Genomic DNA, 134,619 nt, shown 5'->3' on the forward strand with positions numbered 1-134,619 from the left:
GAGTAGAAATATACCTTGTTGCAATATGCTATTAGACTCTATTGCCGCTGAGAAAAAAGAATTCTCACTAAGAAGATGAAATCAAAATGCCTAAGCATTTGATTTTACTACCATACCACCAAAACCACCAGTAATGATGGAACCAAATATCCTTAAAATAACAAATGTAAAACATCTCTGAAATAAGAAGGTATTATCACAACATACCAGAAAATGCAGGGAATCCCCATGTATCAGTGAGGGTTTTGTTGCATACCATAGGATCCACTCCAGTTAGTTCAAGCTAAAAGGAATTTTTTAAATATGATATCCAATGGGTATTATAATCATTGAAAGGTTTAAAGAAGATCAGCTCTGAGCTGAAATTCCAGGAACACCTCCTAAAGGCACATTACAGAACTGAGCTACTGGCCCTGCCACAGTCAGGAAACCATGGAATCAGGAATCCGCTGCTGCAGCTGCTAACTGCAGGCTCAAATCACATATACGCCCATCCACAGCTGCAAAATGAAGGAACTGTGCTCTGCCTCTCGATACCCATGAAGCTAGAGGCCTAACACTGAGAATCCTGTCAGAGTTGTTGCAAAAAAATCAAACCCCTCTACAATGCAGCTTGCCAGCAGAAATAACACAGGCAAGAAGTCAGCCTCTACATCAGAGTGTTCCACTCTTCCTTCCAAAACTTACGTGGTTGTAAATGATTGGTGGGATTTAAATCACATCTAAAACTGGAGCTTCAGGGGAATCTAAAAAATGTAGTTTTTGAGGGTTGCAGCCTCAGGAATCCAGGAAGACTTACTATAAGGAAGATGGAAAGGATACAGGGAGTGAGGTGATACAGTGTCCCACTCATCCTAAAAAGGGAGCAGGAAGGATGTGACAGTCAGAGGAAAGTCAGGAGTGACCAGAGAACGCCAAGTGTACAGCTTGTGGACACAAGGAGTTGGAGGGAATCCTGGAGCAACCACCAGGGTGGCTGATTCCATCCATATCAGAGCAGTAGGCAGGCGATTTCTAACTCTCCTCTAACTCCCTCTGTTGAGTAGATAACAGACACAGACTGGAGTATTGGGTATGAGTGTTGGGCCAGAGGCCATGCTTAAGAGAAACAGGTAGCTCCACTTCCTTAAGAGAAGTTACTGGTATGCCCTGCCTGGCAGCACAACACCTCATCTTCTCAAAATCCCTGGAGGCTAACTGTGGTAAGCATACTGCTTACATACGTGGGCTAACAGAACCTCAACTACAAAGATGAGCATGCAACCGAAAATTAAACACCTGAGGTAAACAAACACCATGAAAGAGAAACATACAACATAATGAAAAAAGGAAACTTCACCAAATTCGAATTTATACAGCAAACAAATGGAAACTTCAAAAAAAAGTAAATCTCAAAAGGATGAGAATAGATATTGCCTCCATGAAACAAAAGATTATTATTTTTTAAAACCCTATACTAGGAAGAAAAAGGCTTACCAAATAAAAATCTCACTAGAGAAGGCAAAAAGCAGAATATGTTCAACTAAAGAGAGGACATGTTAGCTGGAAGCCTAAATTTCCCTCTAAATGGCAGAGATGGTGTAGGGAGTGCTGTAGTATGTCACCCAGGTTGCCCCTTAGGGACCAAGGCACTCCACCACCTTTGGCTGCTGACAGCTCACAGCCAAGTCTCTCTGCAGGAATTGCCCTTAGGAAAGAGAACTGCCTGCCCAAGGTTATATGTCCTTTCCCCAAAGGCACACAAGTCCCCTTGCTTGAATTTGGGACAATCTGAAGGGTCATTCCAGCTCCAGAGCTCCATGTAAGGTCAGCTGAGGCCTTGGTTGCAACTGCATTATGGCTCAACTTCTCCCTTTTCCCTACCTTGCCTCTCTCCCCCTCACAGATATTGTTTCTTAGAGAACTTTGGCAATAAACTTCCTGTACACACACCTCAGAGTCCATTTCAGGTAACCCAATCTAAGACAGATTGAAAGAATAAAAATAAAAAGACCTGAAGACATCTAGGTGTATCTCCATCTATATGACTGGATTTCCAGGAGACAAGAACAGAGAATGAAGGAGAGGGAAAATCAAAGAAAACATAGAAATACACTTCCCAGAACTGATGGAAGAAAGACTGATCACATTGAAAGAGTCCACCAAGTATTTAACAAAATGAAAAGTATAATATACACATATAGTATTAGTTGGTGTTCTCCAGAGAAACAGAACCAGGATGTGTATATATATAGGAAAAGTTCTATTTCAAGGCATTGTCTTGCACAATTACAGAGGCTGACAAGTCCCAAGATATGCAAGGTGGTCCAGCAAGCTGGAGACACCAGAAGAACTGATGTGGTAGTGCAGTTTCAAAGGTTATCTGGTGCAGAATTCCCTCTTGCTCTGGGGAGGTCAGTCTTTTACTCTATTCAGACCTTCAACTGATTGGGTGTCAGCTCACCCACATTGGGGAGAGCAATCTGCTTTAATACAAGTGAACTGATTTAAACATTAATCTCATCTGAAAACACCCTCACAGAAACATCCAGAATAAGGTTTGACCAAGTTTCTGGGCACCATGTCTCAACCACACTGACACATAAAATTAACCATCACACATATAGATATACTTATGGATATGCATCTCCTACCTTGAGTCTTTCAGAAAACCAAAAATATACATTTCCAGGGCCAAAATTACACTTTCCATAAAGGAATAAGACTCAGATTGGCACTACATCTCATCAGCAGCACTGGATGTTAGGAAGACACTTGAGAAATGTTTTCAAAATTCTAAGGGAAAATGATTCTCAACCTAGAATTCTTTATACACACAACCTACTTCTTAGGTTGAAGAGTAAAATAAAGATATTTGGGATACTACCATCAGTAAAAATTAATAAAGGATGTATTGGGCTTCCCTGGTGGTACAGTGGTTGAGAGTCCGCCTGCCGATGCAGGGGATACGGGTTCGTGCCCCGGTCTGGGAAGATCCCACATGCTGCGGAGAGGCTGGGCCTGTGAGCCATGGCCGCTGGGCCTGTACGTCCGGAGCCTGTGCTCCGCAATGGGGGAGGCCACAACAGTGAGAGGCCCGCGTACAGAAAAAATAAAAAAATAAAAAAATAAAATAAAATAAAATAAAGGATGTATTGCAGCTAAATATGAGTCCTAGGAAAAAAACATGGGATACTATAAATATGTGGATCAGAGAGCCAGTAGAGTCATTAAATTAAAATCACTGTCAGCTGTTTTTTTGTTTGTTTTTTGTTTTAGCAGTATGCGGGCCTCTTACCGCTGTGGCCTCTCCCGCCATGGAGCACAGGCTCCCGACGCACAGGCCCAGCGGCCATGGCTCGCGGGCCCAGCCGCTCCACGGCATGTGGGATCTTCCTGGACCAGGGCACGAACCCACGTCTCCCGCATTGGCAGGTGGACTCCCAACCACTGCGCCACCAGGGAAGCCCATGTCAGCTGTTTTTAAAAAAACAAAAGTATCATCTAAATTCTCAGGTGATCTCAACATGCAAAATGGGGTTGGGAGACATTAGGAGAAACAAGTGAAAGCATGCTAACATTTTTATCTTTATTAAGAGAGGATATGATGCTGATCAGTGGGAACACCGTGAGAACATAATGTCTTTGTGCACATGTGTGTTTCAAAGTTTAAGGGTGAAAAAATTAAAGTGAAAAAAGGACAAAGGCATAGTAAGAAAATGGAAACAAAAAGAAAGCAGTGTTGTGTTCTTAATCTTAAGCAAGGTTGAATTCACAACAAAAAGCAGTAAGCAAGACAAAGACATTTTATAGTAAACATAATCCTCAAATAAGATATATTGATCATAAATATCAATGACCCAACTGGTATATCATGAAAATTCAAAAACTACCAAAAAATATATAAGTAGACAGGAGCATGCTAATAATGAAAGACTTTTGATTGCATCAATTATAAACAATTAGATCACTTCATTCAGGCCATAGAAAATCATGTAGATATAAAATAAGATTCTAGAAGATCTAACGACCTAAGTAATAGGGTAGATCCAACTAATATAGTGAAGTCTATACTTTAAAACCAGAAAATAAAGAGCAGAGAGTGGGAAAGACATTACTAAGCACAATGCAAGAATCAGAAACTTTAAAAGTAGATTTAATAAATATTTTAAAATATCTGCATAGCAAAAAATACTGAAAAACAAAATCAAAATGCAATAACAAACTGAAGGCAAATAATTACCAAACATATGAAAAATTTTCATGTAGTAGACAGCTCATGTTTTTTGCCCAGCATCTATATCAGTACCACAATTTTGCTTTGGTGGATCATTCTGGCTCTCTGGTTGTGGTGGGCCCACCCCCTCCTCATCCCAAGAGAGGCGGGGGGAGCTCATGTCATCTACCTGGTCACAGGATCAAGTCAATCATTAGCACATGACCTATTCGGAGCCAATAAGAAAGAGTGAATGACAAGGACTTCTGTGCAAGCAACTGGAAAAAAAGACTCTTCCACTGAATTTGGTGACATGAAGCTGTAAAGATGCAGCCATCTTGGTACCAAAAAGAGGATTAGCCTGAGAACGAAGGTGAAGAGGCAAAACTAAGGAATGAACCCCAGAGCCATATATTGGTGCCTAAATAGATTTGATAGAAATAATCAGTATTGTCAATGTCTTTAAATATATGTGGGGCGGGGTGGTGGGCAGGCAGAGGATAAACAATTAGAAGAGACTTTGAGGCTGAACTTTGATATGTAGAACACTATGCAAGTGAAAAAGTACTTATCACCAGGTGTTGTGGGTTGAATCATATTCCCCCAAACGACATGTTGAGGTCCTAAACCATCCACTCACCCCCATCTCTGTGTATATGCCCTTATTTGCAAATAGAATCTTTCCAAATATAATCAAGTTAAAATGAGGTCATACTAGAATAGCTAGGGCCCTAAATCTAATGACTGGTGTCCTAATAAGGAAATATTTGGAGATATAAATACATACAGGAAAGAAAGCCATGTGAAGACTAAGGCAGAGATGGGCGCTACACTGCCACAAGCCAAGGAAGGTCAAGGATTGCTGGTAACCCCCAGAAGTTAGGAGAAGCAAGGAAGTATTCTTACCTAGAGGCTTCATGGAGAGCATGGCCTATCCAACACCTTGATTTTGAGTTTCTCACTTCCAGAACTATGGGAGAATAAATTTCTGTTCTTTTAAACCCCTTAGTTTGTAGTAATTTGTTATGACAGGCCTAGGAAACTAATATACTGGATAATTATTAGCTTTAAGGAAAAGCAAAAAGTTGTACAGGAAAGCAAATGTAACTAGTATATTACACATCTGTTTTGAGTAGCATTTATATTAAAAAAATGTAAAAAAATCATGATATAATGATATTGAGAACCTGGGGAGAGAGGGCGTGGCAATTGCATTTGTTTATTTGAGGCAGAAGAATTAAATTCTTGCCTTCTATCATGAGAACTTTACCTCCTACTATGAGAACTCAACATATAACGCTAAAGTTGACAAATAAGTAATATCATTATAAGCTTGGTATATAGAAAGATGGGAATAGATGGCCAAAGAAACAGCTAAAAGTTGAAAATGGCCACCCCTGGGAAATGAGACATGAGAAGTTGGGTGCTGGTGTGCTAGAGTGGATTGTTTTTTCATAATAAATCATGTAGAATTATTTGGCCTATGTATGTTTTCAACCTTGGTAAAAATAAAAACAAAACCAAAAAGGAAAAACATGCAAAAATGAACAGACAGTTCACAAAGGAAGAAACTCAAATGATGAAAATATGAACACATGCCTAACCTCAGTTAGCAATTAGAACAATTCAATTTAAAATAAACAAAAAATAAATCTAACAATATTAAATATTAAAATCTGCCACAAAATCGTGGCAGAAATATAAATAAGCACAATTAGCTTGGGGAGAAATTTTGAAATTTGAAAATGTCAAGTAAATTTTAAAATGTGTACACATTACAACCCTGCTGATCCACTCTAGGTTGAATCCCAGGAAATTTCTGTAAAGACCAGAAAAAGCCATGTTTAAGAAAGTTGATTACAGTGTCATTCATAACAGTGAAAACCTGGAAAAAACTAAATGTTTACCAATTGATATTTATCCATGCCAGATAGCAATTGTTTTATAATTTCAAAAAAACTATGTGGCAATTAAGAGGAGTAAACTAACTTTATATACCAAAACACAAATCTCAGATAATGTTGAGTGAAAAGGAAATTTGAAGAACAATACGTCCAACCTATCACCAGTTACACAAATATGAAAACACATAAACCAGATGTTGTCTATGAATGTATGAATAAAAGCATGAAAACATGGGTTAGATGGATCCTAAATCCATGAAAGAAGTTATTTTGGATTGAGGATTACAAAATGGAACTGAAGGTGAGTACAGAAATGACATCCACTTTACTTGTAATTTTTTTTTTTTTTTTTTTTTTTTTTTTTTTCGGTACGCGGGCCTCTCACTGTTGCGGCCTCTCCCGTTGCGGAGCACAGGCTCCGGATGAGCAGGCTCCGCGGCCATGGCTCACGGGCCCAGCCGCTCTGCGGCATGTGGGGTGTTCCCGGACCGGGGCACGAACCCGTGTCCCCTACATCGGCAGGCAGACTCTCAACCACTGCACCACCAGGGAAGCCCTACTTGTAATATTTTAGTTCTTATATTTTAAAACTCTTTTAAGGAAACATGAGAAAATACTACCAATTGTCAATTCTGGGTGGTGGATATTCAAGGTTTTTAAAAATGTTATCCAAGTACTTTGTATTTTTATTTCTCAAATTTAAATATTTTAGTGAGAAAGAAATTTCAAAAACTGACTCAAAAAGAATGCAAATACCTGAATAGTCTAATAACCTATAGAAGATTCCCCCAAACACCAGAGAACCACCCACTGAAAGCACCAAGCCCAATCAGTTTTATGGGTAGTTCTACCAAATGCTCCAGAAACGATGTCCTAAGGAAGCATAACCCTGATACAAAACAGAGCTAGATCATTAGCATTTCAAATTCAACAGTGTATTAAATAAAAGAAAAATGCATCATTTTGCCTGAGTGAGGTTTATAAAAAGAGAGCATTCATGATTCAACATAAGAAAGGCAATTTTTGTACTATATTGCACTAGAAAAAAATGAAATAAGGAAAACAAATCTTAATCTTAAGGCTCAACGTTGAAAGTTCAATGGATGTAAAAGAAAAAAAAAGGTTAAATTTAGTAACCATTACATTATGTATTTTTTCAAATCTTTGCCAACTAGGAATAGAAGGAAACTTCTTAGAATAGAGAGAGAAAACATTCACCTTAATCAAAAACAATAGAGGATGCCTCTATCCGGTGCTAGTCCATAAAATAAAACAAATTTTAATACTCTAAAGAGGAAAGCAAATGTTAGTAGCTGCAGATTATATAACCGCCTAATTAGACATTCCAAGTTCATCTCCTGACAACCTGTAAGCGAGGCTACTCTCCGCCCCCCGGTGCCCCGCCCCCACTGCTGGGCCTGCGCCCTTGCACGCACGCATGCGCATTGCGCATAAGCGTGAGCCGGAGGAGCGAAAGATGGCGGCGCCTTGGTTCCCTACGCCGTTGCACAGGCATGTGGGCCGTGGCTCCTTCAGCGACGTGTACGAGCCCGCGGAGGACACATTCCTGCTGCTGGACGCGCTCGAGGCGGCGGCAGCCGAACTCATGGGGTGCGACGAGGGCGAGGGTCCCCGCGGGAGAGGGCTCGGGAGTCCTGGAGAGGCGGCGGCGGACGATCAAGGCAAGGACTGTCGCCGCCGTCCCCGAGAGGAGGCGGTGTCGGTCCACTTGGCGACAGTTGACACCAGAACACCGTATCTGAGGATTTTTCCGTGGATACACGTAGTCAGTGTAGCGGGGATCTGCCCGCAGTTGCCAAGGTGGTGTTTTGGTCTCAGGGACTCCATGCTTCGTCACCACGCCGGGATGTATCTTTTCCTATCAGCTGTTAACTGAAGACCCTAAGCCCCTGAGAGTAGCGATATTATAACACGTTCAAAAGCGAAACATTCTGAAAAGCTGCGTCTTAATATTACAACTTTTAGTAAATATCAGTGTCGCATGACATTAATTTACTCAGTAATAAAAGCATCTTCTAGCAATGGAAGGGCACAAATAGGAAATGAGGTTGTAAAATATTGGAGTAGGGGAGTGTATTTAAACCCACTGAATAGCATACTCAGCTATCTAGCAACAGCCATTAGCCCCATGTGACTACTGAGCCCTTGAGATGTGACTAGTACTGAATTTTTCATTTAACTAAAAAAATTAAAGTTACATGCAGCTAGCTGCCTATAGAATATACCCTAGCTCCTAATAAGTATTAAAATTGATTTGTTGAAGTGCTCATATAAGTTTTAAATTAATAATATAAAAAGTGAATACTTACATTGTCATTTTTTAAATGAAGGAAATTTGGATAATTAGATTTATGTAAAGATCAAGAGTTGAAATGGGTTTTCTCAGGATGAAACAAAGAGTTGTCAGGCTTCAAAGATCCGTATTGTGTTTATTTATCCCTCGTGGTCAGATTTTTCCATGTGTAAAATGCCCCAACTGTTATTAAACTAGTTTTTCATTGTGAACGGTGGAACTTTTGGATTTACTGGAAGATAGGATGGAACAGTACTGTTTTATAACGTCTTTTATTATCAAGATATCACAGAAAGATTTACAAGCACAAAGGGCCTTGCAAAGTGTGCTTGAAAAGGAACCGATTTTGTTTTAAAATCTTGGGTATTTCTGGTCTTGGAGTTTTAATTATTTATGAGGCCACAATAGTTATTTTCAAGTAGAAGCTGCCTGGTAAGATTCAAGAGATCTTGCTACAGCACAGTAAAGGCTTGTCAGATGTGTAGAAATGGTTCCAAAAGTGAGGAACCCCTGGAGTTTGTTGGTTTTGAATAGTTGTTTGGAAAGTTAGGCACTAGAGAGGCCCCTGTATCCCATCAAACCTATTTCTGTAATGGGGATAATTCGTGCCTTTGATGTATATATATGATTATAGGGAAGGACAAATACAGTAGAATCAAGAATTTATTATATTCAATAGCATTCTTAGGAGTATTATTAATATTCTAAGATCAGATACTCAGATACTTTCCCAATTCAGTGTAGAGCTGTACAAATAGGGAATTTCTTTGCTGCTCTAAATCTTATCAGTAGAATGGGGGAACTTTTCTTTCCCTGGGATATGCGGATGGACTTACAAATTACTTCAAAGTGACAGAGAAACTGTTTTTCATAAATAAATATTGTAGTAATATCCTATCATTTTAGGAAATACCAAACTAGAAGCTCCTTGTGGAAAGGGCTGATGTCTTCCATATTAATATTTCCAACCCTAAATTAACATTCCATGGTTTATGTAATGTTTTATAGAAATTAATTGAAAGCTACCTGCTATATTACTATTTTACAGACTTAAAATAAATTACATACCCCAAAACAGTTTTGAACTATGCAGTATTAAGCACAGAGTGGTTGTCGGAAATCAGCTTATTTATAAATTTGTTTTATATTTCCATATATTTGTAGGTGAGGGATGATGCTGGATAAACAGACATAAAAGTAGCATGAGTTATTTTCCAAGATGTGTATTTTAATACCACTACTAATACTTGTTTTATTTTGTTTTTTTTAGAGTGGAAATATGCCTTGAAGTAGGATCAGGGTCTGGAGTGGTATCTGCATTCCTAGCCTCTATGATAGGTCCTCAAGCTTTGTACATGTAAGTATACCAATTCATCCACATCTTGCTTGAATGAAATCACTTTTGTAAGTAAATAATATGTATCTGATAGTGTCTATTTAAGTGTAGTAAGTACTCAGATGCAAGTTATGCTTCCCTAAAAGTTATAATTGCATGTTCAAAACCATTCCATCATACTGCATAATTACATAAGAAGCATAATAATTTTAGGTCATCCCTAAATTTGAATCTTTTTTTAAAATTTATTTATTTATTTTTGGCTGCGTTGGGTCTTCGTTGCTGCACGTGGGCTTTCACTAGTTGCGGCGAGCGGGGGCTACTCTTCATCGCGGTGCGCGGGCTTCTTATTGCAGTGGCTTCTCTTGTTGCAGAGCACAGGCTCTAGGCGTGTGGGCTTCAGTAGTTGTGGCATGCAGGCTCAGTAGTTGTGGCTTGTGGGCTCTAGAGAGCAGGCTCAGTAGTTGTGGTGCATGGGCTTAGTTGCTACGCGGCATGTGGGATCTTCCTGGACCAGGGGTCGAACCCGTGTCCCCTGCATTGGCAGGTGGATTCTTAACCACTGCACCCAGGCTACTGGGACCCAGTCCCTCTCTCTCTTCCTCCCCTCCCCAGACCTTTGCCCCAGCTTTGCTGGCCAAGTCGTGGGTCTTTCTTCCATCGCTTCATTGCATGGTACAGTTCACTTTGGCCCTTTCCCATCCATTCCCATGTCATTGCTAACCACACAGTACATTCCAGCCCCTCCCCTCAGAGGCCTTCAGAAGGCCTACATTGGTTCCCTTATCCCCATCCTTGTCCTGCCCTCTTCCCTCACCAGCTGGTTTAGAAGGATTTAGAATTCCCTTTGTCTTTTTTTAGTACATTGTACACACCAAAGTGTCAAGCCAGCCATTCATAACACCCACCACATTCTGAGCTGCCTCCTCACCATTGTGCAGGGCAGTTTGCCTCCCTCCTGCTTCCCCACCTTCCTCCCTACCTCCTTAACTTTGTACTAGGCGGGCCTGGGCCTGCACCAGCTCAGCATCTTCTCAATTTTTTTCATATTATTTATTATTTTAATTTTATATTAAATTATTAGAATAAAAAATGAATCTTATTTTAGATACATAAGTTGATTATCAGAAAAAATTGGAAGTTAATAAAATTTCTCTTTAGAAGATTTAAGAATATAGAAAATATAAAGAAGAAAATAAAAATCACCTTGGTGGTGCAGTGTTTAAAACTCCATGCTCCCAATGCAGGGAGCCTGTGTTCCATCCCTGGTCAGGGAACTAGATCCCACCTGCATGCCGCAACTAAGAGTTTGCATGCCACAACTAAGGAACCCACCTGCCACAACTAAGGAGCCCATGTGCCACAACTAAGACCAGGCGCAACCAAATAAATAATTTTTTTTAAATCACCTATAAATTTTACCACACATAGTCCAACTGTGTTTCCTCTATTTTTTTTCATTTCCTATGTTTTTCATTTAATATTGTATGATGAGCATTTTCCTTTTAAATTTCATTTTTGGTAGCTACATAGTATTCTTCTGCTGGATTCATAATTTAATAAACTCCTTCAGATATGTGTGCATGTAAGTGTATTCTTCTACTCTTGGACATTATATCAATATAACAATCTTTTTCATCAATGTAACAAATCTGAGTTCTCTTTTTTATTCACCATTATTAAAGCATTCCAATTTTTTTATAGATCTACTTTATGTAAAAGGAGTAGAACATTCCTTGCGTTTTTGTCCGTAGACACAGGATGTAGTTGGTTTCTTTTCTGTTTATAGGTGCACTGATGTCAACCCTGAGGCAGCAGCATGTACACTGGAGACAGCACGCTGTAACAAAGTCCACATTCAACCAATAATTACAGATTTGGTAAGCTGTTAGTTCTTGTCCAGTACTGTAATAATTAATTTTCTTTTCAAGTAAGTTAAGGTCAAGGTGATTTAGGTCAAATAAACTTGAGTCATTAATTAACTTTTAACCCGCTGAACAAAGTAAATTCTTGACTGATATAATCCATCTTTTCCATAATTCAAAGGGACTTTCTCTTGGCCTGTATAGATCAGGTATCTTTCAGTCAGAAGAATGCTCAACCTGGCTTTAATAGAAAGAGTGAACAGTGTCAGGAACTCAAATGATGTTACAGGCATCTTTTTCTTAGCTGTAAACTTCTCTCTAGTGGCTGTATTCCTCAGCAGTTGTTCCCTTCATGGTAACAAGATGCTTGCATGTATGTATCTTGTTTCTCAGCAACTTCACAGGGAAAGAAACACTTTCTATTCAGTTACTCTAGCAGAAGCCCCAGAATGAGTGCCATTTATATCAGCTTTAGTCATATGCCTATCTCTCAAGGGGGACTGGAATATGCACATGATTGGCTCGAGCCTGAGTCATAGTCCCACTCCGGCAGCTCGGTTGGGATAATCCAAGCCACTTGGATTGAGAATGAGAGGAGGTAGAGTTTCCCCAATGAAAGTCAAGGACATGTAATCAGATGAAAGGCAGAATGGGTCCTGGGCAGGTAAAAACAACAAATGACAACTACAGAACCATCATTTTAAGTTACACATCGTACGTTTTTCAGTTCCATTTTTTAAAACATTTTACATTATATTAGTAAGATTTGGATGATTCTGAACTTTTTTTCAGTTATAAATGTGATTGCCTTTTTATAAGCAAAAATCATAATAGTGTGTACCAGGTGGGCATAAGAAATATAAAATGCTTTCCATGCTTCTTGACCTGTATTATTCTTGTACTGATAAGGGTATTGAGCTTTTCTTTTTTTAAAATTCACAAATGATTTTACAGCTTAGAAGGAATTAAGCCAAAGATCTAAGAAATTCTATACATATCACTAGAAGTTGTTACTGCCATTAAAAATTAGACTATCAAGAAAGATAATCAGTGTGGTGATTTTACTCTTTAAATTTTTATTTTATTTATTTTTTAATTAATTTATTAATTTTTGTCTGCATTGGGTCTTTGTTGCTGCACGCAGGCTTTCTCTAGTTGCAGCGAGCGGGGGCTACTCTTCGTTGCGGTGCACAGGCTTCTCATTGCAGTGGCTTCTCTTGTTGCAGAGCATGGGCTCTAGGCGTGCGAGCTTCAGTAGTTGCAGCACACGGGCCCTAGACTGCGTGCGGGTTTCAGTAGTTGTGGCTTGCAGGCTTAGTTGCTCTGCGGCATGTGGGCTCCTCCTGGACCCAGGGATCAAACCCATTTCCCCTGCATTGGCAGGTGGATTCTTAACCACTGTGCCACCAGGGAAGTCCCTAAATTTTTAAAGTTGTTTCTTTAATGTGTCCATAATTAGTATTATATATATTTTTGATAGAACAATAAAACTTTAGAGGTACAAGAAATTCAGAATATCTATTTTTGTTAACAGAGGTAAGGGACACTTTTGAAAGTCACATAATTAATAAAGTGATAAATCCAGAATTTAAGCCCACATCTTCCGAATCAAAGTCGAGAGGTCTCACAGCTGTATTATAACATGACTGGTGGTAGTCAGTTCTAAAGCTGTCAGAATCCATTCTTTCAGTAATGAAAGCTGACCATGATGTGGAGTGTTGACTTGTGGCAAAGAAGGTAGGAAGAGATAGGTATGAGCATAGGTATTGTGATCAATTTACAAAACTATTTACATTTGCTTGTATTCAGAACACTGGACATAGAGTGTCACAGCTATCATATAAAAGAAAATCATTGTTTTGGATAACTGAGTTTGTTCACAAAGTAGTACTTTCATTGTATTTCTTTTTTAGTTTTAGAAGAAAATCTTTTTCATATATGTCTTATGCATTTCCTTACATTCTTAAAACAAAATGAACATAATTTTACCTTTTAGTGATTCAGGGTCATTAATATGAATATCAGTTATTATTCTGTACTATACATGATAATGACTAAGGTTTATTCAGGTGTTTCTGCCTTTACATTAAGTAGCTATAGCCTGCAGTGATTTTGAGGGGTTTTTTTCTCTCCTCTTTGTCTGTCTTTACACTTGCTTTATGTTGTCATGTTTCACTGCTGCCCATTGATAGCACTTTCCTGTCTCTTTTCATGTGCTTTGTGCTAGAATACCAAACAATTAATTTAGTTAGACTTGTATTTAAACTAAGAGTTAAGGGATTCTGAATAAGTGCTTCTCACACAAAGTACCTTTTGCTGTATGGATTTAAAACTTGCTGTCAGAGGCCTGTTTTGCTTACTTCTTAATTCTTGGGTTTATTCTAGTGCTGTGAGACTATTCAAAAGGTAGATATGGATGAGTGAGGGTTGCCTGTAATTAGACTTTATATCCAGTCTGCAGTGACTTCTCATTTAAATCCATTTTCTTTTTAATTCGGTAATTTTCTGTTTTTTTAGTATCAATTTGTTCCTTTATTTGAAGTCCAGTACTGAAATGATTATTAGTATATAGTACCTCAGGGCCATCATAAATAATTACACAGCAAATTCTTTTCTAATGTCCTTACTCAGCATTTCTGGAAAATTACATTTTTGAATTCTTTTTACAATTGGGAAACTTAATTTCTTTATGGAATTGAAGACAAAGCTTTTGGTTATTTCAAATATACTTCCTCACCGATGTTATTACTAGAAAGAACAGCAGATTAACTAGTCGCCTTTCTACTTGCAGAAGATACACCTGAATTATGTTCCGCAAAATAGTTATCTGTTCTCTTTTTAAATGAGTAGAGAAAGAAGTTACCTTTGAAGAATAACAGGGTTGGAATTCATGAGTGAGAGTCAGTGTGAAGTAATAATTGAAGGAAATGGCTTTAGGGGTGAGAACTCATCCAGATACAGCATTTTTACTTTACTGTGCCTGTGAAGGTATAGGATGACATCATCAGACATAATTTTTTAAATACTTCATTATTTAATTCAATCAGAGGGATGCTTTAAATGGCATTTTGCCCTAAATATACTTTCTTTAAAAAGACATCTTTCTTGGGGCTTCCCTGGTGGTGCAGTGGTTGAGGGTCTGCCTGCTAATGCAGGGGACACGGGTTCGAGCCCTGGGCTGGGAGGATCCCACATGCCGCGGAGCAACTAGGCCCGTGAGCCACAACTACTGAGCCTGTGTGTCTGGAGCCTGTGCTCCACAACAAGAGAGGCCGCGATAGTGAGAGGCCCGCGCACTGCGATGAAGAGTGGACCCCGCTTGCCACAACTAGAGAAAGCCCTCACACAGAAACGAAGACCCAACACAGCAAAAATAAATTAATTAATTAATAAACTCCTACCCCCAACATCTTCTTTAAAAAAAAAAAAAAAAAAAAGACATCTTTCTTATTCTATAGAAAGTTGTATCAGTTCAAATATTTATAAAATGCCAAACAACTGATGTTTTACAGGTCTCTTCCCACTATTTTTAGTCCTTTGTTTCTTTAATATCTAATTGTTTTAGCCAATATATATACAAGTAATTAAAGAAGTAGAAAGAAAAACAAAACTCTGTCTTCTGATATTTTTGTCATTCATATATGTTTTCTGTCATCTTGTAAAATATTTCCCTTGGTTATAGAAAATAAGTGTAAGTTAGCAGCTATAACTTTAAAGTTGTGCACAAATCTATGTAGAATATATGAGAGCTTGCCTCCATCTTATTTTATCTTCTAAAAGTGAGCCCAGAATGTAAACATGTGAGCTGTTGAAGAGCAGAGTGTTCATTTTGATAAATAGTTTATTTTCCTTATTTTTAGGTAAATGCATATAATCTTTATCTGAATGAAAGTGTAAAGATATTTATCTCCATTTCTGTTAAATTTGGCTCTCTAACACATTTTTTCTAAAAACATGAGAGAGTATATTTAAAGATTGATTAGATGGATATCTATCTATCCATCTACTTATTTACTGTTTCTGGGTCCAGCTTAAAATTCTGACTATTTTGAACATTTTTTAGGTCAAAGGCTTGCTACCAAGATTGAAGGAAAAAGTTGATCTTCTGGTGTTTAATCCTCCCTATGTAGTGACTCCACCTGAAGAGGTAAGACATACAACAAAATTTAATTACTAATATTTTCAGCTTTTTTCTATCTAAAAGTCAAACATACTTCATTATATGACATCAGTCAGCCGCTAATAACACAGACTGCTCTCATTTTACTCGTAATTGTCAATTATTGGATACTATTGGTAGACATAGGAAAGGAACCTGAAACTAATGGAAATACAAACTGTGGTCCATACCTATTCTTTAAAATCCCATCCAAATCAAGCCATGGTGTTTAAATTCATGTATCTGTGTGTACCTTTATCATGAATAACAAATTTGCAAAAAAAGATCTTTTTAATCACCTTAAATTCACATAGGAATTATTTCTGAAAGCCTCAGCTTTCCTCCTTTCACAGGTGTCAGGAAGTGGAGGTGGGGGAAAGCAGTCCTCATCTCAGGTAGGAAAAAGCTATAACCCTGACACGCATCGCTGTAGCATTTCCAGTGATGAAGAGGCAAACCGCAGTAACCATTTCCCAGTTTAAAGAAAGGATGGTCAGGGCTTCCCTGGTGGCGCAGTGGTTGAGAGTCCGCCTGCCGATGCAGGGGACGCAGGTTCGTGCCCTGGTCCGGGAAGATCCCATATGCCGCGGAGAGGCTAGGCCCGTGAGCCATGGCCGCTGAGCCTGCACGTCCGGAGCCTGTGCTCCGCAACGGGAGAGGCCACAACAGTGAGAGGCCCATGTACCGCAAAAGGATGGTCAAAGCAGACAAAAGTTTAGTGATGGACTAGCTAGCTTTCCTCTGAATTATTGTACCTATTTTATTCTTTGATGATCACTCTCTGACAAGGCTGATAAATATTACATTCACCTTTACCAAGATGGGAAGGGTCTATATTGCTGCTGTTACTACTGAGAAGTTGTTGCTCCCCTGACATATGAACTCATGTGAGAAGGAAAGTCATTGTCATAAGGTGGACAGCAGTTGAGGGAAATGCAGCTTAATAAAACTTTTCTTAATATAAATTTATTTATTTATTTATTTTTGGCTGCGTTGGGTCTCCATTGCTGTGCGCAGGCTTTCTCTAGTTGCGGCGAGCAGGGGCCACTCCTCGTTGCAGTGCGCGGGCTTCTCATTGCAGTGGCTTCTCATTGCAGAGCGTGGGCTCAAGGCACATGGGCTTCGGTAGTTGTGGCATGTGGGCTCAGTAGTTGTGGCTCGCAGGCTCAGTAGTTGAGGCGCATGGGCTTAGTTGCTCCTCTGCATGTGGGAACTTCCCGGACCAGGGATTGAACCCGTCTCCCCTGCATTGGCAGGAGGATTCTTAACCACTGCACCACCAGGGAAGTCCCTGCAGCTTAATAAAACTCTTTAGAAAAGCACTATGGAAATAAATATCAAGCGTGACAAAAATGTTTTAGTCCAATAATCTCAGTCTTTGAGATCTAATTTAGGAAAATGATTAACAACAGAATATAAATTGTAATTTACAAAAATATGTTTAGTGCACCTTTATTTATGATGACAAGTAATATGAACCTATATATGTAACAGAAGAGAGACAGTTAAGTAAATCCTGGTGTATCAGGTCTACAGACTACTGGGAAGACTAGTGAATGAGGAGGAGATTCTGGGAACATGGTGAGATGAATGGGCTTCCTTTCTCCCACATTCCTACTCCTAAGCTGTGTGTGTAATTATGTAGGTAATTGAGTGTGGGCAATGACTTGGGCTTTGTCACAGTTCCAACAGAGAGAGCTAGTGTCATAATTTCCATTAGCTGAGCAATTAGCTGGAGAGCAGGGTTAAATACAGCACAACAAAGATTTTCTGGAGCCTGAAAACATGTTTTACTGTGTAAAACATTAGGAAATGAATTTAAAGATAATGTAGTCTCTGTCAAGACCTGAATCAGTGGCATGGAAACCAAATGAAAATATTTCAGTGCATTGAGCATGAAGATAAAAAGAAGGAAACAATGAAGGTAAAAGGTAAGAGACTTAGAGGTTAGATCCAGGAGACATACAAATAATAGGAGTTTGTACATATAAAAAGTTGTGGCTATACTTACTATTACATCCCTCAACATGAGGTTAGGTACTGTTGGTTTGTAACTGTGACTTATAAAGGATCAGGAGAAGGCACAGCAAAGCCCAGGTAGTAGGCAGTCAGCAGACCACTGAACGTGACTCCTTCCAGAGATGAAAACTTCCCCTCCCTGGCCTGTGAGAATGTGCTTGTTACCAGGCAATCCTCCTGGAGGGTGGTCTCTAGTGCAAGCAGACAAACCTGGCTGATCATCCCTTGGGGACATGTAAACAGGGTCCAGCACAGAGGGCTCTTAGTCCACTTTGAAACAGAAGTGACAAGGGACAGTCTTGGCAAAAGCTGTCATCACCATGCACTCTTTCCACAGGTAACTTTACCCTGTGAAACATCCAGATAATGGGCTCCACCAAAATAAGGGAGTAAGCCAAGAAACAGGAAGATATGGGCCCCAGAAAAAGGGAATTCTTGGAATGATAGAAAAGGGAAGTCTCCAGGAGGAAAGGCATGATAAAAAAAGCAGAGGAACTGATAAATTCCCTAGTATGATTAACTATGTGGGAAATTATATTGAGGAGCTTATGATAAATATGAGAATAATTTAAATTAGATACAAAAAAATTAAACAAATGGACATGCTGAATGCCCAATAGCTAAATAAGAAATGATACTTTTCCACAATAAAATATTATGCAGCCATTAAAAAGGAAATTGAACTATACCTGATCACATGAAGAGATTTCCATATGGTACTGTTGAGAAAAGCAAGATACAGGTAAGAATGTAGATATAATCCTTTTTTGTAAAACACAGACAAAAAAGAAAAACGTGTGTGTGTGTATGTAAGATGAGAGGGTAGCAGACAAGCAAAACAGGAAAAGGGAAAAGTACAGGTTTTTTTTTAAAGGAGGTATAAGAACATATTTCTCTTATTTGTACATGTATATGGTTATAGGTATAAAGAAATTCTTTTTTACGGCCACACCATGTGGCTCGCAGGATCTTAGTTCCCCAACCAGGGATCAAACCTATGCCCCCTGCAGCGGAAGTGTGGAGCCCTAACCACTGGACCGCCAGGCAATTCCCAAGAAATTATTTATAATGGGGAAATATATGCCATGATAAATGAATAAAAGCAGAATGTATAATTGTATGTAAATAATTTAAAATGTGGACAAAAACCATTAAAGGGATTAGGAAGAAAATAATTGTATTAGGGTTTAAGTAGTTTTTGAGTGATTTCATCAAGATATTCTTTTTTTTAACGTTTTTATTGGAGTATAATTGCTTTACAATGGTGTGTTAGTTTCTGCTTTATAACAAAGTGAATCAGTTATACATATACATATATTCCCATATCTCTTCCCTCTTGGTGTCTCCCTCCCTCCCATCCTTCTAGCTAGTCACAGAGCACCGAGCTGATCTCCCTGTGCTATGCAACTGCTTCCCACTAGCTATCTATTTTACATTTGGTAGTGTATATATGTCCATGCCACTCTCTCACTTCGTCCCAGGTTACCCTTCCCCCTCCCCGTGTCCTCAAGTCCATTCTCGAGTAGGTCTGCATCTTTATTCCTGTCTTGCCCCTACGTTCTTCATGACCTTTTTTTTTTTTTTTTTTTAGATTCCATATATATGTGTTAGCATATGGTATTTGTTTTTCTCTTTCTGACTTACTTCACTCTGTATGACAGACTCTAGGTCCATCCACCTCACTACAAATAACTCAATTTCATTTCTTTTTATGGCTGAGTAATATTCCATTGTATATATGTGCCACATCTTCTTTATCCATTCATCTCTCGATGTATTCTTAAGTTTTAGAAACAATATACAATGTTAAGAATCTAAAGATTTTTAATACTATATAAACTCTGGGCTTTGTTTCTATACTATAATTAGATCATTATAGGAAAAAATGCTTCAATGTACTTTTATGTAATAAATGGGTTCCTAAAAAACGGCTGTAGTACTCTCAGTAATCTAGAAGAGAGCCAGATACAGTGGGACATTTTGAAACTTTGTTGCTGCAAAGTAGATCTCTTATAATACAAGTTCTCCCTTTTAGTTTCTTCCTAATTGTTCTATATTAAGTATAAGAATTTAAACATTGTATTAATAGTATCAACTATTATTAAACCACATTATTATGCACAGAGCACTGTTCTCAAACTTTAAATATACTTCCTCATTTATTCCTAAAGGACAAAAATAATTTTTTATCATTTTCCTAATTTTACAGATAAAACTGTTGTTTTTCTAATTTTACAGGTAAGGGAGGAAACTAATTCATCAAGATTACAGACTTACCTGTATAAGATTTGGAGACATGAAGGGCTCTGTGAGGGAGTTTTCTCCTGTAGTGCCAGCTGCCATAATTAAATGTGAAATGGTGACAGATATTTAGGACCTTTAGCTTTATGTTGCTAATCACACAACGATCTATCCCAAGGGCAAAAAAAAAAGATGACAGGCTTATGCAGGGTCACACATGCTAGGAAATGGTGGGGCTCCGATTCAGCTTTACTGCTGCCTCCTCATCAGCAGTAAAATAAAAAGCATATACCTGTTTGGTGAACGTTACTTGTCAAAAAGATTCCGTTTTTTTAATGTAACTTAAGTCAAAACAGAACAATCTTTCTAATTGGTCACAGGTAAGGAGTCACGGGATAGAGGCAGCTTGGGCTGGTGGCAGAAATGGTCGTGAAGTCATGGACAGATTGTTTCCACTGGCTCCAGAGCTCCTTTCACCAAGAGGATTGTTCTATTTAGTCACCATTAAAGAAAACAATCCAGGTAATACAGACCAGTTTATCTTTTAACCATTTACTTTGCTGAAATCAAGGCTAATTATGTCAAAGATGGTAGTAACCCAGAATGTTATTGAATGTAATCACTGACAACAGATAATACAGACATAACATTCATGTTGAAAGAGGAGAGAGATTTTTTTAGAGGTAGATTTTTCTGATTTTAAAGAGTATTGTCTTTTTTGGAGCGAGGGAGAGTTTTTTCCCTAATTTATCAACTAATTTTCAAATACAGAATCTATAATCTTCCTAAAACACCTCACCCTCAATTCACCCTGTGAATTTTCTCTCTATATTCTAGTCTTCATGTCTTTGACAGTTCTGCTGCATACTCTTTAGTTCATCTGAAGTTTTATCATGAAAGGTATCTCCTGATACGATTTTTATATCTTGGTTTTCAGATTACTTGGTTAACTAAATCGACCATAATCTTTCTTCTCTTTTCTGCACATCTCAGGTTTGATTATTATCTTATATGTTACATTCTCAGCCCCTCATATCACATCATAATTAACTAGGGTTTTCAGTTTGTTTGGTTTTGAGGGTTTTTTTTGTTTTTTGTAACCCCAGTTTCTTGGTTTCATCTTTTTAGTGCTACTTATTTGGAAAGGGAAGGTCTTGCTTTTTTCAGTACTCTTGAAAGAAATAAGCTACTTCACTTACTACCGCTTTTCAATGTCAGTATATGATTTGCACACACCCTCGTTGGCATTTTTCATTCAAAAGGGAGGATATAGGGCAGAGATTAGAGCCAAGCAACTAAAAAATGAGTCATTTACTGTAACAGCAAGTATAACTAACGTTTCTGTTGAGTCCAGAGTAGGCTACCACTGCAAAGCAGTTATTCAGTCTGATTAGAATTCTCAGCAACACCCTGAAAATCCAAGGTGCTCTCATCTATCTGAAGTCCAAGTTCACTTCAATAGAAATTACATGGTATATGCTATTTTCTTAGATAAATAGAATGTGTAAATAGTCTGTTTATCATCTCATTAAACTGTTTAGTGATAATATGTACTTCACCATATGATTTAATTGGATTTTACCTTTTGTTTTAATTTTCGTTTTAGAAGAAATTTTGAAAATAATGAAGACAAAAGGTCTACAAGGGACCACTGCACTTTCCAGGCAAGCAGGCCAAGAAATCCTTTCAGTCCTCAAGTTCACCAAGTCTTAATCTACCGTGTGTGCTACTGAAAGCTTCATGCATTTGGCATATTTTGAAACAGAAGTCATTTCTTAGTTAACAAGTAAAGTCAGAAATTTGTCATATAGAAAAAGGCAGAAGAGTAAGGCATTTCCTTTTACCCAGGAATCAGGCCTACAGAAATATTTGCACAAATGCAAGTAAATATATATATTATATATATAATTTGAATTTTATATATTACATATATTTTATGTGGAGAATATATAATAAAAAATTATATTTGTAGGGCTTTCCTGGTGGCGCAGTGGTTGAGAGTCCACCTGCTGATGCAGGGGACATGGGTTCATGCTCTGGTCTGGGAAGATCCCACATGCCGCGGAGCGGCTAGGCCCGTGAGCCATGGCTGCTGAGCCTTCACGTCCGGAGCCTGTGCTCTGCAACAGGAGAGGCCACAGCAGTGAGAGGCCTGCGTATTGCAAAAAAAAAAAAAAAAAAAAAAATTATATTTGTATATGAAGAGAATGTTCATTTCAACATTACTTGTAATGGCAAAACAATGAAGTTAACCTAAATGTCCATCAGCAAAGGGATTGGTAAAATAAATTACAGTATATTCATGTTACTGAACATGAGTGACATATCCAGCCATTAAACACAAGTCAGTTCTGTATATACTGAACCAGAAGGGGTTCATGATGTACTGCTGAGCAGTGAAAAAAATCAAGTTGCAAAATAGTACTAACCTATATGTATATTTTTGAAAAACTAACAAAGAAAGTTTGTGTGTATGTGTATATAAGAAATTCTCAAAAGGTAAATAACAGCTGGGGATAGAGGAACTTTCATTCTTTTGTGTTGGCATTTGTACAATGATAGTGTATTCTGTAATTAAACACAATCTTTTATTTTAAATGTTTTAAGTTTACCTTTACTTATTTTCTCCATTCTCTATTACTTAGAATGGCTTCTGCCTCCATTCTTCTCCTTGGTCACATTTTTCCTACTTTTTATCCTCTATCATATATTTCTGTTTTCTTCTTGCATATATATTGCAGAGTGCTTTCATTTTTTTCTTAGGTCCAGGAGAGTTGTATGTAAATAAACCCAGCACTCAAATTAATCACATTTTTAAAAGCCCACATGTATCTTTCAAGAAATGTCAAATTACCTTTACTAAATTTAGGAACCTCTTCTGTAACTTCCCCACCATTTAAAATATACAGTTGACCCTTGAACAACATGGGTTTGAACTGTACGGGTCCACTTATACACAGATCTTTTTCAGTAAAGACATACTGCAGTAGTTCACAAGCAGTGGTTGGTTGAATTCGTGGATGCCGTGGAGGGCTGACTGTAGAGTTATATGTGGATTTTTGACTGTGAGGGGGGTCAGCGCCCTAATCCCCATGTTGTTCAAGGGTCAACTGTATTTATCAAAATCAATTAGCAGGACTGTGTAGGACCAGAGTGAGAGCAATCCGTAATTTTTTAATTTGGCTACATTCAGAATCACCTGAGGAAGTTAAAGATTATGCATTCCTAAACCCCACCATAAATCCATGGAATACTCTGCTGACCAGACCTAAAAACTGTATTTTTTAAAATGTACTTCTCAGCATTCTTTAGGCACCCTGTCAAATTTTAGAACTATTGCTTTAGATGGCATGCTCATTTAATCCTTTGGACAATCCACAGAAAGAATAGAATTATCTACCTTTGATGTTCAGAAAGGTTAAATAATTTGTTCAAAGAAACACAGTAGTAAAGAGTGAAAACAGTATGGCAACATTTCAAGCACAGATCTGACTCCAAAAGCTGTCTTTTTCTTTGCTTATGCTGCCTTCAGCAGCAAAAATTTCAAAATTAGTATTTACTTAAATCTGATATCTGTAAATAAATTTCCATTCCCAGAAACAGTGCCATCTGAATGAAATCTTATAGTAAATAACCTCTATCCCAGGAGAAAAAAAAATTAACTTAGAATTTTATTCTGGGCTCTTAGTCATAGTTTTGAGGAATGAGGTCCTGAATGCTTTTTCAAATAATGTTTGAAATACTTTTAAATGAGTATAGAGGACTTCTATCAACATAGGAAACTAAACATAGAAATGCTACGTAAAACACCAAGGACTTCACATACATAGCTGTTGCAGACTGAATTGTGTCTCCCCCACCAACCCACCCCTGTCACCACCACCAAATGCATGTGTTGAAGCCCTAATCCCCTCTTAACCTCAGAATATGACTGTATTTAGAGATAGGGCCTTAAGAGAGGTAGCTAAATAAAAAGGCCATTAGGGTGGGCCCTAATCTGATCTGGTGTTCTTTTTTTTTCTTACTGGGGTATAGTTATTTTACAATGTTGTGTTAGTTTCTACTGTACAGTGAAGTGGAGTTCCCTGTGCTATACAGCAGGTTCTCATTAGTTATCTGTTTTATACATATTAGTGTATGTATGTCAATCCGAATTTCCCAATTCATCCCAACCCCCTTTCCCCCTTGGTGTCCATATGTTTGTTCTCTACATCTGTGTCTCTATTTCTGCCTTGCAAACCGGTTCATCTATACCATTTTTCTAGATTCCACATATATGCGTTAATATACAATATTTGTTTTTCTCTTTCTGACTTACTTCACTCATATGACAGTCTCTAGGTCCATCCACGTCTCTACAAATGACCCAATTTTGTTCCTTTTTATGGCTGAGTAATACTCCATTGTATGTATGTACCACATCATCTTTATCCATTCGTCTGTCGATGGACATTTAGGTTGCTTCCATGACCTGGCTATTGTAAATAGTGCTGCAGTGAACATTGGGGTGCATGTGTGACTGGTTTCCTTATAAGAAAAAGAGATTAAAAAACATCAGGAATGCTTGCACACAGAGGAAAGACCATGTGAGGACACAGAGGTGGCCACCTTCAGGCCAAGGAAAGAGGTCTGAGGAGAAAACAACCTGCTGCTACCTTGGTCTTGTACACCTAGACTCCAGAACAGTGAGGAAATAAATGTCTGCTGTTTAAGCCATTCATCCTGTGTTATTTTTTCATGGCAACCCTAGCAAGCTAATAGCCAAAGACAGGAAAATACCCACATTCTGCAAACAGAGCGGAGGGAAAAAATTAACTCAGAATTGGTCACCCAAGGAATACAAATACTGGCATTGTTACATAGAATGTTTGAAATATTTAGAGCTAACATAACATACATACTCACGAAGGAGACACACATGAAGATACTCTTTGGAAGGAAGAAATTCAAGGCAACTTTTAAAAATGAGAAATAGAATTCCTGAAATCAAAAGCCACTATGGGGAATTCCCTGGTGGTGCAGTGGTTAAGAATCTGCCTGCCAATGCTGGGGACATGGTTTCAAGCCCTGGTCCGGGAAGATCCCACATGCCATGGAGCAACAAAGCTCATGTGCTGCAACTACTGAAGCCTGTGCACATAGAGCCTGTACTCTGCAACAAGAGAAGCCACTGCAATGAGAAGCCCATACACTGCAATGAAGAGTAACCCCTGGGCTTCCCTGGTGGCGCAGTGGTTGAGAGTCCGCCTGCCAATGCAGGGGACACGGGTTCGTGCCCCAGTCCAGGAAGATCCCACATGCCGCGGAGCGGCTAGGCCCGTGAGCCACGGCCACTGAGCCTGCATGTCCGGAGCCTGTGCTCCGCAACAGGAGAGGCCACAACAGTGAGAGGCCCGCATACTGCAAAAAAAAAAAAAAAAAAAAAAAAGGAACCCCTGCTCGCTGCAACTAGAGAAAGCCTGCGCACAGCAACAAAGACACAATGCAGCCAAAAATAAATAAAGAAAGAAAGAAAGAAAGAAAGAATTTTTTTTTAAAAGCCACTATGGAGAGGGTAAAAAGGATAGCTAACAAGAGAATTAATGAACTGAAAGAAACTCACAGAATGTAGCTCTGAGAGACAAAAAGAGAAAATAGAAGAAAAATAATGATTATGGAGGATAGAATGCAAAAGTCTAGCAAAACAAGAATCCCAAAAAGAATGTAAGAAAGACTGTTTGGAAAGGTAATGGCTAATGTTTTTCCTGAACTGACATTTTAAAAAGAAGATGATGCCTCTCTCACCTTCTGAGATGGACCACACTCTGTCTTTGGAGTATGTATCTACCTGAATAAACCTTTCACTTTACTATGGCTCGCTCTTGAATTCTTTCCTGCAACAATGTGAAGAAATCAGGAAAATATAGACCATAATCAGGGGAAGATCAATCAGTACAAACAGACCCAACAATGATAGATTATAAACTACTAAACAAGGACTTTAAGATAGTTATTATAAATATTATGAATAAGTAAAAAGATATAAAGAAAAACTTGAATATAATGAGAAGTAAACATTTAAAAAGAACTAAGTGGAACTCCTAAAGATCAAAAATATGATATCTGAAGTAAAATTATCACAACAAGGGATTAGCAGAGGAAAAGATCAGTGAATGAGAAAACAGTGACAGCACAATCCAAATACAAAAAGGGAGATTTAAAAACAAACAAAAAACACTGAAAATATAGGAACAAAACCTCAGTGATCTGTGGGACAATATATATGCAGTCAAATTCCCAGAAAGAGAAGAGAAAGAGTAGGAGAACTGAAAAAATAAACTGTTTAAAGAGCTGATAGCCAAGATTTTTCAAAATGATAAAAACTATAGGTCTTCCCTGGTGGCTCGGTGGTTAAGAATCCCCCTGCCACAACCCTCAGAATGGGAGAAAATATTTGCCAATGAAGCAACTGACAAAGGATTAATCTCCAAAATTTATAAGCAGCTCATGCAGCTCAATAACAAAAAAACAAACAACCCAATCCAAAAATGGGCAGAAGACCTAAATAGACATTTCTCCACAGAAGATATACAGACTGCCAACAAACACATGAAAGGATGCTCAACATCTTTACTCATTAGAGAAATGCAAATCAAAACCACGATGAGATATCATCTCACACCAGTCAGAATGGCCATCATCAAAAAATCTAGAAACAATAAATGCTGGAGAGGGTGTGGAAAAAAGGGAACACTCTTGCACTGCTGGTGGGAATGTGAATTGGTACAGCCGCTATGGAGAACGGTATGGAGGTTCCTTAAAAAACTACAAATAGAACTACCATATGACCCAGCAATCCCACTACTGGGCATATACCCTGAGAAAACCATAATTCAAAAAGAGACATGTACCAAAATGTTCATAGCAGCCCTATTTAAAATAGCCCGGAGATGGAAACAACCTAAGTGTCCATCATCGGATGAATGGATAAAGAAGATGTGGCACATATATACAATGGAATATTACTCAGCCATAAAAAGAAATGAAATTGAGCTATTTGTAATGAGGTGGATAGACCTAGAGTCTGTCATACAGAGTGAAGTAAGTCAGAAAGAGAAAGACAAATACCGTATGCTAACACATATATATGGAATTTAAGAAAGAAAAATGTCATGAAGAACATAGGGGTAAGACAGGAATAAAGACACAGACCTACTTGAGAATGGACTTGAGGATATGGGGAGGGGGAAGGGTAAGCTGTGACAAAGTGAAAGAGCGGCATGGACATATATACACTGCCAAATGTAGGGTAGATAGCTGGTGGGGGGCGGCCGCATGGCACAGGGAGATCAGCTCGGTGCTTTGTGACCGCCTGGAGGGGTGGGATGGGGAGGGTGGGAGGGAGACGCAAAAGGGAGGGGATGTGGAAACATATGTATATGTATAACTGATTAAATTTGTTATAAAGCAAAAAAAAAAAAAAATTAAAAAAAAAAAAAAAAAAAAGAATCCCCCTGCCAATGCAGGGGACATGGGTTTGGGCCCAGGTTCAGGCCCTGGTCCAGGAAGATCCCACATGCTGTGGAGCAACTAAGCCCATGTGTTGCAACAACTGAGCCTGCACTCTATATCCTGTGAGCCTCAACTACTGAGCTCATGCACCACAACTACTGAGCCCGTGTGCCACAACTACTGAAGCCCGCATTCTAGTGTCTGTGCTCCACAACAAGAGAAGCCACCGCAATAAGAAGCCCATGCACTGCAACGAAGAGTAGCCCCTGCTTGCCGTAACTAGAGAAAGCCCGTGCGCAGCAACGAAGACCCAACACAGCCAAGAATAAATAAATTAATTAATTAAAAAGAAGATGAATCCTGGAAGCAAAAAAATGGATAAAGGAGAATCCACACCTAGACATATAGTAGTGATATTGCAAAACACCAAAGGCAAAGAGATCTTAGAAGGCAATCAAAAAGAATGAAGGTACACATCACTATAAAGCAGATGTTGACAAACTGTGTTTGTAAATAAAATGTTAGGACACAGCCACTCCAGTTCAGTTCTGCATTGCCTGTGGCTGCTTTGGACTTCAGTGGCAGAGGTGAGTAACTGCCACAGTTACCATTGAAACCATATGGCCCACAAACCACAAAATATTTACTCTTTGTTCCTTTAATATGTTTGCCAATCCCTGCTATAAAGGAACTATAATTGAAACAACAACAGAATTCTTAAACAGCTACAGTGGAAGCCAGAAGCCAGTGGAGTAAGATCTTCAAAATGTTGAGAGTAGGGACCTAATGAAACTTAAAAGCTTTTGCACAGCAAAGGAAACCATAAACAAGACCAAAAGACAACCCTCAGAATGGGAGAAAATATTTGCCAATGAAGCAACTGACAAAGGATTAATCTCCAAAATTTATAAACAGCTCATGCAGCTCAATAGCAAAAAAACAAACAACCCAATCCAAAAATGGGCAGAAGACTTAAATAGGCATTTCTCCAAAGAAGATATACAGACTGCCAACAAACACATGAAAGAATGCTCAACATCATTAATCATTAGAGAAATGCAAATCAAAACTACAATGAGATATCATCTCACACCAGTCAGAATGGCCATCATCAAGAAATCTAGAAACAATAAATGCTGGAGAGGGTGTGGAGAAAAGGGAACACTCTTGCACTGCTGGTGGGAATGTGAATTGGTACAGCCACTATGGAGAACAGTATGGAGGTTCCTTAAAAAACTAAAAATAGAACTACCATATGACCCAGCAATCCCACTACTAGGCATATACCCTGAGAAAACCATAATTCAAAAAGAGACATGTACCAAAATGTTCATTGCAGCTCTATTCACAATAGCCCAGAGCTGGAAACAACCTAAGTGTCCATCATTGGATGAATGGATAAAGAAGATGTGGCACATATATACAATGGAATATTACTCAGCCATAAAAAGAAATGAAATTGAGCTATTTGTAATGAGGTGGATAGACCTAGAGTCTGTCATACAGAGTGAAGTAAGTCAGAAAGAGAAAGACAAATACCGTATGCTAACACATATATATGGAATTTAAGAAAGAAAAATGTCATGAAGAACATAGGGGTAAGACAGGAATAAAGACACAGACCTACTTGAGAATGGACTTGAGGATATGGGGAGGGGGAAGGGTAAGCTGTGACAAAGTGAAAGAGCGGCATGGACATATATACACTGCCAAATGTAGGGTAGATAGCTGGTGGGGGGCGGCCGCATGGCACAGGGAGATCAGCTCGGTGCTTTGTGACCACCTGGAGGGGTGGGATGGGGAGGGTGGGAGGGAGGGAGATGCATGAGGGAAGGGATGTGGGAACAGATGTATATGTATGACTGATTCACTTTGTTATAAAGCAGAAACTAATAAAAAATAATAAAATAATAAAATAATAAAAAAAAATGTTGAGAGTAGTGGTCCACCTACTGTGTTCCCAGCAAAACTCTTACAAGTGAGGTTTTAAAAAGTAACATTTACAGGTAAAAATGAAGGCGTTTACCAATAAGAGATCTACAGTAAAGGAACTTCTAAAAACGTATTTCAGGAAAAAGGAAAAACGTCCCAGGGGTCTCAAATGGAAAAAAATAACTGATGGCAAATAAAATGTGAAAGATGTACATAAATGCAAACAAACATTATATAAAATACTACTAGTAATTACAGTGTGATTTAATTGGTTTGAAATTAGAAATAACAAATATTGAACAGCTGTATATAAATTAGGCAGGGCATTTTGATTAGGCTGAAAGTGTTCTAAATTGTCTGCAGTGTTCAGGAGGTGAAGGTAGTACTTAATATGTATGTGTGGTAGGCTGAATAATGGCCCCCAAAGATATTATATTCTAACCCCTAGAACTCTGTGAATGTTACTTTATACAACAAAAGGAACTTGGCAGAAGTGATTAAGGATTTTGAGATGGGAAGGTTATCCCGGATTATCTAGGTAGGCCCTAAGTGTAATCACAAGTATATTATAAGACAGAGGCAGAGGGAGATTTTAATACAAAAGAGGAGAAGTTTATTATGATGCTGCTGCTGGCTTTGAAGGTGGAACAAGGGACGAGGAACTAAAGGATCGCAAGGAATCAGCCCTGGAACCTAGAAAAGGCAAGGAAATGATTCTCCCCTAAAGCCTCCCAAGGGAGTGAGACCCTGCTGACACCTTGATTTTGGCCCAGAGAACCCCATTTCAGACTTCTGGCCACCAGAACTGCAAGAGAATAAATTCCTGTTGTTCTAAGCCACTAAGTTTACAGTAATTTGTTCCAGCAGCCATAGGAAGCTCATACAGTATGGTCAAATTTCAAGGGTAACCACCAAAATAAAAACAGGAGAGGAAAACAGCAAATTATAAAACAAAAAGCCTCAATTAAAAAAAAAGAAAAATAGGGCTTCCCTGGTGGCGCAGTGGTTGAGAATCTGCCTGCCAATGCAGGGACACGAGTTCGGGCCCTGGTCTGGGAGGATCCCACATGCCACGGAGCAACTAAGCCCGTGAGCCACAACTACTGAGCCTGCGCGTCTGGAGCTTGTGCTCCACAACAAGAGAGGCCGCGACAGTGAGAGGCCTGTGCACCGCAATGAAGAGTGGCTCCCACTCACCGCAATTAGAGAAAGCCCTCGCACAGAGACGAAGACCCAACACAGCCAAAAATAAATAAATAAATGTTTTAAAAAAAATTTTTTTAAGCTAAAAAAAAAAAAAGACAAATAGAAAAGGTGGGTAAATCAAGGTAATGAGATATAATTTAGAATATCTCAGTTATCCAAGTAATTGAATTAAACTCACTAGCTAGAAGAAAAATGTTATAATTTTTTAATTTCAATTATACAGTGATTCTAAGAGACTTACCTGAAGTACAGTACATTTTAAGATTGGAAATAAAAGGATGGGAAAAGATATATTAGGCAAATCAACAAGCTGAGATAGCTACATTAATAGTTGACTGTACTGGGTTGAATAGTGTTCCCCCCAAAATTCATGTCCATCCAGAACCTGTGAATGTGACCTTATTGGGAAATAGGGCCTTTGCAGATGTAATTAAGTTAAGGTGACATCATACTGGACTAGGGTGGGCCCTAAATCCAATATGATGGTTGTCTAAGAAGAAGGACATTTGGATGTAGAGACACAGGCACAGGGAAAATACCACATGAAGATGAGGCAGAGATTGGAGTGATGAGTCTACAAGCCAAGGAGTGTCAAGGATTGCCACCAACTACCAGAAGCTGGAAGAGGCAAGAAAGGATTCTTCCCCAAAGCCCTCATGGGGAGCATGGTCCTGCTGACACCTTGACTTCAGACTTCTAGTCTCCAGAACTCTGAGAGAATAAATTTCTATTGTTCTAAGCCGCCCAGCTGTGTGGTATTTTGTTACAGCAGCTTTGGGAAGCTAATACACTGACAATAAGTTACAAGTGTTATTAGGGATAGAAATGGACACTAAAGAATGATAAAAGGTGTACAGGCAGATATTCACAGTTATAAACTTGAATGTAACTGTAAAAGAGCCTCATACTATACAAAATAAAAAGAGAAATGCAAGTTTAATTTGACCGATCAGTCATACAGGAAGATTTCAAATCCCCTCTCAATTACCACAATATCAAGGAGATTTACAAGAAACATAAAGGTAGATTTGAACAATAGAAATGTTTGATTTATAGACTAACGTATAATAGAGCTCTGGAGCCAACAATTAGAGAATACATAAGCATACATGGGATGTTTACAAACATAATTACCTATTAGGCCAAAAGCAAGTCCCTGGAATAATCAAAGAATCAGTATCATATAGCTCATATTCTCTGATTATAAAGTAATTAGGTTATAAATCATTAAGAAAAAGATAAATTTTAAAACTCTTCATACATTTGCAAAATTTAAAACATGCTTCTAAATAATTTGTAGGTCAAAATTAAGTGATAATGGGCATTTTTTAAATGACTGAATTATATGAAAATTTCAATATCAGAACTTAGGGAATTCAGTGGAAGTAAAACTTAGAAGGAAATTTACAGCCTTAAATGCTTATAAAAGAAAAGAAGAAAGGCCTAGAATTAATATACTAGGTGTCCAATTTGAGAAGCTAGAATAAATTCTCTAAAAAAGTAGGAAAATTGGCAATATGATATAGATGAGAGCAAAAATTGATTTTATTTTTATTTATTAATTTATTTTGGCCACACTGTGCAGCCTGTGGGATCTTAGTTCCCTGACCAGGGATTGAACCCAGGCCCTCGGCAATGAAAGCACTGAGTCCTAACCACTGGACTGCCAGGGAATTCCCAAAAATTGATTTTAAAAGAAAGATACAATAATATATCAAAGGACAAATATCTGAAAAATGAGGAATTCTGATTATATCGATAATGAAAAAGAGAAGTCACAAATGAAAAATATGAACACTTGGATGCCAATAATTTTTAAATAGAGATGAAATGGACAACTTCATAGAACTTTCTCAAGCTTCAGCATTCACTACAATATCCTGTATGGGTTGTTAAACCACAAGATAAAGGTAGCACGTGTTTGCATCTGAGTCCTTTTCTCAGGCTGGTCCCTGCTTATAGATGTTTAGAGGTCCAAGATCTCTTTTCATTTTGGATGGTCTCAGTCCAAGTTGTATTTCCGCTGACGTAGTTCTCTTTAAAACTTTAAGGTCTCCTGAAAATCTTTTTGGGGTTAACTCGATTAGATATATGCTACACACATAAATCTTTTCAGGATAAGCTCTGCTCTACCTTGGGCTTCTGTTGAGATATCTTAGGGTTAATGCCCTTAAGCTTCCTAGAGGCCCTGTTATTTAACAGAATCTGTGAGGTTCATCCTTAAAATATTTAAAGAGCCTTTATTCTGACTGAAAATGCTCTGAGACACCACCTTTGATCTTTCTGAGGTCTTAGTGAAGGATTTTATAGTCATACCTTTAATTTCATCTTTAGACCATGAATTTGATTTTTGCTCCAAATGGCAAAGTGAAAACAACTTAGGCTGAGTTTCACTGTCATTCTCACAGATCTATAAACTCCAACTAGATCGGCTTAGCTCATTGGCATAGGCAGTAGAATTGGTAAGAAAAACCTCATGACTTAAGTGAAGAGTGGGAAAGGAGTGTGAAGTACAGGTCACCGGGGAGATTTGTTTCCAACCTATAGCCCTTGGCTGTGGATCCCATGACAGTACTTTTGCAAACGTGCCATAACAACATTTTGGGGAGTGGATTACCGTATGAAGGCCCATTGGCTCCAGTAAGCCAGCACTAATGGTGGTTCCACAGAAAACACTGCAGGACATGGCACTGTCAAGAAATGTAAAGGATCTGAGATTTTACCCTACTTGTAAGCTAACAGGTTAACCTGACACACTCTCACTGTTGGCAGAAGAAAGAATGCTTCTCGATCAGAGACAAAGAACTTTATTACTCAGCCTAGCAATTAATATGAGCACCAGCATATTTTCATCAGCTTCTCCTTGCCCTGGAGTCCTATGGGAGCAACATGGAGGGACCCAGAAGGATAGCTGGCATACACAGTGGGTTGCATTATAGAAGAGAAACCCTGAACTTAAGGGAACCCCAATTTTTCCTTGTGGGCATTAAGCATGCCTTCCCTTTGCTGTGGAGACACTGTGTTTATTAGACTGGAGGGTAAGAGTACCTGCTCTTTGAGAAATGTCTTCTCTCTGCTTTGGAGAGAGACACTATCACTATTTTCTAAAGGATGGTCACTCTACAAATGTATTTTAAAAATTTATTTATTTTATTTATTTATTTTTGGCTGCGTTGGGTCTTCGTTGCTGCGTGCGGGCTTTCTCTAGTTGCGGTGAGCGGGGGCTACTCTTCATTGCAGTGCACAGGCTTCTCATTGCAGTGGCTTCTCTTGTTGTGGAGCACGGACTCCAGGCGTACGGGCTTCAGTAGTTGTGGCATGCAGGCTCAGTAGTTGTGGCTGTGGGCTCTAGAGCGCAGGCTCAGTAGTAGTGGCACACGGGCTTAATTGTTCCACGGCATATGGGATCTTCCTGGACCAGGGCTCAAACCCATGTCCCCTGCATTGGCAGGTGGATCCTTAACCACTGCACCACCAGGGAAGCCCTATACAAATATTCTTGAAGAGATAATCCAGAACAAAGGGAAGTTAGTGCCTTAATTTCAAGACATGAAGAAACACAAGAGATCCATGAAGACTTATCTTCCAACATGCATCTTCAGCCAAGTGGGGGAGATACCAGGGAGTAGGAACAGTGACTGCATGTCCATAGGGCCTTCTGCTGAGACACTGCAGTGAATATCATAGCTCGTGTGACAAAAGAGTCCAACAGACTGGGTCTTCTGGCTCAGAGCCCCTGAGCATAACTGCCACAGTAGGGTGATAGTTGAGATTTTGGTTAAAGGTTAGGTTCTACGGGTCCAATCCTAATTCAAGACACCACAGCTAGGGCTATGATAACCAGCTGGTTTCAAACCGGTGACAACTAGTGAAATTTAACCATTCACCATTGCCAGAATTCAGAATACATTAGTGAGTCTCCTGAAGTTTGGTGGCACTGACAGAGGCTTCTGTTAACAGCTTTGGGGTGCTATTCATGTTGTGTTGATCTAGTTCAAGGGCTGTCAAACTACAGCCCACAGGCGAAATCTGGCCCACTACCTGCTTTTGTAAATAAAGTTTTATTGGACCACAGCTTTTCATTCATTCATTTGCTTTTGCGATACACTGGCAGAGTTAAATAGTTGCCCATAAAGCCTAAAATACTTACTACTTGGCCCTTTACAGAAAGTTTGACAACCCCTGTTCGAGCTAACCAGGGAGAAAATAGAGCAATGCTTCTTAACCCTCACTGCAGACTATAATTACCTGAATATATTTCAAAATATACTGATGCCAGGAGTCCCACCACACACCATCAAATCAGAATCTTGAGGGATGAGAGCTGGGAATCAGTATATTTTTAAAACTCCCCATATGACTCTAATATGCAGCCAGGATTGATAACCACAGGAATAGAGGCTTTGGTAAGGGATGCCCATCCCCCTTCATAGGTGCAGTAATGGTTGTAGAAGCCTGAGCAACTCCCTTGTCTCAGTAGAGGAAAAGGGGGCACCTACACTGGCAAGGGCTGGGCTTGCCCTGAACTGGCCCTAGGAATACAGACACTGGACCTAAGAAGAGAACCTGAACCAATGGCCATTACATCCCTTGCTTCAGTGCTAGCTGAGCATCTCACTAGAGCAGTTTACATAAGAGTCAGAGAACTGGCAGATGGTGCCAATCTCTGCTTTCAGAAGGAAGGCATAACCTATGTTGATGGGCTGAGTCAGTCCTTGAGGACCTGGTAGACCTATTCTATGTAAGGTACAAGTAATCATTAGTGAAGTATGCTCAAAAGGAGGGCACAAGATGCAGTGACTGGCATGTGTAACATGGCACTAGTGCAGAGTGGGGCTAAACATGCCACAGCTAGGAGTGTAAGTACTAGAGAGCCCAAAAGTGATGATGTAGACTTTTGAGAGTTGGCCATTAAAGGTGTTACAGCTTCTGTCTTACTGTCTTGGGTCACTCTCTCTGGAGGAATCCAGATGCCATGTTTGTAAGAAAACTCAACCCCTTGAAGACACCTAAGTGGTGAGAGGCCACAGTCTCCTGCCCACAGCCATGTGAGTGAATCATTTGGAAGAGTATCCTCCAACCCCGATCAAGCCTTCAGATGATAACTGCAGCCACAGCCAACATCTTGACCTCAACTTCATGACAGACCCCAAAATAGAGCCACCCAGTTATGTCAGCCTCAAATTCCTGACCCATAGAAATTGTGTTAGAAAATAAATGTTTGTTTTAAATCAAGGTTTGGGGTGATTTGTTACATAGTAACAAATAACTAATAAAACCATCAAACAGCTTTCTACTCAATGTGGAGTTTTTTAACTTAATTTGTAACATGCACAGTGTTGTCAGATGTTGGTTGTATCTTCAACGGAATGAACATCCAAGAGGTTTATTCAGTTCCTTGAATTGAATTTTAAAATTTCTGGACCAATTTTGGCATTGACTTAACTGATTTCTTTTGACATTATCTGATGATATTGACATTATTTAACTGCAAAGTTCTGCTAATGAAACACATCAACAATGATAGCTTTGCTTTTCATGTGTGAAATAAAAATGAGAACAGAAAATAATGAAATTATTTGAGAATAATCACTTAATTTAAATGGAAAGTCATGCTCCACAGAGTGATATATAAATGCACTTTTTGCAGTAGCATGTAATAAAACAATTGTCTATGAGCAGTCACTTTAAAATAATTATACATTTTTGAAGTAGGTGGATGGCTCCCACAGTGTATGGTAAATATATTTTTTAAATTAATTTTTATTTTTTGTTTTAATATTAGCTTAAATGTTTAATAGTTCAGTTAGTGTAAAGTGTGTGTGTGTGTAAATTAACTACAGGGCTATTTGGTAGTATATCACACTTTAGATGTTATCATAAATAATACAGTCACTGCAACCAATTTCAAATTCACTTCTGCTTCATAACTCTCATAAATTAGAAAGAACATTGTTTTTAGCACAACATTGTGCTCCACCAAAATCTGTATGTGCATTATCTCCACTGTGGGGATTTTAAAGTATGTCCACAAATTCTTTGACACTCCTCCCTTCAAAACGTGGAGTCTACTTTTTATTTTAACCCCTCAAGTGTGAGCTGGTCTTAGTGATTCACTTCTAAGGATTAGAGTATGCAAAGGGAAAAACAGTAACCACAACAAAGTAGAAATAATAACCACAATGAAGTATACATAGAAATTTATTTCAAAAAGTGAAAATAAAAATGAAGGCCAAAATGCTTCATATATTTTTTAAACAACAACAAAAAATTTTAAACCCTCACTTTTAGATAACTGAGTCAAATTAAGTCATATTGAAAATTATGAAATGAAAAAGTACCACATATCAATACTTGCGGACAAGGGTTCAAGTAATATAAAGACAGAAATATATCTCTCAACTACATCTATTAGAAAACAAAAACTATAGAAGATCAATGAATAACTCAAGAAGTTACAAAAAGAATAAACTATTACAAGTATAATGAAATAACAGAAAAAAATTAATGAAACATAAAAGAATCTGAGTGGTTAAACAAAACAAAGACCTGTTCTCTGAAAAGATTACCTAGATATATCTTTAGTTAGGGTGATCAAGAAAAAAGAGAAATAAGGCACAAATCAATAATATTAGGGATGAAAAATACAAATAGTATATAAATACTAAAAATCATAAGAAAATACCATGAATAACTTTATACCAATCCATTTAAAAACAGATGAAATGAATAATTTCCTAAGAAAATAAAACTTACTAACTTGTGAAAAAATAGAACATTTTAAAGAGTCTATGACTTTAAAGAAGGTTAGTTGAGTATATGCCCACTCCACTCCACAAAACAAAAGCACCAGGCCCAGGTGACTTTACAAGTGAGTTTTATCTAACACTCAAGAACCCTAACTCATTTTTTTAATATGAGCTATTATATCATTGATATACTAGTATATCATTGATACCAAACCCAAACAGAAACAATATAAGAAAGAAAATTATAGGTTAATCTCACTTATGAATATAAATAAAGTATAATAAAGATTATCATAGGGTGGTTTGTGAACAAAGAAGCAGACTTTGAAAAAATATCTTTAAAATCCACAAATATATTATTAGTAATAATAGTACTGATCATGACCAAGTAGGGTTTATACTAAGCATGCAAGGATGGTTCAAGATTAGAAAATCTATTTAGGTAATCACCACGAGGATAAAGAGAAAGAAGAAAGAAAACCTTGTCATTTAATTAGATGTAGAAAAGTATTTGCTTAAACTCACCATCCATTCAGGACTTAAGATGAGGAAACAAGATGTGAAATTCTATAGGACTGTTCTCAGAACTACTGTCAAGCAGATTATGACAAACCTTGAGTTACACAGTCATGAAAGGGTGTTAAATTAAGGAAAGTGCTTTCCAAAAAATGTAACTACTTAATTGTAATCTTGTGACAACTAAAAACTCACTTCTAGTAAGACATGTCAAAATGTATATTCTTTTGCTGATAGAAAATGTAAACTTTACATATCTGTGTGGGGCTAGTTTTTTTTTTTTTTTTAAATATACTTCAACCAAAACAACAGATGGAAGCCAATTGAAAGCAGAAGCAGACATGAGAATCCAGCTGCCTTCTAACAAGTCAGACATTAAAGAAATTTGCAAAAATTGTAAAACTGTGTTGCTCTCTCACTAAACATTTTATTTTGGAAAATATAATTATTTATCATAAAAATATGCCAGTTCTATATTAACAGGTGATGGATTTGATATTGTTATTTAACATAAATTAATAAATATGTATTTTTTTAAAAAAAGAAAATGTAAACTTTTCACTTTGTAAGAGCTGTCAGTTCTGTTATTATGGAAGAATTAGGCTTTGACTACATAGTTCTGTTTGATTTCTTTCTTTTTTCAGGCAATGGCTAGAATCCTAGCAATACAGCCTTTGAAAGATCTGACCCAAGCAGTACAGCAGTTTCTTCAACATTTCTAGCACCATGACTTGACTGGCTCACCTGGAAGACAGTGTGACATGCTATTCCTGACAAACTCTCTAGCACCAAATCTAAAATTAAGAAACATTTTTAAATGTCTCTAAAACTATCAATAAAGAGCTGTCTGTGTAGGTCTGTTTAATTCGTATGGGAACCTGCTGCCAACCTTTCTCTTTCCATCTGCCAGAACAGAATTTCCCAAACAAATTTTGGGAAAGTATGTACCACTTCACATATTTTAAAACTGATAACTAAAGTTTATCATCATAAGTTTAAATAAGTATAAATAAGATAATTTCCAGGGGCATACTATAAACACTTACATTTTTAAAAATAGAAACTGTTATATCATTCTCTTAAATATACCTAATAGAATCTAAATGTTATAGCAATTTGATTCCCATCATCAATAAAAAATACAAGAAAACCCTTCAACAGTCGGACATTTAACATTAATACATTGGATCTGTATTTTTACTCCATTTCCCTTTCAGAATTATAGTATATTTGGAGTGCTTAAAATATTCTCTTTATCCCCCTGTAATACTGCTGTATAGTAAAAATATGAATATAAATTAAAAATTTTAAATATTGATTTCCTGTGACTAAGCTATAGGTATTAAAATATTTTTCTAGATTGTTATTAAATAACTATTAGAACACAAATAATAAAAACATAAACATTAAAAATTTTATAGGTAATTAAGCATAAATTATCTTAAATCTTACTGGAAATTCATCTCTTATTAGAGAGTTGAGACTAGTTTGTAGTTTATTGTTTTTAGTTCATAGTTCCACAGATATATATATATATATATATATATATATATATATTATATATTACTTATAACTATATATTACTATAATTACTTATAAATATATAACTAAAATAAGATAGCAGTTGACATAAATTCTATTCCTATTTTTCCTATTTATAAATAAAATCACTGAGAAAACTCTTCATGTAAGTAGATGAAAATGGAGTTTTATAGTAACTCAATCTTTGTTACTCAATGTCATTGCATTCATTAAATTTTTTTGAGTAATATGCTAAACATGAAATAATTTCTAATGATGTATTGACTGACAGCTCTATTAGGCGGCATGCAGAATCTTAGTTCCCCGACCAGGGGTCAAACCCGTGCTCCCAGCTGTGGAAGTGCAGAGTCCTAACCATTGGACCACCAGGGAAGCCCCTCTATTAGGCTTTTATTTTATCAAAAGTAAGCAACTGAAAACCACTGAGTTGCATAAAAGGATTTGTTAGCCCTTACGAACATCTTTCTCAACATTATTTCAAATTACCTCTCTAGGCTCACAGGGTTTTTTTGTTTTCCCTACCTTGGCCACTGTAAAATTAGAGATAGATGGGTGAGAATTATTTCTTAATTCTGTAAACAGAAGGACAAATGTGGAAGAGATGGCAGGAAAGAGAATCAGTCTGAGACAGGTATATTAACAGGAAGATCGATTTTTGGAGAGTACATGGGAGTTGAGAAAATGAAAATAGATTCATTTAAAATTCTCCATGTACAAGTACCTCTTGAAAAGTCTTGGTGTGTTCTATTTGCTAAATTCTGTTTTAGGTAAAATTAGGGTAATTGTTGTATCTCGGATTTAGGAGTAAATGTAGTATCTATGAGGGTCTCTGCTTATGAATTAAAATGTAGCCACTTCTGCATATTGTCCCAAATTATACTGATAAATTTATCTGAAGGAGAGTTGGAGGAGGTGGACAGTGAAAGGCACCCATCATTCAGGAAGCCTTTTCACACTGGTGAGCATTTGGGAGGAAAAAAAAAAAAAAGGTTTAACTCAAGGATTGACTTGGCATATCTATGTTCTTCCCTGCAACAAACTGAATATATACAGCCTCTTAGGGTGAGTCACTTTTGTGAACTAAAATCGATATAGAGTCTACACCAGGCAAAAAGACTAAGTTAAATGCAAACTAAAACACACAGTGAAAGTTCCTGAACCAAGACAGATCCGATTCTAGTTTGAGATCAAATAAAAACGGAAAGTGTAATCTGCAGCTGACTTTGCCAGTGCTTCTACATCACAGCCTCACTCCATCCAAGCATGAGTTGGTGAAAGTATATAAAAGATCTACATAGACTGAGACATGACATAGAGGGGTAAAGGGTTCCAGAGTGTGCTCAAGCAGAGAGACCAAAAGATTGCATATGTATACAGTATTGCTATGAAGGCTATAAAGTTTTTAAAAGAAGAGAGAGGAGAAAATGAATAGAATTGATATTCTAGGACTAATCTAGGTAACTGCTTTCCTCTAGTAGGAGTTTTTGTCATGGAACAGATTATGGGGACTTCCGCTTTTGGCTACAGTAGACTAACTTTTATCAGGCCAACTACCCTAGCCAAAAATTAGATATAATTATAGATACAGATATAAAGATGGAGATCTCTGTGGTCTGCCTGAAAAGACCAGGGTCACCAAGGCAGTAAGGACCTGAAGAATCCAGATCATGTGCAAAAGGGAAGTATGGAAGTGAGAGTGATATTTAGCATTTATTTTCCCCTTAAGGCAATGGCCTATTCATAAGCAGGGGCCCAAGGCTGAAAAGCTGAAGGTGGGAAAAGGTGAGCAGAAAGTGGTAGCCCAGAGGTTGAAAAGGTAAGTAGAGTTTAAAGCATTCTTAGAGGTGTGGGGATATAAAAATTGGAGTTCAGAATCAGCCAAGGTAAAAGAGTGCTAGATGAAATGTAAATACACCAACCCTAAAAAGGACGGAAGATCGGACTTCCCTGGTGGTGCAGTGGTTGAGAATCTGCCTGCCAATGCAGGGGACCCAGGTTCGATCCCTGGTCCAGGAAGATCCCACATGCCGTAGAGCAACTAAGCCCATGAGCCACAACTACTAAGCCTGCACTCTAGAGCCCACAAGCCACAACTACTGAGCCCTCACACAACTACTGAAGCCCGTGTGCCACAACTACTGAGGCCACGTGCTGCAACTACTGAAGCCCTCGTGCCTAGAGCCCATGCTCTGCAACGAGAAGCCACCACAATGAGAAGCCCGCGCACCATAAGGAATAGTAGCCCCACTCGCTGCAACTAGAGAAAGCCCACGTGCAGCAACGAAGATCCAACTCAGCCAAAGGAAAAAAAGAAAAAGGGCCAAAGATCAGCTCTGAAGCAGCTAATTCTTACACTGACCTGTTCTTATACAAACTGCCTGCTAGAAGCAAAAAAGTAAATCCTTTGTGAAAGAAGATAACATCAGTAAATCCTTTGTAAAAGAAGATAACATGAGATGGTTAATATCACCATCTCAATAATTTTTCATGTACAATGTCAGGCATTCAGGCAAAAATTACCTACCATACCACGAGGCAACAACAAATGATTGAAAATCAAGAGAAAAAGAGAAACTGGCATTAAGAATGATCAAACATGGGCTTCCAAATAACTTCTAAGTAACTGTAATATGTTCAAGAAAATACACAGGATGAAGAATTTTAGCAGTGTTCAAATCAATAAAAAAGAATTTAAAAGATATTATAGAAATGGAAAATAATGTAACTGAAATTAAGAACTCAGTAGATGAGTTAAACAGCATATTAGACACAGCTGAAGAGAAGACTGGTGAATTAGAAGGTAGGTCAATAGAAAAAAATCCAGGCTGAACATGAAAAGAAAAAGAATAAAACAACAAAACAGAAGAGAATCTAAGACACATATGGTTCATCGTAAAAGTCCTAATTAAGTAGGAGTGGAAAGAATAGAGCAAACATGATATTTGAAGAATGCATGCCTAAGAATTGTCCCCAAATGACTAAAAAAATCAAATCACAGATTCAAGTAGTTTTACAACTCCTAGCAGAAAAGATCTGACACCATAAACAAAACAAAGAGAAAAATCTTAAAAGCAGCTGGGGGTAGGGTGGGGCAAGGGACACATTTCTTTAAAACGAATAATAGCACTTACAGATTTTTTGCAACAGAAACAATGGAACTCCAAAAAACAAATGAATGATACTGTCAAGGTGATGAAAGAAAGGAACCGCCAAAGATGCAGAAAAGAGTGAAAAGCAATAGAAATAGTAATTATGACACATATAAATTAATATACAGACTTAAAAAACAATAAAGTCTTATGTTGGTTTTTGTTTTGGCTGTGCCATGCGGTTTGCAGGATCTTAGTTTCCCAACCAGGGATCAAACCTGGGCCATGGCAGTGAAAGTGCCGAGTCCTAACCACTGGACCACCAGGGAATTCCCATTATTAGTTTTAAAATATAAAGAAAAATAAAATACTTGAAAATAGCAGTACAGAAAACAATAGTACTGAAGTTATATAAAGGTCCTTGAATTGTCCAGGAAGTGGTAAAGGTATTAATATATGAGATGTTGTTAAGTCAAGTATGAAGGTTATAATCTCTAGGATGACCTTAAATAATAAGCTAATATGAATTTTATTTATAATGTAAAATAGGACAATAGGAAGAAATGAAAATAATAAGTATTCATTAATCCAAAAGGCAGAAAAAGAGAGACAAAGGAACAAGAGACGAGACAACCAGAAAACTAATTATAAAATGTATCCACAACTGTATTATGTAAATGAGCTAAATATTACAATTAAAAAACAAAGACTGTTAAACTGGATAGAAAAGATTGTACATTTTAATGGCATATGCAACAAGAGTGTTTACACAAATACCAGAGGAGCTGCAAGAGACACTGTTAGTTGTCCTCCCATATCTATTCTCCCCATCTTCCTCAACAATAGAACTCTTGATTTTTAGCTGGATATGTGGCTGCTTGGAATAATGATTATATTTTCCACCTTCTCTTGCAGCTAGTGGTGAACACAAGAACAAATTCTTTCCAATGAGAAATAAATAAAAGTGTCGTGTGCGACTTATGAGGAGAGTCCCTAAGGCAAGGGAGCATGCTCCTCTTCATCTTTCTTCTTTTGTGCTGAATGTAAAGTACTCAAAATGGCTGGTGCTTGAGCAGTCACCTTGGACCATGAAGTGGAGTCACACATTGAGAATACTGAAGCAACAACATAAGAATCCTAGGTCTATATTCATACATAAGAAACCTAGGTCCATATATAGACATAAGAAGCCAAGGTCCATATACATACATAAGAAACCTAGGTCCCCGAACTGCTTATATCTAGACTTCATTTACAAAAGAGATCAATTTCTTTCTTGTGTAAACCACATTTACTTTGAATTTTTTGTCACTCAGAGCCAAACCTAATCAATACTGAATTCTCAAGGACTTCTCCCAAACTTAAAGAATATTAACATCCTTCTAAGCTAGATCTTGGTCTCGCATCCAGAATATATTAAAAAGTCTTAACAACTCAATAGCAATAAAAACAAAACTTTACCTCAATTTAAAAATGAGGAAAGGATTTGAATAGATATTTCTCCAAAGAAGATATACAACCAACAAGTATTTGAATAGATAGATGCTCAACATCATTAGTCATTAGGGAAATTCAAATCAAAACCACAACGAAATAATATTACATATCCACAAGGATGGCTATATATAATTTTTAAAAATGCAAAATAACAAGTGTGTGAGAGACTGTAAAGAAACTGGAACCCTCATACCTGGCTGAGTGGGAATGTAAAATGTGGCAGCCGCTGTGGAAAAGTTTGGTTTTCCTTAGAAAGTTAAACACAGAATCATCGGCAATTCTACTCCTATGCATATACCCAAAATAACTGAAGACAAGTACTCATAAAAATAATTGTAAACGTCCAAAGAAGCACTATTCACAATAGTGAAAAAGTGAAAACAACCCAAACGTCTATCAACAAAAGAATAACAAGCCAGTTGTGGTATATACATGCTATGGAATGTTATTCAGCCATAAAAAAGGAATGAAGTACTGATACATGCTACAATGTGGAGGAACCTCAAAAACATGCTAAGTGAAAGAAGACAGGCATAAAAGGTCACATGTTATACAATTCCATTTATATGAAATGTCCAGAAAAGGTAAATATATAGAGACAGAAAGCAGGTTGGTGGTTACTAGGGGTAGGGTGGGAGGTTGGGAAGTAACTGTTTAATGTACTAAATGCTACTAAACTGTCCACTTTATTTTTTTATTTTTTGACCATGCCCCGAGGTCTGCAGGATCTTAGTTCCCTGACCAGGGATCAAACCCAGGCCCACAGCAGTGAAAGTGTTGCATCTTAACCACTGGATCGCCAGGGAATTCCCACTGTCCACTTAAAAATGGTTAAGTTTGGGAATTCCCTGGCAGTCCAGTGGTTAGAACTCCACGCTCTCACTGCTGAGGGCCTGGGTTCAAACCCTGGTTGGGGCACTAAGATCCCACAAGTTGCATGGCGCAGCCAAAAATTAAAACTAAACTTTAAAAAACTAAAATAAAATGGTTAATTTTATGTTATGTGGATTTCACTTAATTAAAAAAAAAAACTATACAACCAACAAACCTGTTAAGAATAAAAAAGCCTCTCTCTCCAGTCTTGATAACAGACTGACTGTTCTACAGCCAGTAACAAGTAAATTAGAACCAATTCAAAATCTATGTAATCAACAATAACTTGATTCAGCAACCTTGCCTCTGCAAGCCAATCATTCAGTGACTGTCTCACAGTTTTGAAGGTCAACCAGTCAACAATAAACTTATCACTAAATCTTCTGAAAGCCAGCTGGCCAACAGGTCTTGCCAGAATAACCATGACTGTAAGAGTGACGTCAACCCACTCCACCTCTGTAACCAACACAACACCAGAACAATACCCGAGTCAAAAACCTTACGTAAAATTAGCAATTAGATTTACTCAAAATGATGGGCCAAACCAGAATAACTCTCCCTTTCTTAGGTAATATAGGCTGTTTCAGATATCAAGTAGTAATCTTTATCTCTTCCTTGGACATTTCTCACATCAAGATTATTTATAATACCTCAGTTGACAGTATCCCAATGGACCCTTGGACCAACAGGAAAGATCAGCGGCCTCTTGAGTCCCAAACTCCAATAGTCCTCACACCTGTTGCCAGGTGAGTTTCTCAAAAACAATCTGAACTTTGACTAGGGTTCATTGAGCTCTAATTGCTGAATTTATTTTATCTATGAGTTCTAAACAAATAGATCTTCGTATAAGGTTACTTAGTATACTTAGTTCTGTCTTTATGATAATCAGTCCCACTGCTTGGTTTGCTTTCACTTTCCTGTTCATCTATTTATACAAATTCTTGTCTTATGTTTTCTTATTTTGTCCCTTACTGTCTTGTGTGTGTTGAACATATAAGGAAGTACTTCATAGGGAACAGATGGAGGCATAAGCTAAGTCTCCAAATCAACACAAGTTGGTCCTAAAGACTAATGATTCATTAGACTGATGAAAACTGGCTGTTAAAATGATGGGTCAAACTTTGCTTTGGGTCCCCTGTGAGATCCTCTTAAGAGTTTTCCCCAAGACCTGGCAATTTGTGAAAGAAGTTCACTTTGTTTAGTCCATATTTCAGGATCAGTTGTTGGGGTCACTGATCACCTGGCTCCTTCCTATCCTCTGCTTCCTTGAAGAACCTCATCTATCATTAACAAACACACTCGACTAATGTAGTGTCTTTTTCTCGTTTGTCACTGATTTGTCTGTGTCAAAGACACAACCTCCTCCTGGCGCAGTTTTCACTATAATCCTAACTCTTGTGCTTAACTTGATAAAGGCAATTTTTTTGCTAAAAATGTCTTGGAATTACAATAGCCATTATAGGGAACTTCTGATATACCAAAATTAATACATTTCAAAGGAGCTCTAGAAAAATTAGGGGGGAAAAAAGCCTAAAGCATTCAACAGTCAACTTTTTGACTGGTATGCTGTGGCCTCAAAATGAAACAATTACTCTTAGAAAGCCTCTGTGAAAGAAATACCAGTTTGTTCCCAAACCTTCTAAACCCACCCTGCTTGCACCTTTCTCTCTACCTAGCTGTAGCTTTACCATCCACTAAAACCCCTTTTATCCTTCGGCACCTTCTTTTACCTCCAAAACAAGTAATCCTTTCCTCAAAGTTTTTCTTAACACAGACCATTTACATTATATATATTCCTTCAAAACAATAGGACCAGAATGCAGATCTATACAAACTGATATCTGAACCTTGATCTAGAGTTGAGAGCTTTAATCAAGAATTTTCTTAACCTTAGGAAGACAAATTTACGCAGAATTCAGAATTTTTATTTTTTTTAAATACAGGGACTCCCGTATTTTTTTTAATTAATTAATTTAGTTTTGGCTGTGTTGGATCTTTGTTTCTGTGCGAGGGCTTTCTCTAGTTGCAGCAAGCGGGGGCCACTTTTCATCGCGGTACATGGGCCTCTCACTAACGCAGCCTCTCTTGCTGCGGAGCACAGGCTCCAGACGTGCAGGCTCAGTAGTTGTGGCTCACGGGCCTAGTTGCTCCATGGCATGTGGGATCTTCCCAGACCAGGGCTCGAACCTGTGTCCCCTGCATTGACAGGCAGATTCTCAACCACTGCACCACCAGGGAAGCCCCAGAATTTTGTTTGATATTTATTGTCCTGGACTACCAGGTTTGTACCAACCTGTTCACTTAATTGTCAGCCCCTCATATGAGGGTAAAAAGCTTAAAAGCAGCAAAAACAGTGACAACAAAAAACCACAGAAAATTAGGTGATGGTTTAAATAACTCAGCTCTTCATAATTCAAGAAATGACCTTGAAAGGGTAAGCAAACAGGAAATGCAATACCAAGGCCATTTCAGATGCCTTTCCCTTAGGAAAAGTCTTAACAACTCAACAGCAACAACAAAAATTCAAAACTATGAACAAACAAAAAAGATGAATAAGTAGCAGACTCCAAAAACAAACCCAGAAAAAATTTCACACAATATTCTGGAGTATCCTCAAGAGCTAATGTAAAGACAGACAGGCTTGTCCTTTTTTTTTCTTTTTTTTCATTTTCAAAAAACAAAAAATAAAGGACAAGCCTATTTGTTCATAGTTTTGAATTTTTGTTGTTGTTGTTGAGTTGTTAAGACTTTTCCTAAGGGAAAGGCATCTGAAATGGCCTTGGTAGTGCATTTCCTGTTTGCTTACCCTTTCAAGGTCATTTCTTGAATTTTTCTGTCTGAAAAAGAAATTCCCTGGCAGTCCAGTGGCTAGGACGCAGGGCTTTCACTGCTGAGGGCGTGGGTTTGCTCAGAAATGCCAATTTAGATGATCTCCAACATGTCGTTAAACAATTCAAAAATCTAGAAATCAAAACAAACTTCTGACCTTCAAGATAAAGCAACTGATAATCAAAACAAAAATAAGACCAAAATATTCTCTGTTCTATGAGAAATGGGCAGCTGTGGTTAACAATACCATAAGCAGAAGGGCTAGGAGAAGAATTAATGTACAGTCATGGCTAAGAAACAGGACAACTATCCAAAACCTCTCTAGTAATGTTACTCCAGTAAACACTAGCACTTAACAATTCCCCGACCTTCTTCTAGATCCCTAAGGAGAAAGATCTATAAATACAGATGGACAACAATAAACTGATATGGGTAACTTAACTACTACTAACTTTACCTACCTATAATTCTATTACCATAGTACATCAGACCCATCAGAGTACTAAAACCACTCAAATAATGGAAATGTCCAACAATCTATAACTATTATTTCAGGACCATTATCAGAATATAGTACTTTCCTCATGGTACAACCATTTAGTAAACGGAACTGCCAGTTAAAATTTACTGCAGAATTATTTTTAAAAATTCTGGAAAATGCTACATGTGACCAAAGTATAGCTGATTCTGACATATGACTACACTATGTGTGATTCAAAAATTAACCAAAGGATAAGCTATGATCCCAGAATTTTATGGGCAAAAGACTCTCAAGACATAGGTAAAAGTATTTGTAGCTGAGTCTGAGTCCAGAGTGATTCTTCCTAGATTATCAAGAACCTTTCTTTTTGTATGTACATGTAAGGTTAGGCCTGCACTGTCCAATACAATAGCCACTAGCCACATGTGGCTAATGATCACTTGAAATGTGGCAAGTGTGACTAAGGAACTAAATTTCAAATTTTTATTTAATTTTTATTAATTAAAATTAGAAAATAGATCCAGTTATTGGAAAACTGTTAAGTGTGTTTGGAAAAAACTTGGGTATATGAATTTACTTTTTTAACAGTAAATTTCCTGACATCTAAATACAGATAAAGTATTTCTGTTGAGAATCTCCTATCTAAATTGAAATGCTATAAATTGAAGATACACTGGATTTCAAAAACTTAATATGAAAAAAGAATGTAAAATATCTAAATTTTTTAATTGATTATATGTTGAAATAGTATTTTGGATACCAAGTTAAACAAATTGTGTTATTAAAATTTCACCTATTCTTACATTTTTGGCTACTAGCCAAACTTAAAATACCATATGTGTCTCACACTATATTTCTATTGAATGGTGCCTGATTAGTCCATGCTCTAAGGTAACTGTTGTCAACTGGGGACAATTTTATCACCTAGGTGACATTTAGCAATGTTTGGACATTTTTGGTTCTCATAACTGGGATACTGCACTGGCATCTAGTAAACAGAGGCCAGAGATGCTGCTAAACATCCTACAATGCACAGGACAATCCCCAAAACAAAGAATTTTTCAGCTCAAAATGCCAACAGTAGTGAGGTTGAGAAACTCTGCTCTAATGGTTTTTCAACAGCACCATATACATCAAAAATTTGTTGCCTCTTACCGCCTATCCTTTGATCCAATAGCTTACTTTCTCTTGCATTGAGAAACTGCAGCCTAGACTAATTAGTTGAAGTATCTTCAGAATTTGTACTTAGTTCACCTTTAAATCTGACTGTATCAACAACAACAGCTAACATCACAATGCTGAAGGACTGAAAGCTTACCCCCTAAGATCAGGAACAAAAAAAAGATATCTGCTCTCACTACTTCTATTCAACACTGGAGTTTCTAGCCAGATGCCTAATAAAAGGCATCCAGAATGGAAAAGAAATAAAACTGTCTCTATGGCCAATGACAAGATCTTATATATAGAAAATTCTAAGGAATACACACACACTATTAGAACTAGTAAACAAATTCAGCAAGGTTGCAGGGTAAAAGATCAATATGCAAAAGTAAATCTGATGATACTATAAAATGTATATTTTCACTTTCTCCTTCTCATTTTATCAACTGTACACCAGAACTGTATGCCCTCTGAAATACAGAAACTCTCTTAACTGTAGCTGATAAAAGAGATTCCCATGATTATGATTCTGCAGTTCAAGTCCGTGCCCAGAACAGACATTTTGAATACTCCACTACTAAGTTCCTACAGACGTCGATTGTTAATGGGTCTTATCTTAAAGAATGAATGTTATCTGGCTATACAGTAGTATCCAGGACTTAACCAGATAGGCTCAAGTGGTCCAACTTATGGTCTTCTATAGAGTACATCACATTACTAAAAATAAAAGAGTAAATCGATATACTGTAGCCAGTATTTTTGAAATAGCACATCAATTTGGAATGCCATGGAAACTGAAGTTTCTTAACCTCCTCAGGTACCCCTATAAAATCTGGACAACAAATATACAAATTATTTGATGCCTTGGTGCTACACAAAGAAGTTGCTGTCCTTAAAAAGAAAACCACAGGGCTTCCCTGGTGGCACAGTGGTTGAGAGTCCGCCTGCTGATGCAGGGGACACGCGTTTGTGCCCCGGTCCGGGAGGATCCCACATGCTGCGGAGCGGCTGGGCCCGTGAACCATGGCCGCTGAGCCTGTGCGTCCGGAGCCTGTGCTCTGCAACGGGAGAGGCCACAACAGTGAGAGGCCCGCGTACCGCAAAAAAAAAAAAAAAAGAAAAAGAAAACCACAGGTAAAAAAAAAAAAAAAAAAGACATTAATTGGTAATAGCTGACCCGCATGCCAAACACTCTGCTTAGTCCAAAGTCCTTTTGCAAGGAACTTTTACAAAACAGAAAGAAAAATTCATGGAGAGGTTCAAGGATTCCACCATAAATACACAAAATTTTTGCCTCTAATTTTGAAGACCAAACAAGCAAACAGAATAATTGGACTGTAAAACCTAAAGTATAAAATCTGGCAAAGCCCGAAGAGCCTCCTGGTTCCACCAGATAAAACCTAGGATGGACACCTGCCAAATTCTTCCATAAGACAACTCATTGTAGTAAGGACAAACTGGCCATGATAGGAAACAAGCAGAGGGAAAGGGAGTTCTTGGATGCAGACGATATGACTATCCAAGAAAAGTCTTAAAGGAGAGCAAGAGTAGAAGACTACTTGCCTACTCTTCAAGATTAATTATAAAGCAGTTTTTTAAAGAAAAAAAATGTGTAGAATTAACACAGATAAATAGGCCAATGGAATAGAATACAGAGGCCAGAAACCAATACACATACAAGATTTGGTAATATAAGAGAGGAGGCACTACAGAGTCAATGGGCAATGGGTGGACTATTTAACAAATAATACTATGAAAACTGGCTATCAATATGGGGCGGGACTTCTACTTTACAACAGTCACAAAATTTAGTTTCAGGTGAATTCGGTATATTTTGAAATTCATAACTTTTAGAACAAAATATATATAAAAGAATTTTTTTAAGCCTCAGGGAAGGAACCAATTTTTTAAACCTAACACAGAAAAGGCTCAAACATAAAGGAAAAGAATGATCAATTTAACTGAAAAGTTCTGTATAATTAAAGACAGCTACAGACCATGTTAAAGTCAAGCCACCTACTTGAAGAATCCCTGTAAGAGATACAGCATTAGGATCAAAATAATAATATATAAAATCCATGAGAAAAATAGGCACATAGATAATATATTCACAAAATAATGACCAATAAATATATGGAATAAAACTAAGATTCACGGTAGCCAGGGAAATATAAATTAAAACAAACAGCTACTATCTCACAGCTCTGACTGGAAAACTTCAAAAGTGGTGAGACTAAGTGTTTTAGTGATGACTTAGGAAAACCAGAATTCTCTTACACTACCACTGGGAGTGCAAACTTGCACACCAATTTGGAGAGCAACTTGACAACATCTAAAGTCACAGAGCATACATCTAACATCATAGAGTATCTACCACCTGAAATTCCATGTGGGTGCATATGTCCAGAATATCTAGCACATTTCATTTGCATGAGAAAATATTATCAATAATGTACACTTGCAGCATGGTTCAAACTGGCAAACAGTAACAATAGACATGACCAGTAGTGAGGGAAATGGTAAGCAAACTGATATAATGGTACTGAACAGCAGTTATGTTGAATGAGAAAGCAAATTACAAAAGAGCACTTGTGATAGGCTATCATAAACTTTTAAAAAGCTGCTATATATTATTTATGGATGTAAACACATGGTAAAGTATAAAATCTTAAGTAGAAAGGAGTCACACCAACTTCAGAATAGTGGGTTAGCTCTATGGAGGGAAGGAGGAGATGGCCTCAGGGAAGAGTACAAAAGAGTAACATTTTATTTCTTTAAAAGTCAGAAGCATATATGGCAAAATAGTTTATGAAGAGTACAAGGGCATTTATATTATTATTATTATGTATATTTGAAATATTTTGCAATTAAAAAGAATTTTAATGGGCACATATGGTATAACAATCAAATAATAACATTAACTATTCACACCACAAAAACCTGTCAAGTAATAACATTAATTATTTTAAGCCACAGAACTTATGTACATACATTACAGCATGTGATAAATATGAGTTAAAAATAAATTCTAAAATTTGCAATTTACATTAGGGTTTTAAATGAATAATTTTCCTAATGGGCTTTGAATCTCATGCAATTTTAAAATGTCCTTATGCTAGAATTTTAAGGGATGCTCTCGAATTAACAAAGATATATAAATAAACTTTAATTAATGTGATATTCTGAATTTCAGTCTTATTTTGGAAAGCTTTCTCTTTAGCATATAAACAATAACAAGCTTTACATTTATATTTACAAGTCTCAAAGAAATGTGCTAAGAGTCCTAAGTATGAAGAGTAGGTATCCCACTTAATTAGTGTTTCACCAAGAACCTGATGCCCTAAATAATGTGGAAAAACAATGCTCCATTATTCCCTTTTCTTTTCTACTTGGGGTTTGGGTCAGAAATCAAGATGTACCAATACTGGAAAAGTTATAAACAAAGTCTTATTATAAAACAATTTTTAAAGGAAAAGTGTGTAATTTTCACAGAGGAGTAACACAATCCTTTGGGTTTACTATGTCAGAGACAGACACAGAAAAAGAGAGAATATTTTAAGAAAGGGGGTAAGAAGAGGTAGTAGCATTTTGCTATCTGTACTTCACTTACTGACTCCTTGAGCCTCAAAACTATAAGATAATAAGTACTACAGAGAAAAATTTAGGAGACAGACAAAACTGGGCCGGACACTGCATCTACCAATACAACTTGAGATCTTTAACTCACACGTAATACTTCACTCTCCACTACAATACTCTTGACCACATTCATACTATTTCAATAATAACCATTTTACCCAGTTTATGGTAAGCAGTAATTTTATTTAACATGAGTTGCTTTTTGCCAATTAAACATTTGCAACAGAGATGATTAGCTGATCCTTCAAGTAACCTTGCTATTAAAGATGCTAATATTTCCCATGTGATGGAAGACTGCAATAAAATTATTCCAAGTTCCAAACTTCCACACTTTTATATTTTGGGCACGATTTTTAAGGGCAATAGTGCTGTGGCAAAAGGCAGGTTTTTACCTACCCCATTTCAGCCTGTTAAACTGAATTTTACTTAGTATTAAAATTCTTAACTTGTACTTCTGAAGGGTAGAAAAAATCACCTCCCCGCAACTCTCTAATTTAGTGTAACTTTGACCAGTAAGAATAGCAAAATTTGCTTACAAAATTGAAAGCCTCCTACTACATTTTTATATTTTTTGTTTTTTCCACCACTTAAGTTTCAGAAATAACTCATTTATTTCTTCGCTCTTGATAGAGGAATAACTACCACTCTGCTTCACGAATAAAATAATCTAACTCCTGTTTCTCTCAAATTCTCACCCTCTGGAGACTCATTCCAACTGAGTAATAAATTCACTGACAAGTCTGCAATTCAAATTTCACTAGTACAAGGAAATTCTTCTTCTACAGTAAAAGGTCAGTGTTGTGAATTTAATTTTCTGAATTTCATAACCCTTTATAAATGGAGGCACCTTAAAGTTCAGTTTATACTCTTTTATATAGGATTTCAGAGCATGCTTTAAATAGCTTAAGATAAGCTATATTAATAGCTTAATGTCATTTTATCATTAAAATAATCTACAAATATCAGAATACTAATTAATTTTGTTGTCATAACTAATAAATAAGTCTTAAAATATCTGTAAATGTAAATCAACCCTCTCAATTCATTTACCTCACTCAGACTGTTCTAGAACATAGATCAACAAACTGAATGGGTTTATCAGTATAATACAGTTGTACAACAATTTCACAAATTCCAGTTCTGTAATTTAGGGTTTTTCCCTGTTTATTTTTAAATGTACAAAGAGATTAAACTTTTAATATAAATATTTTCTCTCCAGTATGTAATATTCTTATGTAAAAGAAAAGGTTTCCGAACATTTACAAAGCAATCTAAAGGTAAGTACACCTGATTTTAGGATCATTACATTAACCAAAATAATTTTCCAGAGAAGGTCCTATTTGAAAGAATGCTCACTGGCCTTCTCACATCAACACTTCAAGATGAATCCAAATCCACTGCCTTTGCTTGATTTACTTCAGGGATCAATTCCAATGGGGAAAAGAAAAAAATCTCAGAAAAAGGTCTCACGACAGAGCGGACAAGTGGATTTGTTGCTAGACGTAAACCATTTGTACTGAAAAAGAAAAGTGTATTTAAATGTTAAAAACTTTTAAAATTGCCATTTTACATACACATCTAAAGTTACCTTCAAATGATAAAGACAAGGGAGAATACTGAAATGTTTGCTCCCCTCCGCTCATCTCCAAAGTCAACACAACTCAGTATTCCTTCCAAAGGCCACACTGTGATGCTCTCCACCTAGGCTCATGCACACAACCACGAAGATGTGTAAGGAAGACCTCCTGTGAAGGAACTGAACATAGGGTGGCTTTCTTTCCAATATGCTGTTTAAAAAGAGCAAAAAGCTCTGATGCCAGATGGCTCTCAGTTCCAATATTTTCAGTCTCCTTTACTTACGGTGTAGATTTTACAAGACCATCTATTTTTTGAGTGCCGAGAGCTATTTTAGAAACATCTACTTATTAAAAGGCTTTGATGCCACCAGTCTCAGTAAATTACTAATTATCTTTCACAAATTTTGAAAAATCATTTTTAATATGTCTCCCATTAACCACAATTAAGAGTTTAACATCTACTGTTTTCCAAGGTTAGATATCATACATATATAATATATGTAAGATATAAATAAGTTAATTTCTCTTTAGCTTACCAAGCAGGCTGAATGGAACTTTTTCTTGCATGTTCTACAGGCTTTTTTGGGAAGAGAATAGTTGAAACCATGAATGACTGAGAAACAAATCATACAATCTTCAACACCCTCAAAACGTTTGTCTACATTATTTTTCCATAATGCTAAGCCTTCCATAATACTGCCATTCTGTTAACAAGAAAAATAGATAAAGTCAATATATACTGAAGACCACCAGTATTATTCTTATTCAATTTCACAAATTTTAAAGTTGTATTATAACTTGGAGAGAAGAGAATCTGCTTGGCTATATTCACAATTCTAAGTTTTAAGAATACTGGTTTTTAAAATGACCTCCCAGGTTTTAGGAACCAGATTTAATTTTTCTACATTAAAGGCAGTCTTGAAAGAAAGGCTCCTGCCCCAATTTTCAAGTTTTATAGTCTTAGCTTATTGTTTGATGAAACTTTTTAAATAATTAAATCATTTGGATCAGCTCTCCTAACTTTTAACTTTTTAAAAATGATGAAATTAACTATCTCACCTACTCAAATGCTGATCTGTTCCAGCTCTACAATATTGGTGAATATACTTGTTTTAAAATAATTTTTCTTTACTGTAGAATGTCTGAGATACATCACAATGTGCAAACAAAACTAGAGACTCATAATTTCTTTAAAAGGCAAAGGTCTTTGAAAGTACTGGGATTTCTCTAACCACAGAAGGAAAGTTGAAATGTTAAAGTAAAGTAGCTCAGAAGACATTCATCTGTCCCATGTCTCACAAAAAGATTCCCTCTCAAACTTTAATACCATGTATTGTTCTGTATCATCTACAATGTCAATGAAGTAAAGTCAATTCTTCTCAAACACCAGAAAAAAAAAGCTGTAGAGCCTGAAAAATTAAAACAGCTCGGCAGGGGACTTCCCTGGTGGCACAGTGGTTAAGAATCCGCCTGCCAATGCAGGGGACATGGGTTTGATCCCTGGCCTGGGAAGATCCCGCATGCCGCGGAGCAGCTAAGCCCGTGTGCCACAACTACTGAGCCTGTGTGCCACAAATACTGAGCCCATGTGGCACAAACTACGGAAGCCTGCATGCTCTAGGGCCCACGTGCTGCAACTACTGAAGCCCGCGCACCTAGAGCCCGTGCTCCGCAACAAGAGAAGCCACCACAATGAGAAGCCCGCTCACAACAAAGAATAGCGCCCGCTCACCGCAACTAGAGAAAGCTCGTGCACAGCAAGACCCAAAGCAGCGAAAAAAAACAAACAGAAAAACAAAAAAAAACCCCACAAGCTTGGCAGGTTCAAATCATTTAGGCATGTATCTGTTTATCCAACAAAATACAGTATCTATTTCTACTTAAGCAGAAGAGATATATTTTTGTTTTATTGCCCTTTCAAATAGTAAATCAGCAAACTTTCTCTAGTTTAGAAAGCCAAATGTGTACATAGACACTTACTTGATGGGTAAGGTAAGTGCTTAGCTGCAGCATCCAGTTTCGCCACTGCTGAACGGCTACTCCAACTCTTTTCCCACTTTCTACTGTTATTGAACCCAATGGATAATTTGAAGGCAGCTGTATTATAAGTTCAATAACTATATCTTCAATAGTATAAGTGGCCATGACTTCTCGAGTAGTAGCTCGAGCTTTAACCTGCAACACATGGAAGGTAATATTTTTTTGCCAAATTTCTTTTCTTCCCTTTCATTCAAAAACCATCTTGATAGGTTGACTGCTAGCAGCCAGTCCTCATTCAAACAAAACACGGGTAACTGTTACTTATCTGACATGACATGTTTAATAAAATAGGTTCAAATACCTGAAATGTTTTATAGTGATGTTATGACATTCAAAGATGTTTCAAAAAGAAATGCACTACTCACTAAAAAGTATGTTTTAGTATATTAGGCTTGCCACATCATAGTTTTTGCATAGACCAATAACAGAATGGGTTATTATTAATTATTCCTTCTCCTCCAAAGCTAACGTATCAAATGTCACTTCTATTTAGATGTTTTTCAAGTCTTTCTCTACCATAGAATTCTCCTGAGCTTTAGAGCCAACCAGCAACTGACAGAATATTTATACCTGATCTTGATTTTCTTACTAGCATTGCAAACTCAACATAAAACACAAATTATCATCCTTTAAAGATTTATTCCTCTGGCTTTCCTATTTCCACGCTAAAAACTGTAGCATCATCTTAAAATTCTCCTTCGACCACATTCCAGATATTAACTAGTTGCAAGTTTGGATAAATCACCACACAATTTCTCACATCCCTCCCCATTTAAGGACTATTCTCACTGATACTGCCTTCCCTGGGCCTCCTCCTAATGTCTACACATTACAAGTCTCCCTAACTATTCACCTGAACCCAAGCTCCATGCCAATAGCCCATGTTATAAGATTTCAGTCAGAGGAATTTCACAGATTATAACTCTGACAGTGTCACTGCCCCAAAAGAAAAATTTCAGAGAATTCCCTGGTGGTCCAGTGGTTAGAACTCCACACTTTCACTGTTGAGGGCATGGGTTCAATCCCTGGTTAGGGAACTAAGGTCCCATAAGCCAAGCGACACAGCCAAAAAAAAGAAAAGAAAAGAAAAATTTCAGTGGCTACATAGTTCCAAATATTTTAGACTGTTACTTGAGGCCTTTCCCAATATGTCTCCAATTAATCATAGAAGTAGTTTGTTCTCTATTTACCTTCATGAATCCTACTCCATATGAATACTGGGCTATTCATCATTTCTTAGGCCATCACAGAAATTACATTCCCATCTTCAAGCTTTTTGCTTTTACCATACTGTTTTCTCTATATTAAATGCTTTCCCCCATAAAACAATTCTGCCTACCTCAAAGTAAAATTCCCTCATAAAGTCTCACCTAATCCCCTCAGCCAGATGAACTTTTCCCACTCTGATCGCAGAGCATTCTTCCTCTTAATGTGCCACTTTCCAGTTTCCAATGCAAAAAAACATTATCAGTATCACTCTTTTCTTTATTAGATTGTATGTTATTACAGGACAGGAATCTGACCCTTCTAAACTGTCATTTTGCAGGTGACTGGCACACAGTGCCTGGCATCTGTAAGTATTCCAATATATATTTTCAATTAACTAATGAATGTTCAAAAACTATTTGGTGGGGGTAAATAAAATTATAACATCATTTTTAACCTATGCATTAATTTGAGATTTGATATCCAATAATCCAAAAATAAAGTGGACAATTTCTGTAAATTCTGAACCAAGAGTTACAATTGTGATGATACTCACTACAACTGATAGACATAACCAATACTGAAACAACTTTTCTAGAAAAAATCCAAGACAATACTAACCGTCATGCCATTAAATAGCTGTGTACTTGTTTGCACAGAAGATATTTCTTGAAAAGAAAGAACACTGCTAACATACTTGCTTGTAAATCTATCTACAATATTGAAAACACGCTTCTCACTACTATTCCACCACAGCCTAACCATGGCGGGCAAGTCTTTTAATGTCATGTGATAGACTGAACAAGCCAAGTGTGGAATATGGTATGGAAGAGTTGAGGTATCTGAGGAAAAAACAAATTCTTAGTTAGTAACATACATTTCTTACATAGAATAACAGACTAATATTAGTATTTTCTTAGAAGATCATTTTCAATTCCTTAACACTAGTGCTCATAAAACAAACATACCAAAGAAACCAGAACTCTGGAGTATTAGCTTTTTCTCACACATTCAAAATGAACAATTAGAATTGTAAAAATAATGAAAATCCTGAATGACACTGAAAAATCTGCTTAGAAATAGCACTCTTTATTTCACATGAAAGATCACAAATACAGTGAAACATACACTCTTCAAAGAGGAGGAAGAATTAAAGATTCTTTTTCTTATAAATTATGAAAAAGAGTCTGGCCTCCTTTACTTTTCCCAGAGCTCACTGATGTGTTATGCAAAAGTTCTAGAATCCCACCTCAGTACTCACAAGACAAAGTCCCATCCTCAGATCTCCAAGTCATTTAAAAAATTCCTATTCTCAGGAAATCACTTATAACACTGCGGCACAGCTAAATGCATGCATGTCTATCCCTTCAGCTAAAATGTGAGCTCCCGGAGTGAAAAATAAATTTTACTTATCTTTGTTTCCCCAACTGAAGACTATTTATTTACAGGCCTACAAAACATTATTGCATAACAAATACTTGTTTGCTGAGTAAAAGATAACAGTCTCAACAAAGTAAACTTCAAAAATTAATTAAATTCTTAACAACCTTATCCACAAAAGCTAATTATATGTCCTATTTAGAGAAATACGGAAAATCTGGCACTTCAACGTTCTCATAGCCAGGACAGACATCTGGGATTATTCTCCATGCCCTCAGGGTAACCTGATCCGAACCTAGTCTCTAAGAAAGAACACAAATGCACATCATACTGACCTCTAATACCCAACTGGAGCTCTTCTGTAAAGAATGTTTTAGGGTCCTTATTGGAGAGCTCAACAGCTGTCTCTGCAAAGGTCGGATTTTCTGGCATAAGCCTGAACAGGTGATAGAGCAATTTATTCAAGCTTTTTGTTTTTCGAAGGTGCATTGAATACAGAGCTCGAAGCTGGTGGAGAGTAAACAATTTTTGTTAGGAAACCCAATTAAACCAAGACAATCAGTAGATATGAACAAACTAAAGTGTAATAGACTGTACAAGAACACAATACAAAAATGAATTCATTTGAACACTGAGAATGACATGGAAGAGTCCTATAAAATATATGCCACAGTCTTACTTTCCAGTTGTGTCATTTGAAGGCACTGCTCCCGCTTCTCATAAACTAGCAGAAGTTTTCACTATCCCCTCATTATCAGACATATGCCTCTAACATCTTTCTCAAACTGTCTCCCTGTTGATAAGTTCACCTCCACTTGGAGTCTCTGAGCTGAGAAAAATCTATTCGCCGTTCCCCACAGACGATTTGCTCACTCTCCTCCCAAATCTTCCACACGTTCCTTCCGCACCATAATCTCTAATCTTTCAAAATTCTGCTTAAAACTAATCCCATTTTTATGGCTGACCTCATGCTATATCAAAGATTTCAGCATCCCTTTATGACAGCACAAACTACTATTTCAAAATGTCTTGGGGTCTTCTCATTAGTTGTTTTATAAATCAGGACATTTCACAAAAAATATGAATTTTTTTTCTGTTTTTTTTTTTTTTTTTCCTTGCTCTACGTGGGCCTCTCACTGTTGTGGCCTCTCCCGCTGCGGAGCACAGGCTCCAGACGGGCAGGCTCCGCGGCCATGGCTCACAAGCCCAGCCGCTCTGCGGCATGTGGGATCCTCCCAGACCGGGGCACGAACCCGTGTCCCCTGCATCGGCAGGTGGACTCTCAACCACTGCGCCACCAGGGAAGCCCTCTGGTTTCTTTTTTAAAAACAGGAAAATCTGGCACCACTGGGTGTCCTACAGGCATCTATGTGAGACGTGTGCTTTCGACTTGTTCCTTAATAACACAGTTTTCATTTGTTCACATTTACCTTGTAGCTCTTTGGTATTTGTACCTGTTTTAAAATTATTTCTTACACTATGTTTCTTCATAGTACAAATATACCATTTTCTGAACACTATGAATGGTCAAATACAAAGATCAAGCCATAGTATTTGGAACTGATTCTTAAAAAATTCATCAAAGAACCTTTACAATGAAGAAATCTGGAGGACACTACCTTTACCAAGTAACCAAACTTAACATCACCAATAAAAGGACAGAGGACATTCTGTGCTCCTGAGGTGAGGCACTGAGAATACATCACCACTGTGTAGTAAACACTCTTGCTGAAAAGCAACCAGAATCTAATGTTGAGGAAACTACCAGACAAATCCAAACTGGAAGACAGTCTACAAAATAACTGATCCGGTGAATGACACCAAAGAAAAGCAGAGGAATTATAAGCTAAAGAAATATGACAGACAAATGCAAACATGACCCTTGATTGAAACCTCAATATAGAAGGAAATAAAACTATAAAGGACATCTGACAACTGGGAAAATTTAAATACAAATTAGATAATATTACTGCATCGAAATCAAATTTGAGTGTAACATTTATATTACATTTATGTTGAAACATGTCCTTGTTCTTAGGAGACATATGTTTAAATACTTTTGGTAAAGCATCATGATGTCTGCTGTCCACCTTCTCTGTAAATCCGAATATTTTTCAAAATAAAAAGTTGGAAGCGAAGTAGAATTTTTTAAAAAACTTAATACATATAGCAGTGGGCTTTTAAAAACACGTCTATTACCCAGCAATTCCACTCTTAGGTATACAACTCAAGAGAAATGAGAAATATATGTACACACAAAAAATTCATGCACAAATGCTCACAGCAGCTTTATTCACAATAGGCAAAAAGCGGAAACAACCTAAATGCCCACTGGATGACTGGATAAACAAAATGCGGTATAGTCATACAACGCAATATTATTTAGGCATAAAAAGTAATGCCATACTGATACATGCTATACTATGAATGAATCTTGAAAACATTATGCCATAATGAAATAAGCCAGACACAAAAGGCCACATATGTGAAAGGTCCACAGTAGGCAAATCCATAGAGACAGAAAATAGATTAGTGGTTGCCAGTGGCTGGGGAGTTTGAAAGGAAATGGGAAGTGACTGCAGATAGGTAAGGGGTTTTTTTGGGGGGGTGGGTGTTGAAAATATTCTAAATTTAGATAGTGGTGATAGGTGCACAATTCTGTGAATATACTAGAAACACCAAGCTGTACACTTTAAATAAATTTGATGATATGTGAAATATATCTCAACAAAACTATAAAAAACACACATACAGGTGCGTGCACGCGTGTGTGCATGCACACACACACACCTTTGCTTCTAATGCAATCTGATTCACTAGTTTTAAGAAGAATGTTAAAAACAACTCAGATTAAGGACCAAAGTTTTTTTAAATTTTTCGGTTTGTTTTAAGGATTCCTCTAATTAGTGTTATTTACTGGGTTATGCTGGTTTATCTGTTGACAGCTCAGTTCAGTTTCTAGGCTCAGTAAATGCTGCTGTAATGCTTTGTGCCCCCTCCCACTCCCCCACTCTGGCCTAACGGGAAAGATGAGGCGTGGCCAGATTCCTAATTTCTGAATATAAGATAACAAAAACGAAATTCTTACACATAAAAACTTCAATTTGCTGCAGTTTTTTAGAGACCAATAATATTTTAAGAAACAAATTTAAATGCTTAACAAGGAGCTCTTGAAATACATCATACAGCAATTTAAAATTAGCTCAAATCACAAACGTAAGTGGTAGGACTGAAAAGAAATAAAATAATTTGAACATCTAGATCAGTGTTGCCTCTGTGATTTGATTTTCCCCTTAAACAAATGCAAAAGTGCTTAGGGTTCTATATTTATACCAAGGTATGGGTTATTAGCAACATAAATTATAACTTAAGGATTCTAAAAAATCACATTGGAAATGAATGCCAAGATGTTTAGTCACACTTTAAATATGTAATAATTAAGTCTTTTTGTATTAACCTGTCAAAGAAGCCACCTACTTTATTAAACTGATTCAATCAATGTGTTAATCTTTTTAAAAGTGGGAATCTGTCTAAAAGAATTTTTTTAAATGGGGTAGATTTCTCCAGCTTCCTTCTTAAACATGAGACAACAGAGACACCTAGTGCCTGCTAAAATGATTTGGTCAAAATAATTACAATAGGATATTTTCTATATTTAGCGATAATGGTCTGAATTATATAAGGTAGTATATTTCACAGATCTTTCTCTGAACACTGATTTTCAAGTAAGGTAAATTTCCAATGATGTAGTAATTGACATCTCCACAAGAGTCAGAAGTTGACCACAAAGGAAAAAGAATAGCAAGATCTGATTCTTTTGAAACTCTTACTGTGGTAGCACAAAATTAAATTATAGAAATCTGGTTTCCTGCAATAAAAGGACTTGGTGGCTACATTCAGTTAGACAAAAAAAAATTGATCTAAGCACATTCCAGAGATTAATTACTTTTGCAAAAAAACAGTGTGTGTGTGTGTGTGTGTGTGTGTGTGTGTGTAAAAACCTGTGGGAGGATGAGGAAGCAAAGACAGAAATAAATTTAGCAGAATGTCTGAAATTAGCCAGATAAGATTAGATTAAAATGTGAGGCATTTCCCCTTTTTTTCCAAAAGGAGGGGAAGGAAAGGGTTTAGGACAGTAACAGAGAAATACATATAGGACACAACTGTCAAAAGTCATCTCATTTTATTTACCTGAGATGAAGCAGCTTTGAAGAAAGTAAGTATTAATTTCCAAGTGAGGAGGTATCCCAGAACATAGCAGAAGTCTTCACTCAGTGGCTTAATAGTAACTATCTGTCCAACAGGAATACACCCCAAAACGTTTTCTAGTAAGTCTTCTTGAGTGCTAAGAAGAGACATCAGTGCTGCTGGTGGTGACCTAAGAATCAATGATTAAACACCACAATTTTCTTCATAACTTGTCCCTTAACAAATTGACAGCACGTATAAATTTCAAGCATTTAAAAAAAATCTTTATTTTCCAAAAACCATTTTAAAAGTCCCCCTTTATAGATTCAATTTTGACCCCTAATTCACAGAGGCAGTTACAGAATTTGAAAGACATAAAGTATTATATAAATATATACCTACATTTCCATATTTATAAATATAAAATATATAAAAATATAATTTTTATATTTATAAATATATAAAATACGCTATAAAATATGAACTCTAGAGGTTAGCACTGAAAGGAAAGACCCTTTTAGAAAACATATATTTCAACCTTCTGTTTTATGGATGAAAAAAAAATTAGATACCCAGAGAAGCTAAATTATTAGTCTGAAGTCCCTTGGCTAGTCAGGGGAATGATTAGGGCTAACAAATCCTATCGGGTCCTTTATCATCCTATAAAGGGTAAAAAGATCATAAGACTCTGTGTTTCTTCAACGAAGTAAATTTTAACATTCACATTAATTCATGACAATGTGAAGTAACTTTCTTCTTTACGGAAGTACTGCACTCATTAACACTTACAGATGAGCTTATAAGATTCTCAAAAAGTGAAATACTTGCGTGTATCTCCTGTCAAACTCTCTTCTCTCTGACCTTCTAGCTTGGTTCTCTCCTTTCACCTCTGTGATCTTTCTTCCCTTGTGGTTTCCTACTACCAGTCCATAAACAAGTCTTCTTTAAGCTTCTGCCCTTAAGTTTTTACCTTCAACGCCACCATCTCATGTACCAACCCTTTTCCATTCCACACCAACCGTCACTAGATTTTACAAACAACAGCTCTCTACTTTCTACACTAACCTGCATGCACTGCTATGACTTCTGGCATGGCGTCCCCCTCTGCTTGCTTCTTCGTACAGTTTAGGCTTCATACTATTGCCAGAATCAGCTGGTGGTATCCCATCTTCTACCAAACAATGCCCCGACTCCTAGAAAATGTCATTTTGAAGGCCCTTCATTACCCTTCCAGCTTCATCTTCCACTCTACCCTCCTTCCCTACTCCACACATATTCATTTATACTTTTATTCAACAAATGAGCACTATTCATGACTGTTTTAGGCCAAAAAACCTGGGTCTGTGAATACAGTCAGGAACAAGAGACAAAAATGTCTGCCTTCACAGAGCTTACATTTCAGTGGAAGAAGATCTAGACAATTAAAAAATACATTAAATGGCAACTACTGAATATTCCCCAAGCATTTCCTGAACACTCATGCCTCAATGCCTTTGCACATGGTGTTCACACAACTTTCCCCTGCCCTACTAAAGTGCTCCCTAATCTGAAAGGTCCAGCATAAATGTCTCTTCCTCACAAGAATGTCTTCTCTTCCTGGCACAGCAGTTGTGTTCCTCTAACATCATCCTTTTTCTTAGCACTTGTCATACACTGTCTTCTATTATAGGGTAATATCATCTAAATTAGATTATAAACTCTTTAAGAAAAATACTGTTACCTAACACTGTATTCTCCCCTCAATGTTTAATTAATACTTTGCACAAAGGGGTGGACAATAGATTTCTGAATTGATGTACTCTTTCCACAGCTCCCATGTGGCCAAAGACAGTTTTACTAAACAGTAGCAAACTGAAAATGATTTAGGAACAATTAAGAAGAGAGAGTAACTATCTCTTTGGGTGAACTCTAAATTTCATTGTATCTTACAGATAAACTTACAAGATCTGAAGGAACATATACTTTAAATTTAGAGCTTTTGTATTGCCTCAGTCTTCTAAAGTCATTATGATGGATTATGAGAATTTAATAAAGCAAACTACAGATGGTTCCCAACTTATGATGGTTTGACTTACAATTTTTCAACTTTGCAATAGTGTGAAAGCAATAAGCATTCAATAGAAACCATACTAAGAACTTCGGTCATTTCCCAGGCTGGCGATATGCAGTACACTACTCTCTTATGATGCTGGGCAGTGGCGGCGAACTGTAGCTCCCAGTCAGCCAAGCGATCACGTGGGTTAACAACCAATACGCTCACAACCATTCTTACCCAGACAACCATTCCACTTTTCACTTTCTGTATTCAATAAATTACATGAGGGCTTCCCTGGTGGCGCAGTGGTTGAGAGTCCGCCTGCCGATGCAGGGGACACGGGTTCGTGCCCTGGTCTGGGAGGATCCCACATGCCGCGGAGCAGCTGGGCCCGTGAGCCATGGCCGCTGAGCCTGCGCATCTGGAGCCTGTGCTCCGCGGCGGGAGAGGCCACAACGGTGAGAGGCCCACATACCGCAAAATAAATAAATAAATAAATAAAATAATAAATTACATGAGATATTCAACACTTTATAAGATGGCTCTGTGTTAGATGATTTTGTTTTTTTTTTTTTGGCTGCCTTGGGTCTTCGTTGCTGCGTGCGGGCTCTCTCTAGTTGCAGTGAGCGGGGGCCACTCTTTGTTGCAGTGTGCAGGCTTCTCACTGCGGTGGCTTCTCTTGTGGAGCACGGGCTCTAGGCGGCAGGCTTCTGCAGTTGTGGCACACGGGCTTAGTTGCTCCGCGGCATGTGGGATCTTCCCAGACCAGGGCTTGAACCTGTGTCTCCTGCATTGGCAGGCGGGTTCTTAACCACTGCGCCACCAGGGAAGTCCCCACGTTAGATGATTGTGCCCAACTGTGGGCTCATGTAAGTGTTCTGAGGCTGAGTAGGTGAGGTTAAGCTGATGTTCGGTAGGTTAGGGGTATCAAATGCATTTTTTAAAATTAATTAATCAATTAATTTATTTTTGGCTGTGTTGGGTCTTCGTTGCTGCGCGTGGGCTTCCTCTAGTTGTGGCAAGTGGGGGCTACTCTTTGCTGCAGTGCGTGGGCTTCTCATTGTGGTGGCTTCTCTTGTTGGGGAGCACAGGCTCCAGGCACGCGGGCTCAGTAGTTGTGGCTCATGGGCTCTAGAGCGCAGGCTCAGTAATTGTGGTGCACGGGCTTAGTTGCTCCGCGGCATGTGGGATCTTCCCGGACCAGGGCTCGAACCCGTGTCCCCTGCATTGGCAGGCAGATCCTTAACCACTGCACCATCAGAGAAGCCCTAAAATGCATTTTTTTTTTTTTTTTTTTTTTTTTTTTTTTTTTTTGCGGTACGCGGGCCTCTCTCACTGTTGTGGCCTCTCCCGTTGCAGAGCACAGGCTCCAGACGCGCAGGCTCAGCGGCCATGGCTCACGGGCCCAGCCGCTTTGCGGCACGTGGGATCTTCCCGGACCGGGGGTCCCCTGCATCGGCAGGCGGACTCTCAACCACTGCACCATCAGGGAAGCCCCTCAAATGCATTTTTGACTCAACACAATTTTCAACTTACAATGAATTTATTGGAATGTAACCCCGTAAGTCAAAGAAGCTTTGTATTAAAAAAAAACTTACAAGGCTGGTTCTTCTTCTTCATCTCCATATGACTTTAGATTATCCTGATCATATTGTGGGAATTCAGTCATCAATCTGGAAGTTAGAATATTTAAATTATATTAAATGGTTCATTGTTAAATCATGCTTAAAAGCAGAAAGACCAATACTTATTTTGTAATGAGTATATTTTTTCTACTGAGTTTTTTCTGAAATAACCCATCATGGTCAGGACTATCTAAATATAAACTGTGCATGGAGAACAGTGATCTAAAAGATCAAAAACTTGGCATCCCTGTTATTGAAATGCATAGTCGAGCTTACTTTGTTGTTGTTTTAACTGTGACTTTTTTTAATGACTAAAAGTTAAAGCTAAATATATATTCCATTTTTTTAGAGCACCACGACATTGATTCAATTGAAAGAATTCTTACTTGTATAGCATATGATAAACAGCAATTTGCACAGGCCGAGCTCTGTAAAGGAGTAATGGGGCTAATGTATTTAACAAAGTCTGGAGATACTCTGGCAAGTTTGTTTTTTGGCCAGCAACCAATCTTGCAGGGAGTTTTTGACTCAATAGCTGATCCTTTGGGATATAAGTTAATGCTTCACACATGGGCTTCAGCATTGCATTCTGAAATGATGTTTCAGATGTATCTTTGCTTTCTCCTGATGACAAAAAGGAAAGAAATATTCATACCCCAAAACAAAGTGAGTAATACAGCTTGACCCATTCACAGACAACCAAATGTTACTTAAGAAAATGAAATAAAAACTTGACAAACATTTAAGCAGTCCTAACTAGAAACATGAACTGAATATATATTTCAGATAATCTCAACTATTTAATGACTTCTATTATCTCATCCTTAAAAAAAAAAAAGACATGTGAGTTAAAAAAATCTATTCTTGTTATCTGAATTAGTATTATTTTAATTTTCAATGGTCTTCGGATGTCTTGCCATTTTTCAATTCTTATCTGTAAAGCAGAAACATATATGATGCTTCTGAGATGCCAAGATTTCTCTCTGGCTCTTTTACTATTTTGTACTGTGGGACTTAAACATCCAGAGGTTTTTTTTTTTTTTTTTTTAACTTTTCAACAAGTCATTTTCAATGAATCTCACTATTATTCCCTTTTTCACTTGCCTGTAACAGTCACCAAAAGAGGTAAAAGCAAACTGTGGATGCCTGGAGAAAAAAATTCTTTCCATTCACTGATTAGATTTACAGGAAGACTGCCAGTGGTATCCAGAGTTGTGGAATCAAAAAAAGCACTGAGTTCACAGGTCAAATCACAGCTGACACAGGCAAACAGTTGTACAAGTGGAACAGAATACAATGTCTGATTCTCATTTGTTGTCTGAAGAAACAAAAATTAAATAAGTAAGCAGACTTCTAGAATACTACAAATCAAGGCAATAAAGAAAAGTCCCTTTCATTTCTCTAAACTTGAAAAGAAGCAGGTGAAATGCATAGTCTCAGAAGACATTTATATATTTTATATCAAAATAACTTTGTTTCAAAATTAAATATTAGGAATTATCAGTAGAATCAATCCATTTATTCTGAAATGTTCTTTTTTATTTCTAAAACTATGAAAGAAAATATTATCAATTACATTTACCAAGTTGAGTACATTAAAAGCACATTTATAATCTTCTCAGGAGCCCTATAGGAGCCCTAGTAATTGGGCATTGTTAAACTATTCTAAAATAAGGAAACTGAGGCTCAACTAGGTAAACTTTAATACTCTAAGCCACACAGCTAACAGCAGGCAAAGCAGAGATTCAGACAAATTTAACCCTGACTGACTTGCTATGTGACAGCCCATAAGTATTACACATCTAGTTGCTTTGGGTCATAAAAAGAACACTAATTCCCTCTGAATTTACTTAATCTTTAATGCATACTCTGGCAATACTGAAACAGTACATTTTAAGAATAATTTAATTAGAACCAAAAGACCTAAAAACTTGTCATGAAAAGATAAAACCTTAATGGGCTGTACTGCAAATATTATACCAGGATGAGCTAATGGAGAGAACATTTTAAAAGCAATTAGCAGATTTGTTACTGAATGATTTTGACAGACATTAAACCTCAATCATTTTACTGATCTGTCAAGTAGTAGCTGGTGTGGAACATATCTATGTAAAGTGTTTAAACGTTTGCAAAGGAGCTAACTACAATCATTACTTGAAGAAGATTAGCAAATAGTTCTGGTACACAGATATGCACGAAGACCCAGTAGCTGTGATGACCCAGCAGGTTAATTTACCTCCAACCAAGCCAACATGGAGCACATGATGAAGTCCCATTCACTCTCTGCCAAAGGAGATGAGCAGTATTTCAGAAATAGGGAAAGGAACCGGATTATTTCTATATTTACACCAAGTATCTCTGGACTTACTTCTGACAGATTACTATGATAAAGACAAAAACAAAAAAAAATTGAAGAATTATATAGACATTCAATTGGAAACATTTAAATTTCATATATTTACCACAGACTGACTGAAATGTCTACCATCTTATTGCTCTACAAAACTGTGACTATAAGATACATAATCTCAGTCCACATCACAAATAGAGGGAAAACAACTGTATAAAGTATTACCTACCAACTGAAAAGAAAAATATCTTCATGATCTTTCTTCCAGGTTATCAGAATTTTTAATATACCATGTAATAGCTCTCCATCATCTATGCTTTTGGTTTGCAGACAAGAATTGAAAATGGCGAGATGTCCAAAACCTCCTAAAGCAAAATAAAAAATTAAAAATGTTTTAAATTGTATTGTTACTATAAAAAAGAAAGTCTACTTTGAGATAGGTTAAAAACTTTCTTCAGAAGTGTCCAGGTTAAGAACTCTGAAAATTCGGGCTTACATGAAAGAGTAAACAAATGAGCTTATAAACTCTACAGGGCAGGGACCCTGTCTCCACAGCCAGCACAGAAAAGAAAGTGTGGAGGGAAAGCTGGGAAGCAAGTAAATGATACTGTGCATTAAACTAACCTATGCTACTTTTCTGTTTTCTTAAGTATACGACTTATTCAGCATACCTACCTCTCAAAAAACAAACCCTAGTTAGAGTGCAAAGTTAAATAAAGTTGGAAGATAGAACATACTATTTCATAATTCATATTCACTCAGTAAGCATCTACTATGTCTGGGAAGTTCTTAAGGGTCCCCTACTCTTTAGTATCCCTCGTGGCTCCTTATCCTTCAACTCTCAGCTTAAATACTGCCTCCACACTGAAATTCCCAAGTATACAAAGTATGCATCTCCTCATTTCTCTAATATCACTTATTTGTTGCCTTTATAGCATTAATGTTTATTTGTTTATTTTGGGGGGAGGAGCTCTACTTTTTTATTTTTAAAATTAATATACAATGTTATATTAGTTTCAGGTGTACAACATAGCTTTTCTGATATTTTTATACATTATAAAATGATCACCATTGCAGTAAGACCAGTTACCATCCATCACCATAGAAGGTTGTTAAAATATTATTGACCTTATTCCCTAGGTGTACATGTTTACTTATTTATTATCTTAATTATAAAGTAAGCTCCTTGAGAGCAGGAACCTTGTCTGTTTTACTTACCACTAGCGTATGTCCCCCTAGCATGATGCCTGAGATGCAGAGACATTTATTTTGACTGACTAAATGAAGAACAAATAAATGAGTGAATACAAGGTACACTGTTAGATGCTGGGGAGCTGAACAAAATCCAGTCTGTGAAGGGACTCATCTAGCAGTACTGGCAGACTTAAAAACAAATTAGAATATAATATGGACAAAAATTGAGAGCCCAGAACAGGAAATCAGATTGAGTCAGAAGAGGCTTCCTAAAGTTGGTGTGTGAACTGGGATTTATCAAAAGATCAAAGTCTGCAAGCCTAGAAAAGGAACACTCCAAGGAATGCTAAGGCACAAAGTTGTAAGAAAGTATAGTGTTCAAAATTCATGAGAATTTAGCATGGTCAGGGTCCAGGATGGAAGCAAAAGAGGTAAAACTGGAGAAATCAGTTGCAGTAAGATTGTAAAATGTCTTATAGGCCAAACTAAGGACTTAGGTTTTTGCCCTGTAGGCAAATGGGAACCAAGGAAAAAAGCAAAAATAATTAATTAATAACAATGTAATCTTCCTTTAAAGGCTGAGGAAGAATTTTTTTAAAAATCTTCCTGACAAAATAGAAGAGGCTCAAGTTTAATCAGAAACAACTGATTTTCTAATACCTGAAAAGCATTTCTTAGCTAATTCTGTTTTGTCACTTTGGCTGGAAGAGCAAAATTGACTGTCAAATCTTAAAAACATTCCCCTTCCTGTTGGCCTCTGCACAGCTGGGCACCTCTGGTCTGTGTGAACAGCACATAATTGTGTGGCACCGCGGTCCTGTCTCCTGCCCCTTCCCCCTCTCTGCCATTCTTCAGTTATAACCCGTGCTGGAGAAATCACCTACACTTCCATCAGGTAATCCTCACTTCCATGCACTGTAAGTTCAACTGTATCCCTGTTCCAGAACTGCAAATCCCAACCTAATCCCACAGTTTAACTACGTAAGTGAGCTCAACGGTAAAGCTTAATGCCACAAAAGTTTATTTTTGACACCGGCTGACCCTTTGTGCTAACAAGGCAATTCTGTTTCATTATGTTCTTTGATGGACATATTCTTCTTCCACTATTTCAAACTTTCCCTACCCTTCTTAAAATCTACAATCCAGTTTTTACTTATTAAATGACCTAAAGAGACATGAAGCCATGAAGTTCCCAACCCCCTCTATACCTACATGTGCTTCCATCCTACACCTCTCCTTATCTTGTCTTCACCTATACGTGGTTGGTATCTTCTAACTGCTCTAGATCCAGCCCTACATGCCCTCCCCTCTCACCTTCTCACTGGGAGCTATCGTCAGTTATTCCGTCTCTATTTTCTATTCCCCCTCCATCCCCACAACATGTATTTCCCCTTTGACCTTGTGTTCATCCCCAGCTTTCACCTCTCTCAACATCCCTTTCTACCAAACATGCAGAACAGACTACCTGCTCCCATTTTCTCACCACTATTCATTCCAACAATGCCAAAACCAATGGCTGAACTGTGGCGTTTAACGGGTGATGAATATTACCTAAACCTCTGCTTTTGCTTATTTTTTAAAATCTTTAGTCCTTATTCTCAAATGTGCCTCCATCCACATACCTATTAAATCTATGTACTGGTGTTCCCTTGATGTTCTTTTCACTCTTCACTCTCCCTAAACAAGCTCATACTCATTTACAGGTTACACTATCACCTACATGACATGGACTTTGAAAGCAGTATTTCCATCCAGCTAATAGTCTATTGCTTACTGACAATCTCCATTTTAGTATTTATTCCGAAAACACCTTAAGCTAATGTGTCTAAAACTCAACATTAGCTCCCTGTATACTCCTTCCCCATCCTCCTTCCAATCCTCAAGTCTCCTATAGGGTTTCCTATAAGGCCTGATGGTACTTCCATATACCCAATCCAGAAATATAATCACAGAACCCCATCAATTCTACTTCCTACGTCTTTCATTTCCTTCTCCCCTCTTCCATCTGTGCCTTGATTCAAGCTCTCTTATCTCTCATCATGATTATTCCCATAGCTCTCTACCTAGTCTTCTACCCCTAATCTCTTCTCTCACATTCACCCTTCACACAGTTGTCAAAATAATCTTTCTAACGTAAATGTGATACTCTTACTACCTTCCTGCCTAACTTGGGCCAATAGCTCACCTCCTACCACTTAAAGTCCAAACTCCATAATGGACAAAACAAGGCCTTTATGATCTGTTCTTCAAAAATCCATATTCTTGTGCACCCTAACAGCTCTGTCCCCAACTTTCTACCTTAAATGCCAACCAAAATGAACTATCTGCATTCTCCTATGTTTTTGTGTACCTGGAATACCTTTCCCAACTGTGTCCATACGGAAAACTATCTTTCATCGCCCTGTTGAAATATTTCTCTTTGTGAAATAGCCAGAACATCTCAAAACAGAGTGGAAAACTCCTTTTCTGCACTTCCACACATGACATCTTTTTGCTATGTCAGTTAACATACAACTTTATGTCTATCTTCTCTACAAAAGGAACTGCCATATAGCCAGGGTCAGTAAGTGCTTGTTAAATTAATAAGCAAATGAACTAATAGAGTACAGAATGTCCGAAAAGTTTAAAACATAACAAAAGTTGTTCCCTCTTGTGCCTTTGTAAGTTCAATCACTGGTTGACTAGGGAGAGATGACGCATAGCTAAAAAAAGCTATACATGGAAAAGAAATGATTAGAGGATATCTGTGGTTGTGAATCTTCCCGTAAGGCTGCAGCATTCCTGACCTGCAAAATGGTAACAGCCACTCTCCAATGACACTCGTCCTACTGAGTCAACTTGTTATACAGCAAAAGTATAAACTAGGAAAAAAATTAACTATAATTCATCTCTGCTAGATTTGGATTTAGATATTAAGAAACACTTCTTTCATCTCAAGCAATAATTAGTGAAATATTTATTACCAAGCAACTAACCATTGATACTGCAAACATCTTCCTTGGTCCAGGCCAGAAGGGCAGGTATACATTGAGCAATGAATTCTTTCTTGTCTTCTTTTGACAAAAATGGACAGAGACTTTGAATGGTATGCATGTTACCTTCTGTTAGTGGAAAAAAACTGTTTAAAGAACAAAAAAAAGGTATGAATTATATTTACCCTAAATATTCAGTTATTTCAGAAAATTCTTCTTATTCAGACTATTCAGAAAGACTAATATTTCCACTATATAAAATAATTGTAGAGGAAAAAGAAAGAAATTAGGAAAGAGATTGACACTTGCTGATTCTGGATGACGAAACTGTGGATAATTATTTTTTGCTGCTTCTCTTTTTCACATGTTTCTCATTTCTAAAATAACTTTCCCCATGTATAATTTTTTAAAATTATACAATACATGATTATGCTCTCTTTAAGAGTCTACTGATTCAATTTAAAGAGTACCAGTTGCATGTTGTTTGTATGAACTGATATTCATATATGTGCATATATATAGTTGGGTTTTATTTACCTAAGTTTTGTATTATTTGCCACTTATACTTTGTAGATTGTCTTTTTTTTAAATATCTTTATTGGAGTATAATTGCTTTACAATGTTGTGTTAATTTCTGTTGTACAACTAACTGAATCAGCTATACATATACATATATCCCCATATCCCCTCCCTCTTGAGCCTCCCTCCCATCTTCCCTATCCCACCCCTCTAGGTCATCACAAATCATGGAGCTGATCTCCTTGTGCTATGCAGCAGCTTATATACTTTGCATATAAGTATATACACTTCTATACTTTGTAGATTGTTTTACATCAGAACATATAGGTATAAAGTATTCTTTCTACTTTATTTATTTAAAATTAATTAATTAATTATTCTTAGCTGCATCGGGTCTTCATTGCTATGCGCAGGCTTTCTCTAGTTGTGGCGAGCAGGGACTACTCTTCGTTGCGGTGTGCGAGATTCTCATTGCAGTGGCTTCTCTGGTTGCGGAGCACCGGCTCTAGGCGTGTGGGCTTCAGTAGTTGTGGTGTGCAGGCTCAGTAGCTGTAGTGCACCGGCTTAGTTGCTCCGCGGCACGTGGGATCTTCCCGCACCCGGGCTCGAACCCGTGTCCCCTGCAGTGTCAGGCGGATTCTTAACCACTGTGCCAACAGGGAAGTCCATTCTTTCCAATTTAAAGCTACATAACTAGATTAAAAACAAAACCAGGGATTTCCATGGTGGCACAGTGATTAAAAACCTGTCTGCCAATGCAGGGTACTCGGGTTCGAGCCCAGGTCCGGGAAGATCCCACGTGCCACGGAGCAACTAAGCCGGTGCATCACAGCTACTGAGCCTGAGCTCTAGAGCCAGTGAGCCACAACTACAGAGCCCGCGTGCCACAACTACTGAAGCCCGAGCGCCTAGAGCCCGTGTTCTGCAAAAAGAGACGCCACTGCAATGAGAAGCCCGCGCACCGCAAGGAAGAGTAGCCCCCGCTCGCTGCAACTACAGAAAGCCCGTGCGCAGCAATGAAGACCCAACACAGCCAAATATAAATTAAAAAAGAAACCCCCAAATATTCCACACTATCATAATTTAACTATTTCCCTATTAGTGGACATTTAGGCTTCTCCCCCCAAATTTTTGCTCTTACAAATAATGCTGTAATAACTGTCTTTGAGCAGACACTATTCTGCATATGTGCAAATACCTCTTTAGGCTAGATTCCTGGAAGTAGAATTGCAAAATCAAAGGATTTGAGTGTATTATATTTTGATAATTTCAAGTTGCTTTTCAAAAAAGCATAATCAATTTACATTTTCACTAAAAATGTACAAGTTTGGTTTGCTGCACACTTAATGACTCTTTTTAATTCCTGGCAATATGGTAGATAAAATGTACTACTTTTAATTTGTATTTCTTTTGTATTTCACATTTCATAAATGAATTATCTTTGACTATTTCACCTATGAATTACCTGTTCAAGTCCTAGACACATTCTTCAATTTGAATAGTTTTATTAATAGAAGCTATTTATATATTATGAATATTAATTCTTTATTAACTTGCAAGTGTTTCCTTCCATTTTGCCACCTGCCCTTTAACCTTTGCTTACTGTACTTTTATCATACAGAAGTTTCTTTTTAAATTGTGGTAAAATACACATTATGTAAAATTTACCATATTAAATTGTACAGTTCAGCAGTGTTATGTTCATTCACACGGTTGTGCAACCAATACCCAGAACTTTTTTCATTCACAAAATTGAAACTCTATCCATTAATTAAGAACTCTCCATCTCCCTTCCCCTCAGCCCCTGACAACCATCATTCTACTTTCTGTCTCTATGAATTTGACTATGCTAGGTACCTCATATAAGTGGAATCATACAGTATTTGTCTTTTTGTGACTGTTTTATTTCACTGAGCTTAAGTCCTCAAGATTCATCCACATTTTTTTTAACATCTTTATTTGAGTATAATTGCTCTACAATGGTGTGTTAGTTTCTGCTGTATAACAAAGTGAACCAGCCATACATATACAAATATCCCCGTATCTCCTCCCTCTGGCATCTCCCGCCCACCCTCCCCATCCACATTTTAACATGTCAGAATTTCCTTCCTTTTTAAGGCAGAATAATATTCCATTATATCCATTATATGTATATACCACATTTTTGTTTATCCATTTATCTGTTGATGGACACCAAGTTTTGTTTTTACAGTCAGATATCTATTGTTTCTTTTATGGATTCTGGGTTTGTGCTTTGCTTAAGATCTTCCCCATGCCAAGATTATACAGTCTCATTTTCCCCTAATACTTTTATAGGTCTGTTCTTTACATTTAGTTTTCATCTGGGCTTTACTTTTATGTATAATGTAAGGGAGTGGGTCTCATAATTTTTTCCAAACACCTGTCCAATTTTCCTAATGTTATTTATTATTGACTCATCTCACTGATTTGAAAGACCACCTGTATCAAAAACTAAATTTTCATATATGTGTGGACTGGTTTCTGGACTCTATATTTTGATCCAGTGATCTGTGTGTTCACCAATTTCATACTGCTTAATTATTATTTTGGTAGGGCAAGTCCTTTTCACTTTTCTCTTTCATAAATGTCCCAGCTATTGTTAAGCATTTTCTTCCTTCAAATGCATACTATGTTTAGAACAGTTTGTCAAGTTTTTCAAAAAATGCTATTGAAATTTTGATTGACATTACACTGAAATTATAGATACAACAATTTTTATAATTTATCTTCCCACTTTCTTTTGTGATCTTAAGTTTTACAATTTTAAATTTTTGTTAAATTTATTTCTGGTATTTACAGTTTTGTTGTCATTGTGAACAGAATTTCTTTTTTCCTATGCCATTTTTTAACTGATTATTACTGGTGAATAAGAAAGATATTGATTTCTGTATGTCAAGTATATGTCCATCTCATTTGTAATTAGTTTTAATAGTTCTTTAGTTAATTCCCTATGACTTTTATAATCAGAAAAAATTAAAAATTATGCTGAATAAAAGAGGCTAACATCAGGACTTCCCTGGTGGCATGGTGGTTAAGAATCTGCCTGTCAATGCAGGGCACACAGGTTTGATCCCTGGTCCAGGAAGATCCCACATGCTGTTGAGCAACTAAGCCCGTGTGCCACAACTACTGAGCCTGCGCTCTAGAGCCCACGAGCCACACCTACTGCAGCCCACGCGCCTAGAGCCCGTGCTCCGCAACAAGAGAAGCCACCGCAATGAGAAGCCCATGCACCACAACGAAGAGTAGCCCCCACTTGCCGCAACTAGAGAAAGCCCATGCACAGCAACAAAGACCCAACGTAGCCAAAAATAAATAAATTAATTAAATTACTTTAAAAAAAAGCTAACATCAAAAGATCATATGCTATATGACTCTGTTTATATAACATTCCTAAATGATAAAATTATATAGAGAACAGATTATTGTTTGCCAGAGGTGAGGAGAATGGTAAGAGGGGAGGTGGCTGAGGCAAGAAAGAGTAACATAGGGGATCCTTATGATAAAACTATTCTGAAAAAAAAAAAAAAAAAAAAACTATTCTGTAGCTTGTAATGTAGTGGTGGTAACCCACACAGAACACACACACAAACACGTGAGTGCAAGTAAACTTGGTCAGTGAATTGTATCAATGCCATTCTCTTGGTTGTGAAATTGTACTAACGTTATGCAAACTGGTACCACTGGAAGAAACTGAATGAAAGGTACATAGAATTTCTTTGTATTTTTTATAATTGCATGTGAACCTATAATCCATATTAGTAACTGAACTCAAAATAATATATTTAGGACTACCCTGGTGGCACAGTGGTTAAGAATCCACCTGTCAATGCAGGGGACACAGGTTCGAGCCCTGGTCCGGGAAGATACCACATGCCACGGAGCAACTAAGCCCATGGGCCACAAGTACTGAGCCCGCGCTCTAGAGCCAGTGAGCCACACCTACTGAGCCCACGTGCCACAACTACTGAAGCCTGTGCACCTAGAGCCCGTTTTCTGCAACAAGAGAAGTCACCACAATGAGAAGCCCGTGCACCACAATGAAGAGTAGCCCACGCTCATCGCCAACTAGAGAAAGCCTGTGTGCAGCAACAAAAACCCAATGCAGCCAAATAAATAAATTTATATATATATATATAAATTCTGCTAAAAAATAGTAATAATAAATTTTTTAAATTTTTAAATAAGATTAAAAATATCAAAATTTAGCTTACAACTCTACTGTACCAGAATACATACATACACACACACACACACACACAATTTCTGAATTCTTCTTGGTAAATCAGTAAATTCAAAATGCCTCTTGGCAAATTTCAGCTAGGTGTTTAATTCGAATGTTCAGCTTCTCTAGTATGATCAACTCTAGTAAATCTGTAGTATGTCCAATCTTACTATTTGTCTTAAGAACACATTTATTGCATTTTTAGAATATACTTCAATAGGATGATCCTTATTTAAGAGTAAGTAACCTTTTTTTAATTTAATTTTTTTTAATTTATTTTTTATTGAAGTACAGTTGAATTACAATGTTGTGTTTATTACTGCTGTACAGCAAAGTGACTCAGTTATACATATATATACATTCTTTTCATATTCTTTTCCATTATGGCTTATTACAGGATATTGAATAAAGTTAAGAGTAAGTAACTTTCCTTATCATTTCCATTTAGCAAATAAAGTGATGCAAGGATAGGGAAGGGGAAAAGATAGATTTTACCAGAGAGATTTCTGGGGAAAAGAAAACAAGTTTATGAAATGCTTATTATTTAAAGCACGTATAAAATTCCTCAACAAAATGTTATAAGGTTAAAAATGCTTATTAAAAAAAAGACGTGTCGCAACCTAATGCAATTTAAATTGTTAAGTCTCATTGTCTTTAATTTCCTCATTTCCTAAGTCTTGTTTTCCTGATTCATTAGAGACTGTTTGTTAGTTTGGGGTTGCCAAAGTGACCACTCATAATAAATTTCAAAGTATAAGTATTTTCAATAAGAATACCCTTCTTTTCTCCTATAATGCCGTTTTACTTCATCAGATGAAACACTTCGGGAAAGGATCAACTTAGCAATAATAAGAGACCAAAGGGTGCCATTTTCCCTGGATCTAAAAGAGGAAAAAAAATTCTGTTTTTAAAGTGAACTTAAGATTTTTAAACAATGCTTACCTGGATTCCTTTTACAGAACTAAAAAAATCACCTTGTAAGGGTAGCAATTCACACAGCACTTCTGCACCCAAACAACTGCTGTTACCAAAAGGATTGGGAACTTAACTTCTGAAACTCCTTTACAGCTGATATTGAGCTCTCATCCAAGGCAATCCCAAAGCCCCTCAAGTTCCAATAGGGGAGATGACCTTAAAGATTAAGCTTGAGGACCAGAGGTTGCAGCTGGAAAGAGGACATATCCCAGAGGACACCGAGGATTGTTGAAGTTGAGAAAGCAAGGAGGTATTGATATCCACTGAGGAAAATTCTGAGTGTCAAGTATGTAGAGTGGGACTGGAAAGGAAGACCTGTTCAGCCTGGGGCCTCTGATACTGCAAAGCATATGAAAAATACTACACGCAAGTGAAAAACTCTTCAAGAGAGCAGTTCAACACAGTAATTTCAATGAGCTAACCATCAAACTGCTATAACCTCTACAACAACTCTATTTTCATACCTACTTCCTCGTCTAGGGGAGAGGGTTTTGTGGTTATGATATTAAGACACACCTGCAACAATATGCAAGGTAAAAGGTTAAATTTAGAGTAGTGGAAGGATAGGTTACATATGACAAATTAAAACAACTTCTACAGAATTCTATTTCTTTCATTGTCATCCAGCCCCTGAATGTATTTATGGATTTAATAACACAGGCAAAGTCCAAATATCTCACCAGAAGAGTAAATCAAGTACTTAGGATCCACAAAGTATTTATCATTAAGAATTGGGATTAATTTAGATAAACCCTCTGATTCAAAGATTAGCATGAAGTGGGCTTACATTGTAAAGACACAAGCCATAACCTAGCAAAACAGTCATAAAAAATGGAAATTGAGATTCTTACCTGTTAAATAACAGCTGCAAAAGGCCAGAAGTATTACCAAGTCCACATAAGTTATCATATGTAATATTCAATTTTTGAAGCATTTCACAAAATCCAGTTAGAAAAATAGGTGGATTGTCTAATTCTTCATACCACTGCAATGAATAGAGCAGTTCTGCAACTAACAGAATGGACAACACATTATTGAGTATACTTTGTGAACAGACCTTTGAATTGTTTTCACTTGTTCCCCCCATTCCCTAACATTGTTTTGCCCACTAATTTAAAAATATCTATGAACTGGGACTTCCCTGGTGGTCCAGTGGTTAAGACTCTGCACTTCCAACACAGGGGGCGCTGGTTCGATCCCCGGTCGGGAAACTAAAAGATCCCACATGCTATGTAGCACAATCAATCAATCAATCAATAATCTGTGAACTGATTTTCCACTATTTTATGTTCAAGTACGGGGAACTAAGATCCCACATGCCATATAGCGCAGCCAATCAATCAATCAATCAATCAATAAAATATCTATGAACTGATTTTCAACTATTTGATGTTCAACTATAATGAAAGTTGAGAATACCTGATAGAAAATATCACTCCTCTCCCAAACATTACTTGGTCCCTTTTCTGATTAGTTAAGAATGTGACAGTAACCTAAGTTATCAGAGAGAGATACTGGAAGAATCCTACTAATTCCTACTATTTTTGCCACAAATAAGAAGTTGCACCCAGGATAAACAACTATGGGACCCAAGACCTGAGAAGTTGAAGTCAATGTGTTAAGAAATGGGAGAGAGCACGATCTAGTACACAGGGCATGGGCCTCAGTGACAGGCTAGTCTGGATTCAAATGAGTTGCACACATCGTTATCAGCTAGGATAATACAAATCTACCTCACGGGACTACTGTGAGAAGTAAATGACCAAGTATCACAAAACCTGGCATGTCACAGGTTTTCAATACATAATTAGTCACAACTCTCTTTTATAAAGCCAGGTATGGATTTTGGAGTTAGAAGACTTGGAACCTGGTTCAAAAATCAAATCCCATCCCTTGCAAGTTCCAGATATGAAAAACAACAAAAATTATTACTCTTATTTCCATTGTTGTTTTTGGACAGATTCACTCTGTGAGCAAAGAGCAGGCTAATCTCCTCGACCTCAACTGCATGCGGAGTTCGCTCACCACGAGAGGTGTTCCAGCTTTCTTCCACAGAGCGCCACATTCTCCTCCGCTAGTAACTGTACTCAGCTGAGGGCTCACAATCAAGACTGATACAGGAATTACGCAAGTCCTCCATCTTTCAGGCCATTTTGTACAGGCCACACTGCTACCTACAATTCTACACCATTTCCTGGAATGGGGGAATTTTTAAATCCTTTTGAAATTCAACATTTGAAGCTCCACTTGCTGGGAAAAAAATTATTGCCCTATACAAAGGTAGATTGATTCAAAAGTTAATTGAAAGTTCAGAATCCTTGATGAAATACAAGACTCACTTAACTATTTTCTTTAGGGTTATGTGCCATAGGATATGCCATAGGATATTGATGTCATGCCAGCTAGAGTAACATCTTACACCAAATTCTGCTCTATTGCTAACAAGACTACAACAAGATATTCAGTATGATTCCATTTGATTTGCAATTTAACATTCATCTCTTAAGTGTCCTCAAGTTTCTCATTGCCAAAATAATTAAAAGGAGCTGAGGATTTTTGATTCTTTCAAGATTTAGATTGAAGTATAATGGAAATTATTTCAAAATTACATTTTAATTACTTCAAGATTTATGTTTATATGTATTTATGTGAATACTCATATATACTTACTTATGTTTATATGTATTTATCTGAATGCTCATATATACTTACTTATTTTCTCAAGCTCATTATTTTCTAGGACTATTTCCTTTTTCAGTGCAACTAATATCATTTTGCTCAATAATGCTGAAGTACACAAATGGCTGGGAAGTTTCTTTGTATCTTGTTCTTTAAAATCTGTTTTGAAACACTCATAATTCAAACTCAGTCTTCCTTCTAAAAGAGGTCTATGCAACCACTGCAAAAAAAATACATTAAATTATACACAAAAGCATTCAATAGTTCAATTAATTACTACCTCTGCAATTAAGAAGGGAACAAAAATAAAGTTATTAAAATAACTTCAAAATGTTATTAGAATAACTTCAAAAATGAAGCTATTGCTAGTTTTCTAGTAAAACCACAGAAGCCTAGAAGTTTGGTTTCTACGAACAGAAATTATCAACGTGTGTGTTTCTTTAGGATTCCTTCAGGACAGAGCAAGGTCTTATTTACCTTGTACCATGGTAACTGCCAAGTGTCAACTGGTATCTTGCAAACAGCAAACACCCAACACAGGAGCATTCAAAGGCAGAAACGCAAAGTAAGATACTCATTTCATTTACTTTTTTTCTTCCCCAGAATAAAATTAAAATATTTAAGCGTGCATGAAATCCAAACTTCAGAATAAAATAAGTACTCTCCAATCTCAAACATACCTGCATAGGAAGAGACTGTCTCATCTTTTCCCATTCGCTGTTGTCTGGCATTACACTTCCAATATAAACTCCCAGAAGATAAGTATCTTCACTCTCTAGAAGCGCATTTAGCAAATCATCAACAGCAGACAAGAGGACCTGAAGACTGAAAATAATGCAAATAACTTAACCACTGCAGTTATGTTATAACCAATTTGAACACCCTGGTATACATTAAATACCCTACGGCAGATAGCAGTTTACCTGAACAGAAAAGACAATTCAAAATAAAAGTAAATGGCCTCTCCACCCTCCCCTCGTGACTTACACACAACCAAACAGGGGATTTTATTCAACATTTTATAATTGAAATCAAGTGCTGCTTCTATTTCAGAATGAAGGGGAATGACCTATTTCAGATCAGATATTTCTGAAATATAGCTACTTTATTCCATGAAAAGAGTATGATAATCAGAAAAAGATTTAACCCAACCCCAGTAGCTCTGGATGCATTCTCTTAGTTTTCATTTTTATATATGGATTTAGGCATGAAATGTGAAATACATCCACAATTCAATCCCTTACAACAGTGGCTACCAGAGTCCCCCAAAAAATAAACAATGAAGGACAATCATTGTCTGTGGTGGCCGTAAGGGTTTACAGTTACAATCCATACCAGCCTAAGACACAGGACAGCACCCCTATCACATCACTGACCATAAATTATTATGGTCAAAACAAATCACTCTCCAATTAATTGAGCTTAAATGGATGATCATTAAAACAAAATCCTTTTGGAAAAATCTGTTTGGATCTTCCCTTAGAATCCTGTAGATTTCTTATATAACAAGTCATTTTTCATAGGTACTCACACTAATCACGGAATCTTATTAAGGACAATGATCAATTATTAAAGAGATACTCTGCAACTGAGCACAAAAAAAGGTTACCTTGTGATATCCAATGATGAAGACTGAACTTGGTTTTTCAGCCACAGAGCAGATAAACGTAGGAAGGTACTCTGTTTATATGTGTCGCCAGTTTGATGGACCAATAAATTCACACCAGAGAGCCAAGTATTTTTCAGTTTACTGATAAGGAAGTCTAAAATCAAGATGTCAACAGTGATTCATAATCCCTACGAAGTAACTATAATCAGTACAAAATGTCTGAAAGAACTCATTGCAGATCTGAGATTTGTAAGGTACCATTAAGAAAACATAAAATTACTATTCAATGGCTAAAACAAAACAACTATGTCATAAATATGCAATAATATAAGCTAACTCATGCCATATAAATGTAAAAATGCTAAGATTTTTAAAGTCAGCTTTTTTCTGATCTGAACTTATTTATAAGAGAGTTGACCTTTTGGAGATATGAAAAATATTATACCTTTTCCAAATAGAAAAGTTAGTATTAAAGAAAGGGTTGGGTAGGAGGGCTCTCCATTAACAGCATTTTTTTTTTCAAGAGTATTTTTTTACATTCCTTTCACAAGTAAGTCTGAATTAACATATAAGACAGGAATATAGTCCTTAAAAAGGGAATCTCAATTTCATTTTACTATACACCAAGATTGAATGTCTTTAACTATAAGAGAAGAAGGTATTAATGTCCCCCTTTATGAATATGGAAACTGAGGCATCAAGAAATTAAACAACTTGCGAGAGCTACTGAGTGAAGGAGCTAAGGTTCTAACTCATCTATCATGGCCCCTTCCAAAACTGTTTCCTTGATATCATGTAAAAACTTTAGATATAATGTCTACATACATCTTTAACTTGGTTTCTAAAGCTGAAAGTATTTAAGATTTGTAGTCCTTTACTCAAAATGCTTTCAAAGTTCAAACACATTATGATTCAATTAATAAAGCCTGGGCACTTACACTATGAAGGTCAGAGCCGGAGATTCCCAACAAAACATTTGAGCAGTAGGCTATTACCTGGCAAATGTGTTTTTTCTTTGCTCTCAGCACACAACTGAAAGAGAGTTAACAATAAATCTTCAGATGATGGCATTAGCAAGCATCCTTTTGCTGAGCTGAAATAGTTATAGGCCACATCACAGATAAAAGACACTGATGAGTCATTATTTTCAGCTTCTGACAATTTCTTTGCTTTGGATAAAGTTTCATGAAGTTTAACAATAATTCTTTCAACATATACTTCTCCAATCAAGTAATCTACAGAAAAAAATTCAAACAGACAAAATACAAGAAATATTAACAGTGTGTTTTCCTTTTTTTAATCTTTGTTTTTTATTTTTTAACCAGTGTATTTTAATACTTTACTTGGGGTTAATATTCCACCTTGGTCTCTCCATGTGTTTTTTTTTTTTTTAAAAAAGGTGTTTATGTTTTATATAAAAGAAAACCACATCAACAAATCAGTCTGTTCCCCACGCATAAACGCCCTCACATTAAAAAAAAGCTATTCTAAATTAGTAAAAAAGCAATGCTACACAAAATTAGAGTGAATGGCTAAATTCAAAACCCTTTAAAATATAAACCTAAAAGTATTAAATATCTTCCAAGTCATGTTACAGAGATTTATAAACATTTAGGGTGCTTACAAAATTCAGATATTTGAGTGAACTAAACCTTGTTATTCTCAACTAATATTATGCAAACTGAGCAGCATGGAATCATCCCAAAAGGTGAAAAAACTACTCCCTCCCTACTAAAAAACAAAAGCCATATTTTTACCTACCATTTTTAACATGTTGGGATAATACCAAGCTTAAAAGAGACCATCTTTCTGAGAAGTAAGATTCAGAAGATACTGTGGATTCCAAGTCCTTATTACAAAGATGATCTGCCAAGGTTACCAATTTCTCGCCAAGGATATCTCCTTTTAGCCAAGGAGTTACTAAAGCATGTTTATCTGAACTAGAACATGCCTAAAACCATAAAATTAAAGCAAAGATTAGAAGATCAAAAAGTAGACTTGCCAAAGTATTACTTGTACCATATTACCTCCTTTCATCATCATGGCCTCAACATCATCCCCCATGCCTCCTCCTCAAGTTCTAAGAAGGCTGGTATCTTCCCCCCTATTCCCAACTAAGCCTTGCTTATGTACGCTTCCATGCTTTGTTCATGCTATCTTCCCAACCATAAATATTCCTCCTCTTCTTTACTTATCAAAATCACATCCATTATTTGAGATTTAGTATAAATCCCACCTGCTTTGTGAATTCTCCCCCATCCATGCCAGCCCCTACTCATCACTGCTTTTCTCTGAATCTCTTGAGCACTTACTGGGTTGTATTATTATTTATAATGTTTCATCTGTGTATGTCTTGTTTCCAATGAGACTGTAAGTTCCTTGAGAGCAGAGACTGTCTTAAACTTCTTTGATATCTGCTATCAACACTGCAGATATGTTCAATGAATAATGAATGAACTTTAAAGACGGATTTTAAAATGCTCTACAAATATTAAATTTTTGTTCATTAATTTTGCTAAAATTAAAGAACAATTAACATATAATAGTGGTAAATTACTTCAATATGAACAGTGGGACTTATCATTTGCCCAAATTTTCTGAAATAGTTACTGGGGCAGATAGCTGACAGCAACTGGTTTATTTTCATGGGGTGGGGAAGCGAGGAAAAAAACTGTAAATCCACCCCCAAAAACATGGTGATCCATGTTCCCAGAGCTTCTTTTGGTTTAAGGGCTGAGAAGAAAGGAATTTGCAACTTGGCTCATTTCAAAGCAATCTGGAAAAAAAAAAAAAAATCCAAGTGCAGATTGGGTAGTGCCCCCAAAACTGTTTTATCTCCTTATTTAAAAAATTGTAGGTAACGAGAGCCTCTATTTTAGTCCAAGCTTTACCACTATTCTGGCTTTATGAACTTAGACAAAGCTCTTAACCAACCTGGGCCTATTTCCTAATTTGAAAAATGAAGGTTAACTTAGAAAATCTCTAAGGTTCTTTTTGGTTACAAAAGTCAGGTTTGTTTTTAAGGAAGCTGACTTTAGGACTCTGCTCATAAAGTATGAGGTTGCATAAAAACAAGAAAAACTAGAATTTAGATGGCTATAATATTGGCTTTCCTAAGATAGCTTACCAAATAAAACCAATCTATTTTATAGAATAGTACAGAATCCAAAAAGCAAACTTCTGAATAAAATGTCTCTCAGGTTATTAAGACATGAAGTCCAACTTCTCAATGTTTTAACATATCCACAGAAAGAATCTAACAGGGGTTAAGGAGACTAGTTAGTCACAGAAGTACAGGAAGCAGACACTGGCTATGAACTTCCAAACACTGCCCAGGAAGAGGAGTCTTCCAAACAGATGTACCTGAACTACTGGCAGGTACATTCCTAAGTTGGAAATAGATATATCAATCTTTATCTTATCAAATTATTAACTATATACTTTTGCTCTGATTCTAGACTTATCAAGCAGCTTTCTCATAATTTGGCTTTTCATGTAGCCTGCCTATAGGAAGAGGAGGTACTGAATAAAGTAATTCAAATGGTGTGCCTAGTAAGTTATATTTCCCATTGAAAAAGAGTAAATTAATACTCTGTATTTATTTTGTAAAAATAAACTATTGGGGGAAATAGGGAGTTATTGTTTAATGGGTACAGTTTCTATTTTACAAGGTGAAAAGTTCTGGAGATTGGCCACACGATAATGTGAATAAACTTAACACTACTGAACTGTACACTTAGAAACGGTTACTATGGCAAATTGTATGTTTTTTTCAACATAATTTAAAAAGACAGAAAAAAAGAAACTTGTAAATTAGAGTTCTGTAAGTAAAATTTTAAAATAATGAAAAAATTCTTTAAGAAAAGGAGGACTTCTAGGCAGCTAGTCATAACATTTCTATGGTTAGAAAAGTGTTACGTTATATCATTTACATCTTCATTCAGAAAGAATACTTAAGCCATTTAAAAATTTTTCTGAATTATGTTCCTTGATTTCTTTTTATTATTTTCATCACTAATTTTATTACTTAGTCAAATGGCAATTAAATAAAGGTGGGAAGACTTTAGTTTGCCTGTATAGTATTCCAGGGTAAAACAAACTTAATTTCCTGTTGCGTTCTACTCAAAGCTAGAACCATTCAACCCATTTCTACAGAAGAAAAAATAACTAGGATAAAAGCAGAAACCTTAGTTTAAAAGATAAACTAAGATAAATGCTTAACTCTTCCTTTGTTACCCACTAGGCAAGAGACACTGGATCTTCCAGAACCTGTTCATTCTTCCCTGATATTCCTAACCAGAAAAATAATACTATAGAAAGGTGAACACCATGGCTTCTCAAATTATGAGAAGAAAGTTACAATAATAAGGAAGTTCTCTAACAGAGACACCTGATCACATACCATTATGTGAATATAGCTGTGGTTTAATTTTTGTATACCTATAACTACAAAAAAAAGAAAAAAAATCTCTAAGATACCTTTTCAATGACCTGAAGAATAGAATTCCATTTCAGATCCACCTAAAAGAAGAAAAAGAGAAACAATCTGCTAGAAAAAACAGTAACTGGTAAAACTTTTTATAAGTAAATGAAGTGACCATGGAACCACTGCAAAACTAGAACATTTTTTTTAGGGAGTCCAGCTATAAAAAGTATGGACTGAAAGAACTTACCCTTTATTACCAAGCTTTTGTCATCTTAACATATTTACTCTTACTGAACAGCTACCCAGAAGTCTCACGTACTTCTCAATCCCAGTCAAGAATATATTGTCTTTAAATTGACATTCATAGTTAAGAAACAATCCCAAAATAACCCCCATACAGGTCTCGTTCTACTCATCCATAATCAGTGTGCCAGTGTAAATCATTATAGTTTAAAAAGATACAGGGAACTCCCTGGTGATCCAGTGGTTAGGGCTCCATGCTTCCACTGTAGGGGGCACAGGTTTGATCCCTGGTCGGGGAACAAAGATCCTGCATGCAGGCATGCATGAATGAATGAATAAATAAATAAATGAAAATAAAAAGATACAGAACAGTAATACCTCAATTAGATCATCCAAGACAGCTTTTCTTTCCATATGACTATCACAGCAACAAAGGGCACTGTACAAAATGTCCACCAAGAAACTAGCATCCTTCCTTTGATCTTCATTTAGCCAACCTATTACTTTCTGGTATAAAAACTGTATCGCGGGATTTTTTTGTGCAAGTTTGGCTATTTCAAGAGGCTTGGCTTTGACAATACTCTGTTTTTCATCACCTAATAGCACTTTAAATACTTGGCTTGAAGAGAAGGAGTTGAGCAGAGTGGAAAGAAACCTTAGATGTTGCTCCGACTTTTGTTCATTGACATAATTAACACTCATTTCTGCTAGCTTACAGACTAAGTCTTCCAAAGGTTTTTTCCTTAGGGGTGATGTAAGGTCTGAGCAACTGTGAGTGAGAGAAGGTTCAGCCATTAAGTCAGAGCCTTCACTATTCTCTCCTTCTGAGGAGACATATTTCTCATTCTCTTTATTACTTTCAGGCATCTCATCAGCAAACCTAACCTTACCAATGTTTTTTTTATTTAACTTCAAGGAGCTCTTTGGCTTCTGAAGGACCTGTAATAGATTAGAAACAGCCAAAACTGACTTAACATCGGTTTCTGGCTCATTGATTTTCTCAACACAGATCTCTGACAGTCTTTCCCAGAAATTCAGTAGCACTTTCTCTAAATTGTAAGCTGTTTTATCATCTTTATCCAAATCTGCTTTAGCTTCCCATGAACTTAAAGTTTCTGCCAAATGGTTAAATAGCTGCTCATCTTGCAATCTTGGGTCTTTGAGAACTGCATCAATAAAAGGAATCAACTGAAAGAGAAGGTAGAAATATTAAAGTTCAATTTTCAGGGAAAATAAAATTTAAACAAGGTATTTGTAAAACATTATAAATTTTCATATTTAATAACTGAAAAACATGAATTTTTCCCAGAACTATGAAGAGTTAATTTGAACCTGAAAATCATCTTCATATCATTCAAAGAGCCTAACGATTTCACTGTATCTCCCCGAATTACTTTTTTATGATATAATTGACCAAGATCATTGGTCATCAATTCTTTGCATCTTCTGAACTTATTCAAAGTTTTTTGCTTTTTTCTAAACCAATATGAAAGACATATAGGACCCACAGAATTCAGAATGCTTTCTCTTAAATTACAAAGAGAAATTAACTATATGAGACATCAACTAGGATCTGGGCTTATATAATCATATTAATTAATTTCCTACCATAAGGAACCATATTCCAGGACCTGCTCTCATCACTAGCTCTAAAAGCCAAGCACAATTGCTCACAAAAGGATAAAGGTACTACATATTTTAGAAGGAACAAGATGATTATAATATAAACTAAAATACAAAATGTTGAAAATTGCATCTTCTAAATTGTTTTGCATTGCAACTCTCTAAAACAGAGTTTGTACAACCAGACAGTGACTAGTACTTAGGCATTATGGTATTATGCTAACAACTAACAATACAGAAATTTTCATTTATTGGTCAGCAATACACATTACTTAATTTGTAAATCATAAAAATGAAATCTTTACAAGGAAGGCTAATTAATAAAAATGGCAACAAGACACAATGAGCTTGATTCTTTATAGTTAGTGTGCAAAGGCACTGATGATTTTTACATTATAAATACCTGATCATTGACGAGCATCTCTTCTATCTCTTCCTCACCTAAGTTTTGCTGCATTATAAAACGTAAGCATTCAAAAAAAGCAGATATTACTGCTGAGCACTCTGAAAAGCTGGTTTTGGTTCTTTCTGTTGATAGCCTAAGAAATAATAAATACCTGTGGCTTACTCCTTCATGAAAACAAAAATAAGCAATACAAAAATACCAAAATAAAGGCATGAAAAAGAATTTCTAAAAATAAAATTTTTCAATGAAAAACTAAGAACAACCAAAATACAGCCTGATTAGAATATAAACTTGAAGAACTATGAAAAATAGCATCTCTTCAAAATGTATCAACAGAAAATAACATGTTTATCTCCTATTCATGGACCAATCTACCTGCAAATCTCAAAGAGATAATTTAACCAAATAAAGATAATACTGTAGTGGAAAAAAAAATTTTAATCATTACTAAAACTGGGTATCTTTTACTTAGTTCAACAAATACACTGAAATGACGTTTTAAGTGTGACTTTAAACAGCTATTATATTTAAGTTAATGGAAAAGTTCACTGGTTCATTTTCTGCACTCGGGCATTTGTATTTATCAACATACCAAAATATGGGTCATTGAAAAAGAGCCTATTTCCACCTAAGGGCCTTGCCATAATTTATCTCACTTTCTGCTGCATACTACCATGGAAGTCTTGAAAGTACCCAAAAAAAGAATTCCAATTGTAATTCTCTGAAAACTTTAGAAGTGTTTACCGAACAGCAAAACAATTTGGGGAAATTTACATATGACAATAACAAGTATGTTGTTCTGCCCATATATGAAAATAAGAAAACATCTATTTTGCTTTAAAGGTCAAGAATTTAAATTCCTTACCCTGCAACTAGGGAGGTGAGAAAATTTTTGAAGAAATCCAACTTTGGATCTGTAATAGACTGAGGGAGTCTGCTGATAAATGGCAGAAGATAAGGATATATGACAGCAGCCAGACCCCGACCTCCTTCACGAACCATAGCTGACAGCTTGGGAAACACACTTTTTTTTGCATTTACATGAAGCCAACAGTCCTTCCCAAAAAAAAAAGATTATAATAATAATTAGAGATCATAAACATACATTTCCCAATTAAGAGAAAAGACAGACTCTCAAATAAAAATCAAGTATTCTACCTAAAGAGGGTCAAAATCTCTCACCACCATTAAAAACTAAAAGTCTGAAATTATAAGAAATTTATTACATTTAGTAATTATGTATACAACATGCTTCCAGGACAATATTGATCAGAAATAACTATTTAGGGACTTCCCTGGTGGTCCAGTGGTAAAGAATCCACCTTACAATGCAGGGGACGTGGGTGCGATCCCTAGTCAGGGAACTAAGATCGCACATACTGCGGGGCAACTAAGCCCGCACGCCACAACTACTGAGCTTGCACACCTCAACTAGAGAGCCTGTGTGCAGTAAACTACAGAGCTTGCACACACTGGAACACATGCGCCACAACTACAGAGCCCATGTGCCCTGAAGCCTGCGCACCACAACTAGAGAAGAGAAAACAACCCGCATGCCACAACTAGAGAGAAGCCCGCACACAGCAACAAAAGATCCTGCATGCCTCAATGAAGGTCCCACGTGCCGCAACTAAGGCCTGAGGCAGCCAAAAAAGAAGTAATATTTAACTGAAAAGATTTCTATAAAAGCTGCTTTCTAAACTAACAAAAAAAAAACCCCCTGCTTTCTAAAAGGGACAGCAATATTTAATCGTAAATATAATATTCAGATATGTTGATTTCATTGGGCCATATAAGTTTAAAGGATATTGATATTGACTAAACTGAAAATAAAATAAAAATGCTCTACCATTTTATAGTCAGTTTAAGACTTATACAAAGTTTTGGATTAAATATTTTATTCCCAAGAAAGCATTTTTCTAGCAAGTTTTAAATATTACAATCTGATAGGCTCTCTCACATGGTATCTAAGGCTTCTAAAATACAACTAAGAAGACAAATATTCCCAGCTGTATTAAATGTACCTCTTTAACCTACCTCAATAGTTGTAAGTGTGTAAAGCACAGCTTCCCAGAGAGCAGGGCATACAATGGGGTCACTGTCATCAATGCTAAGAAGGACAGATGGGCTCACTTTGGATGCTTCATCTTTCATCAGCTGTGGAGTACGCTGGCACAAAGCAGAAACTAACTCAAAATAGGCTGAGCGGATCTGAAAGAAAAAACGGAAAGCTGAATAGAAACTAAAGCCTAGTCAAGGTATGATAAAATTTTATTTATGGTAATGGCAGGTAGGTTATTATTATTAACCATTCCATTAATAAAACTAAAGGGGCTAGAAAAAATACTTTTTAAAAATCTTAAGAACACCACAGAGCTTAAAAGACATTAGGAATTACCCAGCCAAAAGTGAAGGCAGAAAGAATTCAACTTTCTATTTCTTTGGCTCAAGCAAATACAAATCCTCTCTAGTGTAAGAAGCCTTCATTTGGGGACTCAAATTATCCCTATGAATATACTAGTCAGCACAAAGTTAAAAACAGCCAAAAAAAAAATAAGACAGCATAAGCCACTATGCAGAAACAAAAGATAACAGAGACCTGAGACTTGAAATCTTATAATTATCTATCAGTTACAAACTCCATATCAACAATGTTTATTATATTTAAAGAAACAAAAGTTTAAAGAAATTTGAAAGGAAAAGGATCTTAGAAAAAGCACAGCAGATCTGAAAAAGAACCAAGCACAATTCCCAAACTAAAAATAAATACACAAATAAATAAATAAGTGCACAATTCATAGTTTAAGAGCATCATACTCAACATTAAGAGTCTGCAACTATTTCCATTAAAGTAAGAAACAAGAAAAGGATGCAAGCTACCACCACTTCTATTCAACATGGTACTGAGCCCTAATTAATGCAGAGAAAAGGGGAAAAAAGAAACTAGAAAGTAACCCAAATTACTGTTTATAATCATAGCAAAATAAAAGGCTATAAAAAATATTCCAAAAAATCTGAAGACAGGACTTCCCTGGTGGCACAGTGGTTAAGAATCTGCCTGCCAGTGCAGGGGAAATGGGTCCGAGCCCTGGTCTGGGAAGATCCCACATGCCATGGAGCAACCAAGCCCGTGAACCACAACTACTGAAGCCTGCGTGCCTAGAGCCCATGCTCTGCAACAAGAGAAGCCACCGTAATGAGAAGCCCACGCACTGCAATGAAAAATAGCACCGCTCGCAGCAACCAGAGAAAGCCCACGCGCAGCAATGAAGACCAAAAGCAGCCAAAAAATTAATTAATTAATAATTTTTTAAAAAATTTAGGAAAAGAAAAGCTAAACACAAATGATAAGAACAGGAGGAGGAGGAGCTTCAAGATGGCGGAGGAGTAAGACGCGGAGATCACCTTCCTCCCCATAGATACACCAGAAATACATCTACATGTGGAACAACTCCTACAGAACACCTACTGAACGCTGGCAGAAGACATCAGACCTCCCAAAAGGCAAGAAACTCCCCACGTACCGGGGTAGGGCAAAAGAAAATAGAATAAACAGAGACAAAAGAATAGGGACGGGACCTGCACCAGTAAGAGGGAGCTGTGAAGGAGGAAAGGTTTCCACACACTAGAAACCCATTCGTTGGCGGAGACAGCGGGTGGCGGAAGAGGGGAGATTCGCAGCCACGGAGGAGAGCACAGCCACAGGGGTGAGGAGGGCAAAGCGGAGAGATTCCCTCACAGAGGATCGGTGCCGACCGGCACTCACCAGCCCGAGAGGCTTGTCTGCTCACCCGCCGGGACAGGCGGGGGCTGGGAGCTGAGGCTCGGGCTTCGGAGCTTAGATCCCAGGGAGAGGGCTGGGGTTGGCGGCGTGAACACAGCCTGAAAGGGTTAGTGTGCCACGGCTAGCCGGGAGGGAGTCTGGGAAAAAGTCTGGACCTGCCGAAGAGGCAAGAGACATTTCCTTCCCTCTTTGTTTCCTGGTGCGCGAGGAGAGGGGATTAAGAGCGCTGCTTAAAGGAGCTCCAGAGACAGGCTTGAGCCACAGCTATCAGCGCGGACCCCAGAGATAAGCATGAGACGCTAAGGCTGCTGCTGCCGCCACCAAGGAGCCTGTGTGTGAGCATAGGTCACTCTCCACACCGCAGGAGCCTGTGCCGCCCACCACTGCCAGGGTCCCGTGATCCAGGGACAACTTACCCAGGAGAATGCACAGCGCCTCAGGCTGGTGCAATGTCACGTTGGCCTCTGCCGCAGCAGGCTCGCCCAGCATCCATGCCCCTCCCTCCCCCCACCATGAGTGAGCCAGAGCCCCCGAATCAGCTGTTCCTTTAACCCTGTCCTGTCTGAGCGAAGAGCAGATGCCCTCAGGCGGCCTACACGCAGAGGCAGGTCCAAATCCAAAGCTGAGCCCCGGGAGCTGTGCCAACAAAGAAGACAAAGGGAAATCTCTCCCAGCAGCCTCAGGAGCAGCGGATTAAAGCTCCACAATCAACTTGATGTACCCTGCATCTGTGGAATACCTGAATAGACAACGAAGCATCCCAAATTGAGGAGGTGGACGTTGGGAGCAACGATATATATATTATTTTCCCTTTTTCTCTTTTCGTGAGTGTATATGTGTATGCTTCCGTGTGTGATTTTTGTCTATATAGCTTTGCTTTTACCATTTGTCCTAGGGTTCTGTTTGTCCGTTGTTTTTTGTTTTTTTTTTAGTATAGTTTTTAGTGCTTGTTATCATTGGTGGATTTGTTTTTTGGTTTGGTTGCTCTCTTCTTTCTTTCCTTTTTTTTTTATTACTTAAAAATTTTTTTTTAATAATTACTTTTTATATTAATAACTTTATTTTATTTTATCTTCTTCTTTTTTTCTTTCTTTTTTTTCTCCCTTTTATTCTGAGCCGTGTGGAGGACAGGCTCTTGGTGCTCCAGCCAGACTTCAGGCCTGTGGCTCTGAGGTGGGAGAGCCGACTTCAGGACATTGGTCCACAAGAGACCTCCCAGCTCCACGTAATATCAAACGGCGAAAATCTCCCAGGGATCTCCATCTAAACACCAAGACCCAGCTCCACTCAACGACCAGCAAGCTACAGTGTTGGACACCCTATGCCAAACAACTAGCAAGACAGGAACATAACACCACCCATCAGCAGAGAGGCTGCCTAAAATCATAAGGCCACAGACACCCCAAAACACACCACCAGACGTGGACCTGCCCTCCAGAAAGACAAGATCCAGCCTCATCCACCAGAACACAGGCACCAGTCCCCTCCACCAGGACGCCTACACAACCCACTGAACCAACCTTAGCCACTGAGGACAGACACCAAAAACAACGGGAACTACAAACCTGTAGCCTGCAAGGAGAACCCAAAAACAGTAAGTCAAGCAAAATGAGAAGACAGGAAAACACCCAGCAGATGAAGGGGCAAGGTAAAAACCCACCAGACCTAAAAAATGAAGAGAAAATGGGCAGTCTACCTGAAAAAGAATTCAGAATAATGATAGTAAAGATGACACAAAATCTTGGAAATAGAATGGAGAAAATATAAGAAATGTTTAACAAGGACCTAGAAGAACTAAAGAGCAAACAAACAGTGATGAACAACAGAATAAATGAAATTAAAAATTCTCTAGAAGGGATCAGTAGCAGAAAAACTGAGGCAAAAGAATGGATAAGTGACCTGGAAGACAAAACAGTGGAAATAAATACGGTAGAGCAGAATAAAGGAAAGAGAATGAAAAGAATTGAGGACAGTATCAGAGACATCTGGGACAACAATAAACACACCAACATTCGAATTATAGGGGTCCCAGAAGAAGAGAAAAAGAAAGGGACTGAGAAAATATTTGAGGAGATTATAGTTGAAAACTTCCCTAATATGGGAAAGGAAATAGTTAATCAAGTCCAGGAAGCAGAGAGAGTCCCATACAGGATAAATCCAAGGAGAAACACACCAAGACACATATTAGTCAAACTATCAAAACTTAAATACAAAGAAAAAATATTAAAAGCAGCAAGGGAAAAGTAACAAACAAGGGATTGAATCCCCATAAGATTAACAGCTGATCTTTCAGCAGAAACTCTGCAAGCCAGAAGAGAGTGGCAGGACATATTTAAAGTGATGAAGGAGAAAAACCTACAACCAAGATTACTCTACCCAGCAAGGATCTCATTCAGATTTGATGGAGAAATTAAAACCTTTACAGACAAGCAAAAGCTAAGAGAATTCAGCATCACCAAACCAACTTTACAACAAATGCTAAAGGAACTTCTCTAGGCAAGAAACACAAGAGAAGGAAAACACCTACAATAACAAACCCAAAACAATTTGGATAATGGTAATAGGAACATACATATCAATAATTACCTTAAATGTAAATGGATTAAATGCTCCAACCAAAACACATAGACTGGCTGAATGGATACAAAAACAAGACCCATATATATGCTGTCTACAAGAGACCCACTTCAGACCTAGGGACACATACAGACTGAATGTGAGGGGATGGAAAAAGATATTCCATGCAAATGGAAATCAAAAGAAAGCTGGAGTAGCAATTCTCATATCAGACAAAATAGATTTTAAAACAAAGACTATTACAAGGACAAAGAAGGACACTACATAATGATCAAGGGATCAATCCAAGAGTAAAATATAACAATTGTAAATATTTATGCACCCAACATAGCAGTACCTCAATACATAAGGCAAATACTAACAGCCATTAAAGGGGAAATTGACAGTAACACAATCATAGTAGGAGACTTTAACACCCCACATTCACCAATGGACAGATCATCCATAATGAAAATAAATAAGGAAACACAAGCTTTAAATGATACATTAAACAAGATGGACTTAATTGATATTTATAGGACACTGCATCCAAAAACAACAGAAGACACATTCTTCTCAAGTGCTTACGGAACATTCTGCAGGAGAGATCATATCTTGGGTCACAAATCAAGCCTTGGTAAATTTAAGAAAATTGAAATCGTATTAAGTATCTTTTCCGAAAACAACGCTATGAGACTAGATATAAATTACAGGAAAAAATCTGTAAAAAATACAAACACATGGAGGCTAAACAATACACTACTTAATAACCAAGAGATCATTGAAGAAATGAAAGAGGAAATCAAAAAGTACGTAGAAACAAGTGAAAACGAAAACACGATGACCCAAAACCTATGGGATGCAGCAAAAGCAGTTCTAAGAGGGAAGTTTATAGCAATACAATCCTACCTTAAGAAACAAAAAACAGGGGCTTCCCTGGTGGTGCAGTGGTTAAGAATCCGCCTGCCAATGCAGGGGACATGGGTTCAAGCCCTGGTCTGGGAAGATCCCACATGCTGCAGAGCAACTAAGCTCGAGCGCCACAACTACCGAGCCTGTGCACCTAGAGCTGGTGCTCTGCAACAAGAGAAAACAGGACAATGAGAAGCCCGCGCACCACAACGAAGAGTAGCCCCCGCTCAAGAGTAGCCCCACTCACTGCAACTAGAGAAAGCCCGTGCATAGCAACAAAGACCCAACACAGCCATAAATAAATAAATAAATAATAAGTTTTTAAAAAAATGAAACAAGAAACATCTCAAATAAACAACCTAACCTTACACCTAAAGCAATTAGAGAAAGAACAACAAAAAAACCCCGAAGTTAGCAGAAAGAAAGAAATCATAAAGATCAGGTCAGAAATAAATGAAAAAGAAATGAAGGAAATGGTAGCAAAGATCAATAAAACTAAAAGCTGGTTCTTTGAGCAGATAAATGAAATTGATAAACCATTAGCCAGACATCAAGAAAAAAAGGGCGAAGACTCAACTCAACAGAATTAGAAATGAAAAAGGAGAAGTAACAACTGACACTGCAGAAATACAAAGGATCATGAGAGATTACTACAAGCAACTCAATGCCAATAAAATGGACAACCTGGAAGAAATGGACAAATTCTTAGAAATGCACAACCTTCTGTGACTGAACCAGGAAGAAATAGAAAATATGAGCAGACCAATCACCAGTGCTGAAATTGAAACTGTGATTAAGTCTTCCAACAGTGGCGCAGTGGTTAAGAATCTGCCCGCCAACGCAGGGGACACGGGTTAGAGCCCTGGTCTGGGAAGATCCCACATGCTGCGGAGCAAGTAAGCCCGTGAGCCACAACTACTGAGCCTGTGTGTCTGGAGCCTGTGCTCCGCAACGGGAGAGGCTGCAACTGTGAGAAGCCCGTGCACTGCGATGAAGAGTGGCCCCCACTCGCCGCAACTGGAGAAAGCCCTTGTACAGAAACGAAGACCCAAAACAGCCAAAAAAAAAAAAAAAAAAAATCTTCCAACAAACAAAAGCCCAGGACCAGATGCCTTCACAGGCAAATTCTATCAAACATTTAGAGAAGAGCTAACACCTATCCTTCTCAAACTCTTCCAAAATACAGCAGAGGGAGGAACACTCCCAAACTCATTCTACAAGGCCACCATCACCCTGACACCAAAACCAGACAAAGATGCCACAAAGAAAGAAAACTGCAGGCCAATATCACTGATGAACATAGATGCAAAAATCCTCAACAAGGGCTTCCCTGGTGGCGCAGTGGTTGAGAGTCCGGCTGCCGATGCAGGGGACACGGGCTTGTGGCCCGTCCGGGAGGATCCCACATTCCGTGGAGCGGCTGGGCCCATGAGCCATGGCGGCTGGGCCTGCGCGTCCGGAGCCTGTGCTCCAAAAACGGGAGAGGCCACAACAGTGAGAGGCCCGCATACAGCAAAAAAAAAAAAAATCCTCAACAAAATACTAGCAAACAGAATCCAACAGCACATTAATAGTATCATACACCATGATCAAGTGGGGTTTATCCCAGGAATGCAAGTATTCAATATATGCAAATCAATCAATGTGATACACCATATTAACAAATTGAAGGACAAAAACCATATGATCATCTCAATAGATGCAGAGAAAACTTTCAACAAAATTCAACACCCATTTATGATAAAAACCCTGCAGAAAGTAGGCATAGAGGGAACTTTCCTCAAAATAATAAAGGCCATATATGACAAACCCGCAGCTAACATCGTCCTCAATGGTGAAAAACTGAAACCATTTCCACTAAGATCGGGAACAAGACAAGGTTGCCCAGTCTCACCACTATTATTCAACATAGTTTTGGAAGTTTTAGCCACAGCAATCAGAGAAGAAAACGAAATAAAAGGAATCCAAATTGGAAAAGAAGAAGTAATGCTGTTACTGTTTGCAGAGGACATGACACTGTACACAGAGAATCGTAAAGATGCTACCAGAAAACTACTAGAGCTAATCAATGAATTTGGTAAAGTAGCAAGGTACAAAATTAATGTAAAGAAATCTCTTGCATTCCTAAACACTAATGATGAAAAATCTGAAAGTGAAATTAAGAAAACACTCCCATTTACCATTGCAACAAAAAGAATAAAATCTAGGAATAAACTTACCTAGAGAGACAAAAGACCTGTATGCAGAAAATTATAAGGCACTGATGAAAGAAATTAAAGATCATACAAATAGATGAAGAGATATACCATGTTCTTGGATTGGAAGAATCAACACTGTGAAAATGACTATACTACCCAAAGCACTTTACAGATTCAATGCAATCCCTATCAAACTACCACTGGCATTTTTCACAGAACCAGAACAAGAAATTTTATAATTTGTATGGAAACACAAAAGGCCCTGAGTAGCTGAAGCAATCTTGAGAAAGAAAAACAGAGCTGGAGGAATCAGGCTCCCTGACTTCAGACTATACTATAAAGCTACAGTAATCAAGACAGTATGGTACTGGCACAAAAACAGAAATATAGATCAATGGAACAGGATAGAAAGCCCAGAGATAAACCCATGCACATATGGTCACCTTATCTTTGATAAAGGAAGCAAGAATATACAATGGAGAAAAGACAACCTTTTCAATAAGTGGTGCTGGGAAAACTGGACAGCTACATGTAAAAGAATGAAATTATAACACTCCCTAACACCATACACAAAAATAAACTCAGGGCCTCCCTGGTGGCGCAGTGGTTGAGAGTCCGCCTGCCGACGCAGGGGATATGGGCTCGTGCCCCGGTCCGGGAGGATCCCATATGCCGCGGAGCGGCTGGGCCCGTGAGCCATGGCCGCTGAGCCTGCGCATCCGGAGCCTGTGCTCCGCAATGGGAGAGGCCACAACAGTGAGAGGCCCGCATACCGCAAAAAAATAAATAAATAAATAAACTCAAAATGGATTAAAGACCTAAGGCCAGACACTATCAAACTCTTAGAGGAGAACATAGGCAGAACACTCTATGACATAAATCACAGCAAGATCCTTTTTGACCCACCTCCTAGAGAAATGGAAATAAAAACAAAAAGAAACAGATGGGACCAAATGACAGTTAAAAGCTTTTGCACAGCAAAGGAAACCATAAACAAGACCAAAAGACAACCCTCAGAATGGGAAAAAATATTTGCAAATGAAGCAACTGACAAAGGATTAATCTCAAAAATTTACAAGCAGCTCATGCAGCTCAATATCAAAAAAACAAACAACCCAATCCAAAAATGGGCAGAAGACCTAAATAGACATTTCTCCAAAGAAGACAGATATACAGATTGCCAAAAAAGACATGAAAGAATGCTCAACATCATTAATCATTAGAGAAACGCAAATGAAAACTACAATGAGATATCATCTCACACCGATCAGAATGGCCATCATCAAAAAGTCTACAAACAATAAATGCTGGAGAGGGTGTGGAAAAAGGGAATCCTCTTGCCCTGTTGGTGGGAATGTAAATTGATACAGCCACTATGGAGAACAGTATGGAGGCTCCTTAAAGAACTAAAAACAGAACTATCATATGACCCAGCAATGCCACTATTGGGCATATACCCTGGGAAAACCATAATTCAAAAAGAGTCATGTACCACAATGTTCATTGCAGCTCTTTTTACAGCAGCCAGGATATGGAAGCAACCTAAGTGTCCATCAACAAATGAATGGATAAAGAAGATGTGGCACATATATACAATGGAATATTACTCAGCCATAAAAAGAAACGAAATTGGGTTATTTGTAGTGAGGTGGATGGACCTAGAGTGTGTCATATAGAGTGAAGTAAGTCAGAAAGAAAAAAACAAATACCGTATGCTAACACACATATATGGAATATTAAAAAAAAAAAAGTTCTGAAGAACCTAGGCGCAAGACGGGAATAAAGACACAGACCTACTAGGCATGGACTTGAGGATATAGGGAAGGGGAAGGGGAAGGGGAAGCTGGGACAAAGTGAGACAGTGGCATGGACATACATACACTACCAAATGTAAAATAGATAGCTAGTGGGAAGCAGCCGCATATCATAGGGAGATCAGCTTGGTGCTCTGTGACCACCTAGAGGGGTGGGATAGGGAGGGTGGGAGGGATGGAGATGCAAGAGGGAGGAGATATGGGGATATATGTATAGGTATAGCTGATTCACTGTGTTACAAAGCAGAAACTAACACAACATTGTAAAGCAATTATACTCCAATAAATATGTTAAAAGAAAAAGAATATATCAGAACAAATTTGGCAGAAATTATCAAAAGATGGTTGTAAATAATAAAAGGATTTAAAAAAAAAAAAGAACAGGAGCTCAGAAGGGTTGCTGGATACAAAATTAACACACAATATCATAGCATTCCTATACAACAGTAGAAACAAAATAGAAAATGGAATCAAAAAAGGAACCCCATTTCACAATAGTAACAAAAACCATGAAGTCATGTTCAGTATGGAGTATATTATAAAATACTATTCCAGGATTGCAAGGGCCTAATATAGGCTATATAATTTTGAGAAAGAAGAACAAAGTTGAAGGGTTTCAGGACTTACCGTAAAACAGTAATAATCAAGAAAGTGTGGTACTGGTGTAAAGACAGACATAAAATGTAACGGAGTAAGAGTTCAAAATTAAAATCTCATATGTTGAACTGAATTTTGCCAAAGGGGCCAGGGTGGTGGGGTGAGGAGGAGCTGGTAGTCTTTCAAGAAATGGATACCTATGTGAAAAAAATCTGACTCTCACCTTTATGCCATACACAAAAATTAACTCTAAATAAACCTAAACTATAAAACTTCTAGAGTAAAATATAAAAACATCTTTGCAACCTTCAAGTAGGCAAAGACTCCTTATATAAGAAATCAAAAGTATGAAGTGTAAAAAAGAAAAATTGGGCTTCCCTGGTGGTGCAGTGGTTGAGAGTCCGCCTGCCGATGCAGGGGACACGGGTTCATGCCCGGGTCCGGGAAGATCCCACATGCCGTGGAGCAGCTGGGCCCGTGAGCCATGGCCGCTGAGCCTGTGTGTCCGGAGCCTGTGCTCCGCAAAGGGAGAGGCCACAACAGTGAGAGGCCCACGTATAGCAAAAAAAAAAGAAAAATTGATAACTGGGACTTTAAAACACCTACTCTCCAAAAACCATGGAAAAAAAGTGAAAAGGCAAGCCACAAACTATAATAAAACATTCATGATACTTTACCTGACAAAATACTTGTATCCAGAATAACTAAAGCATATTCATAACTCACAAATAAAAACCAAAAACCCAACTTAAAAATAGGCAAAAGAATATCAAGTAGTGACAGACTGATACATTGATCTTCCTGCAAAGAACAACTATAGACTCTGTGAACCCAACACAAAAAAACTATCCAAGGGCTCTGAAGACTGAAATACACATTTTGGAGGGGGTATCATAACTTGGAGTAAGCAATCACACCTACTGAGTTCCCATTTTGTGCAGTTTTGCCCTGAAGGTGGATGCAGTCACCACCACAGAGGCACTGGGGCAGCTACAACTGCAACAGAAAGCCTGACATCCCTCTGGTTGGAGGAAATGAAAGAACAAGGAAAAGGAGCCTACGGTAACCAAGATGGCAAGAGAGTAGTAGGGAACTCCAGAAAGAAGAGAATCAAAGAAGAGAACCCCCACGTTCTGTGTTTAAACAGTCTAATAAATCTACAGCTGACACTTGAACCATGCCCACTGCAGGCATGAGAGTTTGTTGAGTCTAACCAAGTTGATTGCCCACTAACACAAAGACATCAATGCCCTTTGGAGCAATATAAAATAATCCTGTCTCCAAAACATAACATTCCAGGATACAGTCTAAATATTTACGTCTAGGATGCAATCTAAATATTTACGTGTAGGATACAATCTAAAATCCCTCAACATATGAAAGCCAAGAAAATGTGATCTCAGATGTTATTATCAGACATGTACTTTACAGCAGCTATTATAACTATACTCATTAAGGTAAAGAAAAATATGCTAACCATGAATGAAAAAACAGGAAACAGATACATGTCATTATACATTTGTCCAAACCTACAGAATATACAACATCAACAGTGAACCTTAATGTAAATTATGGATTCTGGACGATAATGATGTATCAACATAGGTTCATCAACTGTTTAAAAAAAAAAAAAAAAAACAGGTACCACTCTGGTGAGAGGATGTTGATAATGGGGGAAGCTATGTATGTGAGGGGCAGCAGATATATGGGAAACCTTGGTACTTTTTCCTCAATTTTGCTGTGAACCTAAAACTGCTCTTAAAATAAGTCTTAAAAAAGTAGAAAATTTCATCAAAGAAATAGAAAATACAAAAACCAAGTTGAAATTTTAGATATAAAAACTACCACATATTAAATTAAAAATGAGCAAAAGGCTTAAACAGACACCTCAAAAAAAGAGAAGATAGGGAATTCCTTGAAAGTCCAGAGATTAGGACTCAGCACTTTCACTGCTGGTACCCTGGTTCAATTCCTGATTGGGGAACTATGGTCCCGCAAGCCAAGTGGTGTGGCAAAAAAAAAAAAAAAAAAAAAAAAAAAAAAAAAAAACAAAAAACAAATGGCCAATAAAAACATTAAAAGATGTTCAATACCATTAACCATCAGGGAAATGCAAATTAAAACCACAATGTAGGGCCTCCCTGGTGGCGCAGTGGTTGAGAGTCCGCCTGCCGATGCAGGGGATACGGGTTCGTGCCCCGGTCTGGGAGGATCCCATATGCCGCGGAGCGGCTGGGCCCGTGAGCCATGGCCGCTGGGCCTGCGCATCCGGAGCCTGTGCTCCGCAACGGGAGAGGCCACAACAGTGAGAGGCCCGCATACCGCAAAAAGAAAAAAAAAAAACCACAATGTAAAGTCTCTACCCCAGAGGTCAGCAAACATTTTCTTTAAAGAGCCAGAAAACAAATATTTTAAGCTTTGCAAGCCATACAGACTGTGTTGCAACTACTTTGTTCTGCTATGTTAGCACAAAGCAGCCACATACAATACAAAAACGATTTACAAAAACAGGTCAGGTGTGCCAGATTTTGACCCATGAGCTGTAATTTGCCGATCCCCGATGCCACACCCAAGAGAATGACTTAAAACAACGGACAATATTGAAGTAAAGATATAGAACTAAAAATCTCATACACTGCTGATTAAGAGTGTAAAATAGTATAACCACTTTGAAATACTGATACAAGCAACAACAAAGAATCTTAAAAACATTACGCTGAGCAAAAGAAGCCAGATAGAGGGAATTCCCTGGTGGTCCAGTGGTTAGGACTCTGCACGCTCACTGGCAAGGGCCCATGTTCAATCCCTGGTTGGGAAACTAAAATGCCAAAAGCTATGCAGCACGGCAAGAAAAGAAAAGAAAAAAGAAAAGAAAAGAAGCCAGATACAGAGTAATATATGGCTCCATTTATATGAAAACCTAAAAAAGACAAATCGAATCTGTAGTGACAGAAAAGTAGATAAATAGTTGCCTAGGTTAAGGGAGAGGATGACTTTCAGGGACACAAGGAACCAATTTTTGGGTGATAAAGGTGTTTTACTTCTTAACTGTAGTGGTTATGTGGGTATGTACATGAAGATGAGTGTATACATCTGTCAAATCTTAAACTGTAAGCTTAAAATGACTGCATTTTATTGTATGTAAATCATAACTTAATAAAATTTGTTTAAAAAGTTATTCTAGGATATTTTTTAAATACCTGAATAAATTGTGAGATAATTATAACATCAGGTTCAATAACCTAAAAACAGCAAGTCTCCCCAAATCATTCAGTGGAACCCCAATCAAAATTCCAGTTAGGTTTTTTTGTTTGAAGAATTCAATAAATTTACTTAAATTTATACAGAAGAATAAAGTTCTAAAACAACTTAGTCTTGAAGATGAAGAAAAGAGTGCCTCACCCGAGCAATTATTAGGACATATCATAATGTCATTTTAACAGTGGTGCTCGCATAAGAAGAAAAAAAGACTAATAGATCAGAAGATAGAGTTTTGATAAAAACTCATGAACATATGGGAACTTAATATACCGTAATGGCAGGACCATAAATCAATAGGAAGAGAATGAACAGTTTAACTAGGTGATGTTAGGAAAAGTGGCTCACTGTACATGAAGAGAAATGTAACTAGATCTCCACTTAACACCACATAAAAAGGTGGGTTATTGATGGATTAAAAACTTCTTATGAAAGATAAAACTAAAGAGATTAAAAGATATAACTGTTAAGAAAGATGTAACTATTAAAAAAGGATATAGCTGTTTAAAAAGATATAACTATTAAATATAACAATATTTTTATGGCTTAAAAGTGAGAAAGGCCTTCATAAGGCAAAATCAGTGGTTTTGATTACATCAAAATTAAGATTTTTTTATAAAAGAGGACACATGAAAGGTGACAGAATGGGAGATTATTTACAATGCCTAAAAATGACAAAAGGACTAATATTTAAAATATACAAGGAACTCCAGTAAAATAAGAAAAAGAGAACTCCAACAGAAAAAAAGGGGTGAAGGATATGAATAAGTAGTTTACAGAGGAAACATAAAAATCTAAAAAGCTTATGAAGAGATGTTAAAAGTCACTAGTTAGCAGAGTAATTAAAATTAAAGAAAGGTATCATTTGAACTCCTAATTAGACTACTGAAAAATAGGAAGTTGAATGATGCCCAGTCCTGGCTACAGTATAAGGATATATAGTAGTCATCATGTATTGATAGTTGAGCCTAGACTAATGCAGCCAGTCAGGTAAGCAATCTGGCACTACTTCAGAAAATTAAGTACGCCTATACTCTTTGACTCCGCAATTCAGAAATTAAGAGAATTTCAGAAAAACAAATTCTCACAGATCTGGGGATACATGAATGAAGATGCTCACTGCTGCCTTATTTGTGAGAGCAGGGAGTCGAAGGCAATCAGGGTGTCTATCACTGGGGGAATGAACAGGTAAAATGGAATGTATGCAAACTTCTGAGTACTACACATCAGTTAGAAGCCATGGGCCAGATATACATACAGGAATGTAATGGATTTAAATATCTTAGTACTTTTTAAAAAACTACTGGGACTTCCCCGGTGGTCCAGTGGGTAAGACTCCGTGCTCCCAGTGGAGGGGGCCTGGGTTTGATCCTTGGTCGGGGAACTAGATCCTGCATGTATGCCACAACTAAGAGCTCGCATGCCACAACTAAAAGACCCTGCGAGCTTGGGACTTCCCTGGTGGTGCAGTGGTTTAAGAATCTGCCTGCCAATGCAGGTGACACAGGTTCAAGCCCTCGCCCAGGAAGATCCCACATGCTGCAACTAAGCCCGTGCGCCACAACTACTGAGCCTGCGCTCTAGAGCCTGCGAGCCACAACTACTGAAGCCCTCGCACCTACAGTGCAAGGAAGAGTGGTCCCCACTCGCCACAACTAGAGAAAGCCCACACGCAGCAAAGAAAACCCAACATGGCCAAAAATAATAATTAATTAATTTAAAAAAAAAAAGATCCCGCATGCCGCAACTAAGACCCATCGCAGCCTAAATAAATAAATAAATAAATATTTCTTTAAACAAACAAACAAACAGTACATGTATAAAATTTAAGGGGTTCCCTGGTGGCACAGTGGTTGAGAGTCTGCCTGCCGATGCAGGGGACACGGGTTCGTGCCCTGGTCCGGGAAGATCCGACATGCCGCAGAGGGGCTGGGCCCGTAAGCCAGTGCGTCCGGAGCCTGTGCTCCACAACAGGAGAGGCCACAACAGTGAGAGGCCCACGTACCGCAAAAAAAACCCAAAAAAACTACTAAGTAAAAAGCAATAAATGGGATGAAATATAACACAGTATCATTAGTATCATTTATGTAATTAAAAACACATGCAAAAAGGCTGTGACATGCCTAATAGAGAAAATTAGATAAACTTCATTCAGGCATGATGTCTAGTGATGTGGTGTGGGAATTCAAAGTTAGTGAATCAACAATATACATTAAATAAGGTGTCTTTAAACAGACACACATAAAACAAGGTTATGTACTGACCAACTGTCAAAAATGTCGTGACAAGAGACTAACAGGAGCCTAAGCCTGCAGTTCCCCTAAGAGCGATGCTTCTGTGTTCACTAATTCAGTGTTCGTGGACTTCACAGAATATAATCACAGTAAGTAATGAGAATCGACTGCACAGACGAAAGCACATACAGTAATCACACTTAGAATGGGCAGCTGGTGGAGGTGGAAAATGGAGACAGACAGACAAAAGGGAAAAAATAAATACATTAAAAGGAAGAGACTTGCACACACCCAGCAGTTTTAAGGTGCCATGAACAGAGGAAGATGATGATTCAACTCTGAATCGGAGGTCCAAACAACTAAATAAAAAAATGAAAATACAAGAACATTCTAGTAAGAGAGGTAATTCAGTCTCACCACAAAAAATGTGTCTGCAGAACTTTAAACATAAACAATAAACATGAAGCCTAAATAAAAAATAATAAGATCAGGGGAGAAAAAGGAATCAGAGGAATGTCTTAAAATAAAAAAGATTAAGATACCTGAGGTATACTGTGTTTTCCATACTTCCAAAACTTGTTCTGTGATAAAAGAGACTTAAATTTCTCCTCCAGAGAATCAAGCTCATTATCAGGTAGGAGGCAAAGCAACTTTTTCAATGCCAATAAGGAACAAGTTACAACCCGATAGAATTTAGCTTCTCTCTCTTCCTCTGGAATGGTTCTTGATGGAAAAAGAAAATAAATACATATAAGGATTGAGAATAAGACAAACTACATATTCAGCACTTCTATTTTAAATGTTTTATCATTGAATATCTACCAAAGTTCCTTTATCTCTATATTCATTCTCCCTGTGCCAAACCCCCGCAAAATGCCAATATACATAGAATTTTAATCACATATTATTCAAATAATAAAAGGTGAAAGTAAATTAAGAGTTGTGGCTTGAAATAAGTGTGCATGTACACTGCTCTCAGTAGCAGTTAATTGGATGATTAGAGAATAAATAACACTGCATCTAAGAGTCCTTTCCCTTACAGACTCTTAATAGTTTGATTAGAACACAAGAGTAAAAAGTAAATGGAACATCTTACTATTCTTACAATAGAACTATTCATAGTTCTTCAACTATTTCATCCAGACCTTAAAATGGTTCCTGCTATGACTGTCAAAAGGCAAATGTGGAAAAAACCTAAAAAACATCTCTTTGTAAAAGAACCAAACACATGCGCTCCCAGATAATTCAAGTTAAATAGCGGGACAACTTGCAGGTAAAAGCACTTAAAACAGCACCTGGCAGATAGCATTATATTAAGTATTTTCACATCAACATTTACCATCCCTTTTTTAAAAAATGTCACATTGAAATTATCATCTTATTACCTATGAGTGAAACATAGTTTCACTTAACCTGAGTTACACAGAAACAATACAACTTACTGCGGGTCACTGAGTGTATCAGGTGTTTCTTTTATAAGGTGATCCTGCAGCACCTACAGAGGGGGAAAAATGCCATAGCCTTGAGATTTTATTGAATTGGCAGTGGTGAAGAGACAGAACATAAACTTCATCTTAACCAAAAGTTTTTATCTCCTTTCTCACAAGAGTAGCAAAATTAAGTAGCAAAATTAAGTAGCAAAACTAAAAGGTTTGAATTTTACCAATTTTTTCCCCCATCAATCCCCAAGGTTGGCACCTGCTGGGGTAAAAAAAGATAAGGTACTTCTTCCAAACACCTCCAGTTTCCACTGAGAGGAATTTTCCCTTAAATACTCCTGGCCTCTTGCTTCTCCATTCCTCTTGCACACAGCAGTGAAGTGAATGGGATGGCCGATTAGTAAGTTTGGGAGGGAATTAGGCTCTGCTTTCCTCGCCCCTCTTTTTTTTTTTTTTTTTTTTTTTTTTTTTTTGCTGTACGCGGGCCTCTCACTGTTGCAGCCTCTCCCGTTGTGGAGCACAGGCTCCGGACATGCAGGCTCAGCAGCCATGGCTCACAGGCCCAGCCGCTCTATGGCATGTGGGATCTTCCCGGACCGGGGCACGAACCCGTGTCCCCTGCATCGGCAGGCGGACTCTCAACCACCGCGCCACCAGGGAAGCCCTCCTCGCCCCTCTTTTCTGAGCACCTCCCTGCTCACAGAGAACAACATTGTGCTCTGCTCCATCATGGAGGAAGGTTCAAGGTTCCATTTGAAATGCTGAGTAAGTCTGCTTACTTCTGGGGGACAGTACTAGCAAGTCCACTGTTCCAGTATCAATTTTATCAGCAATAATAATAACCAACATTTACTGAGTTTTTCCATTTACCATGTATTGCTTTGAGCACATTCCATGCGTTAACGAAATTCTCAAAACAACTCGATGAAGTACAAGTTAATTCCTACTTTAACAGATGAGGAAATGGAAGCACAGAAACTTGCCCATGGTCAAACACCCCAACTAATGGCAGAGTGGACTAGAGCCCAGTGCTATGACCCAGAGCCCATGTTCTCTTATAGACACTATGACATTTTGATCTCATTTGCCTAACTCCTCTCTAATAAATTTGTTTTGAACTTAGGAAAGTTCAAACCCAATATCTGTATATCTGTGACACAGCCAACTAAAAGTAAAATAACGGAGGAAATAATCCACATATCCAATGATCAGTTACCCATCCATAATAAAACCAAGAACAAAAAACCAAATAAACAAAACTATGAATAGCCAAATTAATTATCTCAAAATCCATTTTCTGAAACTCTTAAGTGTCCAAATTCATGATACTTCACTCATAACATTCATCACTTGATATTTTAAAGAAACCAATGATATTTAATTTACAGTTGGGATAGAGAACTCCCTTTGAGAGTATGATTAAACCTACAAACCCTAGGGAATTCCCTGGCAGTCCAGTGGCTCGGACTCAGCGCTTTCATGGCTGGGGCCCCAGTTCAATCCCTGGCCCGGGAACTAAGATCCTACAAGATGCACGGTGCAGCCAAAAAAAATCACACAACTACAAACCATCACCCTAGAAAAACAACTCTGGTACAGTACAACAGAAAAATAAAGAATGTAAGAACCAAGAACTTAAAGGGGGAACTAGAATGCGTGTGTGTGTGTGTGTGTGTGTGTGTGTGTGTGTGTGTGTGTGTGTGTGTGTGTGTGTGTGTGTGTGTGTGTGTGTGTGTGTGTGTGTGTGTGTGTGTGTGTGTGTGTGTGTGTGTAGAGATGTTGGGTGAAGAGATCAGATAGGTAAGAAGGGACCACATCATGCAGAGCCTTGTAGGCCAAGATAAGAAATCTGGACTTGTAAGTATAATGGGAAGCCACAGAAAGGTCGACTAACTGAAAGGAGGGAAGCAGGGAGAAAACAAGGGAGTCGAGGAGGGAAGGTGTTTAAGTAGGATTATACATAGGGTGCTATGGAAATATACTAAATAAAGAAATAAATGCAAGCATTATCTTTTTTAAAAAAGTTTTTACTTCTCCTCAATGGACTCACAGTCCATCTATTTTTATTTCTTGGTATAATACTAACAAATTGGTATCTAGTTTTTTCCAGTCCGTATATCAGGAATAGCAAATAAGGAGAGAAAAAATGAGGAAGGACAGTATTGTGTAAAAACTAAAAGCCACAAAAGTTATGGCTGATATCGGTCTGGCAAAACTGCTGGCCAAGTGTTGGAGAAATGTGTATCTGTTAATGGAAGTACAAATTTGCATGGCCCTTTGAAGGGCAGTTTATCCATATCTATAAAAAATTTAAACCCTTTCACCCAACATATAGTTACTAGAAGTCTGGTAACTCCCACTCCTACAGGGTATAAAGAAATCTATTCAAGAATGTTCACTGAGGCACAGTGTTTGTTATAAAAAACTGGGTAAATAAATATTTTTAAAAATAATAAATAAATAAAACTATTCTTAAAAAAAAAAACTGGGGAAGAATCCCAAATGTGTATTAAAATGAAAGAAGTTAAATAAACTGTTGTATATCTATATATACAAAGGAATACCAGGATGAAACAGATCTGTATACACGTATTGATTTGGAAATATGGGGAAAAAAAGTTTAGATTTTTTTTTTTTTTTTTTTTGCAGTATGCGGGCCTCTCACTGTTGTGGCCTCTCCCGTTGCGGAGCACAGGCTCCGGACGCGCAGGCTCAGTGGCCATGGCTCACGGGCCTAGCTGCTCTGCGGCATGTGGGATCTTCCCGGACCGGGGCACGAACCCGTGTCCCCTGCATCGGCAGGCGGACTCTCAACCACTGCGCCACCAGGGAAGCCCCTAGATTTGATTTTTAGATGTATTCTTTTTTTAGATTATACATTACAAAGCACATATCTAAATTTTTTTAGATACAGTAAATTAAAACAAACAGGGAAAACTTAAATCATTTAGAAAGATCCAATCCAAAAAGTCAATTATGTTTAAAAAGCCAAAATGATCAACTTTGATAAACACCATTTAAAAAACGCAATCTTCCACTGAAAGATATTTCACTTCTCATACCCTCACAATGCTAGGTAAAAGAGCTGCCTTTGTAATATGCCTTATATCCCTTAAATACTTTAAAAAATAGATACAGGATGGTTCCAAAGACTTACACTTGTAATTTCATCCTTACAAAATGCTATGGCTTCAGGTTGCTTGCTTGGAGGGAAAGCTGCTTCAAAGGCATCTTTTGCTGCAGATGCAGCTGGTGTGTAAGTATCACACTGAGCCATTAGCCAATAGCCCATTAAACTTTTTAAGTAAGGAGCCAAGTGTTTCTTAACTTTAAGGATAAGTTTTTCAAAAGCTTGCTGTGTGGCTTCTCGAACCCGGCGGTCATGATCCTATTGAAAATATAATATGGTTTAAAACAGCTCTAACCCATAAAAATAAATACTGACATTTCTGGGTATGTGATGAAGACCCATTAATAAGAATTCACCTATGCACAAAGCTAAACTAAAATCAATCATTATATTAAAAAACTGATTAATTTTGCCTTTTCCCAATGAGATAAAAATGACTGTATTCAAGACAGAGTCAGGGCTAAGCCTGGAATAAATAAGCAATTCATTCTCATTCTTCTGCAGCAAGTATACAAAGAAATTACGTTGTCAAAATTTACTATGACTTAAAAGTATCTAGGTAATTCTATAGTAAGGACCTAACAGACTCCTTTTTACAACCCAACATGATCCAATCTGCATAATAATATTGACATAACATTCCATAACCTCACCAAAAATGAATAATAAATTTGACAGTCCCCACAACTTCAACCAAAAACAAAAACAAAAAACACAAAAAACAAAACAAAAAAACCACAACAGAAATAAACTAGTCAAGTCTTAATACTTACTAGTGAAATTTTGCAGAAAATTCTTGGCCAATATGGAAGAACTCCTTTTACAGTTTCCGTGTCTCTCTCTGTACACATGGTTCCAAACTCCTGCATAGCCTAAAATAAATTATTAAAATCGTTAAGGATCAACAGCCATAATATTGGCTGTTGATTATATTTATGCTGTTCTAGAAGCTTAGTCTATTTTATGTAACGTGAGAATACACCATCCCTGTTTGTGCCATATGGGACTAATCTGAAGAGTTCCTTTATAGGTTACTATGGTAGAAACTTTTCAGTTGTTTTAAAAAATATATAAAACGTACACAAACAAAAAAAAACCCATTTAAAATTATAGAGTCAAAATTACATTACTTAATAGGAAAAACTGTAAAGCCAGAATTCCAAAGTGATTCTAAAAAGTGCAGAACAACAAACTAACTTATAACCCAGAAGATAAGTATAACCTAAAGTCTGTGTCAGAAAAAATTACAATTGTAAAAGTACTTATTAGTGATGATTCCTCATTCTTCTTTACATAAAATATGCCAATGACATTTTAACAAAAAGATTTTCTTGATCATTTTAATGAAAACAGTAAAACTTGCTTTCAGTTTTGTCGTGACATCTTTCTTTGAAAGTTTCCGCAGCACCATTCGGAAATCAGAATCCACAAGACTGTCTATTTCTTCAGCTCCTTGAATAGCAGGAACATAGCCTAGGTCACTGTGAAATGTTCCAAAACCAATAAATCCAGGCACTGTTCCCTGTTCCTTGGCAAGGAGTTCTGCAGCTCGGCCACTGTTTGAAGGCTGGTAAGAAAGTAGGGAGAAAAAAAGTCAGAGTCAAGGAAGAGTTCAAAATTTAACTTTGAGTTCTTTGGAGTAATTACTTGACAATTCCCACAATGAAGCAAACTTCTATTTGAGGACTTTTCCCCTCTAGCCTATGCATCTATTGCAATGTTCGCCAAAGATAAATATTTTTGTCACCAAGAACTTAACAATAATGATCCTAGGAACTACTTCCTAGTTTCCTAAACATCAGAACCATGTTTTTAAAGTTGCGATTACAAGCCATTAGAGGCTCATGATATCAACTTAATGGGCCATGGCAACATTTTAAAGAAACAGGAAAAATTTTAAAAATCAAAATGCATCACATATGGTAAGAATAAGTACTATTTTATGAAATTTTTTATTTCCAACTTTTGTATAAATAGTATGTATACACACATATGTATACTGTGTAGTGGTGAAAAATTAACCCATAAATGGATATCTCTTCATTCATCCACTCATTCAACAAATATTTATTAAGCAACTACCCTAGGACAAGTCTAATGATAGCAACTTCTAGACCAGGAGTTCCTTGTGGGCAGACACACTCATTTCCACATACCCGAAGCCTAACCAAATCTCTCTGGGCTAAAATGGTTACAACTTACATTAGTATGTACATAAAAATCAATACAGTGATCAGGATATAAGATACGCTCCTTTGCTTTGAAACACAGTCAGTGGCTTGATTGATACACAATATAGTAGCTTCCAGTACTAAAAATTAAAGGATTCTTTGTGACAAAGAAAGAAAATACTTGAACTGTTGAAAGAAATTAATGTATTCATTGTCATCTAATAGGAAAATGCCTCAGTTCAATGTCCAGGATGACATCACAACCCATCTAAACTCATCTATTTCTTATTACTCTGTAAGAATGTCTGAAAATCCAAATGTGTGATTCAGTTTGTTCATACCTAGCAAAACTGTGCTTGGGAAAATCATTTATCAAGGAATAATAATCTGTACTACTTTCTAAACTGAAATGAGTGACCAGAAATGAAAATGATGGACTAGATATTTTTTCAAAACAGTGGCACTTGGCCTAACTTCAAAAAAGGTTCTCTATTTTAAAACTTGATTAAAATGAACTAACATTATTCAGTTTACCTTCTCAATATTGATACATGAATAAAGAGCTACAAAGGAAGTTAGTGAATTATAATTCTGAAAACTATGATGACATTAAGAGATTGGAATCTTACCTATAATCTCATGTGTAAACAGTTTTATTATGAAACAGAATAATGAAATAGTATAAAAAGCTAAAAGCTAAAGGAGTCAAGGCTGAATTCTGAACTGACCTTTAGACCAGAGCTGACAGTGGTACCTAGGTACAGAAAAGGTATCAGACGACCAGTTTCACAGAAACAAATTATTTTCAACTAACTGTATCTTTTTTTCAACGTCTACTTTGAAGTTAAAATGTAGTTACTGTTTCTTGTTACTTTCTCAACTGTACGTTATATGCTCATACCCACAGTTCAAAAATTAAGAACCTCGATACTGGGCTTCCCTGGTGGCGCAGTGGTTGAGAGTCCGCCTGCCAATGCAGGGGACACGGGTTCGTGCCCCAGTCCGGGAAGATCCCACATGCTGCGGAGCGGCTAGGCCCGTGAGCCATGGCCGCTGAGCCAGTGCATCCGGAGCCTGTGCTCCGCAATGGGAGAGGCCACAGCAGTGAGAGGCCCACATACCGCAAAAAAAAAAAAAAAAAAAAAAAAAAAGAACCTCGATAGTATTTCTGGCAGTTAATTTTCTTACACTACACCTACTTCATTCTTTTGTGCCTGGCTTCTAGAGGTATAGTATTTGAGGTGGCAATCCTGAGTCTACAGTTTAAAGACCAAATTCAGGAAGTTTTCGGGACCTTTCACCATCTGGCCTCGACCTCTCCAGTCATCTTTCTAACACTTTTTTCTTCCCTTGTCCCACTTCCTCCTCCCTGTGCTCCCTTTTGTTCCCACTATTTATGTTCTAGTTCCAAACTCAATACAAAGTTCCCCGAATATGTCATGCCTTTTCACAATCTGGTCTTTTTATTCATTTTTTTCAAACAGCAAACACGTTTCTTTTTTTTAAAATTTTTATTGGAGTATAGCTGATTTACAATGTTGTGTTAGTTTCAGGTGTACAGCAAAGTGAATCAATTATACATATACATATACATATATCCACTTTTTTTTTTTTTTTAAGATTCTTTTCCCATACAGGTCATTACAGAGTATTTGAGTAGAGTTCCTTGTGCTTCACAGCATGTTCTTATTAGTTATCCACAATTTGGTCTTTGTGTAATCTTTTCTCTCCCTGACAAACTCCCACTTATCCCTGAAAACACATTCATGTGTTCAACATTTGCCTCTCCGGTCAATCACCATTCTCTTCTGTTCTCCCACTTTGCTGATACCTGTATCATAATTCTTTAATATATTACAATTATTTTTTTACTTATCTGTCTATCATCAAACTAATAGTTCAAGAGCAGAAAATTTCTCTATCATCTTTGAATACATGGCATTCAGTATTCAAAGTCTTCTGTTGAATGAATGACTGCCACTCTGAAGTTCAAATCCCAACTCCACAACTTCCTGACTACATGAATTTAGGCAAGTTAATTCTCAAAGTGTCAGAATCATCATCTTTAAAATGAGACAACAGTCACTAAATCATTACTTAGGTGTAGTCAAGATTAAATATAAGTTTTCAAACCACCATAATAATAATTGATTCCAACAAGAATTATCAAAGGATGCTAAAAACCATTAAGTGAAAGTCTATGAGAGAACATGTTATTCTGAAGTTACTACTCCACATATTATTTGTTAATAGCCAATAAAAAGAGACACTTATACAATGGACATCACCTTAATCAAGTGATTAAACATATACCACCAATAATGGGATTATGTGTCTCATTAATAAACAGGCATTATGTGTCCCCGTGGTGTGAGAGGCACTGAGAAATACACATCATCTATGAAGCATTTCTGTCAAAAACTGTTTAACCTGAATGTAATTATAAGGAACAATTAGACAAATCTAAGTTAAGCAAATCAATTGCCTAGACTCTTCCAAATTGTCCATGTCATAAAAGAATCTTCCTCCAAAAAAAGGCACTAGGAAAACTGCCTAGATCTAAATGATAGCTAAATGGAATGAGTGATCCTTTCATGGATCTTGGATGTTTTTAAAAATGCTATACCTAGGGACTTCCCTGGTGGCTCAGAGGTTAAGAATCCACCTGCAAATACAGGGGACATGGGTTCAGTCCCCGGTCCGGGAAGATTCCACATACCACAGAGCAATTAAGCCGTGCGCCACAACTACTGAGCCTGTGTTCTAGAACCCACAAGCCACAACTACTGAGCCCACGTGCCTCAACTCCTGAAGCCCGCGTGCCTAGAGCCCGTGCTCTGCAACAGAAGCCACTGCAATGAGAAGCCCGTGCACCGCAACGAAGTGTAGCCCCTGCTCACCGCAACTAGAGAAAGCACGCCCTCACGCACCAAGAGCCAAAAATTAATTTAAAAAAAATTTTAAATGTTATATCTAAATAAAACTTACAGAGAACAATATTGAGATGACTATAGAAATCTGAATATGATAATGTGTATTATTAGATAATAGTATTATACTGAAGTTGAATTTTCTGCATTTTATAATTGCTCACGGTTATGTAGAAGAATAGCGCTGTTTTTAGAATATACATGCTGAAGTATTTAGGAGTTAAGGGTCATGATTTCTGCAACTAATTCTCATACGGTTCAGCAAAATACATATATTTAGAAAGAGAAAGCAAAAGTGATCAAAGATTAACAATTGGTAATTCTAGGTAAAGAATTTATGAGTTGTTGCTCTAATATTCTTGCAACTTTTCCTAATATTTGGAATATTTCAGAAGTAAACATTGAGAAATTTTTTTTTAATTAAATGAGGATGCAAGTAAAGCATTTAGGAGAGTACTAACACAAGGTAAGTTACTATTATCACTGTTACTATTATTAACCTCCAAAACAGATTAAGTGACAGATCTAAGAAAATGTAGTACTGGAATCACGAGAATTGTTTCAGAAACAGAAAAAAGCATCCTCATAAAATTAGACTGTGCCATAATAAACCTAGTACTATAAAAAAATATCATTATGGCATCCCCAATCCTGTAGGTTTAGTCCACTTTGGGGTTTAAACAAGTATTTAGTGAACTTCTACTATATGCTAATCCTTGTTCTAGGCTCCAAGGATAACAGCAGCAGATAAAAACGCCTGCCTTCAAGATGCTTATATCCTATACTAATATCCTAGTGAAGCAAGACAGTAAATGAAGCGGGACAGTCAACTAATACGTTAGAAGTCATAAATGCAACGGAATAAAATAAAGCAGGAAAGGAGAAAAGGGAGCGGGGTGGAGGGCTACAACTTAAAATAGGGTGATCACCGGAGACCTCACTGAGATATCTCAGGCAAAATTTGGAGGCACCTAACAAAAGAGCGTCGGGGAGCCTGCCAGGCAAGGTCAAGTTTCGGTGAAGAGATAAGCATGGCCAGATGGAGTGAGCGAGGCGGAGGGAGTTGAAGATGCGGTCGGAGGTGGAAAGGGGCCGCAGCAGACCATGCACCGTGTATGTATCGTCGTAACGGCTTTAGCCTTTACCCCGAGGGATGTGGGCAGCCACAGCAGGTTTATAAGCGAAGGAGCGACATGATCCGAGATACCCTGCACACCAGGCTCACCTTAACTGCTTTCCACCCAATTCCCTTGCTCACCCCTGCCACCCTGTCCAGGTAACCTTCCTCTTGAAGCTGACACGGAACCAATTCTTAATGAAAATGTTGGGCGGGGGGGATGTGCTCGGGTGAGGACAGCTCTGGCACGGAACATCTTTTCTCTTACGACTCCCCAATCTGCTCAGAGATAACCCACCCCGCCCGCGGGGACGCACACACAACAGAGAGGTCACACTCGACACGCAAACGCACGCCTCCCCACAGCCGCGCTCCATACATCCTCTGGCCCTGCGCCGGGCGGAGCCAGCCACACTGCGAGGCGAGGACTCCTAGGTTGGCTGGGCCACCCCGCACTCACCCTCAGGTTCCCCTTGGTCCTCTGCTTGTTCTTCCCGCCCATGGTCGCGGTCTCAGCGGCACTCTCAACCCGCAGCCCCCGAGTTGACACGGCCGGGCCACAACTTCCGGCCCCTTGCAACGGAAAAGGGCCCACAGGAACGCCTTCCCCTGGCCCTCCCCTTCCGTCACCCACCCCACCCACATGCCTCCCCACTTCCGCTCCCGCCTCCTGCCGCGTCCCTGGCCATCCGTGGCGGGATATGTCACGCTTGCAGCCTCGCCCATCTGAGTCAACGTGACTCCTGCCCAATAGGAAGCCAAGCATTGGACCAATAGCGTCAAACCCTGCTTCTTCCCTTTCCTGCAGCGAAGATTTGTTCGCTGCTTAGTGGGTAGGAGATCGGCATGGGCTCTAAGGGAGGTGTTTTCATACAAGGGTAGCAGTAGATGATACAGTAGTGGCTGAAGGAAGGTGGGACAATGTTAGACCTTTTAAAATGCAATTATCGGGACTTCCCTGGTGGTCCAGTGGTAAAGAATCCGCCTTCCAGTGCACAGGGCGAGGGTTCCATCCCTGATCGGGGAACTAAGATTCCCACATGCCAGAGGGGCAGCCAAGCCCTCGTGCCACACTACTGAGCTCGCTGAGCTCAACGAGAGAGCCAGCGTGCCACAAAGCACAGAGCCCACCTGCCCTGGAGCTGGCGAGCCACAACTAGAGAGAGAAAACCCGCAGGCCACAACTGGAGAGGACCCCGCGTGCTGCAACGAAAAGATCCCGCACGCCTCAAGGAAGATCCCGCGTGCCGCAACTAAAACCCAACGCAGCCCCCCCCAAAAAAGCAATTATCAGTATCACCTGGGTGTTTCTTAGAAATGCAGACTGTCAGGCCCACTTTAGGACTATTAAATCAGGTTTTGCATTTTTAACAATGTTCCCAGGTTTCGTTAAAATTTGCAAAGTAGTGCTCTAGGCAATATTCTCTAAATCCGCCCCCCCCGCGTTTTTCCCCCCATATCAAAAGTGTTATGTGCAGCTTTTCGAAAAGAGGGTAGTCTCTCTTAAAATTTGAAATTTACAGGTTTTGTAGTTAGTGATTTTGCTCCTCAGAATCACAGCACAGAAACATAAGCACATGTTGCTGGTTATTATCTCTCATGCCCACACACTCACCCTATTATAATCGACTCCATGACACGGAGGCTCTGCAGACTATTTCTCCTTTAGTCAGCTGGCTTCCTGTTAGGTTACTTCAACGTGGAGGGGGGCGGGGGCGGGGGACAATGGACTAGAAAGAGACGGAAAGAGCAGAGGAAGAAGCGGCTTTCTCCATACTGCTAGCATCATCTCAGCAGCAGCGCTTTGCCCTGGTAGCAGCAATTGGTTTAGGCAGCAGGTGTTTTCCGTCTCCATCTTTTTTTTTGACCATCAGAGTCAACCTCATTGCACACCTCAGGGGTACCAGCAGCAGCCAGACAGGCCCCCTCCTTTGAGCTCTTAAGACGGCCAGTGGTGCCCCCTTCTCAGAAGTCAGAGCCCCAGCATCACGGAGTACCTTCTTTGAGCTCCGGAGAGCAGCTACAGCCAGGCACCACCCTCTCTTCATAGGCTTGAACTGAGCCCCAGCTTTTCCAGGCCCTCCTCCAAACTTCTAAATTCGGATTACCCCAACCTCTTCTTTCCTTCCTTCCTTTACTAGCCCTACTGATCGTAGCTGCTGTGCAGTAATCACCTGTTACCTCATGATTCTCTTTTTGCTTTCATACTCGTTTTTAACCAATCTCCCATGTTAAATTTTTTTCTCTTTAAATAAATAGTGAAGTTTGTTTTCCTGACTGGACCCTGATTTAAAAATACATACAGAGGGGCCTCCCTGGTGGCGCAGTGGTTGAGAGTCCGCCTGCCGATGCAGGGGATACGGGTTCGTGCCCCGGTCTGGGAGGATCCCATATGCCGCGGAGCGGCTGGGCCCGTGAGCCATGGCCGCTGGGCCTGCGCGTCCGGAGCCTGTGCTCCACAACGGGGGAGGCCACAACAGTGAGAGGCCCGCATACCGCAAAAACAAAACAAAACAAAACAAAACAAAACAAAACAAACAAACAAACAAAAAAAACATACAGAGACATGCTGCAGGATGTTCACTAAAACACTATAATAGCAAGATAATTGAAAACAACCTAGTGTCTATCCATTGGGGGAATGGCTAAGTAAATTATATCTATTCTATGGACTATTAGGCAGCAGTTAAGAGAGGTTTATCTGTACGTACATGGGAAGAATTCTAAGACATTCTTAAATTAAAAGCAAATAGAGTAATATGTACAGCATAATACCATTTGTGTTTAAAAATTTTTTTTAATTTATAAAACAATATTGTATGGATACATATATATTATGTAAATACACAGAAAAAAAGGCTGCAAGGATCATACCAATCTGATAATTGAAGTTAATCCTTAGGAGAAAGAGGCGGCAAGAAAAGAGATTAGGGTTAAGAGTTATAGTCAAAGGAAATTAAACCTTCTCTGTAAGATTTTATTTTATACAAGGAGAATATATTCATGTATTAATTATGTAATTTTAAATAAAAATAAATATTTAATCAAGTTGTTTGTATAAAATACCTTACATGATCAGTTGCACAAATCATAGTGTCCTCTTAAGAGTTATACAGTATAGCTGGAAAACAGCTTACCATAAGAAATAGTACTAGATATCAGGCAATTCACTGATAATTTGGGTGTCACATATCAAAAATGCTACAGGAGGGGGAGAGTAACGTGCTGGAATAGTCAGAAAGACTTGCTGGATGACAACTTCAGCCCAAAGCTTGGACAAAATTAGAAAGAGCAGAACCTAAGGAAGAACACTCTAAACAGGACTAGAGAGGGGCAGAGTCAGTGAACTAAGGAATTAGCATGGCCTTTGGAAAGGCCAGTCAAGAAACGGGACTGACTTCTGTGCAGGGACTTTTATCAGGGAAAAACAACTTGAGAGAAGTGACCAGGGTGATTATCCATGCCCTTGTTTACTAAATTCTGCCTATTCTTACTTCAAAATATCTCATGATTTCATTTCTTTCTATTTCCTTGACACTGCCCACATTTCATAACAAGGATCCATATCGCTTGATGTAAACCCTCAAACTATTCCAAACCATGCAGGTCTCTGATTTTCCTAGAACACCATTTTATAATTGGTTTGGGCATTCGTAAACAGTCTCCATTACGTAACAGTTCCCAGTGGTTGTCTCTTTTGAAGATGAGACCCTCTTAAACCAGAGTACTCTAAACAGTGCCTACCAAAGTGGTAATGTTATGTCAATTCTAATCAAAATATCCATAACTCTAATGTAAACCAAAGTCTTAATGAACTTTGGACACATGATTTAAAAGTTTATCTGGAAGAATAAAAGAATCAAAAGGATATTTTTGGTAAACAATGAAGAGAGAAATCTGTCCTATCAGATTGTAACATCAATTTTGATGTTATAAAATAATAAACAAGTTCTAAAATAAAAGACCTAATTAAAGATAATTATAAAATCCAAAATATATAAAAATTAAAACAATATATAGGTGCAGTGCGTAGAGGAAAAAAGATACAAAAATTTAAAGAGTTATAACTAGAGAGAGGATGGGAAATTACAATATCTGAGATGTCAAATCTTGAAAGTTAAGTTTGTAACCTATGTACTCCCAAAAGAATTCTCAGTAAGATTTTGTTTTCAGATATCACAAAACTATCTCAAAAGCTCACCTGAAAGAATAACATGAAAGAATAGCTAAAGATATTTTGAAAAGCAGGCATAACAATGATTTGTCCTTCTAAACTTCAAAACTCAAGATATTGCCGTAACAATCCTAACAGTGTTGTTAGGAATAAGCTGAAATAGAATGGCAAATCCAGAACCCACATTCAGGCTCTGATAAAGTGGCATCTCAAATGTCTTAAAAATATGGATTATCTGGAAAATATCATTGAAACAACTGCTTACCTTTTGAGAAAATAACTTTAGTACCTACTTCATGCAGCACTCTAAAATGAATTGCTGATGACTGAATGTTAAAAATGAAGCCATAAGATGTGGTACAGGAATACACGCACACGTCATTAAAGTACAAAGAAATATATGGGGGGACTTCCCTGGTGGCGTAGTGGTTAAGAATCCGCCTGTCAATTCAGGGGACACGGGTTCGAGCCCTGGTCCAGGAAGATCCCATATGCCGCGGAGTAGCTAAGCCCCTGTGCCACAACTACTGAGGCTGCGATCTAGAGCCCATGAGCCACAACTACTGAGCCTGTGTGCCACAACTACTGAAGCCCGCGTGCCTAGAGCCTGTGCTCTGCAACAAAAGAAGCCACCACAATGAGAAGCCCGTGCACTGCAATGAAGACCCAACGCAGCCAAAAATTAAATAAATAAACTAAAAAAAAAGAAATATATGAGAATGATAAATACTTTAGGGTGGGGTTAATACTGCCAAGGAACAGAATTGTAATCAGCAGAAGTACACAAGAGGATTTCAACCACACTCGTGTAGTAGAGTGGTAAAGTTTTACCTGTCAGTAAAGTTTTCTTAAACTAGTTGGTAAGATTATAACTATTCATTTTTTACTTCTTTAAACCTTTTTGTATAAGGTAAATATTCATAGTAAGATAAATAGTATGAATGTTACATATCTACTTCACAATAAGATTTTTTAAAACAAAAAAATGTTATAAAGTTATATAGACACATTTTTAAATTATCCTGGAGTAGGGAAAGCATTCCCAGTCAATGCTCCAAAGACAGAAAACCATAAAGAAAATGATTGATACATTTCAGTAACATTAATTTGAAAGTGGTTTTTTTTCTTTTCTATGTCAGAAAAAAACAAATAGACAAACTTGGGAAACATCTGCAACATTAACTAGGTGTTAATATGCTTACTGTTAAAAAAATTCTTACAAATAAATATTTTAAGGCTTCTCATTTAGGTATAAATAAGGCATAAACAGGCAATTCACCACGGAGGAAATATAATTGACCAGTACACGTGTAAAAAGTATTAGTCCACACTAAAAGTCAACTGAAAATAACATAAACCAATGTAGATTTTTCCATCTATTAAACTGGCAAAATAATAATCAGTGTTGGTAAAAATCTAGGGCAAAGGAAGTTTTAGAGGTCTTGCAATTTTCATTTCTCAACCTTTCACAAGTGCAATTGGCAAGACAAATCCAGAGTTTAAGAGTGAATTTCCACTTCTAGAAATCTAACTTGAAGAGATAATAATGGACGCTCAGATCAGCTTTGTTTTTGAAACTAAACTAAACCAAACCAAACCAAACCAAAGATGTTACTCTCACGACCAAAACAGTGAACTGCTGAAATCAATTACCGTACACTCAGACAACCGAATACAAGACAGTCTTGAAAATATTTAATGTCATGGAAATGTTTACAACCTATTGTTTAATTAAGGAAGGCAGATACAAAGCAGCATGTACACTATGACTTGTTTAAAAAAGGAAGACGACATATACATATATGCAAAAGTAATATACTAAAAAATAAAACATAAAACAAAAATTTGTCTTCTTAGGCAGGAGATTATGGGTGAGTTTTACATCCAGTTATTTGTACATTTTCTACAATGGTCATCTTTTCTAGTAAAAATATATTGCTTACACTTATTTACATATATTTTGGGGGTGGGGAAAAGCAAGACAACAAGTTTACAAAATCCAAAATGCCAAACACCCTGGGGAGGGGGGGAAATTAAGCCTCCATACTGTATGAGCAAAATTCCTATATTCAATCATCCAAAGCAAATTATTATTTAGGAACTATTTGAAAATAGATAATTTGAAAATATTTTAAGAACAAAAGTGATGGTGTATCAAAAATTACTTTTTCCAAGAATGTATGTATATGTATAACTGAATCACTTTGCTGTAAAGTAGAAGTTAACACAACATTGTAAATCAACTATACTTCAAAAAATAAATTTTTAATAAAGAACTCAGGTAAAATAAGAACTTTAGGCCAATGAACTTAAGAATTTTCTTTCTGAAAAAATCACTTTTTCCTATCATATTGTATTTTGGGTTAAACTTAGTGTTATTTAAAGAATCATAAATTAGAACCTCAAACTATCTCAGGAAGACAATAGTGTTGAGAACACATGTCATTTAAACTTCTCTGAAACTACTTAAATTTCTTTCAAAAAATGTATCCGTTTAAAACCAAGTAATTTTTTAATATTAAAAAATTAATCCTCCATTTCAGTAATTCCCTGGTTAAAATCGGGGGACACCCTGAACCTCGAAGGTGCCACCCAGGTCCCAGAGAGCATCATTCCTCCAATCATCTCAGCTGTTAGCAACATCCGGGAAATCCCAAGAGGGTAAAAGATAAGTATTAAAACAACAACAACAACCCAACAAAAACCGTATCTCAGCGCCAGAGCTGCAACTGGCACGGTTGCGGGAACCCCGTCCAAAAAACAAGCGCAGGACTCAAGCCAGGGTCAGAATCCTTTCACCAGATCCGAATCCAGCTGTCCCAGCTGCGGTTACGCTACCTGCCCAATTGTCCAGCGCTCACCACGTCTCAGACCCTCACGGGCTAGTGCTTCTGGGGAGCGCCTACGAAGGCCGGGCGCATGCGTGAAGCGTCCTAGGGCCCCTCCCAGCTGCTTTCTGTAGCTACACGGCGGTCCTGCACGGGGGAGGTGGGGGGTTGTAGGAGAAGGCCGTGGTGTCCGTTAAGGCCCAGCACTCTTGGGAGCCGCTCGGGACGCCGGTTTCCGTAGGTAGCCAGGCACCTGCCTTTCATTATGAGCCGGAATCCTCCCTCGCCAGGTCCTGTTCCTCGAAGGGGTCCGCAAAGGGAATAAGGCCTCCATCCTTCCTCGACGCGGTGGGATCAGATTGCCAGATTGTGCTTAAGTAGAAGCACATGCTCCTTGTACCCCCTTTTGCAGAATTTTTGTGGGCCCAGTTTGTACTATGCAGTTGTAATCATTGTTTCGGGGGGCAGCAGACTGGCAAGTTATGTACGTGCACCTGTCCTTATATGCCTTTAACTCTTGGCTGCCTTGTAGCTTTAATGGAATTTCACGAATGATACGTTATGTTGGGTTCCCTGATACACAGCTTTCTAAAACCAAAACCAAAACCAAAACAGTGTCACAGTTATTTTTATACAAATGCCGAAAGTAATCATCTGTTGTGCACCGCAGCAGATGCAGTTTTTTTGTTGTTTTAATGCAGTTTATCAAATTAATGTGCAGATGGTAGGACTGGCTTTGACTTTGTTACTCCAAACTGAACATTTGGGCTTGTGGGATTAATTTTAGAATGTTTAAATTTTGTTTTATTTTACTTGACTCAATAATACTATTCTTTGTACAGGAATTACTTTTACAAATAAAAATGGACATGTAGCCAAGGTTTCCTGCCTCCACTCTTGCTTTCTATAGATCTTTTAATTTTTAAACATGATTTGACTTGGGACTAAGAGTTTCTTTTAAAGGTTTGTCATTATTTCTTTATAGATGATTCCAGTTCAAGATATTTTTCAGATTAATACATGACAAGCTGTCACTGTGGAATAAAGATACATACTGAACAATTTTACATTTAAGGATGTCTATATATGAAGTACATAATCATTGGTAAAAGTCTAAGAAAGCTATATTGCCTCTAACATTTAACTATAGTGTCTTACAGCTTTTATTGTGTCTCTTACATTATATAATGTAGGCAGGACCATCTAATTTGCTGTTTTCTAATACTTCCATCCACTCTCCAAAAAAATTTATTAATCATGAGGTTGGAAAATCTGTACTTCTCTTGGCCACGGTATTAATAGTCCAATGTCTAAATTTGACAGGTCTGTCTGGGAAGAAAACTTATAATGCTACATTATTATAGTCTATGTTTTTATATTATACTTGAGATCTATATATTTATACATAACAATGTTTTTAATTAAAATAATGTACAAAGACTAAAAAAATTATAGAAATTTAGTCCTGCTGAAAGTAACATGTGCATCATTTGGCCCCTTTGGTGGCCTCTAGGGATGTCAGTCTCATGCTCTGTGGGGTATTTCACCCAAATCTGGAAGTGGCTGGAGGGAGTCAGAAACTAAACGTCCAGCTGGTCCAGCTGGCTGTGTGGTGGCAGCGGAGGAAGGACTGGCATTTCCAGGGCAACTGACAGGGCACTGGGGAGGTGGGCAGCATGGAGGGAATCTGAGGAGGTACGTGAGATGTGCAGCCAATATAGGCACTGTGCTATGAATACCACTCGGATTCTTATTTGTGTTTATACTTAAGATCTATCCACACTGCCTTGTTAGTTCCACTTTATTACTTTTGATTTTTACTTGGCTAGTATGTAGCATAATGTATTTACTGATTCACTTAGTGATGGGCACAGTACATTGCCCGCAACTTTTTACTAAGATAAACAATGCATTATGTCCCCCAGGCCCACTCCTCTATCCAAGTCTGACTTTTCAAAGAATACCCAACACACAGTACCAAGCTGAGTGTTAGCAATTAGTAAATGTTTAATAAACACTTTGGAAACTGATTTATGGAGGGCCTCAAAATCCAGATAGTGTGTTTATTTGACTCTAGGTCAATTTGCTGAAAATAAATTTACAGAAAGCCACTTCCAGAGAGAAAAATTCGTCAAAATCCAATTTTCCAGAAACGAATGCTCTAAATTACCAGTCTGATGAATAGTTGAGGCCTATTAAAAAGTCTGAGCTCTGCTCGGGCTTCAAAGCCTTCTGTGAGGTGAGCCAAGGAGCAGAGGCAGAGCATGAGTATACAAAAATAGAGATGAACTGAAAACTCCGTTCAAGAAAAATTTCACTAGGTGGGGAGGAGGCAGCTGTGCTGCATTTTGCTCCAGATCACAGTGTGGGCGTAGCGTAGCGTCTCTGCACGTGGCCCGCCGCAGCCATCTTGAACTGAGGTGTAGGTGCAGCCGTTCCACACTAGGGACTCTGCTGTGAAGTGCCTGGTGCGAGGTCTCACGACGTGGCACCCTGTGAGCAAGTGAAACAAGACTAAGCACAAAGGAAGAGAAAAGAAAAAAGGACCGCCTTAAGCGCCGCCTCCCGCAGTCTCTTCCACGAAGTTGACTGTGTCTGCCGCTTCCAGCATTCTCTGCTCACCTCCTGCACCGCTGTAAAGAGTAACCGATCATTTGCTCAGGCAGAAGCACTTATCAGCTTCCAAAGAAGTCCAGACAACCTTATATAGGTTCCATGTCACAAGGAATTAAGACCCCTACAAAAACCAGTACTTACTGACCAGATACACCAGAATTACAGCTACACGTGGAACAACTCCTACAGAACACCTACTGAACGCTAGCAGAAGACCTCAGACCTCCCAAAAGGCAAGAAACTCCCCACGTACCTGGGTAGGGCAAAAGAAAATAGAATAAACAGAGATAAAAGGATAGGGACGGGACCTACACCAGTGGGAGGGAGCCATGAAGGAGAAAAGGTTTCCACACACTAGGAAGCCCCTTCTCGGGCAGAGACTGCCGGTGGCGGAGGGGGAGAGCTTCGGAGTAGCGGAGGAGAGCGCAGCCACAGGGGTGCGGAGGGCAAAGCGGAGAGATTCCCACACAGAGGGAGCTGAGGCTCGGGCTTCGGTCGGAGCGCAGGGAGAGGACTGGGGCTGGCGGCGTGAACACAGCCTGAAGGGGTTAGTGCACCACGGCTGGCCGGGAGGGAGTCCGGGAAAAAGTCTGGAGCTGCCGAAGAGGCAAGAGACTTCTTCTTCCCTCTTTGTTTCCTGGTGCGCGAGGAGAGGGGATTAAGAGCGCTGCTTAAAGGAGCTCCAGAGACGGGCGCGAGCCGCGGATAAAAGTGCGGACCCCAGAGACGGGCGTGGGATGCTGGGGCTGCTGCTGCCGCCGCCAAGAGGCCTGTGTGCGAGCGCAGGTCACTGTCCACGCCGCCCTTCCGGGGAGCGTGTGCAGCCCGTCACTGCCGGGGTCCCGGGATCGAGGTCCTCGGGAGAGCGCAAGGCTCGCCTCGGGCTGGTGCAACGTCACGCCGGCCTCTGCCACGGCAGGCTCGCCCCGCACTCCGTGCCCCTCCCTCCCTGCCCCCCGCCCCCCGCCCCGGCCTGAGTGAGCCAGAGTCCCCGAAGCAGCTGCTCCTTTAACCCTGTCCTGTCTGAGCGAAGAACAGACGCCCTCCGGCGACCTACACGCAGAGGCGGGGCCAAATCCAAAGCTGAGACCCGGGAGCTGTGAGAACAAAGAAGAGAAAGGGAAATCTCTCCCAGCAGCCTCAGAAGCAGCGGATTAAGTCTCCACAATCAACTTGATGTACCCTGCATCTGTGGAATACATGAATAGACAACGAATCATCCCAAATTGAGGAGCCAGGAGTCAGTGCTGTGCCTCTGAGGTGGGAGAGCCAACTTCAGGACACTGGTCCACAAGAGACCTCCCAGCTCCACATAATATCAAACGGCGAAAATCTTCCAGAGATCTCCATCTCAACACCAGCACCCAGCTACAGTCAATGAACAGCAAGCTACAGTGCTGGACACCCTATGCCAAACAACTAGCAAGACAGGAACACAAACCCACCCATTAGCAGAGAGGCTGCTTAAGATCATAAAAAGTCCACAGACACCCCAAAACACACCACCAGACGTGGACCCGCCCACCAGAAAGACAAAATCCAGCCTCATCCACCAGAACACAGGCACTAGTCCCCTCCACCAGGAAGCCTACACAACCCACTGAACCAACCTTAGCCACTGGGGACAGACACCTACAGACAACGGGAACTACGAACCTGCAGCCTGCAAAAAGGAGACCCCAAACACAGTGCGATAAGCAAAATAAGAAGACAGAAAAACACACAGCAGGAGAAGGAGCAAGATAAAAACCCACCAGACCTAACAAATGAAGAGGAAATAGGCAATCTACCTGAAAAATAATTCAGAATGATAGTAAAGATGATCGAAAATCTTGGAAATAGAATAGACAAAATGCAAGAAACAGTTAACAAGGACCTAGAAGAACTAAAGATGAATCAAGCAATGATTAGAAACACAATAAATGAAATTAAAACTACTCTAGAAGGGATCAATAGCAGAATAACTGAGGCAGAAGAACGGATAAGTGATGTGGAAGATAAAATAGTGGAAATAACTGCTGCAGAGCAGAATAAAGAAAAAAGAATGAAAAGAACTGAGGACAGTCTCAGAGACCTCTGGGACAACATTAAACGCACCAACATTCGAATTATAGGGGTTCCATAAGAAGAAGAGAAAAAGAAAGGGACTGAGAAAATATTTGAAGAGATTATAGTTGAAAACTTCCCTAATATGGGAAAGGAAATAGTTAATCAAGTCCAGGAGGCACAGAGAGTCCCATACAGGATAAATCCAAGGAGACATACGCCAAGACACATTAATCAAACTGTCAAAAATTAAATACAAAGAAAACATATTAAAAGCAGCAAGGGAAAAACAACAAATAACACACAAGGGAATCCCCATAAGGTTAACAGCTGATGTTTCAGCAGAAACTCTGCAAGCCAGAAGGGAGTGGCAGGACATATTTAAAGTGATGAAGGAGAAAAACCTGCAACCAAGATTACTCTACCCAGCAAGGATCTCATTCAGATTTGATGGAGAAATTAAAAGGTTTACAGACAAGCAAAAGCTGAGAGAGATCAGCACCACCAAACCAGCTTTACAACAAATGCTAAAGGATCTTCTCTAGGCAAGAAACACAACAGAAGGAAAAGACCTACAATAACGAACCCAAAACAATTAAGAAAATGGGAATAGGAACATACATATCAATAATTACCTTAAATGTAAATGGACTAAATGCTCCCACCAAAAGACACAGATTGGCTGAATGGATACAAAAACAAGACCCATATATATGCTGTCTACAAGAGACCCACTTCAGACCTAGAGACACATACAGACTAAAAGTAAGGAGATGGAAAAAGATATTCCATGCAAATGGAAATCAAAAGAAAGCTGGAGTAGCAATTCTTATATCAGACAAAATAGACTTTAAAATAAAGACTACTAGAAGAGACAAAGAGGACACTACATAATGATCAAGGGATTGATCCAAGAAGAAGATATAACAATTTTAAATATTTATGCACCCAACACTGGAGCACCTCAATACCTAAGGCAAATACTAACAGCCATAAAAGGGGAAATCGACAGTAACACATTCATAGTAGGGGACTTTAACACCCCACTTTCACCAACGGACAGATCATCCAAAATGAAAATAAATGAGGAAACACAAGCTTTAATTGGTCCATTAACATGATGAACTTAATTGATATTTATAGGACATTCCATCTAAAAACAACAGAATACACATTTTTCTCAAGTGCTCATGGAACATTCTCCAGGATAGATCATATCTTGGGTCACAAATCAAGCCTTGGTAAATTTAAGAAAATTGAAATTGTATCAAGTATCTTTTCTGACCACAACACTATGAGACCAGATATCAATTACAGGAAAAGATCTGTAAAAAATACAAACACATGGAGGCTAAACAATACACTACTTAATAACGAAGTGATCACTGAAGAAATCAAAGAAGAAATAAAAAGATACCTAGAAACAAATGACAATGGAGACACGACGACCCAAAACCTATGGGATGCAGCAAAAGCAGTTCTAAAAGGGAAGTTTATAGCAATACAATCCCACCTTAAGAAACAGGAAACACCTCGAATAAACAAGCTAACCTTGCACCTAAAGCAATTAGAGAAAGAAGAACAAAAAACCCCCAAAGTTAGCAGAAGGAAAGAAATCATAAAGATCAGATCAGAAATAAATGAAAAAGAAATGAAGGAAATGATAGCTGAGATCAACCAAACTAAAAGCTGGTTCTTTGAGAAGATAAACAAAATTGACAAACCATTAGCCAGACTCATCAAGAAAAAAAGGGAGAAGACTCAAATCAATAGAATTAGAAATGAAAAAGGAGAAGTAACAACTGACACTGCAGAAATACAAAAGATCATGAGAGATTACTACAAGAAACTCTATGCCAATAAAATGGACAACCTGGAAGAAATGGACAAATTCTTAGAAATGCACAACCTGCCAAGACTGACTCAGGAAGAAATAGAAAATATAAATAGACCAATCACAAGCACTGAAATTGAAACTGTGATTAAAAATCTTCCATCAAACAAAAGCCCAGGACCAGATGGCTTCACAGGCGAATTCTATCAAACATTTAGAGAAGAGCTAACACCCATCCTTCTCAAACTCTTCCAAACAATATCAGAGGAAGGAACACTCCCAAACTCATTCTATGAGGCCACCATCACATTGATATCAAAACCAGACAAGGATGTCACAAAGAAAGAAAACTACAGGCCAATATCACTGATGAACATAGATGCAAAAATCCTCAACAAAATACAAGCAAACAGAATCCAACAGCACATTAAAAGGATCATACACCATGATCAAGTGGGGTTTATTCCAGGAATGCAAGGATTCTTCAATATACGCAAATCAATCAACGTGATACACCATATTAACAAATTGAAGGAGAAAAACCACATGATCATCTCAATAGATGCAGAGAAAACTTTCGACAAAATTCAACACCCATTTATGATAAAAACCCTGCAGAAAGTAGGCATAGAGGGAACTTTCCTCAACATAATAAAGGCCATATATGACAAACCCACAGCCAACATTGTCCTCAATGGTGAAAAACTGAAACCATTTCCACTAAGATCAGGAACAAGACAAGGTTGCCCACTCTCACCACTCTTATTCAACATAGCTTTGGAAGTTTTAGCCACAGCAGTCAGAGAAGAAAAGGAAATAAAAGGAATCCAAATCAGAAAAGAAGTAAAGCTTTCACTGTTTGCAGATGACATGATACTATACATAGAGGATCCTAAAGATGCTACCAGAAAACTACTAGAGATAATCAATGAATTTGGTAAAGTAGCAGGATACAAAATTAATGCACAGATATCTCTTGAATTCCCATATACTAATGATGAAAAATCTGAAAGTGAAATCAAGAAAACACTCCCATTTACCATTGCAACAAAAAGAATAAAATATCTAGGAATAAACCTACCTAAGGAGACAAAAGACCTGTATGCAGAAAATTATAAGACACTGATGAAAGAAATTAAAGATGATACAAATAGATGGAGAGATGTACCATGTTCTTGGATTGGAAGAATCAACATTGTGAGAATGACTCTACTACCCAAAGCAATCTACAGATTCAATGCAATCCCTATCAAACTACCACTGGCAATTTTCACAGAACTAGAACAAAAAATTTCACAACTTGTATGGAAACACAAAAGACCCCGAATAGACAAAGCAATCTTGAAAATGAAAAATGGAGCTGGAGGAATCAGGCTCCCTGACTTCAGACTATACTACAAAGCTACAGTAATCAATACAGTATGGTACTGGCACAAAAACAGAAAGATACATCAATGGAACAGGATAGAAAGCCCAGAGATAAACCCATGCACATATGGTCACCTTATCTTTGGTAAAGGAGGCAGGAATGTACAGTGGAGAAAGGACAGCCTCTTCAATAAGTGGTTCTGGGAAAACTGGACAGGGACATGTAAAAGTATGATATTAGATCACTCCCTAACACCATACACAAAAATAAGCTCAAAATGGATTAAAGACCTAAATGTAAGGCCAGAAACTATCAAACTCTTAGAGGAAAACATAGGCAGAACACTCTATGACATAAATCACAGCAAGATCCTTTTTGACCCACCTCCTAGAGAAATGGAAATAAAGACAAAAAGAAACACATGGGACCTAATGAAACTTAAAAGCTTTTGCACAGCAAAGGAAACCATAAACAAGAGCAAAAGACAACCCCCAGAATGGGAGAAAATATTTGCAAATGAAGCAACTTGGGCAGAAGACCTAAATAGACATTTTTCCACAGAAGATATACAGACTGCCAACAAACACATGAGAAAATGCTCAACATCTTTAATCATTAGAGAAATGCAAATCAAAACTACAATGAGATATCATCTCACACCAGTCAGAATGGCCATCATCAAAAAATCTAGAAACAATAAATGCTGGAGAAGGTGTGGAGAAAAGGGAACACTCTTGCACTGCTGGTGGGAATGTGAATTGGTACAGCCACTATGGAGAACAGTATGGAGGTTCCTTAAAAAACTACAAATAGAACTACCATATGACCCAGCAATCCCACTACTGGGCATATACCCTGAGAAAACCATAATTCAAAAAGAGTCATGTACCAAAATGTTCATAGCAGCCCTATTTACAATAGCCCGCAGGTGGAAACAACCTCAGTGTCCATCATCGGATGAATGGATAAAGATGTGGCACATATATACAATGGAATATTACTCAGCCATAAAAAGAAACAAAATTGAGCTATTTGTAATGAGGTGGATAGACCTAGAGTCTGTCATACAGAGTGAAGTAAGTCAGAGAGAGAAAGACAAATACCGTATGCTAACACATATATATGAAATCTAAGAAGAAAAAAAATGTCATGAAGAACCTTGGGGTAAGACACTAATAAAGACACAGACCTACTAGAGAATGGACTTGAGGATATGGGGACGGGGAAGGGTAAGCTGTGACAAAGCGAAAGAGAGGCATGGACATATATACACTACCAAAC

At 37.9% G+C, this 134,619-nt stretch overlaps 2 protein-coding genes across 2 annotated transcripts; one reads left to right on the forward strand and one right to left on the reverse strand.

Annotated features, from left to right (window-relative positions):
- The first annotated feature begins 7,568 nt into the window (after positions 1 to 7,568).
- HEMK2 (HemK methyltransferase 2, ETF1 glutamine and histone H4 lysine) lies at positions 7,569 to 22,604 on the forward strand. Its single transcript, XM_082625740.1, has 6 exons — positions 7,569 to 7,710; positions 9,684 to 9,770; positions 11,539 to 11,629; positions 15,678 to 15,761; positions 20,414 to 20,555; positions 21,640 to 22,604. Exons 1-6 carry the CDS (start codon positions 7,577 to 7,579, stop codon positions 21,744 to 21,746), a joined length of 645 nt encoding a protein of 214 aa, XP_082481866.1. The 5' UTR covers positions 7,569 to 7,576; the 3' UTR covers positions 21,747 to 22,604.
- A 29,500-nt stretch (positions 22,605 to 52,104) lies between these two features.
- On the reverse strand, positions 52,105 to 119,048 carry LTN1 (listerin E3 ubiquitin protein ligase 1). The gene is made up of 30 exons (XM_082624283.1): positions 118,932 to 119,048; positions 113,617 to 113,820; positions 113,027 to 113,125; positions 112,281 to 112,511; positions 109,127 to 109,179; positions 108,227 to 108,407; positions 92,369 to 92,542; positions 91,197 to 91,387; positions 90,329 to 90,464; positions 88,681 to 89,490; positions 88,113 to 88,154; positions 85,395 to 85,584; positions 84,629 to 84,868; positions 83,634 to 83,787; positions 82,705 to 82,849; positions 82,058 to 82,244; positions 80,197 to 80,356; positions 79,147 to 79,251; positions 73,609 to 73,751; positions 69,669 to 69,804; positions 69,326 to 69,470; positions 68,194 to 68,407; positions 67,476 to 67,713; positions 67,063 to 67,137; positions 63,433 to 63,619; positions 59,577 to 59,748; positions 58,483 to 58,703; positions 56,596 to 56,790; positions 55,152 to 55,319; positions 52,105 to 54,554 (listed from the first exon to the last, which is right to left on the reverse strand). The coding sequence occupies exons 1-30, from the start codon at positions 118,971 to 118,973 to the stop codon at positions 54,492 to 54,494; spliced, it is 5,301 nt and encodes a 1,766-aa protein (XP_082480409.1). The 5' UTR covers positions 118,974 to 119,048; the 3' UTR covers positions 52,105 to 54,491.
- Positions 119,049 to 134,619: the final 15,571 nt, after the last annotated feature.

This window comes from Mesoplodon mirus (genome assembly GCF_964341445.2).
Source record: "Mesoplodon mirus genome assembly, chromosome: 6".
Lineage (NCBI taxonomy): Eukaryota > Metazoa > Chordata > Mammalia > Artiodactyla > Ziphiidae > Mesoplodon > Mesoplodon mirus.

Bases quoted from the DNA above. Each gene is read 5' to 3' on its own strand.
- LTN1 (XM_082624283.1), bottom strand. From the start codon at position 118,973: ATGGGCGGGAAGAACAAGCAGAGGACCAAGGGGAACCTGAGG. The intron at 92,543-108,226 runs GTATCTTAATCT...TTTTTCTTTCAG, and splicing joins GAAAACACAGTATACCTCAG to ATCCGCTCAGCCTATTTTGA. The intron at 68,408-69,325 runs GTAAATTAACCT...TTGTTTCTTCAG, and splicing joins CCATGTTGGCTTGGTTGGAG to ACAACAAATGAGAATCAGAC.
- HEMK2 (XM_082625740.1), top strand. From the start codon at position 7,577: ATGGCGGCGCCTTGGTTCCCTACGCCGTTGCACAGGCATGTGGGCCGT. The intron at 7,711-9,683 runs GTGCGACGAGGG...TGTTTTTTTTAG, and splicing joins GCGGCAGCCGAACTCATGGG to AGTGGAAATATGCCTTGAAG. The intron at 9,771-11,538 runs GTAAGTATACCA...TTCTGTTTATAG, and splicing joins GGTCCTCAAGCTTTGTACAT to GTGCACTGATGTCAACCCTG.